Source organism: Centrocercus urophasianus, unplaced genomic scaffold (genome assembly GCF_019232065.1).
Source record: "Centrocercus urophasianus isolate 14NV4802_14NV808 unplaced genomic scaffold, USGS_Curo_1.0 seq_37, whole genome shotgun sequence".
Classification (NCBI taxonomy): Eukaryota; Metazoa; Chordata; class Aves; order Galliformes; family Phasianidae; genus Centrocercus; species Centrocercus urophasianus.
The window spans coordinates 2946593-3068488 of NW_024884944.1; the positions used below are offsets into that span (position 1 = coordinate 2946593).

At 44.4% G+C, this 121896-nt stretch overlaps 3 protein-coding genes, 1 long non-coding RNA gene and 3 other non-coding genes across 11 annotated transcripts in view; 5 read left to right on the forward strand and 2 right to left on the reverse strand.

Moving 5' to 3' along the window:
• The window catches only part of GRAMD1B (GRAM domain containing 1B), a 76126-nt gene extending 74028 nt beyond the window's left edge, over positions 1-2098 (reverse strand). Inside the window, exon 1 of one of the 3 annotated variants that reach the window (XM_042831935.1) lies at positions 2042-2098. The gene's annotated coding sequence lies outside the window, so the exon portion shown is untranslated. The remainder of the gene's footprint in view (positions 1-2041) is intronic. The other 2 variants (XM_042831936.1, XM_042831934.1) reach the window with 2 other exon arrangements.
• A 57588-nt stretch (positions 2099-59686) lies between these two features.
• Positions 59687-97746, forward strand: LOC122167532 (CXADR like membrane protein). 2 transcript variants are annotated; one of them, XM_042832188.1, is made up of 8 exons: positions 59687-59777; positions 60009-60283; positions 91185-91342; positions 92056-92257; positions 93022-93189; positions 93525-93647; positions 95229-95370; positions 96501-97746. In XM_042832188.1, exons 2-8 carry the CDS (start codon positions 60136-60138, stop codon positions 96793-96795), a joined length of 1236 nt encoding a protein of 411 aa, XP_042688122.1. In that variant the 5' UTR covers positions 59687-59777; positions 60009-60135; the 3' UTR covers positions 96796-97746. The 2 variants fall into 2 exon arrangements, with proteins under 2 accessions (XP_042688122.1, XP_042688121.1); XM_042832187.1 differs by lacking the exon at positions 59687-59777 and having other exon boundaries at positions 59843-60283.
• LOC122167533 lies at positions 92334-97365 on the reverse strand. 2 transcript variants are annotated; one of them, XR_006171047.1, is made up of 3 exons: positions 97247-97365; positions 95199-95308; positions 92334-93804 (listed from the first exon to the last, which is right to left on the reverse strand). It is a non-coding gene; the product is annotated as an uncharacterized LOC122167533 (long non-coding RNA). The 2 variants fall into 2 exon arrangements; XR_006171046.1 differs by lacking the exon at positions 97247-97365 and adding an exon at positions 95533-95612.
• A 4019-nt stretch (positions 97747-101765) lies between the features above and the next one.
• On the forward strand, positions 101766-106908 carry HSPA8 (heat shock protein family A (Hsp70) member 8). Its single transcript, XM_042832131.1, has 9 exons — positions 101766-101872; positions 102587-102796; positions 103262-103467; positions 103562-103714; positions 103829-104384; positions 104691-104893; positions 105205-105403; positions 105736-105968; positions 106429-106908. The coding sequence occupies exons 2-9, from the start codon at positions 102592-102594 to the stop codon at positions 106612-106614; spliced, it is 1941 nt and encodes a 646-aa protein (XP_042688065.1). The 5' UTR covers positions 101766-101872; positions 102587-102591; the 3' UTR covers positions 106615-106908.
• Positions 104530-104620, forward strand: LOC122167548. The gene has a single exon (XR_006171049.1). It is a non-coding gene; the product is annotated as a small nucleolar RNA SNORD14 (small nucleolar RNA).
• LOC122167550 lies at positions 105027-105123 on the forward strand. The gene has a single exon (XR_006171050.1). It is a non-coding gene; the product is annotated as a small nucleolar RNA SNORD14 (small nucleolar RNA).
• On the forward strand, positions 106056-106152 carry LOC122167551. Its single transcript, XR_006171051.1, has one exon. It is a non-coding gene; the product is annotated as a small nucleolar RNA SNORD14 (small nucleolar RNA).
• Positions 106909-121896: the final 14988 nt, after the last annotated feature.

Below are 121896 nucleotides of genomic sequence, written 5' to 3' on the forward strand. Positions count from 1 at the left end.
CTCCTATATCATCAATTAAACAAACAGACACAGCTGCCTGTAGGCCTTCACCAGTGTAACACAGAGAAGAGGTGAAAGCTCATGGATGGAGGACCTTTGTTAGTGTTCAAGACCAGCACCTTAAAGAGTCTGGTAGATTCACAGTGCTTCAGAATCAACCTTCAACTTTGCTAATAGGAATAATAGGTAGCAAGCTCTTGATAGTTTTGCTAGCTGAATTCACATCCAGCTTTGCATTTTACAAGAAATGCTAAAGTTATCTCAAAATCATTTATAAAGTGACTTGAGCAAGAGTCTCTGCTATCCAAAGGGAGGCAGCAGCAGTGAAGCTGTTACTTTGTGAAGTGTAGCCATATGGGTCATTTTAGGATCAGTATTCTTCTGTGAAAGCAAAACTGACTTGAAATTAAATCCAGGCTGCAAGAACGTTGTAGGCTCACCATCACTCTGGTCTGATATCTGGCAGCACTCCATCAAACACGCATCTCCTCCAGCCACAAAGATGCTCTCAACACCAGGCTAAGGGCTCTGGTTTAATCTACAAATGAAACCTGGGAACAATTTGGAAGTGCCTCTTTTTCCACGCCAAGAAAACCCCCATCTGAGTGTTAAGGAAGCCTAACTCTACTAAACCTATGAAATCCCAGACCAGTTAGTACAGCAGCATGCAATATTATATAGAAAGCCCAGGTATAATCTAAGTACCAGCTGCTTTGCTCAGATTCTTTATTTACCAATTGCAAACACTGCTCCCCACCAGTCAATTATGCCAGGTTCCAGAGCACCAGAGACTGATAATTGGAGGGAAGCATATGGAGGAGAAGGTCAACTGTGACTACCAAGTACTAATTCAGAGTCAAATTCTGCTAGGATATTAATTAGCTCTCCAGGGTTGGGATGTTCTCTCAAGTGAGAGATTCCTCAGATGCTTCCTTAGCTGATACTCAGTCCTTACTCAATGCATTGGTCTTTAACATCAGTGGGGAATCTGAGTTCACAAAGTGTTTGCCCTGCTGCAGTCAGAAAAAAGGGCCTTTGGCCTCAAGGATAGCTTGGGTGGGTAACTGAGTAACAGAGCAGGAGCACAGCTCTTCTGACTGCACATCGAGCACAAGCCACATTCAGATGCTTCTCATGAAGCACTGTGCAGCAGCAGAAAGGCACCTCTCCCCAACTCCCAGCACACGCACTCCAGTCAGTTTTGCCGTGATCCACAGTTGCAACATTAAAGAAAAATGCAACACAGTCACAGCATAAAAAAATAGCAGAATCTAAAACCTAGACCAGGGTGTTATTAGGGAAAGAACCTGCAGGAGCCAACCCAGGACAGAAAGGCTCAGGCACAGAAGGAAACAAAGCACTTTCAGACTCACAAGATGAACTACAAGATACAGCAAAACCCTTAATCATAGGGCTCTGGGCAGAGTAACAATAATAAATCACACACCAAAATAAGCATTCATTTTTCAACAGCTTCCGTGCCAGTGCTGCAGCTTAAAGCAGTCATAAATCAACCCTAAGCACAAGAAACTTTTCTTCTTGAACATCATAGCTGCTACAAATGAGCTCAGATCACAGAACTGTTTGAGTTGGAAGGGACCCTCAAAAAGGCCACCAGTGCTCAGAGCTGACCTTAGCTGTTGCAGGGATGGGACATCCCTGCCTCTCTGGGCAACCTGTGCCAGTGCCTCACTGCCCTCATTGCAAAAAATACCCAAGAACTGTCCCAACACAAAACAAGTAGAATAAAACAGCCAACGTTCATGTTATGCTGAAGAATTACGTATGAAATTTCACCTGTGCATTTTCAAGGATCAGAGTTGCTTGCGATGCATTTGTCTCAAATGTTCTGCTATTAACTACATGAAAATGCATCTTTTCAGACATCGCTAAGACCTGTTAAATCACATTTAAAAATGCAAGTGACTTTTTTTTTTTTGCTAGATAACTCCAAGAACAAACTTAAGTGAGGTCTCAATCAGCCTGGCCCATCAGGATTGGTTGCAGAAATCCCCTGCAGTTCAGCTGCTGCCAGCCCTACCTGTCGTCACGTGTGTGAGGGCTCAAGAATCGGGACGAGTCGTCATCGTGGCTGCTCTGCTGGCTGCTCTGCTGGCTGCTGCAATAGAAGACAAGCAATTAAGACAGATTTCCCCATTAGACACTTCAAGTTTTAAAGCTAGATCAAAAACACCGCAAGGTTCATCCTTCATCTCACTGGGGTTGCAAAGAGAAACCAAGGAAGTTCCTATCTGACGTACAACAGGCATGAGTGGTTTAAAGCCTCTTCATCTCATCTAGTAAAGCTTCCCTAAGTACTTTTGGAGATACAGAAGTAACACTGCATGTTCCATCACACCACCCGAGAATGGTTTCATACAGCCTAACGTTCAACTACCAGCCTGCTGTGTGATCACAGCTGCTGTGAGCTGTGTGCCCGTGTCTGGGCAGCAAGGCAGCAGTGGAAGGGAGCCCCAGCTCAGGGCAAAGTGACCGCTGCGTTTTGGTGGAGAACTGCAAGTTGAGCCCACAAGATGTCACTCTTCCCCTGTAAACGGGTCGGGGGGTTCTGTAGTGTTTTGTGGATTTGCTTTTTTTTTTTTTTTTTTTTGGTGTTATTAGTTTGTTTTTGTTACAGCACTGTATGGAGTTGGTCTGATCCTCTACTAGCAGCCCCCATTAGCACCAAGGCCTCAGAGCTCCTGCTGCTCATTTCTATAGCTTGTTTCTTATCAAAGCTTCCCTTCCAAGCCCTGAAGAGGGTCTGATTCTGCCTTCAGACAACAGGCTGCAGCACAAAGAGCAGTTATCCCTGGGCTAGATTTCCTCTGCCAAGCTTGGGAACCCACCTGTGAGCAAGGGCAGCACAGCCCTACCACAAACCGTGCAGTGCCACCCAGGACCCGGTGCTTTTCCCTGACACCAGGAGCTAGAAAATGCATCATCTGCCACCTATAACTACATGCTCTGGTACTAGACAGCATTTCTTCAGCAATTCTGTACAATAAGTGGCTCAACAAGCCCCCCTACTGATTTTAGGAATCGAAACCCCTCAAATCTGTCCGCTTCCACACAGTGAAAAAAATCATTTATTCTTAAGGTAGAAAGAACAACAAGAAAAACCAATCATTTGTGAAATCCTTGAGCAGAAATTGGTCTTTGAGATCGGACTTGGGATAAAAAGGTTACCCAAATTCGTGATGTTTGGCTGGAGGTTTAAACTGGGTGCTCACATACACACCAAATCATGCATTCCGTCCGTATGGTGGGGGGAGCATCAGATCTATACGCAACCTCTTAACCCCACAAAGAGCTCTTTCCTCATTTCCCCACTGCACACAATGTGGTTTTTCCATCAGAGCCAAGGCAGGTAAACATTATGGCACACAGCAAGAGGGGAGAGACTGCACTTGCTGTTCCCACACCCACATACTCCATTCTTCTTTTCCCATGTATCTCATAGCAGAAAGGACAACTCAAGAACAAGAACTCTTTATTGGCTTCAAGCTATGAAGCAGCTTCTTACCAAGAACGTTGTCTAAACCAAGGGGTAGTTTTTTAGAAAGCCAACACTGGGTTATTACAGCACTGGGTGCATGGGGATCTCTCCACAAAGCACACCTCACAGTTCAATGGCCCTCATTATATACATTTCACATACAAATATCCATACAATTCCCACAGAGTTCCCCATTCTGTACTCATTAAGTCCAACACTGCACCCTTATCTGTCACTCAAAAGATTCTTGCAAGGATGTTGAGATACACAGACAGCTCTTTAGGCCCTCTGCATCTATGGTTGCTCTTTGGGTCTCCTGTCTCACACCAACAGCTCTGCTCTCACCTGCATGGTGAATGGAGCACCCAGGGGTCTATTTTCTTTGAGTAACAACAAAATTGTTTACGTCTTTTAGCATCCAGCTGGGTGACAACAATATATCCTAAATCAGAAAGAAAACCTCTTCCCTGTACTTCTGACCTTAACTATGGCTGACTGAACTACATACATTGGAAAGAGTGCAAGAGAAGACAGAATTCCACTCTGAACTCCAAGGAAGTATCATCACCCTTTTGAAATTAAATTCATGGCAGGGATCACATCCATAACTGCTTAATCATAAATGAAAATCTTATCACAAACCTTTGCCACATCCATTTCTATTAAGCAGGCAACGGTACTTACCAGAAAGAGAAGTCCAATATAGCACAGCCCAACTACCACTCCTGCAATGCTGGCAGTCCCTGCTGAAGGTTTACTACAGTCATACAAGGTGTACCTTTGACCCTTCCATGCTCATTCACTCAGCTCAAGAAGTCCCTCAGATCAAGGTTTAAAGTTTAATGGAATAGAGGTATTGTGACATCTTGCCCTCTTGTCACTGGCCAGTGCTCAAGACAAGAAATTCAAGAAACTCAGTGTGGGAGAGGAAAAAACAACAAAAATCAGTTCCTTCCCCTCTCACCTACTTCATTGCAACAGGGTTTGGCATGGAAGTTTTCCATTCAAGTTTGGGAGCCCTTCACATGAAGAGAAAGTCATTTAAGCATTCTGAATATTATCAAGTACAGCTATAGAATTCCCTAAGAAGTACAGAGTGGCTGAAATGCAGAGCTATTGTTTTATTATTATTATATTTCAGTCCATTGCAAACTGACCTGCTTTTAAGATGAGTGTTCCTCTGAGACAGTGGAACAACAAATTGCTGCTGTGATATTAAACATGATTATAAGGAGACTGAACAGCATTGAGAAGTAATATAAGGGGAAAGCTTTATACACAGACATTGCAATTTTATACTAGAAGTGGTTAAAGGTCTTAGGAAATCAGCAAACAGCTTCTCATTTCATTCCGAGGCACTGCAATGTTACAACTAGAATTCATAAAGTTGTTTCTCAAACCCCACACCAACATTGAGGCTCCAAACATCATCTAAAACTCTTCAGCACTTTCTCAAGCAATAAGTAAAGATGAACCATGTCTCTTAATGGTTAAATCTGCAGAGCCCACTTCCACTGCTCCTCCATCTCACCATTCCTTTACTTCCCACAGAGCAAGCTTGGCTGCCTGGACAATTTCCTTAAGTCCAAAATATTTTTTTCTTTCCACCATCTTAGAAACAGATGCTCTGGTGGAACAGAACCCACTTCATTCAAATCTTGAGATCAAAAACAATAATCCAGTTTTAAACCACTTGCAAGATTTTCTTTCTACCAGGATGACAAACAACAGACAGGGAACACTGGTGAGAAGCTTCCTGCATCACTTAAGGAATCATTCAGTTACCCATACAGGCCCCTCGGAGTAATCCTGCTGTCTGGACCATCATGTTTTCAGGTCATGTCATCAGCCACAGGAAAAGCCCTGTCAGAAAACAGCTTCTTCCCACTGTTTCAGTGGTGTAGGCAGTGCTGGGCTCCTACATACACTCCCTTCTGTTTAACAAACAGCTGCTCGTTGACTCTCACTATCAACCACCAGTTTGCAGTCAGTAAACAACCAAAAAATTATACAGGCTACTAAAAACTACCCGGTGTCCTAAAATATTTTATAGAATGGAGTTTATTCACTCAGATGCTCACGGTCAGAGCTGCTGCTGTGGCTCAGGGCTGTGAGCAGTGCGTGCATCAGTGCAGCACATCAGCTGGAGCACAGCTTGCTCTCAGCTAGCAGCTCTCTCTGGAGAGCCCTGCGGAAATCCGGCCATGTGATGGGGTACAGGCTGCTGGATTCCAAGATTATAATAATTAATTGCTGCACAGTATTCCCTTCTGCATTTAAACAGTGAAGTGACAACCAGTACCTGTTGCAAAGAGCCACACACTCTGAAACAGCAGCAAGAAAGAGCTGAGTTATTAGGAATCCAGTGGCTCAGTGCACAGTGACCAAAACCATGTCAGGTTTTTCCCCTCTGGACTGGAAAGGGAAAAATACCATTTGAAAACATCATGTGTTTTCCATTGTAAAGGGGCAGATTTGAAGCCTGCCACATTTGAAGGAAGGAGGTGCCATGCTGGCGTTGGTATGCTAATGCCAACTAATCCATCAACTGCTGGCTTTTTTCCATTCAGCACTTCAAAAACATAACCAAGGTTAAGGCACAGATGCCTTTGTGAAGATGAGTAAGGAGTCGCTCAGCACAGCCATGCAAATACCACGTGTACACAGATTCACTGCTTTTTACTGTTTTTTTTTTTTTTTAATTATTATTTTTTATTTCCTGAACACATCTACAAAGAACCCTATCGCACCTCTGCCTCAATCACTCACTATTGCTAAGCCCCAGTTCAAGTTCTTAAGTGAAATTCAGAACTGAAAAGCTGTTCTCAGGTGAAATTCAGAACTTAATTTTGTGAATCTGACACTTCAGCATCCACCCCATGCACTGCCCTTCCCATCTTCCCAACACCATCACCTGTATCACTCCCTACATCACCACAGGTAGGTGAAAGAAGTCAGTAATATTCCTCAGCCAAGAAATGTTTTCTGAGAGGGATTATTGAGGTTTTATGGCATGAGTTCACTTCCCTGAAATTTAAATAAAGAAATGACTGAAAGCCAGAGCTTGCCAAAGGGAATTTCTGCAAGAAGAGTTACTGCATGCTCGGAGGGGAAAACAGTCCCCACATTCAGGCATAAAGCCATAGGCTGAAGGGAAAGACAAGTTAGCCCACACTAAGCTAGCATGAAGATTAATGAAGTGCTAACTTCCTACAGAGAAAGCATGCTGTATTTTTCAGGCCCTTCATGACAGGTACATTGTTCCCCTCAGACACTAAAAGCAGAGTGAACGACACTGCATGATGCAGGCACCAACCACACTTGCACAGTTCAATAAGGTAAAGCTTTTCCTTCATGTCTATGCAATAACTCACTGGGCATCCATTCTGCTGCATTGACAAGCCCTTGGGAGTCTTGGAATGATCTGTCCCCTGCTTTTGAGCCAAAGAACAGAGTAACTTTCAGATCTGGAAAGAAGCCAGGAGTTGAATTCAGACATCTTGACCCACATATCCACGGTGTCCATCCTCCCCTCCCTGACCCAATGCCAGCAAGTGAATGAAGAGCTCCAGAAACAATCTCAGGGGAAAGATTTGACCCATCATCACAGAAACAACCCAACAACAAGAAAACCCACACCAGCAAGGGTTCAGCATCACCTCTCCCTGTCCAGGTAATCCCAGCTGAGATTCACTGTCCTTTCTCCTGAAGGTCTCTGCAGGACACCCCACAGCAGTCAGTCCCACCACCCAATCTTTAAGCACAGTTTCCCCCACTCAGACAAGTTCTTTTCACTTGACCTGCACTGTCTAGAAAAGATACAGGGAAGGCCACAACAAAGGACTGCAATGTCATTTCCAACATGCCCCACTGTTCGGGCATACAGCGGTACCATCTGATCCACCATCACCAAGCCCAACCCATGGTATTACCCATTCCAACCACTGGGTGAGGACAAAGTGCCCTGGAGAGCCACACCAAAAGCTCAGCAGGCCCTACCCACTGCCAGGGGCTGTTTGGGGAGCAGGGAATGGAGATGGCCACCAACCTACCTGCTCTCACTGCACTCCTTCTTCTCTCTGACACGCAGCCACTTCCGCAGAAGGAAGCGCTTGCGGCGCGGGGAGGCACTGGGTGTGGAACAGTTGGACCAGGGAGTGTCCTCATCACTGGAGGGAGTGATCTCAATGGATGGGAGCTGCAGGTATTCCTTGCTGGAGGAAGGAGAATCCTGATAACTGCCGGCCTCCAGGCTCTGCTCCTGCACATTCTTCATCCGCCTCATCTTGAAGCGCTTCCTGCGCAGGGTGGGGGTGGATGAGCTGGACCAGGCACGGCTGCCCTCCACCACCTGCTGCTCTGGGACTTGCAGGGCAGGGAGCTGCAGGGTTTCTGTCATATTGGCAGCTGGCATCAGGTGCCCTTTCTCCTTCTGCTCCCACCCCCAAGGCACACTAGCTCTGATCTCAGTGAAAGCCACACCACAAAGCCACAAGTCGCCTTTCTGCTCCCTCACCCACTCCAGCACCAGCCCTCCCTCTCACGCAGGCAATCTCGTGTTCCTCAGGTGCTTTCATTTAACGAGCAGGGGGTGGGGAGGGGGGGTTGTTCAGGACCGACATGCCACAAGGAAAGCCAGTTTCAAGTTTCTTTTGTCCTTCCCCTCTCCACCAAACAAGGTTCTTCCCCTCCTGGTCTCTGAAAGCAGCAGGTTTAGCACCAGGACTTGCTTGCAAAAGCTTGGCTCACTTTCAGATTCCCTCCCTCCCCCCCTCTCCCCTCCTTTTTTGCTTTCTGTCCTCTTTGCCTAAAGTTGGTTCATAAACTCTCCTGGTGCTGTGCTGGAAAACTCAGCTGTGGTCTTCTTAAGAGACGAAGAAAGTATGGAGCGACGTGGAGCTGTGAGGAGGTCAGAGAGAGACAAAGAAGGAGGGAAGAAATGATACTAGATAATATCAGGAGGAGGAGGAGGAGCAGGAGCAGCAGCACGTTCTTTTTCTGTAGCAGATAAGACATGTGCAGGCAGCTGCTCCAAGCATCACCGCACTCATAATCCCAATGGACAGGGTTTATATTACCAAATATGCTGCTGCTGCAAATCAACCGAATGACAAGGGTACGAAGGAATAATAACTTTCTGTAGAAGCCAATTGGACAGGCTTTCCCCTCGTCCCACCTTCCTGCTTGGACAGCCCACCCTGTGCAGGGAGGGAGCAAGCACACTCCGGCTTGCACAGCCTTTTTGCAAGGCGAGGATTTGTTGTCCCCATTGATTGCTCACAGAAAGGGCAGCAAAGGAGAGGGACTGAGGAGAAGCTTCAGAGGCAGTGGCAGCAAGTGGCACCAGAACTGGGAGGCTGGCTGGTTTTCTAATTCAGATCCATGTGGGTGTAAGCTGACAAAAGGGAGCCGTTGTAGGGCGATGCTGCTTCCAAAATGGCACAGTGGGTGATGAATGGTCTCAAGGTCCAGGAACAAAGACACCACAAAGACAATGTGCAGGACAGATTCAGACCAGGATAAACATACATGCTATGTGGAAGATTCGAGTATGCTAAGGAGGCAAAAACAGGGATCATGCATTGGGAGGAACACCAGCATTGGGACCAGCCTTGCAAAATTCTGCTAATGAAACCAAATCAGTAAGAACAAACAACACAAGTGATTCACCATTCAGATCCCCTGGATCACCTATTATTCAAAAGCTCCTGGATGAAACTGCATCAAGATGGATTTTTAGGTGAGAGCGACAGAACTTAAGGAGAGCAACTACAATTCAGCTGCATGAATTCTAAGCATGCTGTCAGAAAAAAATACCCCAATTAATCCGGCACAGCTTTAATTTTCACTCAACAGCTGGAACCTTTAAAAAACACACCGATTTCAGGTTAAAAAAAATATTTCTGTTGACCCAAACCAAAACATTTTGCTTTGCATGAGCTGCCTCAAAGTTTTGCTTGAAAATAAACCTCACATGAACCTGGAACATCAGAAACTGTGGAATCTGGGACATACCTAACTGAACGTGTCAAAAAAGGGAAGATTTAGAATGTCAGGAGCAAAAGGGGGAAGAATCCCTAGATCCTACGTTCTAGCACTGCCTTTTTTTGTGCTCTGCTTCTCCTTTAAGTTACTAGCTTGAGCCAAGCTTGAAATCGACATCCAGAACTTTGGCCACTTGGGTACCAATATGCCAAGCACAATCAGAACATCTTCCACAAACATCCCATTTAAATTAAAGATATGCAGGGAATAAAAGAGTTAAATCTGAAACTCAAATAGGGAGCAACCTGCAATCAAGTACTCCAGCCACCTGCTGCCACCTGTACATACAGAACGTTATCAGCCAGCTGTTAACTCACAGAAAACCCCCTTTCAGTGCATGGCCACACACCTGTGTCCAAAAGCACAAAATCATTGCTAAATCTTAACCAAGAGCAAATAACTGCAACTGGGCGGGGGGGCCGGCGATCTTTCCAGCTTCATTTCTCACATAAGGAAAAGATGGTAAGAACAGAAAGTGTTTTACCCTTAAATCCCACCCACATCCCATCCTCTAAAAGTACTTCCATTCCTCTCCAATGCAGCAAGCAGATGAGCAGCCCTTTGCAGGCCATCCCAAAGAAGTTTTGTCCCATACACTGAGCTTGATTTCCGGTGGAATATTTAATCCAGTAAGCAAGATTTTAATACTTATTCACAGCTACTTCAGCAATTAACAGGGTCAAAATGTTTGCAGTTCTGCATGCTTTCTTGCTTTAGTAATAATTCACACAGCTTATGTTGCTGACCCTCAAAACCCCTACAAATGACAAATTAGTCAACCAGACTCACACTGTATTAATTTGGACCATTGCTTGGAACTGCTTCTTTGGCAAGGCTGAACCCTCACACTGATCTGCTTGTTAATTCCAGCAGTTTCTTCACCCTGCCTCACTGAACCCCATTGGAAACCTCCTCAAATGGGATCCATCCCCACTCCGCTCACACACAAACACAAATAATCCCCTCTGGCAGTGCCAAGGGAACCTGGTTAGCACAGGGTACATGTACCCTTTAATTCCAAGTGCTTCACTGATTAGTAAGCAACACTTATTTGTTCTCAAGCATTCTCAGGACATTCTTATTGAGCAGAGAGGATGCCGACCACCTGTCCAGTTCTCTAAGAGAAAAACAGGAGCTATGTAATAGGAGAGACCACTCCAGCACCTGACCCACAAAGTGAGACGTAACACTCAGGATCAAGTGCTATTTCTGTGCAAATCACAATGGCAGCACTATTTAACTGCTTCCACGAGAGCCTCTGCTGCTGGAGCAGGACTCTGCCCAGAGCAAGCACAGCAGCAAATGGCCGTCAGTCCTACAGCTTGATCGAGGAGATTGTGGATTACTGCTCCTTTCCTACACAAGCATTCTGAACACGTTTCCAGTGTCTGTAGAAGAGGACTGATAAGATGAATAAAGAAAAACATCCCCAGGAAAACTAAAAGTCTCTTTCCTGAGTTGAGAACACGAACTAATGCCAGCCTGTATTCTTTGGCAAGAAGAATGCCTCCTTCCCACGTGTCTTAAACAAAACATCATCCCCAGCAGATGAATACAGCATGTCAATGCTATGAAAAAGATAAATATATATCTGCATTTACCTTTCTATTTCAAGAGCTTTCTGCAAGAATAATCATACTAGTGACAGTACAGCATATCCCTACAGCAGGGCTGACTGTGACATCCTCTGGCCTTGGTGTTTAAATGAGACATTTTACATCTTAACAAATGCCAAACTTGTGGATACATGCAAGGAACACCTACCAGCTGACCATTCTTGACTTCAGTGCCCTACAAATCTGTCCCTTTAAGTCACAACACACCAGCCAGCAGTTGCTCCCATCTGAACACATGCAGTCAATTTTATTTTGGATACGTGACATCAGATACTTGCATGTGTTGTTCTCTGAAACCCAGGCACTGCATTACAAGACAGATGCCACAAATTTCACAGGCTGCAGGGTGAGAAATGCCAGCAGCACGCTGACCTCAGTGTATCACAAAGCAAGATGGAAGCAATCTTGTAGCACAGTCACTCCCCAGTTCTCCCACCCCTGCTACAACATCCATTCAGGACATGCTGGCATCTCTTTCACAAGTGAGAAAGCAATTCTACACATTGTGTAATGATCACCAATCCTAATTACTTGGGTTGAAGATCTCTGCACCTCTTCATTTCCTAAAATCACGCTGGGAAAGGAAAGGGCTGCATTTTTCACCTTTCATTCCACATGGCCAAATAAGAATTACTTACAGTTTGACCAAAGGTAAAGGAACAGTTTCCAGCCATATTTCCACTGGGCAAAAAATAAAACAGTGACTTTTGGATAAATTACATGAACTTCAGTGGCCAAAGACTTCAGCATGTCTCCTCTCAGTCAGTAATTGTGCAGGTCAGTACCAAGGCAGGGAAACCAGTGTCTGTTACAATGGCCATAGAGTGATGGAAGGCATCATGTCCAATTTGATATGACAAGCTCTGCCACAAGAAATATTGCACTATGACTGCAGCCTGGATTATTTGCTGCTGGACTTCACATTTCCTAAGCCTTTACCTTGTGCCAGGGCTTTGTCTCATTACACCACATACCTCAGTGTGAAGTGAAACACCTGGACTGCAAGTCAGCAAACTGATGGCCTTAGAAATTAAACAGCGGCACATACATCATTCTACCCCATGCAAAGCACAGCCCATATGTGCACTAGGTGCACTACCCATGGTTTACCTGATGCTGAAGTTCCATGCCCACCACTGCCTCCTTTGCCAGAAGCAGCCCACTTCTACCAGCAGCAGTAGAAATGAGCAATAACGTGGGTTGCAACAGGCTTAATTGCACTGTATCCCACCTCTCCTAAAAGAATCACATCTGTAGAACTTCTGGGAGTGTCTTACTGCTTTATATACTGCTTGCAGGGGGTTGAAAGCGGTCTGATCCCCATGGTGCTTTCTGCTGAAAGTTACCTTGTACCCTTTTCTCCCTCACCTCCCAAAAGAAGCAATTCTAACAGCAACAGTAACTCTCAAAGACTCCTAGCTATTAATTACTGCTAACACAGCATCACACAACTGGAAGCATTCAAACACAGCCTTGTGCACAGCTGCAAACCCCAGGTTCTTCAGTCATCATCCAGAACCCCAGCAACCACCATCCACAAACAGCACAGCACACCACCTATTTCTTCCAGCAGTGGGACAACTCTTTTCTAGCACTTTCCATCCAAACTGAAATGGATAGCTGAGCCAAAGGCCAGCAAGCAAAACACGTGAAATTGCTGTCATGACTTTGCAGTGATTCGTCAGAATATGGCAATGGAGCAAAGGATCAAGGGCCTTCTCCTCAGTTTTCTATTTAGAACTGGAGCAGATTATAATTTTGCACTGCCTACTTACACTGCTGCATTATCACACCAGCATCACCAAAGGCTCTTTCCTCCTCTAGCACAGGTTAAGTGTGGTCCCACACAAAGCACAGGTGATGGCTTGAATGAATCTGCATGGGAGCCTGGCATTTTTGCTTTGCATTGTATGCACAGTGCACAAATAAGTGACTCTGTCCAAATTCCTTGGATTTCCACTACCTGCTCAGCACTTTCCTAATGTGTCACAGCTCACAGCACACACCATTAATCACAGAACAAGCCTGTAAGTACAAAAGGTCTCTGAACAGTACATTCTTTCCTACTCAGCTAAAATATCTGCTTCACTAGCTTGAGTCAGTCCAGCTTGCTGTATTTAACCCAGACCCACACAAAAAGAAACATGGGAGAAGTTTCTCAGTGTGCATTTGGAGAGACATAAAACTGCCTACACAAATCCTCAAAGCCCTCTTTAAAAATAATAAGCATAGCTAAGTTTTATTTTCCCCCAAGAAAACCAACTGGATTTCAATAAATCCTTGCTTCCCTCTGTCAAGCCAGCTGCAATCTGCACCAGAAATCTCAGTTCCAAGACACACACCCTAGTGAGGGCTCAGCACAGCAGTAGTTGGGCTTGTCAGTACATGAGCAACCCAACCAAGCCTCACAAACACAGCCTACAGAAGCAGAACTGACAGCAGGGGTGGACAGAAAGGCACAGAGCTGAGCATCAGACTGCACTGAATTTCCTCCCCATATTACACAGATGCATTCACCTTGATTAAGCATCGTAAGCACCTACCCTCAGAACAAAAGCATGGTTTTATTGTGACACCATCATGAAATAGCCTTAATATGATCAATTCAATATGAACTCTTACCCCTCTTGGGTTTTAGACACCAAAAATTAGACAAAAAAATCAAGTTGAAGTGTTGGAATTGATCCTAAATGCTACTTGCAACTCATTCCTCTGTACCAACAGCATGGTTAGAAGTGAAATGTTCTGAAGTATTTCTGTTCTGTCTTACATTGATGGCTACTGAAAGCAATCCTAACATGTAACAGCTAAGTCCTTCCCTCCCCACCCCCGCTGGAAGAGCAAAAAGCAGAATATTGCTTTGCCCTACAAAATATTGAGAAAAAGAATTCCTGCAGGAAAAGAAATAAGTATTTTCCTCAGTCTTATTCTGTACAAAAATCAAATGGAAACTGCAAAACTAGCTCTGAAATCCTAGTAGCCACTGAATGACGGAAGGACAGGAAAGGTTTTCTGCAGCTAGTCAACTCATTTTACAGCTAGTGCAGAGAGATTGCTTTAAAAATATCATTCCTGCCCATCACCTCAATTATCCCCAACTTCAGCAGCAAGGCTGTTAGAAGCTCATTTCCTCAATTAGACAAATGCCTGTCATTTCTCTTCACAGTTGTCAGAACGGAGCTATTTGGGAACTACTTCATACAATGCTGAAAAACGTCTCCTCCAGCTGACTTTGCCACTCACACTTCGAATCCTGCACTTCACTGCTGATGTAGACACAAAGCAAGGCCATTCCCCGACACACACAGCACAAACCACAGCAGCATGTAATGCTGACAGAAATTCTCTCTCCACTTGGGTTATACGCCATGAAGTTGTTTGAGGCAAGGTATATTTGCAACCACAAAATTAACTCATGTTTCTTGCTTGCATAACTGCAAGCACATCTGTAAGATGGTACATGCATCACCAGCAGGTAGCAAATACTTACAGTGAATGAACAGGGATGGTTCTACACAGATCAAAAGCACCATCACTGCAATGAATGTCACAGTGGAGATGCCACAGTTATCACATATAAACAGAATGCTTTGAATATGCCCCTCAGGCACAAGTTTCACCAGAGAATGCATGCGCAGGTGTGAAATCTCTGATAAACACCTCCACAATCCACTGGCAGGAATGCAGCTGATACCATACACCTTGGAAACAGTCACTGCAGATCATCTGGAGACGTGACAGATGCCACCCACCCTTTTACAGCAGCACCTTCCCTGCAGTGTTTTTGCCATTACACGTTCATTTGCTAAGATCAGCAATGCCTTGGTTGCAATTGTGGTTGTTACTGCTGTGGTTTAACCCAGCAGGCAGCTGAGGTCTGAAATCAAGTCCATCCCAACCCAAACCATGGCAGTCAGTCACACCTACTGATCCAAGCAGGAAATAAGCTCATTTTTATATATACACAGATGTAGAATGATGATACATACAAAGATGCAGGTACCACAGACTCTCTTGCTGACCTAGTTCCAAACAATAGCATCCAATGGTCATCCCTCAGTGAAACAGCTTATAGCTGTCAGGTTATGTCCCACTTGCCAGGAATCTGCTTCTCATGTTTTCCTTCCCAGTACCACGCAGCTTCACTCAGACTCTGCAGAAGCACTCAACCAAGGTCAGATCCGAGTGCTCTGGGGCAAAGCTCACATTAACAATACCCTCAAAGTGCCCTTTCTCATTTGTCTGCATGGCTTCAAACACCAACAAACACAGTCAGCTAAAAGTCTGCTTACTGTTTTGTTTGCCTTTCGACATAGAAGCAGCAGCAGGATCAGGAAGGTGATACTGAGCTGAGTTTGTAAGTAATGCTGAACCACTGGAATTCCTATGCTTCTACACTGAGATCTTACCCAACACATTGATGCTCATCAGTTGCTCTAACAGCACGTTAGAGGCCAAAGAAAGGTTTGTACCACACATAAACCCTACAAACAGATCCTCCACAGATCCTACATGCATTCCACCAGTGTTAACGGTTCAGCTTACCAAGTGCTACTTAAAAAGCTTTTCCCTACTCGCTGAATGCCAGGGAGATGAGGCTTAGGGCTGGACAGGACTGCTGCTGGGATTGGCTATCTGTGTTCCAGGGATACAATCCTGTTGCTCTCATCTGTTCTTCAGAAAGAGCCATTCCACTTCGGATCTCCATTTCCCTCCCTTAATGGAGATTAAGATGGCTGTCTGATGCATTGGAACTGAACAAGGTTAATTTAGAGAAGTATGTAAATCACACGGCCATCCTTGAGACAATCAAAGTGTATCCTGTATGCAGAGCTGAGCCCACCTGACCTAACAGAACTGAAAGTTCTACAGTCTGTCACCCACAGGAGTGACTGCAGTCCAAATCAAGGATCCACCTGAAGGATGGATACACAAGTTACAGTTCCTTTCTCTCTTGATGTCAGTATTGAAATCCCACTGCTCTTTCAGAGGACATCTGATTTGGTGAAAATGAAGAACCCATAAGTTTCCCAAACCCTGCTGACCTCTTCTTATTCATTATGAAATTCAGTCTGAAGATTGCACTGTTTAATGAGTTGATATCTCAGCATCTCCAGCTTTATCATTACACAGTATGCTGATTTTTCTCCTACCACATCTGAACTCTGAGAAGCTGTGAATGAGAAGAAAATATTCTCAAATTAAGCATCACTCTGGCTGTTTTCATATGACCCCTCTGCTTTATTCACAGCTCCTACTGAGTTTCATAACCACTGCCACACATTTAATATAATCTTCTGTAAAGGACAAGTTACAAAACGGAAGGACATGAACCTATATTCAAAGCCCTTTCTAAACCAGGAGCCAAAATAAATGGCATGTGGTACCATTACATGGAGCACTGACAATGTGAAGAAAAAACTAAGCAGTAAAGCTGCCATATCTAACAGCAGCAAATTACAAGCTACTTGCTAATGGGGCTGTTCTACCTTTTCCTTCATTTCCCCTAATAAATGCTTTATGTGCCACCTAATTCAGTTTAAAGAGGCAGCCTCTTAAGCTCACAGTGAGTCTGTTTTTCTGACCATCTCAGTAGTGAGGCACCTGCAGCAGACCTCTCACTTGCCCCGAGGTTTCTTGATGAGTCATAAGCCCCTGAAATAATATGCATTTTCACATTCAGTCTGGGTTCCTTCTCCTGCCTTCCCATGTCCACAGTCCAGCAGATTCTCTTTAGCTCAAATAGGGCAGCAGCACAACGCAGCTGCTGGGGGAACCTTTCCCAACAGGGCCCTGCTGCTCTCTAGTGGTTACAAAGCTGCAGGCAAGGTTACTGATTAGCTTCAGATACAACCTGCATAGAACCTGCTTTAAGATTGTTCCTAGCCTCCAGCGTCCTGTGTGGACATAGAAGATACTATTAATGCAATATTACAAGTGTTCAACATCCTTAGCTGCTACAGTTACCTGACTCTTTCACCTCTAGTCAAAGATATCTTACCCAGAGCCCACAGTCCATCCACAAAAGACCTCTCAACCCTTAACAAATCTGTCCATCAACTCATTGGACAAGAGCACAGATTCCTTGGAGCATCGAGTTATGGGCTGCCAAATGTTCCAGACCCTACAAGCCACACACTGACATCTCCTTCTGCCAACAGCCACAGACAGCTACCACATCCCATGGAATAAGGGAACACTTGGCCAGTGCATGACAGATAACCCAGTGCTCCACAGACATGGCTGGGTTTGCACAGGGGATGCAGAGAGGTCTTCAAGCCAGCCAGACATGCCTGCCAAAGTCAGTCTTTCTCCAAGAGCTGGGTCGTTAGCACTGTTCACAGTCTTTGGGAACTGACAAAAGAATTTTCTTGCCCTTACGAGGTTTGCTTTTCCTCGCACATTCCAGTTGCTCATCTTATATTCTTCAATATCAGCAGTTCTCATGCTCATACAGACACTAAGGCTTTTCCCGTGGGTCTTGCTGCTGAGTACAAGATGTTCTTCAGTTATGCCAGGTTTGCTTCCAAAGGACAAATCTTAGAAGCGGGTGCTAACAGATCATGGGCCGAATTGTCAGAGGAGGAGGAGATAAAAAACAGCAAAATGTACATGACTAGAACTGGGATTTTTTCCTTTTTTTTCCTTTTTTTTTTTTTAAAGAGTTATTCTGAGGCAGCCTTAGGAAGAAAAAATCCTCCTCCTGGGCAGACATTTGTAGAGGAAGCTGAAGGATCTCGTTGTGTGCTGAAAGGTTTTGCTAGCCACATGTGCAAGACTTGGTGCATAGCATTTGCTGAGAAACAAACTAATTCCTGCTGTAAGGAAACAAAGTCAAAGAAATCACACCAGGAAAGACTGTTCTGGAGTTCATCCCCTTTCCTCACCACCTTCTAAAGAGCTGAAACCAACTGTCACCCAAAAATTGAATTATATAGGACAGGTTGGCCTTTCTTTTATACTTCTGCTAAGCAAAGGAGAACTAAAAGGCAAGATTTTGGTGGAATGTGAGAGCAATCACTGAGAGAAAGGAAAGGAAAACAAATCAGGACTTTGCCATCTGCCACTGATTGAGCTGCTTTGCAAGGTGAATCAGTACCTGCATCTCCCATTCTGCCCAGTCTATTGAACATACAAACCCAGAGCTTCTTCTGGGAGCAAACTGTTCCAGGATTTAAAATATTAAGCACTGCTGATTTTAGAAGTCTGTTTCAAGTAGGAGGGATGGGGATGCAGGCAAGACGTGTGAATGTGCGTAGGGAAAGCGTCATTCCAGATATTTCTAATTGGGACTCTTCACCTTTCTTAGAACTGTCTTAGTTTCACTACAGAAAGCCATTCAGTAGTTTTTAAAGGACAAGTTACAAGCAGAACAGTTTCTGTTCCTCAGGGCTGAATTCTACCTATGGTAGGATGAGAAAAAAAAAAAAAAAACCAAAAGCAACAATTCCAGCAAACAATGCCACCACATTTGGAAAAGAATCTGAAAGCAGGAATAGACAAAAAGCTCCGGACCATGAATTGGATTTCATTTCCAAAGTTGACTCTCAGTTGGAAAATTATTCAGCCCAGTGTCAGCATTTGAGTCAATAGTCTCTGCAGGAATGAATACTCGCAGCATCTATTCATTAGTTATAAATACACCTGCCATTCACTCTTGCCCGCACTCAGTTTTACTCCCACTTCTCAGCAAACCTGTATAAGTTTTAAGTGAACAATGACATTTATTAGATAAGAAAAGAAAAAAGCTATTTCAGGGCCTCTCATCAGCATGCCTAGGGCTAACCTGTACAACAGTACCTTTTTAAAGGTGTCAGAAAGAGGCCCACGTCAAAAGGCAAAGAAGAAAGCCCAGCAAGAGGAAGCGAGGCATGAGATAAATGCCTTTCTTTAATACACTGGGATCTGGCAATTATCTTCTTTGGATGAATCAGTGCGTCTGATGCGAATCACATCCAGTAATTAAATCCAAGGCACAGAGCTTATGTAAGTGCTTGATTTGGGTCTAAAATAACAAATGGACTTTATGATTAGGCACAGTTTAAAGAGTACTGATAGCAGTAGCATGGCTGCCAATGGCCAAACAACTCCTGAATAGTTCTCAGAGTAAAGCATTTTGTTTAAATCCTAAATGTGTACTAAGAAGTAAATCTTTGTCTTTTGGAAGAGGGGACCATAGACCTGATAGCTGTCACTGCTTCCCAAAGAGAAGGGCCATAGATTTCTTTCCTTACTTAAGAGATGGCATCTGTTACATCTTTCACCTTTACACAAATGTGTCACATCCCTTTGGTTTTATGTTATGCCTTGGTTTAACCACTTTGGATAGCAACTGATGAGCATCAAGCATTTATCTAAATTACACAGAATTACCATCAGAATCCTACAGTACAGCACAAGTAATTAACACTTCTATCAACATTCATATAACATAAATATGGCATGGGGCTGTGGGGAGGAATGTCTGTACTCATATGTTATTTCTGCAGTCACGGTTCAAGATGACTCTGTTCAGATAATCCTTTTATAATACAGAACTTTATCTTCCAGCAATTTTCAATGGAATTTGTTCTGCTGCATCAAGTAGCTTTTATGATAAGAATTCCCAAAGCACCTTTCCCAAGGTGTTCAGGCTCAGTAGAAATCAAATGCTGTGCAGAAGTTAGTGTTCCTTTTCCCCCCAACCTTAAAAGGACACTCCAATCCAGTATACAAACAGCCATGCAGATGTCTGCCCGTGATACAAAACCACTTCTAACAGCTCAGATCACAACAATCTGCCCTGCTTAAAGAACAGAGCACTTAGTGAGGCACAGCCAGATGGACAGGCAGGCTGGGCCTCTCCCCATCAGGAAACAAAGATTCAGCAACAGCATCTGCTCAAGAAACGCAGAAGGTTTCTGTCACGCAAAGACAAGCATCATCCCACAGTCTCACATCTCACGAACCAATTCACACGCAGGACTGAGATTCTGGAAGTCAGAAACTCTGCTCCTTCTCTGGAGGAGCTGCACCAAGCTTTTGAACACAGAAGTCAGCCCCCAGGAGCAGGAATCTACGTGACATGTCATTTTTTCCCCCCCACATCAGTGTATTTTAAGGCAGAGGCAGGAGTGAGGTATCTACTGAAGTGGGAACAGTATGAACACTTCCTAGCAGCTGTTTACAACAACTCCATTCTCAGATGAACCTACATGAAGAAACAACAACAAAACCACAACTCACCTCAGAGGGCTTGTTTAGAATGACGCTTTTAGGAAGGGAATCAAGAGAAGAGAAATGAATGAAGATGTAAAATTAGAGCTCAGTGTTGCAGTGTCTGCCCAGTGACAGCAGCACAGCTGTTCAAACATTAATGCAAGCTGAGTCAGTGTTCGTCCCCTTCCATTACGACAGCGGACCTCAGTGATGCAAAGCCTGGAACCAGCACGGCCTCTGGTTCAAGTAGAATTGTTATTTGCTACCAAACAACTCCCCTTCATGTAGAGCAGTTTCCTCTGGTTATGTGATATACTCTTACAAGAGATTGACCGGCTGACGTAGGAAAAAATGACAACTGAAATCCTAGCTCTTCAAAGACTGCCACCAACACCTGATGTCTGATGGCATAACACTTCCCTTAGCATCAACGTGATCTGCTAATTTTGGGTCAACATGACCACTGGAAGCAAACAAGTTACGTCTAGCCCTGTATTGCCCATATCCTTGATCAAATCTTTGCCATACATCTATACAAAGACAAGGATACCTTCCAGCAAAGATCTTGGGGGATCTCAGACAAAACAAAACTCAAGCTAGTTGTAATTAAAGGTGAGACAGATCCATTTCATTCAAGCCACAGTTCCTCTAGAAGATGTGAACATTCCAGCAGCAGTCAAACATACGAAGATCCTTGAGATCCTTTGTCATACTTTCCTGAGTATTTCCATCTGTCCAAGCAAGTTCTACTCACTCATCTTATTTTTAAGGATTGAAGAGCATCTAACAGTCATATAAATACAACTCTGATTCAAATCCCAAATACACACCAAAGCATTTAAATAAACTCATTTAAGTATCACTTTTGTTAAGAACTCTTGTCATACAAAGTTGGCATGTGACATCATAATGCTTTTCCTACAAACCACTTTGACACTAATTTCATTAGCAAACAACTCCTCATCCAACAGTTTCCTTTGCAATTACAAAGCCATTATTGCTCCATGCAGACCAGCATCCAAAAAACCCAACTACAACAAACAAACCTGGGTAACACCCACTGTTGCATATCCTCTACCTGTGGTTTTCTCCCTTTTAATAGCTGATCCTTTCTGGACTAGAATTGTGTAAGTGCTCAATACAGCACACATTTGAAACAGCCAGTATGAAATGCATATGGTGGTGCAGCACTTACAGGGTTAAGTGAACAGCAGGAAACATAGGCAGTCTTCCGTGGCCATCTTCATCAGGGAAACCTCTAAAGCACAGCAGTGGGTTCATGTCAGCACCTTCCAGAGCTGCAGTGGTGGAGTAAAGGCACACCGTGTGCAGACTTGCATGTGGCCAGGAAAGAGGGAGGTGGGGGAAAATGGAGCAGGAAGGATTGCAGGATCATAGGAAATCCTGCTGAATGGAGGATGAGTTTCAGACAGGATCTCCTGTTCCTCTCCATCCCTCCCCCACTCCCACTACTATCCAAAAAGCAGTTTCAAAGCCAGAGGAAACAAATGACGAGGCTACGTCTAATAAAGTTCACATTTATAACACTGGCCCGAATCTGTCTGCGACTGCAGTGAGTTAACAGCCTGTTCTGGCATTTCAGCAAGCACAGAGAGAGCAACTGCAAGCACCAACTGCTGCTACACAGCTGCCACAGGGCTGGAAGGAAAGCAAGTGGCTGCAAAGCAGGACCAGGGCCTGCAGCACCCACTGGGTAAGGTTCTCCTCTCACACACTGCTCCCTCCTGCAAGCAACCTCTCTGCAGAGATCCCTTTCTATGACAGAAGGCAGCACTCGCAAGAGACATGAAGAAATATCTTTTATATGAAGACAACCTTTTGTAGAGGACTAGGGATTTCATGCATCGTTTTCAGGGTCAGCAGTATGAGCTGATGTATAAGTTACGTTCCTGACTGCTCTCCCTCAAAAAGTAACTACTGGACTGCAGGATTTGGGCTCCTAAGCAAGCCTTCACTCACAGGTGATGCTTATAAAATAAGCACACAGGTGAAATACAGACTTGCAAACACAGCTGTCCTCTCTATTCTGCAGCTGGATCACTAATGTGCAAGCACATACACAAGCAACTTTCCATATGCAGGCACAACCTTTCATACGCATTATGACAGAGCATGCAATGCTATCTAACTAAAGATCAACACTTGCATGAATCCCTCCCCATAGGAAACTATTTATTTGTGCTGTCAACCCACCAGCTTTTGGTGGTGGCTTCTGAACTGGAATCCTCTGAAAGGATATTGCTGTTCTTAAACAGGCAATGCTCTATTTCCCTTCCAGGGCAGTGCTTCTCTTGTACATGGGATCTGGATACCAATAAAGCCAAACTCTTCTATTTATGCCTTTGACATAGGACCTGAGCAAACTCCAGTCCAGAAATGAAGTGACATGGGAGGCACAGACCATTCCCTCTCTGAAGCTCTCTGATGCTGCCTTCATACAGTACTCAGCACACAGGTTCTCTTCCAGTTAATAGGAACTGTTCAATCAGCTATAAAAAGGAACTGCAAGATTCTCCCTTCAAAATCCAGGCCATTTTTCCATAGGACCACTCAGCACATGCAGGACTGTGCAAAGATCATTTAAAAGATTACAAATTATTCATGGGTCTAAGTTTAGAAGCCCAGGATAGCAAGTGACTGCACACAAAATAAAGGGAACTTGATCAAGAGATTCTCAAGCTTCTGCAGTGACAACACAAGGGAACAAAAAGTGAATTGAAGCCCACAGTGTGCAACAACAGCTGTTAGTAATCCAAGCAGCAAAAAGGCACAGGAATGTTCATCTGATTGCTTACCAGGACATACTCCATGTTGGACACCTTCAATTTAAGAAAAGGCAAGCGACAAAAATACAAAGTGCTACAAGATTGAGTTTTTTGTTTCTTTGTAACAGAAGATTGAAGGCATCATTTTTCTTCTTCAGGCATTTCTGTAATGCAATAATTGAGAATCCACCTCCAGACACTCACAGCACTTCAGCCAAACTCAAACTTCCCACTGCCTTCCCTCTATTTATGAGTCATGAGTAGAGCCCTCCCATCCTCCTCATGGTGAGCACCACTGAAATGCACTTCCCAGTCACTGAAGTGACACACACTTTTTTTTTTTTTTGCATCTTTACCATCTCTAGAACTCTTCAAAGTATCTTTCTATACTAAAGTCACAGCATTTAATCTAAAAATCAGCACAACCAACAAAACCTAATCAACTTAAGAGCAAATGGAACCGAACAAGTACAGCAGGCATACAAAGGGTGTGCTCACTCTTGACCTAAGCAGCAGAAACACAAGATCAATAGTTTCTGTTAAAAATACACGATTCTTCTCAGACTAAATTGAGGTTACATAGGACTGGTATGGGGGGCAGGGAGATGAATGCAGCACAGTTGTTTCAGTCCACATAAGATCCAACTCTACATCCTCCCTTGGGTCATTTCCCACACATCTCCCCTTCTCAACTGTTTCTGACCAGTTCTATCATCCAGACCTTTTGTATCAACCCCATCACACGCAGCCCCTTGGATCAGAGTCTGCAATTTCAGCTCCTCAGTCACTTCCTCATCTCTGTGCATCCTGTACCACCAGTGACCTCCACCTGCTGGCTCTCCTAAATTGCACGATGCTGCTGCCCCTGTTGACAGCTTCCCAACAACTCACAGTGAATGAGTTACCTCATTTCTCCCACTCAAATTAATATTGAAAGCTTAAAAAAGAATTCTTATGGATCTATAGGATGCACTCCCACCTTTATAGAAGACCAACACTAGTTTAAAAAAAAATATAATTTCATATCTCAAATACACAACGTGACACCATTAATTTCCAGAAATTCCTAGGATATATTTTTTTTAAAATAAAAACTAACTTTCAGAGTTTGAGCTTAAGTCAGGCAGTGCCTGAGGCCTTTTTCAACGTCCTTAACACAAGGCAGAATAACAAATCAGGCAGTGAACACTGCCATCATGTGTGTTAGGAGCAGACATGGAGTTGATCAAGTTCTTAACTTGCTTAAAGATACCATGGGCCTTCCTTCAGAAGGTTTCCATGGAAACCTCAAATGATGTCTATAGGGGAACAGAAAAAAAGGTTTCCTAAGGTATGGCTGGAACAGCTCCATGGAAACGAGCCCTGACTGTCAGAGGAGGTGAAGGAGGCGGTTGTGTGGGAAGGAACTGAGCTGACTGTCATCTGTGCAAAACAGGAGCCATGCAGACCAGGTTAGCATCATCCAAACAGCTGCTGCCTTGCAGCTGGCACCAAAACCTGGCAGCACAGAGCTCTAGGACAGCTTGAGGTCAGGTGTTGCCACGCGTCCTGGAGGAGCAGAGACATCTGCCCACAGGCACAGTCACAGTAAGCACACCGTGCCACTGCTAAGTTTAGGAGAAACTTACCAGAAATTCCCATTTTCTTCACAAATTGAGAGAAAAATCACACCAATACATGTTGCTTTTGGATTGTAGTCAAGTCTCCACAGGTAAGACTTAACCGCAAAGAGCGTCTGAATCTGATGCAGTTACTCCTACCATAAATATACCATCTCATGCTGAAATAAGCATTAGGATGGAAGCCAAGGCAAACACACTGAAACATCCTTAATCAGCACATGTCAGTCTACTAAACTCAGATATATTATTTAATGCTGTCGATTTGAAACTATCCAAGCAGCTGACTATCTGCTCCTTCATTCCCTAACTGCAAAACACAATCTCAGCCAAGACCCAAACCCTTCCTTGAGCATTCATGAGGGTAAGTGTAGTGCAGGAGGCATTGTAGAAACAACATTAAATAATCTCAAATTCTCCACAGAAAAGTCAGAGTTTTCCCAACATCTGGCTGCTTTGTCCCCATTTTGAAAAGAAACATTTTGTGCAGTTATGAGAGGCACTGAATTAAAGAAACATGAAAACAGTCCCCTTTTTTTTCCCCTCCGTTTTGTTTCCCTTTTCCACTCCCTTTGATTATGTTTAACCAGAAGGAGTTTTGATTTCAAACAATCTTGGAGACTCGCTGTAATCCACACAGCTGTACCCTGAACTTGTGCAATGGTGAGGCATCCTCCAGCAAGAGCTCAGGGCAGGACAGACTACACACAAAGCACGCACAAAAGCTCTTCCTCCTTTTTATTGCATTAACACGCAGCAAGGCCTTTCTTAATAAGATCAGAATTCCAAGGCACACAGCAGGTCTTGCCCTACACTGAGCTTTCCAGACCCTATTTTGTTTCTGCATCCCTTCAGGGCAATTCTCTGACCTCCTCCTGCCTTGCTCCATTTCACATTCCTCACAGGGCTTGCCAAAACTTCACACTCTTCATGTTAAACTCCCTCATTACAGCTCAGAAAGAGCATTCCTCGTCTATCTTGCAGTAAATCCCACTCTCTAAATCTTCTCCCCCACACTTTGCAGCTTGCCCATTTACTGCTCTTCTGGAGAAGACATTCTCCATTGCAGGGACTTAAATCCAACCCACTGAAAAACATAGCATCAAAAACCTCAGTTGAATGTCAGTTTGCTGGAACAGAGCCCAGAGGTCAGAGCTGAAAATCTGTTGTTTTCAGTAGATGCTTTGAAAGAGAATCAAAGCTGAGACCTGGGCTGCCATTGTAGGGTGAACCAGTCCCAGCCTCAGCTCACAATTTGAAGTCTTGACTTTTTTGCAGCCTTTGGTTTCCATTCAAACAAACAACATCAGCAAAGAATTGCTGAAGTGAACAGGAACAAATACATGAGTGAAAGAGATGAAAAGTGTTTACTTTTTAAAATTCAAGTAAAATGATGCTGCATACAGCTTCCATGGACACCTGTACTCCTCTAATAACCACTTTCACATCTCAAAAGCACAAACAAGCCTTGCTCATTTTGGACTGCCAATCACACAGATTGTATAAATATGTATAAGACACCTGGACAGTCTGAAGTTAAAACATTCTCAGCAGGGGGGCAATTATGCTTCTCTCCTTCCCAAAGATAACGGAAGCTAAATTACATTTTTATATGACAAATTGTGGGTATCTTCTGAATACATCTTCTGTCAGAGCTGTGTTGTCTTCTTGCCACACCAAGAAGCTCTGCAAAGTCAGGGCACAATTAGTTCTTAATCAGTTTCCCAAGCTGCCAGCTTAGATTCTCCTCTGCTTTCCCTCCTCAGATCACTTAATTACTGCCCAACATGATGCATTCCCTTGTTCATATTCTCTTCAGTATATAGAAGCTGTGTTCTCACCCTTTAAAATGCCCTTTAAAAAAAAAAAAAAGCTTGAAAATAAAAAATAGGATCATTCCTCAATCCAAAACACTCATGTAAGCATCAGAGCTCACAGTTTAATTTCCTCCTCAGATGTGAGATCCAGCCAAGGAGAATCATCTAGCTGAATGAAACCCCTACGAATAAGATTATCTGAGGAATCCTGCTAACGACCAGAGGGTGCTAAAGAAAGGAACAACACAGTAACGATTAACAAGTTATTGAAGAGCTTTACCAGAACACACACAGATGGCACACAGACAGTCAAACACTACACATACATTTTCATGACATTTTGGAAGCAGCACATTTGGATTTGAATACGCCAAGCTGTTACTCAGAGCAGCTTACTTGCCACTGACAGAGCTCTACCCCATTCATTTTTGTATTTAAACACATCTGCAGCACACATCTTTGAGCATGCTTGTAGTAAAACTATTAACATGGATTTGCTATGTTGCTGTGATTAGTTTTCCTCTCAATTTTCAGTCTGGAGCCAGCCTGGAAGCAGCCAAAGGAAGAACAGTAACCCACACACTTAAAGGAACAGATACCTTCAGAACTTTTCTTACTCCTGGATCACAAAAAGCAGTAATTCAAGTGGCCCTCAGATGCTTTGCCAATTTGTCAATGTTTTTTTTCTTATGAACTCCAAACCCACATGTGTTCTGCATCCACTACAGAGGCTAAAGAGGAGCATCTTTGCCATTCTTGTTCTCACAAACCAATGCAACAGATGCCCAGTTCCCATTTTAAAGCAGATCTAAACACCCTTTGGCAGTTTTCCAGTCAGCTGTCAACTACTGCAGCAGAATCCTTTTCCCTGGCCCTAACACACTGGTCAGAAAGCCACAGGATCCATGCAAACATGGGATACTGAAATGTTCTTATGAAGTGAAAGCCATTCAGCATTTCTTGTTGATGCTCATGGGGTTTGTTTGGGCTTTTTGTTTGTTTTAAACAGGGAATTGGTAGAGAAGTGTGCAGTCACTGAGCCAATCACTATTGCCCATCTAAAGATAACAACCAACCCTGGAGATGCTGACCCCCAGGCTGCTGCTATAAACCCCAGGTTACCCTGAGGCTAACGGCAGTGTTACGCCACAAAACACACATTTGTTATTGATATGCTTCTAACAGTTCCTTTAATATTAAAATAAATACCCTTATGTGAAGTTTGTTCACATAGCAAATAGGGGAAGCAAAATGATCTCCTGTGGACACAAACTACTACAAGTGTTGGCCTTAAGCAACCTCGTCTCAATTTCTGTTCACTCTTCAGGATGAAGGATCCAGAGAGTCAAGGGCACTAGAAAGCAGATCATCTCAGCAATAATTACACTTGACATTCAAATTACAGCCCAGAATAATTTCATTTAAGCTTTCACAAAGTAACAGGAAATAAAAACATCAATAAATATCACAGAAGAATGACAGGCTGACATGACAGCACTGTCAAGCTCCTTGGATTCCTACACTTAAGATTCATGAATGGAGGAAAGGGAAGCTAAAAAACAAAGCTAAAACCCACTTGCTAAACTCAATTGCCTCTTAAAACTAATGGATTGAAGGAGGCACTGCAGCATCACATGAAAGCTATGCTACATTTCAGAATTAACAGAGAATAACTGCCACATTTCCTTGGAAAGGGTTTTCAAGGGGCTGGATGTTGACCCAGAGTACCTCAAGGGATCAGCTTCTGTGAAAGGTTTTTTGTTAACTTTTCCTCCCCTTTTTAGTAATAAAAAAGTTGCCTGAGATGCACAGACACTCTGAAGTCCTACACTCAGTGTTTCAGTAGAATCTTCACCCAATCCTTTTTCATTTCCAAGTTCAAGAAGATTTTCTCTTTGGTATTAATTGACATTTTGACGGTGAAGCCAAAGGAGACCACTAACTGGAGAACAACACTAGATCTGTTAAAGAGATTTGCTTTCAAAGGCAATGCCAGCCACCAGAAAACAGAACAAGAACACTTATTTCTTCTCTGGATGACCCCTATCTCACATGCATTTCCCCATCTCCCACACACCAGCTGGGCACTCACACCACCCAGCTCACTCTGTCCAGCCTCAGTTCCTTCTATTATTGGTCAGAGGACGCACTGACCCCATCTGCTCTTTCCAGCTGTAACACTGCGTGGTCTTTGAAATAGAGCAGACATTCCAGACCTCTGTGGGCTCCTTAGCTCATGGGCAGCACATGGATACAGAGCTCCTCCTGACTTGAGCTGCACAGACAGCTCTGAGAAGCTGCCAAAACCCACAGGAGACGGAGCGTCTCCTAGCAGAGCATGGGCAGAAACTCACCAATGCACACTGCTGCCTTCCAGAAGTTCCAAGAGAAAACCTTTAGGGCTGCCGTCCCATTTTGCCCTCATCTGGCTTTTCTAAATGAGAGATCAGAACTGCCTTTGTCACACAAAGTCTCATTATAAGGCAAGGAGTTTCTCTCTCATTGGACTACCAAGGTAGCCCAGAGCCTCCATGCACGCTGGTCACACTTCATTCTGCATCCTTTGTGCTACAAAGAAGTCTTTTGACAGACAGTTCTAACACAAAACAGGATTTTTATTTTTTTTATTTCCTTTCCTATCCAGCCTGGATCCCTAATGCTTTCTTTGGCAAAGACGAGGACGAGCAGATGCTCAGTTGAGAGAAGTTCATGACAAATATTACATACTGGTTTCCTATGCTGTACAATACAGAAATTAAAATGAAAGCCAATGAAGAAGGTGGCACAGATCTGGTGACTAATTTTGCAACATAAGCAAACACACTGCTGAAGAAACAAGGCAACTTAGCCAAGTAGAAAGCGTCACAGAACCATGTAACTCAGCAGTACAGATTCTCTTGAGCTGAGGAATTTGTTTCTCTAGCCTACTGATTTTTATCTCACCAGTCAAAGCTGAGCATTAAATACTGGTAGAAATATTGGGTACCCTCAGAGCCAGGCAAGTCTAAATATCTGAAGATAAGAGGAAACCTGGAGAAACAAAGAATGCTCTGAAAGAATCACCCAATTCAAACTTATTAATCTAGTGGAGAAACTGATGAATGTGCACAACATCTTGGCTGGATGACAGCTATGGAAAGACTGCAATGACCCACAGTAGAACATCACACAACTCGAGCTGCTTAAAGAGGACTCCAGGGTGTGAAAGACAGAATAACAGGACAAAAATGAACTAAGGGAATTAAGCAGAAGTTTTCTTCAGCTATCACACAGCTGAACTTCAGGATGGAAAGGTAGAAGAGGGGTGTGGGTTGTAGCACAATAAAAGGATCAGGGTCATTTGTAAACTCTGTATCTAGATCCAGGTTGCAGTTTTCACCCTGGTGATCATAAACAGACTCTTCTACAACCATTTCCCAGCACAAACTGCTAACTGGACACAGCAGCCTCTCCCATGCTTTTCATTTACACTGAACACAACCATGGAAAACATCACCCTGAACAATCACACACCAGGAGTAATGCAGAGTTGCTGATTTTCTCCATCCTGCCTCCCACTTTCCCAAAAGGCTTCCTAAACCCTAAATTACTTGGCATGGTCAAAAACACCAAGCCCTGAAATTTCTTCCCACACAACAGGTCCATTGGTAATCCTGCCCAGGCAGATTGGTGGGTTCTTTTTGAGTACAAAAGCTGACACAACTACTAGCAAGCCATTAAGCACAATCTCCACTAATCCACTAAACTCTTGCTCTTTAGTAGAGCAGCATTTATGCTCTGAATACTCAGGATGAGGTTACAGCAAGTCCCAATTCTATTCCCACTTCACCAGAATGACAGAACTAACAGTAAGGCAGATAAGAATTACAAAACAGTTGTGCATGTGTCAAGGCATGACTGTGAAAGCATCCCATTTTCTAATATTTTTAATTGAAGTTCACTACATGTTTTTTCTAAACACCCTATAGGGATAGTGAATGATTCCAGGGGAATCCATAATCTTGTGAGAAAGAACCCAGCTCTGGACACCCCAATGGGAAGCTAAAAGGAGCTGCAAGTGATGTAGAAGCAATACCTGGAAGTATCGACAAAAAGAGAATTCAAGTAATTTCTATAATCTCACCTTTCAACTAATTCTTCCTCTCTCTACACTAGTTTCCTCACGTGTAGCATAGAGAAAGTGTAAAAGCACTGAGGCTCACAGGCTAGAAAGAAGCACCAGGACAAAACATCAACACTAAAAATCAACAGAGCAAGTCTAACAGAGCTCTCACTTCCCCCCCTAGAATGCATGTTTGCAGGGCAAACTCACAACACTGCATTGCCTTTTGTTTTTTAAACAGCAGGCAAACTCAGCACCAAGACTGGAAATGTGAGGAATGGTGTGCCAACAAGACACACTGAAGATTAGGTTTAAGGGGGATATTAAGAAGAATTTCATCCCAGAAAGAGATGTTTGGCATTGGAATTGGCTGCCAAGGGAGATGGTGTCACTATCCTTAGAGGTACTTTGGGGACATTTGGATGTGGCACTTAAGACATCATTTGGAGGTGGATGCGTAGTGTTTGCTAACAGTTGATTTCATTTTGTGAGTATCGGATGCTGTAATTCTAAAACTGAGCAAAGGAAGGAAAGACAGGGGTCAAGTGAAAAACACACCTTTGGCTAGGTTTCTCATCCTGTTTATTGGCAAGCACTTGATTTACTCAAGTCTCAGCACAGGAGGAGGGAATGTGCAGGAAGTTTTCCTTGCTTTGATGCATGTCTGGATGCGAATATTTCACATCTCCTTTGAACTGCATCAGAAGATTTCAGACTTCCAAGCAACTGAGGGCTAAAGCCTGTTTGCTCCCCTGCTCACAGCAATATTTACTTGGCATAGAATCCTATTTTTAAGATCATAGACACCCTGTGCACCACCTCATCACATCACTGACTCCACAGTGCTTAGCAGGTGGAGATAAACTCAAGCTGGAGCTGATGCCTAGTTTAAGTGCTTATCAGCTCAAAAAAAAAAAACAAGGCTTATCTGCCCTGTCAAAGCTCTACCACAAACACACTGCTGTCCTTTTAAGCCCCATAGTCACTGTTCCTCGCATATAAAAAACCACAGGCATTTAAATTACTGTTCCAAGGAACTCAAGATGGAACAAGTCTCTCCCATCCACCTCCCTCCCGCTCCTGTTCTAGTTCAAACTCCTTGTCTTTGTAGCACCCACAAATACCCTGCAAGTATTCCCAAGTGAAAAGATCATGAATATTTGTAGGGGGAAAAAAAAAAAAAACAAAAAACACCACATCTTAACCCAGCAGTGCCCTCTCCTAGGACCCAACTCAGCCAACTAATAAGACATTAGCTGGACTTGCTGTGGTTTTCCTCTCAAATCTCCAGCACAGAGCCACTCCTCAATCAATCACTTCAGTTACCTAAGTGTATTTTCACCCCCTTACCCTGACACAGAGTTGGTGAGCTGTGTAAGGAAAGAGTAACAGAGATCCAGGAGTGAGATTTTATTACCCAATAACCTAATACACATGTGAGCACGCAAGTAACATTTATTACTTACCTGAGACCCCTGCAGACTTTCTGCATGGGAGATGCTGAAAGGAAAGCTCATATTCACAGAAAGGGGACATGTGGCTATGCTGCAGTCACCAGGCCTGCTAGCTAGGCACAGTTACTGTAAGTGACCTAGTTAGAAATGGAAATGTATGCAAGAAAGCTGCAGAAATCTCACACTGAATCAGCACTGCAGCCTACACCAGCAGAAGAATTGGTTTCACTTCTCCACCCAGCTGTGCTCTGTCTTACCACAAGCTAAGATCTCTCTAAACAGCAGTTTCTCTTTCTGAGCCACCTGGTTGGTTCAATTTGCAACGAGCAAGGCACGTGGGAAGACATCTTCCCTCTCTGTGCATGCTCTGTTCCACATTTTATACAGTTAGCCTGAAAACCAGGCCTGTCAGATCAGGTAAACTGTTCCTCTTGGGATGTGTTCCCTCTTTGCTGAAGGGGCCAGAAGGGCAGCAAGGTTCCACAGCTCGCAGGGTTTTGCCCTTTCCACTGTGTCATGTGTCACAATGATGAGCGTGGCACCACAGGGGGAGACGACAGCTTGTTCTTTTACATTAACTTCTTTCAGATCACACCAGGGCTAAACACAGTCATAATGATCTCAGAAGAACGTTTTCAATCCCTCTTCATTCCAACACAGTACAGACAGGAGACAATGAGACCTACACGATCCATTTGTCTCACATGGAAAAGGTGCATTTATAGCATAGAAAGTCCACCCAGCCTCAGCAACAAGCAGGGCTACCTCTTCCTTTTGAGTTTAAGGCAAACCTTCCAGCCAGAAGCAGTAGTGGCACTGCAAGCTGTCTGAAAACATTCCAAGCTCAGGTGCACAACATGGGACATCTTCAAGGCAGTCCCTGATCACACTATCACAAGCAGAAGTGGTGACCTGAGAATTATATCTTGCACTCTGGAACAGAAAGATGAACTCTAATGCTAGCCAGAAAGTGATTAAAGCTAGCTTATTAGCTACCCAAGATGTTCAACTGGCTCTTGTTACAACTGCAGAATTTCTCCATCCTGTATTTAGCATTACAGCACCCTCTAGGATATATCACACTTGCTTTGCCTGCTGGAAGTCGAGGACCAGCAAGGCTAATACAATCCACAGTATTTAGACATTCATATCAGCATACTATTACAATGGCTGACCTCAAGTGACGTGCTTAGTCACTCCAGAAGTCAGCAATAAAGCAGTGACAAAGCTCAAACCTCCAGGAATCCTATGCTAACTCTTTAAACCAGCCAATTATTTCCTCTTTCAATGAGGCTTACAATGCAGATCCCACTGTTTCCAGGAGAACAGCAGGCTGGGCCATAGCTGTCATGCAAAGAGCTGGACTGCAGACTACAGGACTATTATATCAGGATCATCATCAATTTCACTCAATTTTAAGATAAGAAACACTGTGAAATCAGCATATACACCAAGTTACTGACTGCATGCAGGACCCAGGTTGGTCTGCTTACTGACTTCCATCATATAAAGAAGAAATTCAGGATTTAGCTTCAACTTCACCCTGCATCTGCTCCCCCAGTCAAGACTTACCAGAGCACAGAAAGAGTTCAAATACTGCATTTCATTTTGGTAGGAACTCACTGCAGTATGCAACACTGCTCTGAAACCTGAGACATTTCTGTTTCCAGTGTCATTTATCAGTAAACTCATGATTATGTTGTGCATGAAGCAGTTTGAGACAGATGTGAAGTGGTGTAATGAGCATTTGTATGTATTGGGATGGGAGGATGATAAAGACAGCCCACAAGTTCATGGGAAGGCAGCATGCATGACCTGAAGGTATATGAAACAGGAGGCATTCTGGCTCTGTAACACAGAAGAACAGTTGTTAAACATAATGCACAAGCATGCCAGATAAATGCATGTTGTCAAGAACAGCATTACAAACAGTCAACAAATTTACTTTAATCCAATGAAAAAAAAAAATATGCCATGAAAACTCATGCATAGGATTACATTCCTCAGGTCAGCTAGGATTAAGTTTAGTTTCTCCTGCTTTCCTACGCAACCTTTTCCTGCTGCTGTTTTCCCTTACAGCCCAATCTCGAATGAGATTAAGATTCTTCCTTAAGCAAGGATCCAGAATTCCAGCACCTCTATCACATGGTATCTATCAGATTTGGCTGAACAAGGGAAAAGCTTGGCTTTAGAAGCCTGTTCATAAAATACATAAACTAGCAGAATAGGAATACAGTTTCCTGTAGTTTCCAGTTTAAGACATGTTTACAGATTTTAAAAGATGAGCAACAGGTACTTTGAAAATACTAAGGAGCAATGTTGAATAAGTTATGAAATTCATTGATGCTCACTTCCAACTCAGCCATGTTACCATCTAGTAAAGCACAGTACTTCAGACAACGGTCAACACTACGAATCCTTTGTCTTTTTTAAGTGAAGCCTTTCAGGAAGTGCAGCCAAATACACACTAGGAGTATTGACTATGAGGGGTTGCACTTCACACGCAGCCAAGATTGCCTTCAGGGAATGACGTGGTCACCTCCAAGATTCAGAATTCAAGATGGAAATAAATTGGAATAATGCATTCTCTGCCCTTTGGCAGCAAGCACAGTCTTTCCATAAATAGCAGTTAGCTGCAGAAGTCACTTGCTAGTTAGCATCCCATGGTGAGCATTACAGCTGGTACTGATCATCTAGGCCACAAACTACATTCCTGCTACAGTTCTTTAGTAGAATTCTTTTTTCTTCATTAAATTCAAGCAAAACAAAGACTAAACCAAACAACTATAAGGCATGGTTTGATGTTTGAAGTCTGTATATTCAGCCCCCAAAGGTTTAAGAGATTTTTCTTCAAGGTTGTTTTCCTCTGGAAAACACCTAGAAAAGAAGGGAATGCCTCCTAGACCTTAAGTCAAACCTCGGCCTGCTTTTGAGTTTGACATTTCAATCAGAATTGTGATGGGTTATCAAGTTTGTAAATTCTGCATTCACCCAACCCACAGGGCTGGTGGTATTCACATAACCACACAGGGCTGATGTTTCTGAAGTGTCCTCTCCTTCCCCTCCACTTGAAAAGATTGGTCTAATATTGAGATAGCCACAACCAGCTACCATCAAATGGTGAAAATGTTCATCTCTAAGGCCTAATATCTGCTTCTGAGAAAGGCATAAGTTTTACAAGCTGAGTGTATTCACCCAATAATCAGCATGGTCCAAATCTTTGCTTAGTTCTACTCATGCTCCCAGCCAAGGATTTGGGCATCTGCTCATTTACTGCTCTAAATAACACCTGCTGTCATACATGTGTATAGAAATGAATTACACAGGATAAACACAACTTTGTTTCAGTTCATTCTAAGAGCTATCTGTGAAGGCTGATCCTTTCCTGGAAGAGCTTTTCTCAAAATGAGAGGGCTGGACTAACCTGCTGCATCCAGCAAGCTGCAAACTCATATTCAGCATGCTGCTTCTCGGGCAAACACCTCAATGTGCAGACTAAGAATACATGCTTAAAAGCTTTTAGGGTATAAATAAACTAAGTGAGGAAATGAGAGGGGAAATAATATCTACAGAAATAAGAAGCATCAGAACAGAGAGTGGAGAGCTTGGTTTTAAAATTGAAGCACTATCTGCAATATCCAGGAGGTCCAGAAAAATACCATGTTGCTAAATATACTGTGTGAAAATATCATCCTTCCTGTGCAATGGGACACCACTTCCATTCTTATGTGGTGTTCAGTATTTTAAGACTGGGACTCCCAGAGATGCATCTCAGCCAGTTAAATCTCATAAAAAATTAAATGAAAAGTAAGCAAATTTCTTATCCCTCTGAACATGAGCTGATCTCCCCCATCACAGCTTTTTCAACAGTCCATGTTAATAGCTTTACTATTGCTCCATTGCTCCAAGGAAGAAACACACCAAACAAAACGACACAAGATCCCCTCCTGGACACCTCCAGAGGAGAGAGATCCCCAAACACCTCTATTATTATTTCCCCCCCACACACACGCTAAACCATTAGCAATGAACCTGCTTCCCACAGACCATCACAACCCAGTACTGCCAGTGACTCCCAGCATCACCTGAGCCACACGGGGACAAGAGTAAGGCAACAGGAGCACGGCTCTTACCTGGCTCTGCTCAGAGGGCGCCCATTCATCAGCCGGCAGCCTCGCAGTGCTGGAGCCCGACGCGTCCGTGTGAGCAGACGATCCCCACGGAACGGCAGGATGGGGACTGGGGAGGAGGGGACCCTTCGCTGTGGAGGTGTGAGGTCAGTGGCAGGCAGCCGGCAGAGCCGGGAGCTGCTGCGTGCCTCCCCTCGTGCTGTAGCCCATCTCTCGCTGCCAAGTATACGCTGCTCGCACAGGAGCGGTGTGCCTCGTTAACCCTCCTCTGGCTGCAGGGTAGGAAGCGGGAATGCCTCTCTGAAGGGATCTTCCTTCCCCTCTGCTTTCCGATCCATGCTCTGCGCTGCTCCTCTCCCAGATCAAGTGGGATTTTGCAACACGATCTTAAAAAGAGATTTAAAGGCACGACGATAAAGAGGCTGCAAAGCCAGCAGCATCCCCCTCACAAACAGAACAGCTAAACAGCTGCAGATGGGGAAACTACAAAGAAAACCTGGCATCAGCATAATAAAGGTTTGTTGTGCCATGAGGGTGTCTAAACAAGTTTAATCCCTCATTGTTACCTGGTTTGAATCATACTACAAAGGGACCTGAATGTTTATACTTCCTCCACTCACAGATGGATTTAGAGATGCTCAGATTTCATGTATGTTTCCCAGTCACCTGCAGCACATCTACAGTTCTTTGGGAGAGTAAGTATTTGTTTCCAGAATCTGAAAGGTTAGAGTGCAAGGATTACATACCTGACATACACAAGACACAGATACTGATCTGGACCAGGTTAATGGGTAATCAGGTTTGTTCTAGCATAGGATCACCTCTGATTAGAGGTATCACTCATCCACCACAAGAAATAACACTCACAGCACGGATATACAATTCTCTTTTCCAATCACATTTCTTTGCTTTTGCACATCATTTTAATTCAATGACTACAGACCAAATTTCCCTTCCATAAAAACATGCCCCAGGGATTTGGACACCAAAGTTCTCATCAACTGCAATCAAGTCAAAAATCTATGGTGCAGCCTGGAACTCTCGCGTCTGCATCTTTTCACCACAGTCCACTACAGCACCCAATACACAAGCTCCAGTTCCATCAGAAATGCTCTGTCCTATCCTGACAAGTCTCCAGGGACAGACTGACTTGTTTGATCTGCATCAGAGAAAGCCAGTGAACTGTTTTTAGTAGGTCAACATAGCCCACCATAATCAAAGAGGGAAAAAAAAGGATAAGAGTAGCAAATATTCCCTTAGAACCATAATGCAAATAGACTATGGTCAGAGAATTGATGTGTAGCTTCCAGCACATGAAAGACCACAGATTATCAAAACCCACAACATCAACCCAGTGAACTCCTCAACTCGTAACCCAGTTCAGAGCTCTGAGCTCCCACACCATTTGCTCTCAAAGCAAACCCCCACCTTCCTACCACCATTTTAAATCAACCACTGGCAAACCCCAGTGTTTGCTCTTTAACACCTGAGAGCACACAGCTGTCAGCAATCCCATTTCACATGATGTGGGCAGACAGCAGCCAGATGGCAAGCAGTTTTCTTGGGAACTATTTTACCTGGTATAAACAAGTAGAGCAGCAGCCAAAGCTGCAGCCAGGGACCAGAAGTTTGCCTACGCTGCAGTACAGATAACCCAGGTTATCTTGGATAGCAGACAATCCAAGCAGAGAGCAGCACACCCCACGCTGCACAGCCAGACTTCTTGGCTCATGTACACAGCAGCAGACGTACAGCAGAAGTGTAAAACAGTTCTCTCTTAGTTCCTTCAAGCAGAAGGGACAGTTTTTCCCCATGCCCAGTATAAAATCCCTCTTCTCATCTAGAGGGCACAGCTTATATGATTTGATGTAGAGTAGCAGCATTATGACATGCTATGGCACATCACTTCTGATTACTGATTCTGATTGTTGGGTTGTACAAATACTTACATACAAGATAGCAGCTGGCTACCAAGTTACACAGCCACCTCCCAACACCTTTAACCACTTTTCTAGAACAAAAATAAAGTTTTGCTCAAAGAACAGCTTGACTACACCTCCTTGGTCTTCAAATCCAGCCTGCTACATTACCCCATCTGCTTGTATTCCCATACAGTGTCCAAATGGGAAGTATTTTCCTGACCTTTTACATTAAATATGTTAATTAAATGGAATCACACTCCAGTGGTCAAGCTCTACCCTCATTCTGATTCTATTTTAGACTCTAGAAAATTGCAGCCTAGGTTACTGTTCACATGTGGGGTCACTCCCTACACAGGGAATATTTTACATGTAACCACTGTAATACGGGGATATTATTTACTGAAGTTGGACTCAATCCTGGCTGATCCCTTGCAACTCTGTACATTGTATGGTTCTATGAAGTACTAATGATCCAAACACAGCCATCCCTGGACCATTAAAGCAAGGAAACTTTGCCTATAACTCCCTATCAGCTGTGCACAAGTAAACACAGAACCCAAAATCAATGCTCTTCAGCAACAAAACAAACCTATGGAAGTCACAGTTCCCCAGTTCCCTCCAACCAGGCAGTTCTGCAGGCTGACAGCACAAAGCCAGCAGTGGTTAATCTGCAAGGAAGCATCCAGACATTCTGCAAACTTAACATTATAATCACTGTTTGGGGTTAGCCTACCTGGATTTGAAGGATTCTGTTCTCAGAAGCCAAAATACAGCTGCTCTTCAGATACAGCCATTACTCAAGCAATTTTGTTATGTTGAGGCTATCTTAGTCCCCTGTTTTGAGTGCTCATCTATAAAAAGCAATGCTCACTCCTTCCAGAAGCCTACTACTACTCCACACATCACCCCATGTCTCAGAAAAGCATCCTTGCAAACAGAGCTGTCAATGCATGGCTTAAAATACACTGAGGATGGCAAAGTTACACAGGGTTTTCCACAGGACTGATGGTGACTTCTGAAGGTAAATAAGTTAACAGCACTAAAACACACTCCCTACACTTACAGTAGTTATACAGTTTCAGGTACAAAGTCACATTCTGTTTCCTTCAGAGGGGAAAGAACTTGCACCACTATAGGCAGCTCTGCCATTTTACCTCCGTAGCCCCTTCTGCAAGGTTACAGTCAGCACAAAGCTAATCCAGTGCTTCAGAGAACACTGACCTCACAGACTTACAGGGATATTGATAAGTTACAGAAGAAGCACAGCTTCACAAAGGAGAAACAAAACACTTAGAAGAACCCACGTAGGCATCACATTCCCATGCCATGGCACAGGAAATAGGTTATTTTTCTGAGATACGCTGCCTCAATACAGAAGCAGATCCTGGGTTTTCATCTCATTTCTTCTCATCATCTCCCCTGCTCCACATGAACAAACGTTTCAAACAAAGGCAACAGAAAACTCCAAAGCTAAAAGGCATCTCAGTACCTGGGAGTGCTGAAGAGAGAAAGCACAGACAGACAGCAGAAGACTTGAAGCACGAGGCTTCCATTACCTCTAGAACTATTTCTAGAATTTCTTGGTCTACAAGCCACTTACACCACAACTTGCCACTCCTTAAGCAACAGAAGTCAGACTAGATTAAGTACATACACTACAATTATTTCTCTTCCATCAGCTTCCAGTTCAATACTCCCTGGCAGAAGCACTCAACCATAGGACCTACATTTCTACAACGAACCATTGTGAACCACACTTAAGTCATTTTTCCCTCAGAATACCCACTTACAAAAGGAATGAGAACACGCAGATGAGCAACATGAAACAACACAAAGAAAAAGCTATAGCCTCCAAAACCCTAATAATAGAATTGGGCAAAACAGACCGAGCAGCAAAGCATATGCCAGCTTCAAGATTTCTTTCCTGAGGAAAGAATCCCATTATCTAAGTCTTGCATGCAGCACAAAGACTCTGTAGGCTGTATCTGGTGGAGTTCTAGCAGAACCACAGAACAAAGGGCTTCACAGCTATTTTTTCCTGCTGCAATCCATAACAGTTTGATAAGGAGAGTTGTTCTGCTCACAGAAAGCAAAATTGCTTCTGACAGATCGTTAGCAATCCCAGGCAAAGAATTCACAGGTAGACCAACAGTTACATATGGAAAGAAGAGGTGAACTCACCCAACTGGTGAAGGGGTTTATCTGGCATGCAGCACTCACTTTCAGAAAGCAGCCAAGGTCCAAGAGCTGCTCTCCTTTCAGTGCCTGGCCCTTATATGAGCTCAGAAGGGCTGCATTCTGGGTCCACTCGTTCTGGCCACCTGGGGAGCACAGGTGCAAACAATTTGCCTGTGCCCCCTGGGCAGTTGCACCCAGGTGCTCAATCAACCATTCAAGCGCTGGCCTAACAGGAGTGAACAAGATATTATGACAATCAAGTCCTCTTTGAAATGACAAAATGGCTGATTTACTGACCTTCAGCCAAGAGTAGAGTGTAAGAGTATGGACCAAGAAGGAGCAAATCTTTGCTAGAGAAGCAGAAGCCATGATTGGAGACTTCCATTTGAAAGGCTAGAAGCTAAGCACAGGTCTTACTGCACCTTCAGCATACTCCTTCCACTCCCCCTATCCAAATGGCCATTGCCATCAAGGCCAAGACAAGTGCACGTAGATTACATTAGAGACAGACAGACAAGCAATAGACAGCAATAATGCATACCAGAGAGTAAAGCTCATGAGGAAAAGCTGTGGCCTCGAGGCTTCTTTCAAGGACGGGGTGTTTAATAATGGATGCAAAAGGAATACAACTCTCAGCCCCACAGGCTGAAATTCAGGAAAAAGCGATTTTGAACCCATTTTATTGGTCATTTAGAACATTCACACTGTTCATTCCCTACCAAGAAAAAACCCTATAAAGAAGCACTGCTCAAATTCAGTTCTTCAATTTTCTCCTTCTACCATATACACACACAACATTTTTCAAAATCTTTGAAGCAGCAAGCAAAGAGAACAACAAAGCCAGTGTAAAATCACCAGTGTAGCAAGGGCATCATTCCTGTCAAACTGTAAAACAGCTCTTCTTCAAAATCCTCTAATAAGAAAACTTCCAATCTGATGCTGGAAAAGAAATGGCATGGAGCATATGGGGAGAGCATCTGCCTTTGAAGCAGAAACTTTCCTAGTCTTTCAGGGAGAAAAGTAACTAGAATGAATGTGGCCCAGCCTGACCTTGGGTACACTGAACACTACTGACTGTCCCTGGTTTAATTGGAGATGCCAAAGCCCAACCCACCATGTTCAAAAAACCCCTTGTGCCTTAACTTCTCAGACACATTTAGACAAGAACCATCAGGTGTCTGAAGCTTTAGCATCTCTCCTTCAATCCTGGGGTTTCTGACATCTGTACAAACCATGCCAACCTCTGCACCGTGTGAAGAAGTCCAGAATTCCACAATGAAATTGGAGGAATGCAGCAACAAAGTCACAGCTGCTCCCATCTCTCAGTGGGATCCCTGAATCAACTCATTGTAATATTTTCAGTCAACTCCTGTGGCCCGTGCCGTGCGGATTTATTTAAACACGACTGTCCAAACACATACCTGCAGATTTAAAATGTTTGCACCTTAAAATATCTAAGGAGCGATGGCTTTCTGCGTTTGTTGACTTTGGTGTCTATTTTTATTGCCCAAGTCATAACTCCAAATACCAAAGATACCCAGTTACCAGAAGGTCAATTCGGCACAAGTCTGGAGATCTGCACTGTTCAGCCTGGAGGCCCTGAGCATCCTTCACCCTCATCTTACAGGAGGCCCTCCTGCCTGCACAGAGGGAGCATTTTGGGGGAAGCAAATGGAAGTGGTCCATCAGCTTTCCTGATTCTCCAATCTACTTTGAGTTGTCTTAAAAAACACCAGCTGCATTGGCTGGTAGAAGGGAGAAGGAAGCATTCTGCCTGCTGTGTAAGCTGGAGGAATCTGGCAGCCCGTTCCCATCAGGCTCCAGGACAACACAGTTTGAATTTTCAACTTCACCGTAGGAGAAATTTGCATGCAAATTCATTATTCCCATATTAGCCAAACAAAGCCCTCTGCATTAGGAATCTAGATCCAGATCATCTGAAACATGTCTGATCCAAGACCTGGATTATTCGCTCATCGTTTGCTGAATAGAAAGCATTAATATTTCACAGTTTCCTGAGGTAGCACATTTTAGCCTGTTGAACAGCAAAGTAAAATATTCATAGCAATCGCTCTGTGCAAGATCTATCAGCAAATATCCTAGGGGAGGAAAAAGATGCAGCGTCATTTGCCAATATTCCACTGCAGTGCAACAAATCCATTCAGCAAAAACAGAAGAGAAAAGCCACAGAAGACATTCTAGCAACTTTTGGGTTTTTTACTCTCTACTTAATTAAAATTACTTCATTAGGTACCTTCTGCTTAATTTATGAAACTCCATTAATATTTTTATACATTTGGGTCACGTTCACTGTGTTGTTTTCTTGTTTGTGTTTGTTGTTGGTTTAAGTCTGTTCTCTAAGGTTAAGAGCAATGAAAAGACCAAGCGTGAGCTGCCTATAGAGATGTACAGAACTGAGCTGGTCACTCAGAATTCTTGTTTTTGTATTTCATTCTTCTTGCAGCATTTGTTCCTGTGGGATACTGAGCAGTCTTCTGGCTAACTACGCTCAGAATCGATAGGAATATGCATAATGCGTCTCCTAGAACTGAAAAGTAGACAAGTCCTCAAGCCAGTCTCCAGTAGGTATAAGAAAAACAGCAAATTTTGAGCCTTGAAGGATCAGATGTTGCAGCCAAGGCCAGCGGCACACGGTCTGTCTGCCAAGGGGTTACGACAGCAGCAGGACTGCCAGACAGGAACAACCAAAATTATTTTTAGTACTACAGCAAATTATGGACTTTCACATGAAGATTTTATTCCAGACCGTTCTATTTATAGCTGCAGGCTTCATATCAAATTGTGGAAGAATCATTATCTTTTCCCTTGACTTATGTTCCTGCCGCAGCCTTTGCTTGCTTGGCTTTATTACGCGACCACATGCAGTGTGCTCCCAGGGGCTACATTTCTCATTTGATAGCAGGCAGTAGCAGACAGCCCCAAAGCTGAGAACAGGGGAGGAAGAACTGCTATCAAGTGAGAGTATACATTACCCTGATAGTTTTCTGTCAGAGGCTTCAGCCCTTCGAGCCCCCTTCAGTAAATCCATGCCCAATATTTAAGCTTGCTGACAGACTAGGAAAAAGCATGAGTTTTGCTACACAGTGCCACGACACTGAACTTTTCAAATCAGGAGGCAAGAGGAGCACTGCAAACAAAAGGCTCTTGGGGGAGGTGCTCTCCTTAGCATGCCAAGGTCTTAATATAAAAGCAAACTGAGGTAGAGACCACCACCACAATGCAGGCTTACCACACAGGTAGGCTGTATCACCTATCCTGGCTTTGCTGATCCTCAGCTGTCTGGTGGCAGAGCCACACTGCACTCAGAGGTGGCTGCCAATGTGCACAACAGGTTTGAGGTGCTTCTATCAAGAATTTTGGGGCTGTTTTTAGGTGATGGAATAGTCCAAACTTATCAGCACATCTCCAAATACCTCCTGTGCTTTAAGATCTGGTGATGTTGGGCCTCATTCCCTGTGTCTTCCTCTTGACCAAGAAAAGCTTGCTGAGAAAAGGAGGATTACAAAGCAATGATGGATCTCTCCTCATTCAAGCCTCACTCCAGACCAAACAAGCATTCTACTTCATCTTGTTTGTGTCCATCATTTTCCAGCCTGGAAAGTAAGTTTCCTCACACATCCTGGCTTGCTGAGATAGGTTTTTCTCATGCTAACCCTACAAGCCACCTCATTTCAAAACAAGCCTTCAGCTTTATTTCAGATGTTGCAGTCTGATATGTTCAGTCAACATTCTGAATGTAAATTTTGAATTGCTAACCCCTTGAAAGGCAGGCTGATTGCTGCTGAGAACACTGATTACTGTAAAGCATCTGCTCTCTAGGGATGTCAGCAGGACTCCACTAACTGGGAAGCATTAAGTCAGAATTAAGGACTAAATGCAAAAGGCAACAGAACAGAGAAGGGAAATGGGCAGCATACCAATTAAGACACAACAGCACGATGCTTTAAATATGGGCTCACAACCATTGTGCAGGCACACATCCATTTCTGTGCAAAGTCAGGTTAATGTTTAACCTGACACTGTCTAGACTACCTTCATAAACAAACGCCCTTGTTCAACTCTATTTGTCCTGTATAGCAAGGGCTCCATCTGCTGGGACACAGGACAGGCCCTGGGGTCTGGTGAGATTGCAACACAGCAGGTTAGGAGCTGGCAGGCACTTCAGGCTCCTCTGAAAATTATGTAGAATCGTTTGGGTCGAAAGCAAGCCTAAAATGCCACCTGGTCCAATGCCCTTGCAACAAACAGGGACACCCACAGCTCCATCAGGTGCTCAAAGCCCCATCCAGCCCAACTCTGGGGATGGAGCAACCTGTGCCACTGCCTCACCACATTTATTCACTGATGCTTGTATTCAGCAAGTTCATACAGCTGCAAATCTTGAAGACAGCTGGATAAGACAGACTGGATGTTCCGTACTTGTTCAGGCTCTGAGCTCTGCTGAAACATCTTTCATCTTTCCATCTGCTAAACCAAAATGGTGTTTGCTTCCTGGGGCATTGAGCTGAGAATGAAAGTAAAACAGGCAAGTGTGGCTTCCAATCATAGCTATGAACCAGGTTTGAGCAGAGCTCCAGCTTCAAATCACAACAAACCACCTCCCAGCCAGCTTGCTTCTTCATTCTATTCCACTTCATACTTACCCATCCCCATAGCATTTGTAGTTTGTATGCTAAGTCTGTTTTCTGATGGACCCAAATCCCAGTCACGCAGTGCTTGTTCTACATATCAAGATAATCACTGTTAACATGTAAGAACTGCTGGCAGTCTCCCCCAGGAATACTTATTGTGAAATGAAAACAGAAGGGATGCTTCTGGTTTGCAGGCAACCCACAAGCTCATTTTACACACACTTGTTTCTTGTGACAGAAATCTGGTATTTCAGTGGCAGCATGAAATAACGAGCAGACATTTGTTCCCTCCCAACCCTATAATTTAAAGGGATGCTTTGCAAGATTCTGTAAGAATTTAGCTAACAAAAATACAGCAACATTTCAGGGTGTATTTTCCTATTTAGAACCGGGCTGTTCTACAGTCAAACAGTGAGAAAAATACAGTTACCAAGAAAATAAATGGCATCGTGTCTAGATTAAAACTTCTTGTGCCATGAACTCTTTTGGTTAGTGTCTTTTGCAATAAGAACACAGCACACATAGAAATGACAGACTGCTACTGACTTTCTGCAGGAGGACCATATAGATTAAGCTTACAAACGTTCTGCACATATACCACGTTCCCAGCACACAAGAGGCTCATCCTAACAAACCAAAGATAGATAAGGAATACAGGTAGAGATGTGAAGTGTCTGTTACTGGACTCACAGTACTGATGCTTCTCTGTACCAAGGAGGCTTTGGAGAGTTGAGGATGTGTTACCCAGTGGCTGAAGAGCAACAATTTGATGTGTGTCAGCTGCTGTACAACAGCCTAGTGGCTGAAGACATCCATCTGCTCCAGTTTAGGAGCTGAGTATGAGTGACCAAACAAGTCATATGCACGCTCATGTTCCCAAGTGGCCCTTTGTTGACCCAAGTCTGTTGGCTAAAACCCCTTTTCCAATCACATCCCTTTGAAAATAACCACAATAATATACATGGTTCTTTTCATGGCTGTGATCCCCCAAATTCAAAGCCATTACGCATAGAAACACTGAGACCAGGGGCTTGAGATCAAACGGTAAAGCATTCTGCCAGCAAGCAAAATGCATATATATATAGCAAATGTGGATTCAATAAAATAAAACTTACAGATAGTCATTTTATGAAATTAGAGCATTTTTCTAATATTTCATTCTTAGAAAAAAACTGAGGAACACCTCATCCTAGCAGGAAGGAAGATGTGATATTCAACTGAGAACTTAAGAAATCCACACAGCTTCCCTCTGCCCTATTAACAGATTTGCTTTCTTCTGCCCATCACTGTCACCAGCTATCACAGCACATCACAATTACAGCGCTGATGCTGCAGGCCAAAGTATTCCCCCAGCCACTCCCCGTCCTTTGGGAACACATCTTCACTAAGGGAAAGAAAGGCACAGCGATTCCTCTTCACACCAAATGACTTCCTGGGGTTTACTTCTTTTCTTTGTTAGGGACATGAGGATAGCACAGGAAAGTCTTTCTTCTGAAGGCCTCCCACCACCATTGGGAAGTGGAATGCAATGCAAGCCACCATTGCACAGCCACCCTCCTTGCTACTCAGCGATCCCACACGGTGGCATCGTTACTAAACAAATAAAGGAAATGATGAATTTCCAGGCTCTGTCTCATAACTGATAGCCCAAGGAAGGAACCTGAGATTTGACTGCGTGGTTTGCTAACACATTTTCCAGAAAAGCATTGCCAAGTTTTCCTTTAGCCCAACAGAGAGGAAGAAATGACAGTCAGGGACAGCGTTCTGTGTTTGTAGAGGATCTCACGTCAGTGTGCACAGTTCTGAACGAAGCCTTCCAATGCTGCTGTAACACATGATATTCAACTGCCCCCTGTGTATCTAAGGGACAGGATAGAGAGACGTGCAGTCCTGCGTCAGGGTAATTTTAATCTGAACAGCTCTGGACAGTAATTGTAATAAACCTATGTCTGACATACCCCCAAGCTTTCATCTTGCTGTGCATCTTCACTCCACTCCTAATTTTCATAACAATAGCATCAACAGAAGCATTCTCTCATCAGTTTCATCTGTTTTGACATATGCCTCAATATTTAATGACTAGAATAGACTGTTTTCCATTTATAGGTCCCTTGTTCCATTTTCATTTCAAGGTACTCTGAATTTTCCTATTTCACCTCAGACTGATGAACATACTTGCTTACCATATGCACTGCTGACATCCCTTGAAAATGCTGTGCCCAGCAATTGCTGAGAAATGTTGTATTTCTGTTTAATTCATTGATACAGCTGTGCTTGTCCTCAGCAAAAAGCTATGCCATTTTTTCCCCCTTTCTCACATTACCAGGTTAATAAACACTCCTAAAAATGGCTATACCTACAAACTGCATACTATAGGCATATTTAGAAGGCAAAAATTGCATCCACTACAAGTTCTCTAGCTGGGGATCAAACTCTGATACCTTCATTCTCTATGTAGGCCACAGAATGAAGCAGCACATCAAGTTATGCTGCAAGACCCATTAATCTTCTCCTGTAGAAATGAAGTCAAATAGATGGAGACGTCCCATGTTACACTCTTTCAGCAGCCCCAGAATTCAGTCTAGAATCACCTTAAAATCAACTGACATCTTCAAAACTCTTAGGTAACACACAGCTGAAATAAAAAATGCTAAAAATAAATACAAATCAGTGCTTGATTTTACCTCACTTGCCTGAGAATGGGGTGCAAGCAGCACCTGCTTTGTAGATGATTTCACCAAGACACAGAAGGCACAAAAGAGGGCATTCCTTAACACCAACCCTGGTTTGCTTCCACATCAGTCAGAGCAAGAAATTGTCTTAAGCATGCAATCATGCAGAGCTTTAATCTTTCCTTAGGTAAAGAAATTTGACTGGAATGGTTGAGTGCTGGATATAGCAGTGATAAACCAGCCCACTGAGAACAGACGAAAGATCCTTGTCAAGAACAATCTAGCTTAGCACATGCTATCTACTAACCATCAGTGCTTTATCTATTCCTAATATCAGCTTCCAACACCTCTTTAAATTAAGAAATTTAAGGAGCTGTAGTTGGATGTAATTCAGCTCAAGGTCCAGCTCTGTTGGAAATTCACCATCAGGATGACCAATTTTTAGCATTTCCTGCAGAGCACAAAATCTGCAAGAAATCGTGGGTTTCTGCTGCTAAAGATCATCCCATCCTTCTCTAAGATCACTGTAATCAATGTGACAGAGGAGAATCTGAAACAAGGAGACATTTTCTACTTCACTGTACAGAACACAGAGTCTGAACAGGCTGCATTGCTAACTACCAGCAATCACAAGCATCTTGATGAATGAAGGAAAGAAAATTTACAGGAAGCTTGTAGCATCTTTAAGATTCCTTTCTTTCCTGGGTGTAATCCTGAGAATTGTTATGGATTTCATAATCCTTCCTTATGGGGCACCCTCTTATACACTCATGGCAAAAGCAAGCTATTACTGAGACAAACATCTTCAACTGCAATCCTCAAATTCATGATCTGTTCAGCAAATAAGTTCTAGAAGAGGAAGCTGCTTCAACTCTTATGTCTCTCACTCTAGAAATCCAGCTTGCTTAGAAAACAGATGTTTGGTTACAGAATGCATCCTCATTGTTCTTGCAATTTGCTCCTCCATTTGCTTGTAGGACAATGCTGTGCTGCTGGAGAGAAATTAACACCACACCACAGCCACAAAGGTTTCAACACGGTGAAGCTCCAGGAAATACAGCAATGTCGATGGGCATCTGCCCAGTTACAAGCACTAATCTTAACAGAGCAAGGGCTGTGAATTATTTATGAAACAACTCTTCTTTTTTTTCCTTCTTGCAGTTCAACTCCAAAAAATCCACAACATGCTGGAAACATCTGTCTCTTTATCTGTAACAACTGATACGTCTGCTCGAAATACATTAACAGGCTCCTGGACATGGTTGATAGCAAATGCAGACCTTCTGCACTCAGGTGTCAGGAGGCAGCTCACAAAAGGCCCACACAGCCTTGTGAGGAGCATGGCAGCCCAAAGAGCTGAGCAAGCATCATGGAAACCAATTGTTGAGGTACAAATCCTACCTTCAGCTCGCATCCCAATGCTGCCACGCCACTTTAGATCAGGTGCTAGCAAATATGCCAGCTTTTCTGCAGCCTTTGTCCACCTATTCTGTCCCACAGCCACATAACATGGAACTCACCCACGTTAACAGTTGATGCAACACTTCTATCCTTCTCAATGTCCACAAGAACAAAGCTAAAGATTGATAACTGCACAGCTACTCAGTAAAGCAGCTAGTTTAGGAGATGGCTTGTTCTGTGCATCTGTTAAACCAGAAATATCCCCTTTTACATAACCCCAGCAACATCAGCAATGGAGCATCTGGTTTGCCCAGAGATGAACTTCTCAGTAAGTGATCTCATTGTTCTTTTGCCTCAGTATGAATGATGGGATGCAGCATAAGAGAAAAGCTCCATCTGCCTGCTCTGCAAGGGCTGGAACTTGCTTCCCCAGCCAGTAACAGCCAGACCACCCAGCATCTCCCAGCTCAGACAGCAGGCACAGCTTCCACAGTGTAGGCTCCAAAGAGCTTTTTGTGTTATCTTCCAGACATATTTTGTCTTCAGTTCCAAACAGACACACAGTGTACTTACAAAACAATATTTACATTTGAGAGCATTGCCATTACCCAGTTGTGCTGGTTTTTGTTTTTTGTTGTTTTTTTCTTTTCTCCTTTACTTTTGAAGGTCAGTCATAAATAATTCAGAGCTCCATGCTGAAGGAACATATAATGCTCAACCTTTTACATACACCAGGGTTAAAGGACAACTTACCATCAACAGAAAAATCCCAGACGTGGTAATCTGTGCACTGTTACATACATTGTGTGAGCCTAAGCACAGGCATAAGCACAAAACCAGGAGGTGTTTCAAGGACTTCAGTCACCACCATGCACAGACATACTTCATACAGGATGCTGATAGGTCACCTTATCTCAACGTGTAGTTGGGAGCATAGCTAAGTATACACCGACCACATTAAAGCCTCAGGCTGTTTACAATTTGTCATTTCTCAGCTACAGCCTGTGGCTCAAGGAGTCTTTAAGTTACTCCTTGCAAAAAAGCTAGGGTGGTGTAAAGGAGAAGATCCAACCGTGCTTGCCTGGTTCCTATGCTCTACCATTACACCTCACTACCAACCAGCATCACACTGAAAACTCCATTTGCTGGGCTTCTACCCTGACCGAACTCAGTTGTTCTGTCTTCAGATTTTATCTTCCACAAGGCAGGGAGAATGTTCTTGCATTTCACAACCAGGACAAGACTCCTGAGTAGCTCTTCACCTGAAGCTTTGGCTGCCTTCAGCTCTCAGCAGCTGTACTCTTTGGAGGAGGCTATTAAAACCATTTGTTTGTAATGCAGTCAAAGCAACAGCGTGGTTCACATTGCTGTCCCTTTACAACCTGTTTATGGAGATTCTCCTTAATTCTCACAGTAACACATCGTGACAGCTTGCTTAGAAGTTCACTAAAACATTTGCAACGAAAGCAACCAAAACTATTGCTCCAACAGAAAGAACTCATTCCTGCCTCTCCTCTAACAAACTTCCTGTCCTCAGGCTTCCAAAGACAGAGGAAGTAATTATAAGTTAAAAATCCAAGCACTGCAACACAGGAGATGCAATAACCTAAACCTCAACCCTCCTGTGTTTTCAGAACAGCAGTGTTGCCTAGTAATTCCAGTAACTGAACACCCCCACATTCAGTTTCCAGCTAGAAAAGGAAGGTGATGATATAGATGCCTTCAAAAGATCTGCTCAGTCTTCCTTCAAAAGGAGGCAATATTACTGAAGCCTGAATGTTTCATTGGATCCTTGAGCATCAGTTACTGAATTCCTGTCCATCAACAAGATGTGAGGAATATAGGGATAGAAATACATCACAAGTCTTTATTCCAGAAGTCAAAGTATTTCCCTTGCTTATTCCATATTTTTTTAAAAAGATTTTTTTACTTTAAACTCTCAAAATACCTAGAATGAGTAAAATGACAAAGGGACATCAGTGAACAGGGGGGCTGAAGCTTGATGGTCCTTGAGGTCCCTTCCAACCCAAGCCTTTCTATGATTCTATGAATATTACTGTAAGAGAAAAAATAACCTCAAATTCAACTTTGCACAGGCTTTTAGCAGCTTGCTTGTGCTTCTAACATGGCTGTTGGTCATTGAACTGAAACTCAGCTAAGAATATATCACACTAAGAAACTCCACCTGCATAAGTAGTCAGAATTAGAAGCTGAAGCAGAAAAGGTATTTCATGAGGTATTTCAAGCTTTGGTATTCAGCCAATACAAACTGAAAGCAAAAAGGTGTAGCAGGTCACACAGCCTAATTGAACCAGAATAACTCACTTCAAACCTTCTTCTGTTGCAGAAATCCAAAGCTCAAACATCTGAAAGTTGTCTCTATCTAGTTCCTGTCCAGATACAAACAAGCAAAAGCTTCCTAAGATATTGTACACGGATTCATTCCTCTGTTTGCAAACTGAGCAGGTTATTATGCAAAGTGGTTTCCTCCAAGCAATGAATACGCAATCCTTCCCAGGGAGCAGGGATTCCATTTGCATGTCTCAAGCTCAGAGATTCAATGGTTTGCTTTCCTTTGTCTAAGAAAGCTGTAGTGGGAGGTGGGGAGGGAACAGCACCGCTTCCTAGGTGCCAATTTCCACAGTACTTCAAAGCTCTCTGAAAGCAGAGGTTCCCAAGCTTTTCCCCAGTGTCTCCAATTACAATCTAAACCTAGTTGCATCACTTGTAGTCACAGCAGCCTAAGAGGAGGAACAAAGACTGCTATGCAGCTGACACACAGTAAGTGGTTGAAGGGTGGTATCTTCATTGCTTGCTTCAGTGAAGGCTGTGTCCTATCCAAGTCAGGCTGCAGGGTTGGTTAATTCCATGAAATGACTTGCCATGACAAAACATACAAATGCCACTCAGGACAGATTTATCCTGTATCTGTCAGATCCAGGAAATGACTCACCAAAAGTTGAGATCTACTTTCCTGTAGCATCTATTCCTGACTTGATGGTCAACAACTACAGTGATGCAAGATGCTGAGAATTAACCTGCATACAGGATACAGAGGGCATCTGAATGTAACGCAGAAGAAGGTGCAGGTGCTAACCTAAGAAGGGACAGTAAAAGGAATGAACCAGTGAACAGTTTCCTGCACATCTTGAATGACAAGAAAAGGAAAATCCTGTTCCGTGTTCAGTGTTCCTGGCAAAGGCACAGTGTTCTAAATGACTGAACCAGCATGCAAGTGAGCATCCTCAGCTAACAGCACACCAATGAGATTTTCCCCCACATCGCTTCTAATTTCCATTTCTACCTTTAACCTTGTTGTCCTTCCCACTCCCTCACCTCCATCTTTTAAAAATATTTTGTATTTTAAGTTTGTTGCAGAAATACAGTTTGGAGCTTTTCCAGGTTGGAGCCTTCAATTCCCTGTCAGCAGAAGCCTGTGAGTTAGAGAGAAATTTGCAAAAATCTGACACCTGCCACTTTCCATTGAGCTTTGGGTGGAAAATGTCCCTGGCTTCTTCCATTTTTAATGTCAGACTCAGCCTGGCGGAAGAGATTACCTCCAGGTAAAGTCATTCAGAACAGGAGTTTGTGTCTGCCAAGCCCCTCCTCTTTCACCACCCCGCTGATGCACCAGAACAGCAACATGTACTTGGGCTGAGCATTGCTTTTCAGTGGCAGTGTTTAATAGAGGAGGTGCACGCTGTCTGTAATTGAGGATTGCTGCCTCTCAGATTGTCTGTCTGAAGCTAGAGCTAATGATACCTGAATGAGATTTTTCCTCCGCAGGAATGGAGCAAGCATGATAAAAATGATAGAGATCTGATCACCTCAAGGGACAGAAGAGATGCCACAAGTCAGCAGCTGGGGAACCTCCAGCTTCTCAGAAGTGTAACAGCCCCCACATGTGTAGGAAAGGGGAGAATCTCAGCTGTGCAGTTTTGTTCCAGAGGTTATGGGATTATGCATTGTAGCTTTTCCCAGCCTGAGCTGTGTCTTAACCTAGCAAACATCCTCCTCCTGTGCAATCTATCAGCACTTCCACAACTCTGTGCTGCAATTAGGAATGAAACAATCATTAAGAAGTTACAAGAGTTTGCCAGAGTCTGTTGGGTGTATTCAGCATTAGCATGGATGTTGGTGAGCCTTAGATTTGAAAGTATTTCTGTAAGAAATGGAACGTCGAAACACTCGGATTTTTCTCCCCACATTCTCCAAGATCAAGGTCTCCATCCTAGTAGGGGGTACAGCATGGAAGAACTGGCAAACCTTTACACCTATTTCAATGGGAACTACATAATACTGTATTAGAGAGGTAATGACCTACTGTTGGACAGCATATAAGGTATGCAGATAGCTCCAAATAAAAAGGATCTGCCTTGGAGGTGATACGTTCAGACTAAGACTCAAGTAATAGCCTGTAGGTTGCCTACAGTTACCAGCCCTGACAGAATACTGAGATCCAGCAGCTCCCTTGCTTGCCTATATACACTTACTGGGGAACCTGACATTCCTCCAGGCCATCTCCAGCCCGAAGTCAAGCACTCAAATTCATCATCCAGCTATCTCAGACACCTAAATGCCCAGTGGAGATGCTTGGGGAAGTCTTGCACATCTGTACATTCCCCACTGAGCTTAATGGATTCCTTCAGTAGAACACAAAGTAGATTTTTTAGTCACATCTTCAGAAACTTGCTTCAAGTGTCATTTTGAGCTGAATATTATAACCTGAATGTTCTAAAATAGAAGGAAATGGAAGTAAAGATGTCATTCTTTCCTCACTAATGTCGTAAGATACTGATGCTCTTTACTTATTGATGTTGTGCTCTCGCTCCAGCCTAGCAATCTCAACAACTTCATGAATATTTCTGTGTGCACAGGAAGGAAATTGTTATGCGCCTGTCCTTACTACAGGGACCTGAAGTTTTTTTTCCTTAGAGATGCTGGGCTATTGTAATTCAGCTCTCAAGAAGCTTGAGCAAACCTGTCTTGTCCATTTGCTTTCCTTTCACTAAAACTAAAAGGAAACAAGGGCTGCGACCCAATGGTTTACAGAACAGAAGTCATCATAAAGAAACGAACAGCAAAGGAAAGAAATAGCACCATCATTACTGGCAGAAATGTGGTCAAAATCAAGGAAGAAAGAACACACAAAATTGGCCTCTGACTACGCTTTGGAGGCTCCATTGCTTCAGCCCATCACTGTTCTCTTAACAGCAACAATACATTTCAATCTGTCAGCTTACTGATGGTACATTTTGTCCTATCATCCAGATCACCAACATGAATTTCAAAGCACCAACCCCAAGGACACCAAGGAACGCCATTCATTTAGTCCACAGGTACAGAGCTGCTGTCTGAATTCAATAATACAGCTGTTGCCCATCCCTCTCATTGCTGACCCCTGCATTCCCTGTGTTCCCAGGCATGGCTATAATTTGATCAGTACATCAGGTAAAGCTGTGTCCTTTTATGTCATGCCAATTTATTGGAAGTCTCCCATCTGAATATTGCCCATGCAGTCTTAGGTGATGCAGTGACTCACTCTAATTGCCAAGATCTAGGTCTCGAGTTTGATTTGTGCCACTGGGACTGTCAGAAAAGGTTTCCAGTTGAGCAGTAAGCCTTTCCAAGTGTCTTTTAGCCATTGCAGAGGCAGCATCAGAACATCAGTGACCACACTAGCATCTTAATAGGAGCTGAAAGAACAGGTCTTGGAACCTTCGCTCCTTACAGCTCACATTAAATTAGTAATATACATTAAATGATTATCTTAGATGGCATTATTTAAACATAACCTCACAGGACATTTGCCTCGAGCAAACTGCAAGAGAAAAGCTGAGCAATTATGCACCTCACATATGCATGAGCGTACAACAAGTTTGCACATGTAAGTGTGCTTGGGCAGCTTCACAGGCTTCAGCATTTTCAGAGCATATGGACACAGGGCAGCAACCCAAACCCATTAAGAATGCACTAAGCCAGCACTTTTAAACTGAAACAGTCATTTTTCAACAGACTAAAGTTCAATTTATCAGTGGGTACAACGCATACATGTAATCAGAAGAAAAATACCTGGTGGTACTCTCACCATAGGCACAGCACAGCAATTTGATGCCAACTACAGTGACCATAAGGCATGCAGACTGCCCTGAAACCATCCTAGATTTTTTGTTTCCTTATAACTGACTCCCCACATTTGAGCCTGTCAGAACAGTTGTACACTGCACTATATTGATACAAGAGCAGAATAACAACAAAGAGAATATTTCAGCAATGCATTCAAGCTGTTCCAACCGAGAGGCAAAAACGCTGCTCAACCCAGTAAGACATCAAGACCACAGCACACAGTCATTAGAACTAAATACTGAGCAATGTCAATAGAAGCATGCATGCCTCAGCATTCATATTATTCTTAGGATCTCCTAATCTTGACTCTGTCGAACTGTATGTTCCATTTGGAATTGGTAAAAAATGGATTTATCCTTATGGCTTTGTAAATGTTTCCTGCAACACTGGATACCTAATGAAATCATTCTGTCATTCTAAACATCACATTTAGAAGATTTGACTGCTGAAAAGGAAAACACAACTCAAGTGCAACAATTGCAAACATGAGAAGGAAGAAACACATCATGCCAAACTAAAACACACACAACCTACAAACAACAGCCTTCATTTTATGGTATGAAATCACTTCTAAGCAACTCAGAAAGACCATTTTCAGATGGTTAGCAAAGTAGCAGCTTGTTGACTCCCAGAGAAAAGAGCAGATTCCGATACTGTGGGTGTTCAAATCCAGCCACTTAATACCAATAGAACACAACTCCAGTTTATTGCTTCCCGTTGGTTATTCTTGAATAAATAGGCTTTTAACATTCCGCATATTGCAAGCAAACTCTGTATTAACAAGAACTAAACCAAAAGCCCCAGGGACAGAGGGCTTCTGCCTGGCCCCTTGCTTGCAGCAAACTGGCTGCCATTCAAAACCACATCACCCCCCTCTCATCTTCACTTTGCAGGACGTTTTAACCCTGACCTAGAAGAAAACAAATGTTTTTAGACAGCAAACCCACAAATCTCCACTGATGATTTTAATTCCAAACTTGTTGCCCCTGCTGTGACAGGTCGCTGTAACAGCATGGGGATTAGGACACCTATTAAGCAGTTGGGTGACGTTTTCAGATTTGTTTCCTGCAGTCCTGCAAGCAGCTGCTGCACATCACAAATCTTTGTCCACTTGTAAATTGAGTTAGGTGATCAGCAGCAGCCAGCATGTCATGGTTACAAGTAATGAGATTAATAAATGAGAGAGAGATTTCTACAAATAAGACATTTCCTTGCCTTCTCTGGTTTGGAACAAATCTTCCTGTTTACTTTTGCCCAAAAATCTTATCCCACTGCTAACTGCTTTTGGGGGATTCAACCTCAATCCTCCTCTAACGTCTTTTCTTTCTTACACTGTATTTATTTGACACTAACTTCACCTGCCCAAACCACATCCCTGCTCCAGAAGAAATTTATTTACTCTAAAAACATAATAATAATAAAAAAAGGCCCTTTACAAATCCTAATTAAAAATGAGTATCTTACTACTTAGATACTCGCTTGCTGCAGCCTCAGACTTTGCTGCTCTGCTGTGTTTGCTGTGCTTTTCATTGCATTGCACAGAGCTTTCTGGGAAAATGGAATAATACCCAGCATTAGTTATTTGGTTTTTAATTTAGTCACATATGTGTGGCATGCTCTTCTACTTCATAGTGAGGGTGTATTCTTACAGGATAAATGCTTGGGAACTCAGCTGTGTGGCCTGAGATGCTTTAAGACTAAGTAGAGCTTTAAGAAGCTTTTTAGTTGTTTGTTTCCCTATTGAAGATGCACTTACTGACAGCGAGTGCTAAGGCTTGTTGAAGTGAGACTTTTGACTAATATTAAATGACTAATGGTGCTTTTATGATCAATTATTGAAGCCTGCATGGGAGAGGAGAGACTTCCAAACAACTGGTTTGTAAGTAAATGTTTAAGCACTGATGTGGTGCAAAGTAACCTCTCCAACAGCAGACTTGTGAAAGCTGTGTAGAAGGTTTTATTTTCTGCCCTAGTATTCCTTCTTGTCTGCTCTGAGCTTTCCCATAAAGAGGCTGACTTATTTTCATGTCTTGCTTTGTCAAAGGATGTTTTGCCAAAGGCTGAACCTAGCAGAGCTTTGCTCAGCAGTCTCACCATGTTCTGTTGATTGTCCTTGTAGATGGCACCTGTCTTTCTACTGCCTGCATCAAAAAGCTGCTTGCTAACTTCATCTGAATGGAGTAACTTTCTACCCAGAATTTTGGAGGGCAGATAAAAAGAATAGATATAAGAGGGCTGGCTTTCAATTGCCATGAACTAAGCTCCAAGAGGAAAACATCAAAAAGAAAGGTGATAATAGAGCTGCATTGTTTGCTTTTTCTTTGCCTGAATGTGCATGAAAGATGTATGTTTAGGTTTAGAAAGGAGCTGTCTACAAGCTTTCTGCTAGCTAAGGTGTAGGAATGAGCTAAGAAGGGCTGAGCAGGTTCTTGGGATGTATGGGTTTAGGAGTGCATTTTTCTTATGGGACTTAAAGCAATGTGGAGGAGGCCGATGTTGATGTGGAAAGAACAGAAGAACAGGAGAAGCTGATGTGTGGCAATGAGGGTTTCTACAGGTGTCAGCTATTTTGATCCAAACCTTAATTTTTCTTAGCATTTATGACAGCAACAGTTCATCTACTCTGCTCTTCCCCTGCTGAGAAATGTATGATAAACCTTTTCCATGCTGTGCTGGTGTTGTATGAGAGGAGGAGAAATAATTTATGAGCCTGCTGGAAGAATTAACGCCTTCTGGGGATTAAAAAAAAAAAGTGTATTGTTGATAAGACCTACATAAGCCCCAAATATTCAGCAGAGGTCTTGAGAGAGGATGTGCTCTGTGAGTGGCATGTTTGTTCAAGCATACGTCTTCCCCAGCCCTTACTGGGTGACACTGGAGGAACATCCCCTTGCCATTACAGGTATAAATGCCAGAGGGAGAATCCCCACTGAACCCCAAAGTGTGCTTTCCTCTTGAGGAGCTTACTAGAAGGACTGCAGCATGGGAGCAGGCTGAGGAATGGCTTGTTTGAGATGATGGAGGAGACTCTACATGCGTGGTCTCTTCTGATTCTCAGGCTCCTTCCCTGTTCTGCAGTCACCTCCCAGCTATTCCAGCTCTGTGTTTCTGTGGAGGATGGGCAGCTGGCACTGGGTGACACCACATCTCTCTCTTTGTTTCTGATGCATTTATTCTATGAAAGCAAAGCAGCATGCTGGGTATTTACAGCATTGCTTGGGACATCTTCTGTCAGACTTGTAATGCAGTGAGACAGGCACAGTGCTGCTTCTCTTCTGGAGGGAGTGGGAAAGGATTCAATGCACTTTTTTTCCATTGATTTATGTCCTACACTGAAAATTGATGATATTCCCTCAGATCCACTCAACCATTTGAAAGCAAGCAGCCTCTTTGATCAAGTGTGTGGGGAGAAGTTAGGAGGGTACCCAGCTCTGGTATGTGATGCTCTGTAGGAACTGTTCCATTCACCTGTGCTGTCAGGCTGTATTAGCCAAACACTGTCCATCAATTTTCTTACTGTTACGGAGAATAGATGTTGTGGAGAGGAGTCATGGTTTTATTTCTATCTGTGAAGCAAGGAGGGGTAAAGGAAACTGCTTAAAACATGATATAGAAAGAAAATTTCCATCCATGTTACTTCTTTCAAACGGATCTACCTGTATCTCAGGTCCTACTTTGTCTGGGGTAGCAGTGTGTCCCATCTTCCAGTAAATGCTTGCAAAGATCATACATTAATAAGGAGCTGAGGTAATTAAGTCCTATAGAGCTTCTTATAGCCCCAGTGTCTGTAATAGCTGTGGTAAGAGATTGGCACAGAGCAGCTATCTGAACACTCAATCAGCTTCTTGATTGCTTTCACAGCTCCTGTGGGCTTCCAAGTGGCCAACATAACCCTTCTGTTCCTATCTGTGTGGGGAAGATGCAAGGTCTTGGTTTATCTGCACTGGAGATGTACCCTGGGGTACACAGGTAAAGGTGTGAGCAAGCCCTGTGCGTGTGAAGTACAACAGATCAGAGCAGGCGTGTGTGTAAAACAACACCATTCCCATGGCCTTGCTGGAAGCAGTGAGATTTAAAAGCATTTTAGTGAAGCATTAAGAAGTTCAGTTCTGTTTGTTTCAGCTCAAAGGTGGACAGGACTGTCTGTGAGCTCTGCTCCCTGTTAGATTGGATTCCTCTTATGGAAACTGTTTTGTCTTCACAGCAGAAAACCTGGTAAAGCTGAGCTAGTATTTCTTAGACATGCATGGTTTGATCAAATCTTGGGGTTTTTCTTCGTAGAGACTCAGATCTACTCAAAAAGGAAAAACAAAACAAAACAACTAGATAAGAAGCAAGCCTTTAGTAAGTCCAAAAGCTTTAATTCTGGAGCTTATCCCACTACATACACATTGCATATATTGAATGTGTTCATGTGAATGTGTCTGTAGCTGCAAAGAGCATTTGTGCTTTTCCTGAGAGCCGCTAAGGGATGAATCTGGTTCTTCTTCCACGCTGGATTTCGCCGCCTCCAAACTTAACCTCTCCAACGCTCGTAAAATCCTTGCATCTCCTCCCGAGGTAAATCTCTGTATGTTACTGCTAGAAGTTAGCTCTACCTCACCCACATGACTGGTCCTCACTATTAATCCCAGCTGATGGCAGGGAGGGGCTCTTCTGGGAGGCAGCCATGTGGTGAACATTGAGCGCAGTGTTTTCCCCCCGCTTCTCTCCTTTCCTTTTCAGACGTGCAAAATCACTCCGTGCTGCTGTCGATGTGAACTCCTTGCTGCTCTGTCCCTTCTCTTCCAGAAACTCCAGGCCCTGAATCAGCAGCTACAGATCTGCGAGCTCTCGCTGTATCTGGACAGAATATGGAAAAGGAGATGAATATCAGAAGGGAAGAAAGAGTGAAGTTGGTTATTTCTCTGGCACATGGATGCAATTACTCTCAGCGCATTCCAGAGGCGTTCTTTTGAATCCTGTGCAGGTCTGCCTGCCGTTCCTGGGAGAGAGAAGGCAGAAGGGAGGAAAAGTCCCTTTCTCACACGGAGACGGAATGTCTGCACTTTCCATCCTCTTTTTAGGTAGGTTGGCTTTTTGGTGTTTAATCGAACTTCCATTTGCCCCTCTTTGTGCGACTGAAATGCGTTTCTAATGAGCTGTTCGGATCTGCGAAGGAAAAAACTTTTATGGCAAACTCCGTTTTCTGTGTTTGGGTTCAGTGCTTTTTGTGCTGCTTTAGTTATTAGCAGGTTGATGGCCGGGAACCTTTTAATATCCAAATTTGTTATGTTTGTTTTTTTGTTTAGGAGTAATGGTCATACAGACCCCTCTCGGAATGTGTTTTTAGTTTAAAAAGGGCAGCGTTTTTGAGCAGCGTACCATGAAGGGGTTTGAAGCTCTTTGATAAAATAAGGTGAACAAAATGTCTTTGTTCCAGGCACAGTGTCAGATTTGTAGAACTGTTTTGCTTTGCTCAAATATTTAACATTCAGGTTTTTAGAATAAAAAAGGGTTATTGTTTCCAATTGATGCCTCTGATTAAAAACAGATGTGTTGAAGTGCGAGAGGGAGGAGTTAAGGGGGGAAAGAATGGTGGAAGGAGGGGGAACAAAAGGGAGACAGCAAGAAAAAGGGAGGGAAAAAGGCTGCTGAAATAAAGGGGAGGAAAAGGTATAAGTTAATGGTTGAATAGGAGCAGAGAATGGGAGAGGAGACTAAAGAAAGAGAATGGAAGCAGAAGGGTTGAACAGGGCTGTTTGTCTTTACAGCCTATGGGGAAAGGGTTTGCAGTCCTGAGGTCTGTTGGGGAGCTTGCGTATGGGACTGACTCAGAAGCAGTCTGGGTATCTGCATCTCCAGAGGCACTGGGATGTGATGAGTGAGCTTCTGTCTTCATTCTGCTCACCACACAGTGCTGACAAGCAGACAGCTCTGAAATCTGTTGTGGCTGAGCAAATCTGTGATTCCTGGGTCCTCCTCCCCCCCAGAACCCCAGGTACTGGTGTGAATGGGGCACAGGTCTTTGATTTCCATGGAAGAGCCAAGTCCCACAGGGTGATGGGCTGATGTGTGGGTGGACACATAATAAAGGCTTTAGACAGGATGATAGGAGGAAATGCAATGGGGAACAGCCTTCGTTCAGTCTCACAGATGTGAAACATGGACCTGCCAGAGTTCTAAATATGCAGAAGGCAGGTGGGTTCTCATAGAGGCCACGTGTTGAAGGCTTGGAGCAGGAGGGATAATCTGCTGCCACAGGATGAGTGTTGTAGTGATAGAGCAACTCTCTTTTGTATGACTGCTGCTGGTTTTATCCGGGGGACACAATGGCCTTTAACCATTCTTCCTTCTTTGGGATCTCTGTAATGCTTACAAGGCAGAAGCCCAGCAGAGAAGACAAGCCATGCCTTGAAGAGCTTTTGCATCTAAGCAAACATCTGAGTTCCTCAGTTTCTCTAGTTGTTGTTCCAGCTGTGGCAAGGGAAGGATGAGCAGCTTTCCAAAGCTCACAGCCAAACCAGGAATGCCTCATTTCCTGGTGCTTTGTTAGTGTTGAACTGCCCTGTGATTTACCCTTGTTGTATTTGTGTTGTCAATGGGCAACTTGGTCATCCAGCTTTCGATCCAGCTTCATTTACTGATATTGGAAGCATATTTTAGGGATCATGAAGTATTGCTGTCTGTGTTCCTGGCTTGTGCCTGAGAGAAAGCAAGGAGATAGGTGTCTCCTTTGCTAGCCTGAGAAGGTAGTGAAAAGATGTACAAGTATCATTGAGCATGTGCTTTTGGTCACTGTTGAAGTGAAGAATTGTGGAGAATAGGAGTTTGAAGCCAAGGAAGCCTCAAAGGAAAGTTGCTGGCTCAGAACATTCATATTGATAGTATATATATGGTCCTTGCCTTTGGTACTGTTTACCTACAGGGTAAGTAGGCAGCTGTGTGAGGAGACAAGAAAAGGAGACAAAGAGTTGGAAGGAGGCTTTAAAAACATGACAAGAATGAAGACTTTACTAAATGTGGGCTGGGCAAGACTGTAATCATAGCTCTGTAACAAGGGCAAGGTGGAGGGAGCAGAGAGGAGCCAGAAATCTCCTTTGCCTTTTCCCACCACCCTGTCCAAGTCAATTTTGAGTATTTTTAACAAATCTTCTGCTAAAGATGTATTTGATTACAAGAAAATAAATATAGTTGTGTGATATCTGTACACCTACTTTTGACTCTGGTTATTACATGTATCACTTATTGGCTAGTGTATGTGCTCTGCTTTCAGAAAGCAAGGGGTTCAAGATCCAAACGAGGAGATGTGCCAAACCAATGCAGGCATTCAGCTTTCATGTGTCCTGCTACTGAGATGGGATCTTTGCATTAGAACATCAGGGGTTGCTCTCCACAGTGCCCTAATTGCTTCCTCTTGTCCATAGGAGTTCTCCTGCAGGAAAGAATGGCCAAGAGTCTTTTGTATCTTAGCTTCAGCCTCAGTATCTGCAAAGGGGCTGTCTTCATGGTTTCCCTAAAGCTGAATAGCCATTAGGATGTAAGGAAGCCAACCCTCTGTGATATAGCACAGATAGATGCCTTGGGAACCAAGGCTTTGCTCCTTCTCTATGTGGCATCTTTGGGAAAAGATGAGTAGGATTTAGTGACTGATGGTACAGGGAATTGTATGTACCACACTGAGGCTGATGGATGGGGTGCAGGTGATAGCTCTGATTTGTGCACTTAGTCTGGCTTATGATATGGTGTGCTCAATGGGTAGGAACTGGTGTATTACACAGGAGTGATTCTGCTGAAGTGGATGCAGCTGTAATGGCAGAACTGCCTTCTGTGCAGGTGTAGCTGAGCTCTGTTCTCCCAGCTTTAAGGTCAGTGACTCTCTTACAGGGTTGTCCCAGAGGTGCACAGTTGCTGCACTGAACACCAAGACTTGATCGTCTCACTGTGCTGGGAAAGGTTATGGTGCAAATCCCTGTAGTGCTGTTGGCATGAGCAATTGGGTCTGACAGCATGCATTTGCCTAGGTATCCACCAGACTTCTAGCCTGAAAATCCTTGCTGAAATGGGAGCAGCTCTGCAGCATTTGGCAGTGGCAGGTCAGCCTGGGGCTGTGCTTTTCTACATTGACTCTCAGACTTCTGAGACTTGCTTCCCCTCCTGCTTTAAGAGCGCAGGCATCTTGAATGGTGCCCTGTCATGCTTCCTTAAAGCCTTTCTCCTGAAAACTGCAATATGTTCCAGAAAAGCCAAGAACCACTGCATTGTTTAAACAAACAAACAAACAAAAAAACCAGCACTCCTGCTTCCAGCGGGGTTACTGAACTTTTTAATAGACTGCTTCTGCCTGAACTAGTAAAAAGCAAGGGAGATGTTTTAAGCAAATGGAATATTAAACTGATGGGTCTTATTTCTGCTGCTGCTCTGGGTACTTCCCAAATTTCTGAGGGTATGGATATAGGATACACTTGCAACCTCCTGGTTTTCTCATGGCTCTTTCTGTTGGCTTTATCTGTTTGTTTCACGGGGGTATTCAGGTGGGGCGAGGATTTTGTCCCATGTTTTAACAGCACTTAATTCCAAGCTTGGGATTGGAATAGGAAAACATAAATCTGTGGCTGTCAATAAGGCTTCTGTACAGGATTCTGCCATTGGATTTCATCTTTTCTTTCATTGGGTTATGAAGGAATGCAGGCGATCACTCTTGGTGCATCAAGCCTAAGAGGAGGCTGTTCTTCCAAAGTCAACTTCATAACAGCTGGTAATTGCAAGAGCTCATTTTTTTTCAGCAGTCAACAAAACAGCAACTGGATGCAAGAGCTGCTGGGAGGAGTGAATTTAGCTCTAGGACAAGGCCAACAGCTCCTTTCTGGAACAAACCCTAGGGAAAGGGAGCAAAGAGAAGATGTGTGTCCATTTGCTGCCCCAAGGGGAATTCAAGGAGGCAAGACAGAATTGAGTGAGCTGCTATTTGATGGGATATCAGAGTTAACACTTCTTCTTGTGGGATGCAAATTCTTTTAAAGCCAGGGTGGGTTTGCATCACATTTCCTACCAGAGTACTCAGTAAGAATGTCCCCTCTGTCCCCAGCAGTGCTGTGTTTTACATGAAAGTGTTTGGATTTCTAGCATTTAGAAAACCTTAGCTTTACTTTGAGGCCTGGTTTTATCCCTATTTTTCTGTTTTACCATAAAAAGAAAAAGGGTAAACCTCTGGAGTGGGGGAAAGCAGCATGCCAAGTTAGGGTTGAAATACTGAAGTCTGATCTCTTAATCATGAGAAATAGTGTTGCTGAGGGGAGGCAAGCTTTCTGAATTTCCCATGTGAAACAATTGGTGTTTGGCCACTGTGCCCACAGCAGGCCCTGTTTAAACAGAATTAGTGGTCTGTTTCTGTGGGGCACTTGGGGCCACTTCAGAGGGACGTTTTGTGTAACGGCAGAGCAGGCTTCCCAGCAATGCCTGTCATTGCACAACTGGCTTGGAGAGAGACCCTGATGTTTATCCTCTGGATCACAACAGATGCCCCTGTCTTCCTCAAGGCAAACACAGGACTTTATAGGGAACTTAACAGGTTTGCAGCCTGAGATTTGATTGAGTTCTTAGGAACTGCCTGAAAAGAAATGTAAACAGTCACCTCCAACAAAGCACAGTGTGTATTTGCAAAACCCTGCTTTGTGTGGAAACAGATTGTTATGTGATGCAGAATGTGTGTGTTTAGTAGCAATGAAGAGAGGTGTTACAAACTGCTTTCTGTGCCTCTTCCCTGCTCCCAAAGCTTTAGTCCAAGGATGGTTCTGGTTTCCAGCTAAAGCACTCCCCTCTCTTAGCCAAGGCTTGTGTATGTTGCACAGTGCAGACCTGAGTTCTATACGTGTGCAAAGAAAACTTGGCTCTTGGGGATGTAATGTTGTGCATATTCCTTGCACCAATGTGTTACAAAACAGAGGCTGCTTTGGGTGCAGTGGGAACTTGGCCGTGCCTTGTCTGAAAGATGAATGGGTCTCCTTTTTTCCTCAAGCTGTTTCTTCATCTGTTTTTAGAAATGGTTATTTTACAGAAGCAGCCCAGCAAAAAGCCAAGGGTGAAGTCAGGTCATTGAGGTCTGTGAATAGACACTGAGAGCACAGGGTAGTGGAAGATGAGGAAATGGAGAAGAGCAGGAAGCACAGCAATGGCAAATGTGGCAAGTGATGGGAAGTCAACAGGGGGAAGGAGGATCCTTCAGTTTACTACTTCAGTATGCTTGAGTGGAATGAAAAGGCTGCTACCAACAGCCTGCATCTCCAGCCAAAGCTTCAGACCCTGCCTGAGACATGCTTTTTACATGGTACGATGTAAAAAGCAGAGTACAGAGAAGGAAAGTGTTGGCAATAGCGCTCCATCTGTGGATTAGCACTCAAGATAGAGCTGGTCCTCTTTTCCAGAAGCTCACTGGGTACTGGAAAGAACAGCCAGGGATTGTGAGTAGGATGGAAGCTGCCCTGCCTCAATGTAACCACTGCTGGCTTTTCTGAAGTCCTTCTCCATGTTGTCTCAGTTTTCCATGTGACTAATTAGGAAAACCTACGTTTTCTAAGTTGCAAAGAGGACTGAGCAATTGTGAAATGCATTGAAGATGATGAACAACATGAAACAGTCATGACAAGTTTTTTCCTGTTCCTTTGTCTTTGCACTGGTTCTAATTACGTTTGTGGTTTTTTTCTGTTAATGGGCCAGGCAGTTCCATGATGTTGGAATTACTGTCCTTCGAGAATCAATATACATTACAGAGGGTATTTTCAGCCTGGCTTTTCTTCTATGTATCTGACATCCCCATTTTAGTGGCTGCAAAATGAGTACGAAGCTTCAGTGTGACTTGTTCCTGACTGACTAGGTGGAAAGGTGAAAGTTCAGCTTAGTGCCTGCAGTTTAATTGCCTGTGGTAGGAAAAGGTCAGTGAGAATTTTGTTGTGCTTATAATATGCATTTGCAGAAAGGAGGCTGTTCTCCTGGAAACAGTCTTTTGAAATGGAGCGTGCACAGTTAGAGGCAACTGCTGGCAGTGACGGTAGGCTGCATGTGGTCTGCCATAGCACTGCTGCTCGTGTAGCATCCTTTGTGCTAAGTGCCCTGTATAAAGCTCTGGATTGCTCAGTCCAAACAGCCAATATTGGGTAGAGAATACCTAGGAATTCCCAGTATTCCTATTCTTCTAATGGAGAAGGGAGTTAAGACACAGATGCGTGACACGACAAGGTAGCTGTATTGTTGTATGTCTTAAACCCTTGTGCTCTGATTTAAAACTATTTTCCTTTATGTGTGTCCTGAAACACAAGGAGAAGTGATCAGTGGCAAACGACTGAATCCATCAGCCATCATTTATCAAACAGTATCCTGAGCAGTCATTGGGATGACTTCTAAGAGATGGGAAGGTTTGAGTTATCCCTACTTCATTAAAAAGAAGTGGGATAATGGATTTTACAGCACCAGTGTGCTGAGAAACTCCATTCATAGTATGAATGTTACCAGAGGAGCCCTCACAAAAGAAATTGAGCTGCATGTGTTCAGTTCATGAATGAGTTTACCTTCTCCCAAGTGTAGAATGATCTCGTCTTGCTATTTATCATAGACCTGTGGAGCAGTTACAGCTCATTAAGCTGTTCCTTTGCATGGAGCTGCTTGGTAGAGAATGTGGAACCAGCTTTACTAGATGAAGGCCTGGTGTCCCCCTGTCATTAACTGTGGCTTTTGGTGAAGGGGCACATCTTTAAGTCTCACAAAGCACGTGCACAGCAGCACTCCAGAACAGAGCTGCTCCCTGTGCTGCTGCAGTTAGGAGCAGTAGTGTGGGAACTGCAAAACAAGCAGCATGCAGTCAGTGGGTTTGCCTGTGAGTGGTGTGTTCTGCTGGAGTGCCTGAAGGTGGATCAAAAAGCAACAGCCAGGGAAGCACTGGGGCTACAAATCTGGATGCAGCTGTAGCTCATGGCAAATCATACTGCTGGAACCCAGAGTTCTTTTTTGACTGCATTGCCTACGACTTCCTTTGGCTTTTGAGGCTGTAAGGTTGTTTTCAGCTGGTGGGTCTCATTATGTGCTCAGGTGCTTTAGTGTAAGAGACTTCGTCAGAACCAGTGCACGAAACACCCAGTGGCCCTGTTCCCTTCCCCATGTGTGCCTCAGCAAAAAACAGCAGAACGAGGTGGTTTTCCAGTGCTCGCAATATTTATGAGATGCATGTTGGCTGAGTCTCATTGCTCAGACTGCTTAGGCTATTTTTTTGCTTTTTAAAGCCTTGATAAAATTTTAAAGGCCATACAAGTGTTTAATATGGATGTGAGGCTTTATCTGTAGGGTGGGGTATTCGTGTGTGTGGGGGGGAAACCTCTCGTGTAATACAGCAGGGCTTGACTATTGAACTAAAATAGTCAGATACTTCTTTTTCTGTTTCAAAAAAAAAAAAAAAAAAAAAGAAAAGAAAATTGAAGGGTTTTCAACCTTGAAGGCAAATCGCTTTGTGACTTCATTGTTTAAATTTAGGTTTTGTTTTGCAGGAGGCAGGGGGGATCGTTAGACTCGAAGCAAAAGCCTTATAGCCCAGGGACTGTCACTTCTGATTACTTCCAGTGACACTTCCAATTATTTCCAATCACAATTCCAGGGACAAGAGGAAAAAACCACGTTCTCCAACATCAGGTCTTCCTTCCGAACAAAAGATGGCTTATCAAACCTCTGCAGTAAAAGGTACAATGCCAGATTTGGAAATCTCATTCCAGTAGGGTAATTCCAGAGCAAATCTGATGAAGTGAGGCTCCAGGCCAGTGTCTGGCAGGGTGTTCTGCTGGGATCCTGCCTTCTTGGGTAATATTGGGGGATTGCTTCATTTTCTTCAGGCATTTACTGGAGCTTGGGCTCGCTTTGCAGCAGCAATATGCAGTTTCAGCAAATGTCTGTCTAATGCTCTGCGGGTCATAAACTATGAGCACACAGAAGGACTGCTGATGGAAAGCCAACTTTTTTTTTTGTGCTCAAAATGGGAAACGTCTGCTGCTGGGACCCTGCTGATTTTTGGGTAACTTGCTGTGAAGATTTTGGTGCAGTGGTAAAAAGCTGCGAGATGTTACACCCTTCAGAAAGCCCCTGGGACTGGAAGGCCGCAGGGAGGCAGTGGAATGACCCATGAGGAAGCAGGATTCCTCAGGGCTCGTGCCTTAAGGCCAAAGTTGACTGCTGCTATTTCCAATGGCAGTGGCAGATGGAGGCTGACCCCAGCTTATTGTAGGAACAGCATAAATCTTAAATATTTGGTGGCTTTTAGCTGTGTGTGGGCAGTAAAAGACCTTTCTCCCAGTTTAACTTTTGCTGTTAGTTCTGTGGCACTGTGCATCCATGTTTGTAGGTCTGTATTGCAGCAGGCATCCCTTGCAGCTCTGGCTGCTGTGTCCCACTGGAACGCTCAGTACCAGTGCCTCAGAATCCCAGCATTTCTCATAAGGAGCCGTTTTCCCACATCCATCTGATCTGGATTGATGTTTCCACAGTACTGCTTTGTCATGCTCTGATGTGGTCTGTGCTGTGGGCAAAACCTCTCTCTTTCCATTGTTTCCAGCTCTTGCTTGGAAACAATGGGGATTTTTGTAAGACAAAGCATAGCTTTTGTTTTAACAAATGCTGTATTTTTTTTCTCATTTCTTTTCCAAAGGGGAATTTTAAGTAATAGGGAGTGCTGTCTGGTGAGAGCAGCATTCAGGATGTCTAGATTCCATTGCTGGTTTTGCCAGTAACTGCGATTTAAGAAATTGCAGGCTCCATTTTTAAGTGCCTTTTAGCTTTGAGTGTCTCTGTTTCAAGTGGTAAACTGCTTATAAAGGGCCAGTATTGGTGCAGATAGAAATGCAGAGTCTCATGAACTTGATGTGGTCACACCAACTACGTTAGGTGTTGGGATTTTGGGGTGCAGTTGAAAATGTTGGCTCCAGCTGCTGCGTGCTCCTTTGTGAGCACACAAATGAAGCAAACTTTCCCTTGTGAGATGTAAAACACTCTGAAGTCACTGCAGAAATGGTGCTGCAGAAGTCTGGAGTGATAGCCTGTTAAGACACATCAGGCACTGGTTTAATGAGGGAGGATGAAGCTGCAGTTCAAGAGATTCCCCATCAGTGTCACTCAGTGTGGCAAATGCATCCCAGTGTATCTGGCTTTGTTAAAGCTGTTTCCATTTAGCCCAAGGCTACCCCTTGAGTAAACTAGGGAGACAATTCTGCAGCTGCTTGTTAATTCAGGCCCAATGTGACCTGGTACAACCAATGTACAAAGCTGAGCTCCTCTGCTCTGGAGTTAATGATCCTGCATTGCACAGTTCTTTTTCCTCCAATTGAGCTCCCATCTTTTTCTTATTTAGTAATGCCCTGGGCACGTTGTTTCCATTGTGGGATGGTGATGAATACATACCCATTAGAAAAAGGCACTGAATGCAATGGAGGCATTTTTTTTTTTTTAACTTGTCAGCAAGCATCTTTCCTTACCCCATGTCTTCTCTTCTGTGAAGTCACCAGGACAAAGGACAGAAGCCAAAATCAAAATGTGAATGGAACAAACCTTACTGTACCAGATGCAAGTATTCAGGATATTTTCTTGGTTGTAAGTGCTCTGTCACAGGGGCCATTTCCTTGCTTGTTTGCACTGTTGCTACAACACTGCACACTTGAAAGCTTGCACAGCAAGCCAGGATGTCTTAAACTTAGTTTTCTTCCTGCTTGCTGTCTGACACCAGGCGCCAGGTTCACATCTGTTTGTGTGAAACCTATGCAAGGTAATTCTACGTCGTAATTCATACAATGACAAGGGAAGCTAGGAACCCAAGATGCTCAGAGAGCATCTGAAAAACTAGTTGAGGCTCTGAGGGTGCTCACTGAGGGGCTTCTTTAAATCAGGTTTGGTTTTGGCCAGATCTCAAAGCAGCTTCTGTTAGCAAGCTTTACTTTGCTAAAGATTGAAGGAAGTGATGAGATTGATATGTACTCATCTACGCACAGTGACAGAGGGTCTTCGAGTGATCTTGAAGAGAGAAATCAGCCCCTTTTCAGAGTTTGGGTAGAAGGAAATTGAGAGCAGCACTGAAAACTACTCGATTATACTGGAGGATGGAGAATGTGCTCTTGATCCTCATGTTCATCTTAAGGACTTGACTGAAATCTTCTCCAGAAAGGTAGCCAGGTTTGATTTGAAGACCTCAAGGTGAAAAATCCCATCAAATTGTTGCCAAGATCATCTATATTATTAACTTAATTATATCTAGATTGAATTTCTGTGATGTTTCTCTTCTCTACCGAGCTCTTGGTGCTTTTATTTAATGCTGACTTAGCCAATGGGTGATTTGTGGTAGGACAGAGCAGACTTGTGCTGCACCTGAAGGCTGCCAGGTCCCATACAGTGCTGCCAAGTGCACAGGGCTCTTGTAAGGCTTTACCTGTTAGGCTCTGTCAGAGGTCATCTGCAAAAACTGTTCTGAAAGTGCGGTCCCTGGATGTCTTCCAAACTATCCATTGACTTTAATCAGTGCTTTTCTCTTAGAGACATTAAAATCTAGGAAATAATAAATGCAGTTCTCCAGATATATTCTCACTTGTTTTTTGTTGTTTTTTTGTTTTGGTTTTTTCTGCTCCTGGAACAACCTGTGTACAAGTTTTTAAAAGGAATGAAAATCCAGCTTAAATTGGCATTCTTTCCTTCTTTGTCCCTCCCCTTCTCTTAAGACGTCCACAGGCAAAAAGCTGGGGAGAGGGGTTTGTTGCTTGTACATGTGGAAGGATTCTATAACCAGCCAGGCAATATTGGCACTTCATATTTTTCTCTCATATCAGTGCTCTTCTGAGGGCTCCTGAAGGCACGGAATGTCCTTTTGCTGCCTCTGAAATAAGAGGCCATCTGTTCTTTGTCTGCAGAAACCAAAGCGCTGATAAAACTCATGCTTTGTTTTAAAGAAAACAATGCTGGTGTGCAGCACACCCTTCCCCAGCTCAGATATGTATTAAATGAACAATTAAAAAAGAGTTTGCTGCTTCAGTGATTGTACTTTGTACTTACAAGCTGTGACTTCCTAGTGGCTGTGCTGGGGAGAGGCAAGTTGTCTGCCTATCTTCCTGCATGCAGAGCAGAATTGCAGCATCTCCCATTCTGTGTGGTGCAAGACCATGTGCATTGCATTTTCTTTCTGGTTATTGCTCTTCTTTTGATCCCCGAGCTCAGAGCTGTCCTCCCAGTACTTCCTATTGTGCAACCATGTGCATGGAAAACCTTCTGATCCCTGAAAGAGCAACTCCAATAGCTGCAGTTTCCTTTGTTCCAGTGCAGTGTTTTTTGGGTATGCTGCAGCCCTTTAAGCTCTAGATGTATATCTTGGGGTTTTGGGTTTCATAAGCCCTTGATGGAGCCCAGGATGTTTGCTGTAAATCCCCAAATTCTGGCAGTGTGTAGCAGCAGGGTGGGAAAGCTCTCCACTGAAAGCACTTGTGTGGTGACTTTGGCACAGGAACGCCTTCCATCCTCGGGAGGGGGATGGATTTCCTGTTTCTGCTATGGGTGGAGGTGGTTCAAGGAGGAATTGGCACTGCTTTTCCATCCTTGCTGAGTTAAAGACCTCTATGACAGTTTGATATAAGCAGAAAGGGGGGGGGAAAAGCGAAAGAAAAATAGTAAATCTTGTCTCTTTCCTCCCTGCCCCTGGAGGGGGAGATGGTTACCACCAGGTGTACATTCATGTGTTCCCACTGGATAAAGTCCAGGAGAAGACCATGTTTAGAGTGGGTCTGAGTTGCAGGAGGCAATGGTAGTTGGGTGCATGTAACTGATCTTAGGGCAGCAGCCCTGCTCATTGCTTTAAATCATTCTAGAGCTTTATTTTTCTGTCTCGGCACTGTCAGAGCCTATAATCCTCAACCAAAGGAGGCCATCTTGCCCTACCAAGAGAAGGAATTAAAGTGAGGAATCCCCTTCAGCAAAGATGTGGCAAGCAGACTGATAATGTAAAGAAAAGGAAAAATATCCTGAACCCACTTGCATACAGCTAGGGCTTGATTATGATGTAGAAATGGAAACAAAACATGAAGAATTCCCTTAATACAGGGAACTGGTACAGCCCCACAACAGGCAGTGCTTATTGCCAAACCATGCATTATAACAACAGTAATTGAGCAGGTAATGATTACGCATGCTTTATAAACACACACCATCAGTTATGTTCAGTCTGCAGACAGGGAAGAGTTGATGTAGCAGATTAAGTGTTGTTTCTGCATTTTAAATAGCAGTCACTGTTCATATCTTCTCTATGGCTACTTTCAATCCAAAAGAAAGTAGTGCATAATATATGAGTGTTGAGAGTAGGTGCCAGGGAAAATGTCTTAGGCAGTTGGAAGAGATTAAACATTAGGTTTGCATCGGCCTTTGAGGTATGCTATGAAAGTTCAGAGAGTTTATCCTGGGTAGGGGAACTCTGTTATCCAGCTTTCCTATCTCCTAGAAGATGGAGCAGAATGCTTAAGGTGAAAATAGTGACCTCCTGTACGAAGTACAGTGATTAATGCCTAAGAAATGGCATACATAGCTTTGTACTATCTTTACTACAAGAGGGCTGTCTGTCAGTCAAATAGATGGGGAGGCAGGAATCTGTGGCTCCATTTCCAGCTGCAGTGGTGACCTTATTTAATTGGACTGAAAGCTTTTCACTGATAAAATTGAAATCTGTTGGTTGTTAATTTGCCTGTCATCTCCGCTGTGATCCCAGCAGGTGGCTTCGAGTCCTTTTGGAGCTTTGGTTTCCCCATCTGTAAAAAGGGAAATGCCTTGTCCATTATATCATGTGGTTTATGGTCTTCAGATAAAACTATGCAGAGTATTGGTAAATAGTTTGATTATGTTTTGGTTGGTCTTTCCAAAGAGCTTGTAGGCTGCTGTCTGTTTTCATCTTTATTTCCTGCCTCTGCACTGTAACTGTGCTGTGACAGAGCCGAGTTCCTTCCTTGCATTTAGTGAAGATGAGCCACATAAGTCCTTATTTCAACTCTTTATAAATTTTGTAGGAAATATGCTCAGCCATACCTCTTAAAAGAGGAAATGCCCGAGTCCTGTCCCCTATGTTTAGAATATACAAAACCTATATACTTTAATCTAAAAAGAAAATGCTCTTTTGAGGATAAACAGCCTAAATAAAACATTTCTGAGCAACTCACAACAACTGCCCTCCCTTTCTACCATCCCCCAAAGAGCAGTTTCCATCCTGAAGGATGCCAGAAGCAGCTGGCTGCTAAGTTAAGGGGCTACATGAGATTTAGACTCCCCACAAATCAGTCCGTGCGTTGTGCCTGCTCCAGTACTGCCACTACCTGTTATCAATCCAAATAAGCCTTTTGAGGATCAGTCTTTCTTACTTGGCTTATTCTGCATTAATGTCAAATGAGCCCCACTACCTGGCAGACAGATGCTCTGGGATTGTTTCTAGATGTTAAGGAGGGCCAGATGTGTGGTCTGGGGCCAAGGAACTGCTGTTATCTCCAACATGGAGCACTTAATTTCTCCCTCTACTAAGCAAACTTGGGCAGGTTTCTACACTGTTATAAAGCTGCTAAAACGCTTCTATTTGAGCTGAAGAAACGCAGGAAGCTGAGGCTGGGGGGTAAACTTAGACTTGAAGCTGGGAGAACAAGAGTGTGCAGCTCCTGTCAGTGCAGATAAGGCAACAAGAGAACAAATAGGCATATTAATTATCAGTGTGAGATTCACACATTAAAACTGTGCCCCAGACAGAATGCCAGCATCTAATATGCATGTGCTATAGAATAAGAGGTGCAATAAGGGTGAGGATACCCGTTTAGCCTGGTATGCTGCTTCTAGTAATTATTAGGTGCTGATCTAAGGGGAAGAATACAGGAATGGGGTAAATATAAAGTGAACTCTTCCCCTGGCCAGGTGTTTATAGACATTAATATGTTAACGATGCTGTAGGGACTTTCATAAATTTTGATTTGATGCATTTGAGTGTGTTCTTTGGCATATTGTTCAGGATTCTTTCCTAGAACACTGCAGCTTTCTTCTTTCTGAGCTGCATATTGTATTGGGCTGAAGAATCTGTGGTATTGAGCTGGTGTGGCCTGGTTGTATTTGATAACTGTGTATGAACCACTCTGTTTGCGGCTCTCCTTTATCGCCTTCCTTACAAACTGCCTGTTATCTCATTTAAGACATGAGACCTGACTTGGCAATAGGCTCCTTTTACAGCCTTGGGATGGTGCCACAATCCAAAACAGAACTGAGTACCAAACTTCCCAGGTCTAGCTGCAGAGATCCAATGTATTTCTAGGTGTTGCTTACACTAGGGGCATATAACTGCATACGCAGTTGCATCTCTGGCCAGCACATGTAGGGAGCAAGCCATAACGACATCTCTAACAGCAATCAGAAGCCTGGCAACTCAGAGGGAGATGAAACTAGCAGTGGGAAACATCTTTGTATAATTACACACACTTAGGCGAAGTTCACTGTGCATTCATTAGTACAAAGTTCATCACTTTGCACTAGTTAACAGCTCAAGAACATTTAGCCATATTTTCCTCTGGCCCACAGGTTTGCTGTAGTTATTCATGCCCTGGATTCATTTCTGTGAGCTGTTGCAATTGCATCAGCCCCTGCCTGCCAGATGCCTTGGAAACTCTGCAGCAACCCCCATGTATGAGTATTTCACTTTCTTGCTGAGACTGTCAGTGAGTCACCCTCCTGCCTGGAAGCAAACATGAAAACAAGGAGCTAGGAAGTACTGGACCAGATTATGAATTGGTAGCTTAGGTAAAATATCAGTAAAATTGGAGATCCTATGGGTTTTCTCCAGCCTAAGTGATTCTCTAAGTCCAACCACCATCTAGTGCCTGCAGTCCACTGCTCAATGGTGCATCACAGCACCACATCCACATGTCTCTGAACTATCTCCAGGGTCAGCAACACCACTGCTCCTCTGGGCAGTGCCTGACAACTCCTTCTGGAGAGAAATCCTTTCTGACATGTAATCCCAACTAAAATTCACTCCAATGTGGCTTAATGTCAGGTAGAAATGGAAGAAAACTCACAGTATGCTGAATTGCAAGCTTACATGGGAAAGTTCTTGAATATTAGGCATTGAGGGAAAACCATATTTAGATATTTTAGGAAAAATAGCTCATGTAGCTTGATTTAAGTCTTTGAAATATATCTTCCTGAACAAAAGGTCAATGTTTTAAATGTCTTCTCTTGTAGCCAGATGCTTCATTTCCTAATGTGCATTCTTGAGGGAAACTGTTCTGCCTTTGCAAGTCTGTAACACTATAATACTTGGTGCTTGACATCATGTCTTCTCACTAGATGTGAGTAGCCATAGAGGTAGCTGTTATCAGAAAAGGAAATATCTACCCCCCGTGTGACTCCTCCTTACCAGATGTGGAGGGTGGCAGTATGTTCCAAGGACTGCACTCAGGTCTCACTTCTGTTGTTCTAAGGTTGTAGGAAAGGGTTCATAATGTTCATAATAGTTTTTGAAGGTACAGCACATATATCATCACCTTACAAGCCTGCAGAAAACACAAGGCTGTCTTGCAATGGGTTTTCAGTATATAGGCAATGAGCTTACGGGTCTGAAGTGAGTTTGAATTGTTTGCAATAGAGAAGGCAGGCAGAAGAATTTCTGATTGATAGAAAAGTTAAAAGCAAAAATAGGATTCCTGATGAGCCTTCTGGAGCTCTGAGCTTCCTAAGCCTCAGGTGGTGGTTTAGTGAAGCTGGAACACCAGGTCCCCCTGCAGCATTGCAGCCTGTTTGTGTCTGTCTGATTCAGGTCAGCAGAAGTGCGTAAACAATTGGAATGTGATGCTTTGTTCAGGAGCTTGTGCCTGGAGAGCTGTTCCTAGTCTGGGTCGGAGTAAAGGTCCCTGCAGTAAACCCCTGGCACAAGGCTGTTCTTCAGCTTTCCGAAACAATGCAGCCAAGCACAATTTAGCTTGAGGAAGGAATGTGAATTGTTTAAGACTGGGAGATGACTCTGGGCTATGCTAGCTGTCAGATATATACAAAGCTCAGTCAGAATGTGCTGTCTTGTATCTCTTGGCGCCTCTGCACGTTTTACCTGATTACCTTGTATAGTAAATGTTGTTTTATACACACCAGTGTGTCCAGGCTGATGCAGACAGGAGGATGATGTGATAGATGCTCTGCCCAGATCAACAGATGCTGTGACTGATACCCTAAAAAGAAAGAGAGAATTAAGCAACTCGTCGTGTAAATTCCACCCTTGGTTCTGAGTGAGCCCTGGATCTTAATGCCAACCGACAGCTCAGGCTGGAGCCCAGGCTCAGGACAGCCCTGCTCCAGGCACAGGAAACAACTCGGAGCAATAGAATGCAGGGAGGTGACTGACTGGCCTCGCCTTGGTTTCAATGGATGAAAATGGCAAGCTTTGTAAAGGGCCTTTTTCTTTTATTATTGGAGGTAATTCTTGTTCTGAAACTTGTTAGTGTAGCCTAAAGTCTGTCCTAGGCAGTTACCACCAAGTTATCTATATTTCTCCCCTCATTTCCTACAGGATAATCCTAATTGCCAAGTGTGGCTTCAAACATCACGTCCAGCTTTGCTGAATGTTCCCAACTTCTTTTAATGCAGATCCTCAACACAGAGTCTGCTCTAATGTCACTGCCTGCTGTCTCAGATGGCTCTTCCAACCAGCAGATCTTGGGTAAGAGCAGAGGAGGCTCAGGAATAACATTACCGTAGCTGAGAAAAGAAAACCACGCACAATTTAGTAGGATTAAAACCAGCTATAACGAAAGGCCTAACACAATAGCTCAGTCTGTAGTTTGTCTGTTCCCAAACAATTCAGTTTATTTATACAATGATGTTTCTTCCTACCCTTTCATTCAGCTTGCTGCAGTTGTCTGTATACATCATTATTTAACTGACCGTAAAGGAAGAAAAAAAAAAACAAAACAACTGGCGTGCTGTTCAATCATTTTAAAAGAAAATAATGTATTTTTTTAAATTAACCCCCAGACTTTTTCAGCAGGGTTGTGCTTCATCATTTTGCCCCCCAGCTTGTACTGATTGTGGGGTTGTTGTAACCAAGCACTTGGCTTTGATGAACCTGACCAGGTCCTCTTGGGCTCACAGCTCAGCCTGTCTGGTCTCTCTGAATGGCGTCCCACTGACTACATCACACAGCTTGGTTTCATCTGCACTCCTGAGGATGCATTTGATCCTACTGTTGGTGTCATTGATGAAGATATTAAAGAGTACTGAGGGACCATGCTTGTTGCTGACCTCCATCTGGACACCGAGCCATTGACCACCACTCTCTGGGTACGATTTTGCAGCCAGTTCCTTGTCCATCAAACTGATCAAACCCATATATTTCCAATTTGGAGAAAAGGATGTTGTGGGGGACCATACCAAAGGCCAAACTGAAGTCCAGTTATGAGACAGGATGAGAAATGTTATTCTCTACTTTGTGCAGCATGGAAACAAAATATATTATCTGATGGCTTAGCTTAATATAAGTAACATCAAGACATGTGACTAATGGACATCAACTAGTCAGATTATGTAGTCTGGAAAACAGGCAAAGAAGCAAATTTTTGCTAAGTTGTAACTTGTCCCTGAACAGAAAAGCCTCAGATACATTCTGTTTTTCAACTGCCCCAGCCTTTGAAATGCAGTCAGATTTAACGTATCAAGAGCCTCACAATAGCAGGGAGGCACCAGTCTGCTGCTCGTGTTTGTTGCATTTATTTTTCTTGCTTTATTTATTTGATCTTAAATGTTCTTTGGGGGAATCTCTTATCAGCTCTAAAATGTGGTTGCACCAGTAAATAAGAAGCAGTGACATTAAAAGTAATTGACATTAAAATGTTGTGACATTAAAATTAATCATGTTTGATGGATGTTGGAGACGGAATCCGCAAGGCTCCCGGGTTTGTGTTTTAGCAAGTTCTGACATTCATTCTCCCCCTCAGTTCCTGCAGCTGTTACATAACTGCCTTCCCCTCCTGCTGTCCCCAAAGCCTTGTGCAGGGAGGTGTCGTTTGTTCAGAAGGGAGAAGGGCTTTCTCAGCATTCACAGTAAAGGCTTAAAGTAAAAGGAGAATCCAGCCGGGCTGCTGGGTGATGTTGACGAGGAAATGGACCACTGGAAAGTTTACAGTGGAGCTGGTGGAGTTGCTTTGGAGTGCTTGCTTGCTGTGTTACAGCAGTTTGAGGCAGAAGAAGCCTTGCAAAACCCAGCTTTTGCAGTAAGAATTGTTTCTTTTTCTAATTCAGTAATAAAAGGGGAAATAGTTAAAGCTGTGTTGGGGTCAGTAGGAATCGCTGCCAGCTCTGCTCCTATGGCACAGTGCATGTTGAACACAAACTGCAATCTCTGTTCAGGACCTGGACTTTTTGGAGGAGCTGGAGGGGATGTGGTATAATGTGACACCCACGTCTTGCAGCCCAGTTCCTTAAAAATGCGGTGAGTGCCAGGGATGGCTGATGTCTGTTCACTGTTCCTGGGCTCCTGCTGTGCAGCCAACATGGGGTGGAAATCACAGCTGTCAGCTTCTCCTTTGGGTGGTTGCAGATCTCCCAGAGATGTTTCCTCCAGGCAGGGAACGAGAGGGAGATGCAACACTTCTTGCTTTCGGTGTAACATTTTCCAGCTTCCTTTTTTGGCGATGTGAAGCTGAAGGGGCCTCAGAGAAACCAAGCGATGTGTTGGGCAGGAAGCCAGCTACCTCCTCACAGCTTGATCTCTGTGCTGGCTTTACTTTCTGTCCTATTCGAAAACTAGAAGTAATAAACTGACACAAGTCAGTTTTTCTCATCCCTCAATGGACTGTGGTTGGCATATGGTGCCAGTCTCCTATTTCTGAAAGAAGAAGCTTGCATGGGTTCCAATGTAACTTCACTTTTAAAAGAAGCAAAAACTCTGTGCCACAGGTTAATTTTGGTGATGTTGAGAAAGCTTGGCCTGCTGGTTAGGATCAACTGGGTGTTCAGCTTGAATTCAAACTTCCAAACTGTAGAACTTAGTCCAGACTCTGCCCCTGTTTCTTTGTGACTTCAGTCAGCTTTGCTGTGTCCCCAGTTAGTCAAGGATGAGTTCAGTATTTGCTTTCTTTACTTTGCAAACTGAAAATAACATTACTTAGGAGTTTCTCTGTGGGAATGCAAAGCTCATTTAGCTAATGGCTGTGAAAAGAATATTGAGGTCTCAGTATGGGAGGATCAATGGGAGACTGATTTGGTCCTTTTAGTTGTACAGTGTGCACTGGTGACTGCAGAGCATCAGTTGGGAGAAGTACTGTTAAGAAAGCTCCTGCAATATGAAACTAGTTATCTGAATGCCACTGGACAAAGTCCACTGGGTTTAAAATCAAGGTAAATAAGTAACAAAATGTTTTGGCACGTGCTTTCTTCTCTTGCTATGTTTTGGTGATATCCAGGTTCCTGAAGTGCAGTAGATAGGCTTGAGTGCTCACTGTTCCTAGAAGCACAGGGTAAAACAGAGAAATTACAGCTGGGATATGAGATGGTGCTTTGCAGAGGTGCTGAATACCTGCAGTTCTGAACGTATTCCATGAAGGGTATGAAGGTGAACTGCACCTTGGGGAGGCAGAGAGAGCAGAGTGCTCAGTTCAGACAAGCAGTGCTTTCGTCGTGTCTGCCTTCTGACTGAAAATGCCCTCTTAAAGAGGGGGGAGAGCTGCGTGTCAGTTTCTATTACAGAAACTTTTTTTTCTAGAGAAACAAAGCCAGCAGAAATGCACGAGCACTGCAGTGGCCAACCATGTGCTCTGCTGGCTGCTCATCGTGGCAATTGTGGCTTGATGATGTTGGGAATTTTTGAAGGCAGTATTAAACCATTGGAGCACTGAGTAGCAATGCTGTGAAAAGTTAATTTCAGCTTGGAGAAAAACAGATTTGGACATTTTTGTAAAGAGAGTATCTCTCTGAAGAGCTGTGTTACAGTGCATTTCCAGAGTCACCCATAGGGTATGGAGGCAAAGGAAGAGAACTGGAGTGTTCAAGCAACCTGGTTCTTGTTCTAGTTAGCAAGATCAGCACTGCTGGATAATGCAAACTACTCAGCAGATAGTAATATTTTACCTTAGCAAATCTGCCTTTGACCCTTTTTGCAACTTGCTGTGGTCAGTTAATGATGTACTCTTCTGACACTTAAAAGTAAATTTCAGCCCTTTCCAAGTAAATATTAGGAAGAACTCAATGCCAAATATACGTAAGCATTTACTTACAAGCTGATCCAATTAGGAAGCAATATCAGGTGATATATCTGATTAACTACAAGAGCTTGGATTTTACTGTCATGTGGAGAGAAATTTAAGCAAGAAAACAACTGGAACTGAAGTAAAGAAACTGCAGCCAACTGTGACCTGCTCACAGATACTGTCAGCAGTAAAAGAAGCTAAATTCATCAACTAAATTATGTGCTCAGCTATATCCCCACAGACCACACATGCTAGGAGAGCTGCAGTTTACTGTAAATGTGGCTGACAGATGGCTGCCAGACATTACAATGGACTTAATCATTGCAGAGCCCACCACCCTGGTCTGGCAGCTGTGTACACAGTACGTCATGGCTGCTGGGGCCAAACTGGGGTGCTCAGAAACCTCTCTGGAGCCAAGGCAGGAGAGCAGCATGGTGTGATTTACCAGGGTGGTCTGGAGGCTGTGGTGAAGCAGGAAAGCCTAAGGTTTGGGGAGTGGTGCTTAAGTCTCCTGGGTCTCTCCCTGACCTGCTGCATGGATCAGAGCGTGTATAAGGCAGGAGGGATTTGGGGAGGCCCCTGTGCCAGCTGTTAGCTCAAGGAAGGGTTGCCTTCCACTTGTGAGGATGTCAATTTCATAGTCTGTGTGAGCCCCTGTGCCACTACTTGACCACCCTTGTGGTAATGCTTTTCCTAATATCTGACTGAAATTCCCCTTTTCACAATCTGCTGTTGTCTCCCATCCATTCTTTGTATACCTCTGAGAAGAGTCTGGTTCAGATTTCTCTACAACCTTGTTATTCCTTCTGTAAGGTTTACTTATTCATCCCTGAGGCATGCAGGTACACTTACATAAATTTACAAGGACAGAAGTGAGGCACAGAAGCTGCAGCTTGTCTAGGAACCCTTCCATCAGTAGCAGGGCTTGAGGTCCTTTCCCAGAGTTCAAGCTTAGATGAGTTCCCTGAGAAATGCCCACTGCCAACTCTCCTAAATCATTCAGCAAAATTATTCAATCATTTCTCTTTGGACTGTACAGAGATCCTTGTTTCCATGAAATGCCTGTATTCTTGTACCAGCAGTGGAGATCTCATGTTCCCCAGTTTATATTCTTTCCACTTTGCAGAAAAAGCCCTTGGAGTGATGCACAAGGTGAAAATGAGCTGACAGTACGTACTCATGGCAAAGGCCAACAGCAACCTGGGCTGCACTGGGAAGGATGTGGCCATCAGGTGATGAAAGGTGATCTTTCCCATCTACATAGCAGCGTTGGGACTGGGTTCAGTCTGGGGCTCCCCAGTATGAGATATGGATGTATGAGAAATAGACTAACAAATTCCAAAGTACAAGATGTCCACAAGATAGGAATAATGCAGTAGTCTACTTATTTTTTGTTCCAGGAATAGCCTTTAACGTTTCATGTTATTGCTTCAATATCTCCTGTTGTATGACAATATCTGCATGATATGTATTGAAGCTAAGGAAATGAGTTGGCCAAGTTCTGGTAGGGACCTCAATCTGATTAAGAATGAGGGAAAAGTTCTTTGCTTTTGGGTTGATGGTCAGATCTCCTATGAACATTGACTGTATGGAAATGGAGAGTCCCAGAGGTAGATTCAGCTGCTCATGTGTGCCACCCATTCTTCCTAGGCTTACTTCTCTATACTTCACCTGACCTTTACAGTCTGTTTCCTGATAAGATGCCTGACCTTTTCACTTCCAATTAGCAGACTCGTTCAACTGTTGCCTGAACCACATCTTGATCCTTCTTTCTTCTTTTCAGTATCTTGGAAATACTGTCCTTGTTCACTAGAGCTCGATGATGTATTGTAGCTCTTAGCCAGGCCTTCCTTGCTCTCCCAGGCTGCTGCCCAGATGCCAATTCTCTCTGCAGACACACTTGGGGCATCCCTCACTCCAGAGAAGGGACGTGTGCCGGAGGAGAACTAGATTACTCTTTTGTGCAAAGGTCACAGCAATATTTGGCAAGCACAATGCTTGCGTGTTCTCATTCAGGGTTTCCCCTAGCAATGGCCCAAGGCTTTTACAGACTTCCCTGCTCTGTGAAGCCCTTGGTATTTGCAAACATGCAAAATATATGTAACGTGCATTTCAGCTGCTGGCATGAGAGCCCTGTGGTGAGCAGAGAAAATCTGCTTCCCTCCCTCTCCCATTGCAGAAGCTGATAGGAGTACTGGAAAGTAGCTGAGCATGGCTTAGCTCTGACAGATTCTGAGCTGTTTGGAATAGGTTCCCTTTCTGTTGTCCCTCCCAACAGTTTGCAGGTTTTATTTAGCTTAGGTGATATTGAAGCTTTGTCTCTCAACTTGCACATTTGAAAGAGCCACTCAAAATGAGATTTAAGCAAACAAAAAAAATCAGTATTCTAAGGCTGCAGCTATTCATGAGGAAGAGAAATGGGGCTGATTTTAGTTGACATGCCTTTACCAAATATTTTAAATGCTAATTTAATTCTTTGAACTTCTGAAACAAGACAAGGGTGATGATAACCTACACGAAGCTTAAAAAAATAATTGTGGATTTGCATAGAAAAACACAAGAAACTTAGATTTTCCACAAGTTTTCAGATTCAGAAAATTCCAAAGAAGCAAAAAGAAGTTCTTCATTTTCTTCCACTGCTTTTTAAGTTGCAGCAACGAGACCAACTGAACCAACGTGATTAATGTGACACTGTTGTACAGCCATGTCCTTTTTCGGGTGGCAGGCTGTTGTCATGTGGAATAGATCCAGAAGTCTGGGGAACATGGAGGTTTGGCCTTCAGCTCATAAACTACAATCCTGTGGGTGATGGAATCCTCCTGAGACCTCCCATCTCTGGCTATTGTCAGTGCACTAGAGTATCTTAGGTTCAGCTGTGCTTCTAGACATTGAAAAGCATATCAGCATGGCTTTTACCATTATCATGCTTTTTATTTAGTGTTAAGCAACAATTTCTTACTTCCTGTCTAACTTGAGTCCTTGTAACTTCAGAATCAGTTGTAACAGCTGTGCTGTTTAGCTGTTAAGAGTTATAATAGCTGCTGCACTCCACTTGGGAGATGTGTTCCTCTGAAGGGGGAATGCTTTCCAAATTCACTTGTCCTCTTTTTTTCTTTTTAAAGTCAAAGTAAGTTCTCACCAGTGCAGCATTCAGCCTAGCCTTCTGTTCCTAAGTATCATAAGTACCATTCTGAACACAGAACCTTGCCAAAAGTAAGATGGGACGTAAGCACAACACAAACTAACACTCAGTGTATAGAGATCTAAGAACACAGTCCTTACTAAAGTTTTTTTTTTTCTTACTAAAGTAAATGAGGACAAGGCTTGAGAGCTTTTCTAACCTCCAGCAGGTCAAGAACAGCTTAATTAATCCTCACTGCTGCTGGACTGTTGAGAAACAGAGGCTGCAGACTGCTAGGTAGAGAGTATCTGTAACCCAAACCCTTCTAGAGTTGCTGTTCTTGTTCCTGGCGCTACGCTCAGCCTGAAAGATTGCACCTCGTGTTCATCCCAGCAGTGCTGCAGAGTTCAACATCTTTCACAAGACTTATGGGGATGATGGGGAGGAGCTGCTGCTGCTGTTCATTTTCTGCCCTAGGCTAGGCTGTGGCTGAGTGTTTGAGATTGAGTGAGTATGAGAATATGAAAAGTGACAGAGTGCTAATACATTAGGCATTCATTCTGTATCATATTAGTAGCGCTTGTAGAGGATAAGTGAGATGTCATACCACGTTATGTGCAATTATGGGTGCAGAACTGAGCATCTCGCTGAAATAATGTGGATGTGCTGAACAGGGACTGAGGTCTGCACCTTAAAGCCATACCCAACTTTGAAAATGCCTAAAATTCAGAAAAAGCACAAAGTTTCTGAGTACCTCTTAGTTTTCTTAGTACCTTTCTTGTCATACTTAAGAAGTTCAAGTTCTGTGACAAAGCAACAATAAAGCAGAATCAGTTCAGTGCTTTCTGGTTCCCCTGTTAACGTTGAAGTTACGATGGGGAAGAAGAATTCTTACTACAAGAAGGGCTTTTTTCAGTAATCTATTTCAACCTCTCTTACTCTTGCATTCAGAGTTGTCAGCTGTTGCAACCAATTCCTTCATTTGAATGTCCATCAGCACCATCCAAGAGGCGTTGTCCTCTTGCTTTCCTCAGCACAAAGTTTTGTAAAGGGTGCAAAGCAGCCCAGAGATACTTGCAAAGAAAAGGAGTATGAGTAAACCTCAGGTGCTTCAGTCCCCCTGAGGACAAGCTGTGTGTAGGTCTAATCCACACAGCTGGAAATCACCAGCTGCACCTCTGAAGCTTAGCTGAGCTGTGTGAACAGAAGACACCTCGACCATTTTACTGGTAGAATGCCTGGACTGAAGGCTGAGGGACTTCACACATTGCTCTGTACAAGCACTCTGTGAAGCATTAAATAGGAAGATGCAGTTCTGATGTCTTGTTTGCTGTTCTGTGTGGTCTCTGGGGATATAAACCCAAAACTGCCTACTTGCACTTTATTTTAAAATGCAAAAAGAAGAAGGACAGCCACAGTACATACATAGCTGCTGGCTGTCTCTGGAGATCCTCAGGTAATTGAATGCTTCAATGTTTTTCCAATATTCCAGAGTTTCTGCAGACTTTGGACTCAGTTGTGTGTTGGTATGGAAAGCAAACTTCCTGCTGGCTTTTCCAGAGATAATTTTACCTCTTGCTTCTAGAAATGTGCAAGTCAGAGCCTTAGCATGTATGTGGCCATAAGTACTGTGGGATTGGTCTTTTAACTGAACCTAATGAAGAAGCCCTGAGCTCTCCCAAGGAATTTTGTATCCTTGCTGCTAAAGCCACCTGAGAGACCCAGACTTGCACCTCATTCCTGCCTCAGGACAGTGAGATACGCTGTGCTTGGAGCACTGATGTGCACACAGTGTGCTGGTAATGGCTACCTCAGATCAGGGACTGACTGGCTGCTTCCATACAGGGGAAGAATGGCCAACAAGGACCTATGCCCCTACAGCTGTCAGTGTTTCTTTAGGTAAGGGGTCTGCGTGTCAACTGCCAGGCTCTTGCCCCTCCTGCACTTCTTACTCTGTCCTTGCAAACCTCTAACAATCAGAGGCTCTGCTTTGTGCAATGCTGCTGCTTTCTCTTCTCTTCAGGCTCTCTTCCTAGCTCCGCAGTGGTTTCAATTCCAAAGGCTTCACGTCACCATTTGGAAACTCGGCAGCATGCCGGACTGCTCTTTGCTTTTGCTTAACAGCCTCCTCCAGCCTCAGCCCAAGCACATGTGGTTCCAATTACAGGGGACCTCTGCAATGCTCTGTGGATATGGATGAGGATAGGCCGACCTCTCCGCTTCTGACACAGCCAGCCTGTCCCTGCGGGAGCCTGACTGTGAGCTCACATTTTTCTTGTTTGAGACGCTTGTGCTTCACAACCAAATTCCTGAAATCAAAGGGAGGCGGAGGGGAGCGGGCTGCAGGCAGCGTGCTGGGGGGCAGCTCCTGGTCACTGGGAGCACGCGAGCTCTCGGGAGAAGGAGACCTCTGGCCTTTATGTCTCTGCCAGCCAAGGAATACAGAAAGCAGATGTCCCACAGCACAGCCCTGGCTGAGTTAATTATCCTTAGGAGACTTGCAGCCGCCCCCAGCTTTTCCTCCCTTGCCCAAAGAATGCAAAATAGCTGTCTGCAAGAAGACACCATTTTATGTTTATTCTGGCCTAAGATGCTGTCAGTGCAACTGGCCGTTAGGGCTAGCGTATGGCAATGGTGGACACAGGGTGTCAACCTTGTGGGTTCTCCTTATAGCTCAGGCACAACCCAGTGTGGCTATTTACTGGCTCAATTATCTGCAGCAGAAACTCCAGGAGGCTTGGAAGGGAGGTGAGATACAGGACTTGATGTGCAGGTCTGTCCTATCATTAATTATTGAGGGGGAAAAAATGATCGGTTTCTCAGTGGAGAAAAACTGTAGAATTAGTGTCTGTAGTGTCATTGATAATTAAATGATTGGAGCTTTGAAATCACTCAGGTGTGAGATTTTTTACTCCAGATACAATTCCATGGTCAGAAAAGCAGCCAGCATCCTATTTAAGCATGTAAAACTCAAAACCTGTCCGTTGCAAAATGCTCCAGTTGCATTCCCTAGTGCTCTCACAAGCAGTGGATGGAGCGAGAGCTGGCTCTGGCTTTTCCATGGAGCAGCTTAGTAAATCTGTTCCTACAAGGCAGCAGCGAGATGGAACTCTAACAGATGGGAAGTCTTAAATTCCTGGCATGAAGGAGTGGTTCAAAGTTGCAACACTGCAGACCGAGCTGTGCTTTAACTCCCAGACGTTGTTCTTGTATGTATCTAGACAGATTTGTGAGTGGGATCATACAATCACCACGGTTGGGAAAGACCTCCAAGATCATCCAGTCCAACCATCCACCTACCACCAGTACTTCCCCACTAAACCACATCCTCAATACGACATGTAAGACACATGTGTTTAGGATGTATGCGCAGGATCATTCAGCTAGAGAAATGCTTTCTGCCTGGATAATTCTGCAGGCACTTGCACTCTGCAGGGGTGGGATAACTTATGCTGTGTAAGCAGAAATCCAGGCTTTGAAAACAGTGTGTTACTCAAAACTTCCTTTATAGAAAGACCACATTTTGGGGTAGTGGGATCAGACCAAGGTGTGTAAATAATTCTTTTTAGAGGATCCCAAGGAGGACTCAAGGACTATAAAAGCATTGCCTATGTTTGAAACTATGTGTCTTTAGCAAATAGTTCTTCCTTTAGGAGTATGCACTGTGCTGGGGCAACGGTGGCCATTCACTGCTCCTGCTGCATCTTCTTCCAGGAAACATTGTGATGCTAATGGACAAAAGCAGATGAAGCACCTATTGCAGGTGGACTAGAAGTTGCCCAGGCAGTACTACAAAGTCCTTGCATGACAGCCTTCAGGACTGATGTCTCCAAAACAAGGTCAGGTTAGGTGACTGCCCTGGGATGACCCACAGCAAAGTGTTTTTACTTTTAAGGTTTGCATTTAGTAAAGCCCTTTTAAAACCTGGCTTAACTTAAGCGAGTGTTTACATCTCACCTCACCAACTTGAGCCTAAGGCATGGGAGTAGAAACACAACCTATAATTTTCCTCTGACTCAAGACATCATGTGCTAGAAGCAGACCAAGGATTCCTGCAGCTTCAGAGTTTCTTTGGAAAAGTTACAGTCACCAATTCAAGTTTGTCTTATTTGATTAAAAAAAGCCAAAAAAAAGCTAAAAAACAAAACAAAACAAAAAAGAAGTGTTAAGTTTAGCTGAAAAACGTGCTTCATCAGAGAAGTCCCAGCAGCAAGGATCCATTTTTAACACTGAGTGATCTCAGTGTAGGTGTGGTTGGGGCCGGGTTTGCAAAATGTCACTGTGAATTTCTTGTACCACAGTTCTCTGAAGCTTTTATGGGCGCTTCTTTTTAAGTGTAGCAGTTAGGTGATAAAGCATGGACTTCTACTTTTGAAAGTAACACCTATATTGAGCATTGCTCCCTAATTCATCTGCCTTCTGAAGCTAATGAAAGATTTAACTCTGGAAGCTTTTTAGCTTTTAGCACATGAATTCGCCTACAAATAATTTCAGCAAAACACGTATTTTCCATCTGACCCTGCGTGTCTGTTTCTGTGCCTGACATCTATATATATTTGATATTATCAGATGCATGTGCATTTTTGTAGCTTTATGCATATACTTGTTAATGGATGGCCATGAAAATAAGTCTGGTTTCATGACAGTGTGCATGACTGTATTCAGCACAAAAGCACATCTTTGTGTGATCACAATTTGGTGAGGTCTGCCAGCCCCCGGTTCCATCGAGCTTGGTATTTGCATTGCACTAGAGCTGGCCCACCTTTATCACAGAATCAAAGAATGGCCTGGGTTGAAAAGGACCACTAGTTTCAACCCCCTGTTATGTGCAGGGTCACCAACCAGCAGACCAGGCTGCCCGGAGCCACATCCAGCCTGGCCTTGAATGAAATTTATATTCATTTTTCCTTTATGTATGCTTGCTTTGGCATTGCTAACAATGCTTGTTGCTCTGGAGGCTGCTGGGTGAGTGAGCCATTGTCTTCTGAACAATGGTGCACTGCTGAAGCATGCTGATGATACAGGGGATTGCAGTGTGCCAGCAGACTGCCACTGCAGCCAGGCTCTTTGAGACCCACGAGCCAGTGCTTTGTGGTGATGCTGCTCTGCAAAAACAAACTGACCTCCCCCTGGTGTCATGCAGTGTGTCTGAGTAAGGCCTGAGTAAAGCTGAAGCAATTCCTGAATTCCTGTTCGTGGCACAGAGTCCTACACAGGATGTGGAAGAGGTTTTTTGGGGTGAGATCTGTGGAGCCTGCATACATATCGCCTTATTGAGCAAGAGAGTGGGTCTGACTTTTGGGAAAACCATCCGTTGTCTGTGCTGCATCCGTGGTCTGAGTGCAGGGAAGCTCTGGGTGTGCTCTGCCCTCGTGTGGCCCCAGAGCTATGAGAGGGGCTGCTCTCATTTCAGCTGCAGTGATACCCCACTCTAAATGCTGTGAAGGTCTGTTCACTTCCAGTCCTTTTCAGATGTTGTGCTGGGCATATCCACAACTGGTACCTTGTATTGAGTACTTCCAGCAAGCTGTGTTTCAAGCTTCCTTTTGACTTTGCACAGGTATAGGAGAACTTGGATTTCTTGTAGAGTTTGTGGGCTTAGAAAACCATAAGGACTAAAGGGACAAGTTTTTTAAATAGGAATGTCAACTATGTCATGGAAAAGCAGGCGAGCCCTGTGCCTGGTGGGCACTTCTTGCTGGGGCTCAGTTTGAATCTCACAGCACATTAGCTGGGGGCAACAAGAACAGAATGAGATGTGAGCTCTCCTAAAAGCAGCCTGTTCAAGCCAGTTTGCTTATTGCTATTACACTCCATTAAAATGCAATATATGATCTTGACCTAGGCATCAAATGTAAAACCACATTTTAAAATCCAGAATACCTTGTGAGACAAACACAAAGCTTCAGAGCCCTGCTGGCACAGCCTTTGAAGCTGCTGCAAATGTTATGTGAATTGTGGCACTTTAATTAAACTTATTGATCGGTCATCTAGTGAGTGTCAGCATGTTAATGAAGGCAGCCAGCAGCAGTGTGGCTGCAGGAGAAAGCAGGCATTTCCCTTAGCAGAAGGTATAATTGTATTTGGCAGATGGAGCTTTGAGCCCAGCGAACCCAGTGATAAACTGGATTAATTTTCCCTTTAAAGAAAACAACTAATGTGGCTGAAAAGGAGCTTTCAGAGCCATCAATTCATGCAGAGATGTGTGTAGAGGAGGAGAGTTTAATCCTTTGCAAGACTCGTCTTCTCTTTCTAGGCGTTTTTGTACATGTGCACATGTATAGAAGCCTTTGGTACAAGCACTTAACAAGTATTGATTCAATATCAGGATCTTGGGATGTGACAACCAAGAGGCAAATCTGAGGATGGGAGCAGGAGAGAGGAGTATTTTTAGACCAGTGCTAGTCCTGAGGAAACAGAAAAAGCCAACACAGTGTCTCTTAGGATGTCATTTTTGCTGCTTTTTGTGCTTAAAAGTAAAGGCAAGGTTAAAAATCCACTGTTTGAATCCAAGTGCAGCCTGTGTAACTGCAGCTGTTGCCAGTAATCTCGCTCTGTAATCATGGCACTGTGCATTCAAATACACATGTGGAGTATCCTACTGCTGCCAGTTTTAATGAGTTTCATGTTAATTGGTCTAAGAACCAGGAGATTTCATGCGCTTCTTTTCATGAGAAAAAGCACATTTAGGTGCTTTCTTCCTGCACAGCAGAATGTAACACCCAAATGCACTCAGGCACAGAACACCAATGGCATTCACGCCACAGAAATCCACATGGATTGTCAATTGGAAAATGTTTTGCAGCAGATTTGAGGGTCCCTGACCTGAACACGGCAATTTTTTCTGTTCCTAGTTTCTCTTTGGGCCGCTTTGAATCGGGTTTGAGCTTACCAAAGCCCGCTGCTTATCAAAACTGAGAGACGTGCAAAGCTAAGAAGCAGCCCTTGCTTCGGTCTGGTTTGAGCAGGAATGCGAAACAGAAAAAGGTTCCGATTTATCTATCGTTCCGATTTATCGTTCCGGTGCGCCACCTCCTGCCACTGGATACGGGGCTCTGGCTGCACTTGGGCCGTTACACTTAGCAACGTGTGAACGACTCGGCTTCCCTCTAGTGGTTCTCCTTAGCAATTTCTTTTTCTTCTCAGGCTATTTTTGACCATTTCTGGGCTGATGCACTCGTTCTCAGCCTGGTACCTCGTTCCCAGTGTTAGGAAAGAGACTCCAAGCATCATCAGGCTGAGATAGGAATAAAGCTACGGGCTGGGAGAGTATTCCTGACTGAAATGCCACTTCTGAAGTAAGGGGATAAAAAGTGAGGGCAAAAACAAGGAGGTAATCTGAAACTCTGTAGATGCATAGATGAGCAAAACAATCGTGTGACTTCAGCATCGACAGCTCTGGAGTGCAAAGCCATCTGTTCTTCGTGCTTCAATATTGGTGTGAAATGAACTTGTGTATGTATGAACGTCTCCTTGAATCAGCTGCAATCTGTGCAGGAAGCCAAGCTGTTGGGTTTTCTTTGATGCCATGAAGCAAACGAGGAAGAATGCAGCAAAATCAAAGTTGTGAGAGCAGAGATGGATCTCAGCCTCTGACCACCAGCATTTGTCTTTCAGCTTCCTGTTCTGTCTGGCTGGCTGAGGCTCAGACAGAATTTAAAAGAGTGGCCGAAGAAAACGTGACGTTGCCTTGTCACCATCGCCTGGGCCTCCTGGAGCAAGGCAGCCTGGACATTGAGTGGCTGCTGCACACGTCTGAATCGGTGCAGAAAGCGGTAGGTTCATCCACAACCTGCTGGGAAAACAGCCCAACAGCCCTACTGCTGTGTTGGCATCAACAGCAGCCATCGGTTTAAAGAGATGTCTGTGAAGTCCTTTGCAATTTATACTGAGGAAGTAAGCAGAATGCCTAGCTGATGTGTTTAAAGTGTGTGAAAGTTAATTGATATTCATTTATCCTAGAATGGGGGGATAGTGATCTGTGCTTTCTTTAAATCAATTAAATTTGTAGCAACTGTGTTTTCTTTAAATCAGTGGTACTATTTAATCAGTTGTCTCCAGATAAACCTCAGAAGTGCCCTTCAGGCTTTCAGAAATTCTATTTCACAGGCATGGGCTTTGAAATCTTGGGGGGAAAAAAGATAGTCATGGAGTACATATAAAATCAGATCTGCAGTAACTTGAATCAGCTGGAATGATTGCGTTGCTCTTCTGGTTGAACCCAGCCACAATCAGTGGCTACTTGTGGCATCGTCTGATGTCTATTTTGATGCTGGTACAAATGCTCAAATATGAACCTTTAGTGCAAATACAGTTCATGTATCAGTCAGATTTGAAATCCAGGTCTAATTTTCCACCTTATTCTGGGCTTCCTGGGTGACCCCCAGGCACTTAGCTATGCAGGACCTTAGCCTGCAGCTTCTGGAAAGACTTTGTTTTGTTGTTCCATACAGAAGTAAAATTACAGCTGTCCATCTCTGCTCCTCAGGTGATCACCTACTCTGGAGGCCACGTTTACGATGACCTGAATGAAGAACAGAAGGGCCGTGTTTCATTCACCTCCAACTTCCGTGCTGGAGATGCATCCCTGCAGATCATCTCCCTGCAGTCCAGTGATGCAGGGAAGTACATATGCAAGGTGAAGAACGCTGGGCAGTACGAATGGGCTCACATCACCCTGAAGGTTGTAGGTAAGATCATTTTTATTGTTCTTTCAAAGACATATAAATAGATATCTAGGCATATTTCCTGTAGAGAGATTTATTACATTAGGGTATAAACACACACAGACATCTCTTGATCAGGTTTCAATAAGTCTGTATCTGCCTTTGCATTTTTTGGCAAAGGACAGAACACAGGAAGAGTCCAGAGAACTATTTCGTGATAAGCTTACCCACTTGCAACATCTCCTTTCTAAATTGTCCTATGATCTCATCATGTAAACTAAAGTGATATCCTAGCAACCATCACTCTGTCCAGAACTCTCGCTGGGGACTCTGAGTTTGTGTCCCTGGAGCCCAAACTGATCCAAGTCAGTGAAGGTGATGGATAAGCCACTGGGGTTAGCATTTCTCTTCCCTGATTCCAGTTTATGGCTTGGCATTTAGCACCTACACTATCACCCCATGGAAGTCCTGCTGTGACCTGCCAGATCCTGTGGGGAGAAGGAAGAAATGGAGAAGCAGGGGGAGGGAAAGGATTTCAGGGAAAGGTTATTCTCTAAATCGTGCCTAGAAGAATGCTTTGATACAGCTCCATTGGCACAAGTAGCCATGAAGCAGACTGACTCAAAACAGAATGTGTTCTTTCTACTTCTTACACTACAAAGCTGCACAAGGTTGCAGTTCAAGTCCACTAACAAACATCACTAGTGTAAATAATAATTTTATAAAAGGGTTTTCCACCAAGAAAATGATCTGTTGCGTGTGCATGACCTGTGCTCTGTTTTCTACAGAGAAACCCTCCAAGCCCAAGTGCTGGCTGGAAGGAGAGCTGTCAGAAGGGAAAGACCTGTCCCTGCAGTGCCGTTCTTCCTCAGGCACTGCGCCCATCTCCTACCGGTGGCAGCGCATAAATGAGGAAGATGAGAAAGCTGAACATCTCCCACCTACGTCGAGAGTCAGTAAGTCACTTCCTCTTAGAGCTCTCCAAGTGTTGAAAGCCAGATAACCACCCACAGGCACAGTGTGTCCATCTTGTAACCAGGGAGAGCGTGCTGGCAGTGAGAGCAGTGCTTTACCAGAACTTGGCTACAGCAGGATGCTGTATTGTGCTCCACCCTGAGCAAGGAAGTGCACAAGTTCTCATGCTTTGCAAAAGGTTGACAGATGATCTTTCCTGAGTTATCGCTGATCTCGAACTGATTTTGATCTGCAAGTTCAGCGCTTGTTTTTTTTGTTCCATCCTCCGTTCTTAGTCTTTTTTTGATTAATCTGAGTGTTGTTTTTCCTGTTTCAGACATTTCTAATCCAGGTCAAGTCTTACTGAAGAACCTCACTCAGATGAGTACAGGGTTGTACCAATGCATGGCCACCAACGAGGCTGGACAGGAGACCTGTGTTGTTCAGGTGACAGTGCAGCGTGAGTATTGCACCTAATTGGTATTCTCACCTCTGTATGAGCAGTGTAGGTCCTCAGCTGACCCACTTCACTGGATGAACCCTTATCCACACCCTTGCCCTTTTGTACTCCAGTCACATGGAACACTTCTCACTTGCTCAGCAATATTCCATATAGCCTGGAGTGGTAAATACAGTGCTTGGGCTTAAACGTTTTGGTCTGTTAGAAATGCTGATTTTGAGAATGGCCAACAGAGTAACAGGGAAAAAACAAACAAACAGGTGAGATGGCTTGCCAAGCATCCAGCTGCTAGTTAGCTCAGGCTGGAAGGATTCTATGATTCTATGACTGCATGAGAATGTTGCTCAGTATAAAATCTCTGTGGACACTCCGTCACTGAAGTTCCAAATTCCTTGTTGCATTTGAGACAGCAAGCTATTTCCAGGCAGCCCAGAAAGGCTTACCAACAGGAAGTAATGTGCAAAGTGAAAAAGCAACCTTGGGTACAGTTTGGTTTTAATCCAGATTCAATATATTTGGCCCAAACAGTAGGGAATGAAATCAGTATGTATGTGATTAATCACATCAAAGGTGTGTAGGCATCTAGGTGTTACGTCTTTGCATATGTGTGCAAGGAAACAGGTGGAGTTCAGTACAGGCACTGACAGCAAATCCAAACAAACAATGCAGTTTGGAAGGCTTTTGTGTGTAAATGTCAGGGGAGATAAGAGGGAGCCTGAACTGTTGAAATAAACACTGCTGACAAAGATCTCTTCTATGGAGATTCCATAGCTTTGGAATGTATCTGCCAAGCCAGGCCTGAAGTAGCTGTGTTATGGTCTTGCAGCAAGGAAAACCTGCTCCCCTCAGGCATCTGAAGTGTCCTGGCAGCTTTTATGTCAATTGAACTGAATTGGTTTAAAACCTCATTTTGATTTGCTAAAGCCTCCGCAGGGACAAGCCCCAAGGAAACAACTCACAGCCAAACCCAACCTCACCACTCTTATCAAAAAGTTTCATGCAAGTTCAGCCAAGGGCTCAGACACACTGGGAAGTGTTGTTTCATTAACTTCCCTATTTTGAATGACAAATGCCTTGTATTGGCACAGCACAATTTTCCCTTCTCCCGTTCTCTTTGTCCTCCTCCAGCCACTTTTTTCCCAAAAATTGAATAATTCATTCTGTAAGCAAACAGCGAACATTTCAGGATTCAGACCTCATGGGGAAATATCTGTAGTTCATTCTTTTGCCTTTAGAAAATTGTTTGGTACTTTTCTTGAGCGTGGGTTGTGCTGTCTGCCTCTATTATGCTTTTTGTGGTTCTGGGCTCTTACATAAGGATTCTTCCTCCCCATCTCAGATCTGACTCACAGCCGAAAGCATAGCTCCTGTGATCCCACCCTTCTATAAGTGAATTCCTTTCTCAGTATTGTCTCATGTTTAGAAACAATATTTAAGATAAATCTGCTCAACTGCGTTCAGACACTTAAGTAGTCTAAATTCTGATTTATAAATGATGTAATTTCTAGTGTGAAATAGAACGTGCCTATTTGGCCACTACTGAGAGCTTACCTGTTAATCTGTTTATTTTTTGGACAACAGATGCCCAAAACATTGGCATGATTGCTGGAGCGGTTTGCGGCGTCGTGGTGGGACTCTGCCTCCTGTTCCTGGTGGTGAGGCTGACAATAAGAAGGAAAGAAAAGAAGAGGTATGAGGAAGAGGAGGCCCCAAATGAAATCAGGTAACACTTCTCCCTTAATCCCCTCCTGTCTTTCAGTCTCCTGTACACCCAGCATGCTCCAAATTAACGTCTCTTTTCGCTCCAGGTTTAAGTAACCCAAGCATTGGTTTCTTAAAAGATCATTCTATAAAGCTTTTACAGTCTTCCTGAAACGTCACTGACAAGTTTCACAACTGTTAAGATCTCTGTTGGGAATGCTCTGAGGTTCTCATGGTCTTTCCTGAGTCTTCTGAGCAACTGTGCTGCTGGACTTAGCTCAGGGTGAGAAACCCTTTAAACCTCTGTTTGCAGAGCTGTGAAGCCTCACCCCTGATCAGGTGTCCCAAGAATGCTGACACATGTTCTTTGAACTCATGTGAGCTCTGCCACTCACTCCTCTTGGTCTTCAGCCAATTGAGCTCAGGGAGCAAAGTTATGGGAAAAAGATATATATATATTTCCAGGAATGAGATTTAGCTGCTCCTGTCCCTAAAGAACCCCCTCACCTCGTTCCACCTTACTTCTGCCTGCCCTCATATGACACCTACATATGGTTGAGCAGGCATCTTTATAATCCATTCAGCAGCTGATTACTCTGCTGGTGGTCAGGTTGCTGGTATGGCCAGCAAGAAGGCAGTCTCTGCTCATTGCTTCCCTTGCATTTCTTGTTCTCTATGCTTTCAAACCTTGCACGCCTTTTCATTCTTATCTGAGCCTCTTCCGTCATCTCTTCACACCTCTCTTTCTGGGCTCAGTTACTGTGCTATTTTTACTACTCACATTTTTTAAACCAGCAGAACAGGTCTCTGCTAGTCTCTATAGGTAATCTGTCATTATGAATAAAGATAATAGAGCAGACAATTCTGTCTGAACTGTTTGCACTGATCCAGGGCATTTGTTCCACAGACTTCAAATCCACACTCAAAGAGCCAGTTGTACACACATGTATTCTAAACCCATTTGGCCAATAGCTCTGCAGAGCTACAGCAAATTCAATCTACAAAGTTACTTTGCACAGAATTTGGGAAACCCACTGCCTTGCTCAAACTTCTGGACAAATGTAGCTTGGCGACTTCAGCAAGCAACCACTGCAGCAGCAATTCAGGGTAGTAGAATGTGTAATTGTTTTTGTTCTTGTGGTATGTTTGCAGAGAAGATGCAGAGGCACCCAAAGCCCATCTTGTCAAGCCCAGCTCCTCATCCTCTGGTTCCAGGAGCTCACGCTCGGGTTCCTCCTCAACCAGGTCGACAGCCAACAGTGCCTCTCGCAGCCAGCGGACTTTGTCAACTGAAGCTACTCCCCATCTGACTCCTCCACAGTACAGCCAGAGGGAGGTGGGAGGAAAGGAAACAGAGCCAAAGAAAGTCGACTATGCCAACCTGATGAAAATGGGAGCCACGCTGGTCATGGTGCCTGCCCAGAGCCGAGCGTTCCAGACCGTGTGATTGCTCTGACTTCTGCCATCCAGAAACACGCCACGTACCACCAGCCACATAGGAGTTGTTAGATTAGCTAGTTACCTCCCTGGTCAGCTTAATTTTAGTCACCTGTGACAATCTGCACCACAAGAAGCCCTCCCACTCAACTCTTTCCCAGCACTTGAGGTTCTGAGATGGATTTTTTTTTTTTTTTTTTTTTAAAGAAAGATAAAATTGAGGGGAAAAGGGAGCCTTCTTTTTAAAGTACCTTTTTAGAAAATGGAACACTGAGCATTTTAAAACTACAGCTAAAAACAATGTCAGCTAAGCGCTGTACAAGAGAAATGAAGCCAAACCTCAGGATTTTTTTAAAAGGGATCAACAGAAAGACATCTAATATTCCAGTGAGGTTTAGGGGGAAGGGGAAAGTCTCCTGTACTGTTTCTGGAGAAGTTTCTAGAAGAATGCATAGTCTTACCTGAAGACCTTGAGGCCATTTGTCTGCTGAGGGTACTCTTGTGGTCAACCTTGAAGGGAACTGACGCACGCTTGCCTTTTCTGCATTCAGTCTTCTAGGGAAATACTTCTGGAAGCTGCAACTGAAGCAGAAAGGAAAGGTCAAGAGATACAGCACAAAGGTATGTGTCTGAACTAACTTCTGTACTAAAGGGAAAGGAGCCCACATGTCAAGGAAGCAGAGATACTTCAATTGCTGGGATGAGATTAATGATACATCCAGAGAAATACGGCCAGGAGCCTGACTGCTTGTATGGACAGCACTGAAAAGCTGCAGTAACTTCACCAGAGTTGTGTCTGTGTCACATGAGCCTTAGTGAGATGAGAATTGAATGCTGAAGCCAAAATGAAAGCATGTCTCAAAAACTGAGGGCTGCTAACCAGCCAAAAAGCCTGGAGGAACATTTGAAGATGTCTTTGCTACAGCCAGGTTGTGAATTCACCAGTTTAGGCTGAGCCATACCCTCAAGTGTACGAACAGCATTCCTGGACTGACCTTCACACATCCAGGTAAGATGGAGTGAAAGAACACGTTGTGAAGAAAATACACCAGGGACAGGTAAACTGTAAGTGCAATGCTAAGGGAAGGAAGGTGTTCTGCCATACACCAAACTGTAGGTCATGCGCTATCCTCAAGGCTTAAACCTTAGCAGGACTCTTAAAAAAGCAGGAATCATGAAAATACTTTCTGTGATTGTTTGCCAGAATAGACGTTTTCAAGGGATACAGTCTTATTCCATCTGAAGGCCAATAAGAAATGATGGGAAATAGGGACAGGCTTCCTGTGGGGGCAGATAGCCCCAGAACTGTTTATACTTTCCTCTGAAGGACTTGACTCCGACCACTGCTACACAGAAGACACTGAGCTTGTAGGTTCTAAACTCTTTTCTGAGACTCATCATTCCATTTATTTGAGATCTTAGAAGGTCTGATTGAAATGAGGCCATGTTTGGGCCACTTCCCTATGAGAAATAGTTTTCAAATTTGCCCCGTGCTGAGAACTTCTCTTCCTAAAGCAATCACCATCACATGTGCTGTTTGCTCTCTCTCCTGCAGTCAGCACAACCCCCTCTCAGAAGTCCAAAATACTGTTTGTTGTGGGGAGGGGCCTTGAGCCACCAATTGATAGAAGGGAATCAGCTGTTTGATAAGCTTTTACTTTCACCAGTTCTGCATACTGGGTCATTTTGCCGAGGCACCATTTCAGAGCCACGCTCCTGGGTCAGCTGTGCTCTGGTGGACTTGGTTGGAGGTTGCAGCTGCTCAGTGGCTGTGGCTCCTTTTTTTGTAGGCCCTGAAGGCACAGGCACTGCTCTTACGTGCTTCCAAGGCATTCCAGGACTTGTGAAGTTTGTGGCTTTTAAGTTTGCTGACTGCGATGTCACCTCAGCAGATTGTCTTTGACACCTATTCTATGCAGAGTAAACCAGGAGTGAATTTCTCAGCAAAGCAAACACCCCAAGCAACCCGTACTTCATTAACACAGAATGAGGATAACAGTCCAAACAGTGGAGCTGGTTACAGCATAAGTACCTAATACTGGAGGTTAGTTTGAGTCACAGGCCAGGCCTGCAATTAGCAAAGGGTGCTGTGCTCCATTGCAGCCTGGGGGCTGCTTGGTGCCAGCAAGCAGAATTCCCCCCAGCCTGTGCCCAACAGCCTCTTCCCTGGGGAAAGTTCATTTGAAAGGTATCCCATTTCCAAAGGGACATTTTCTGGGCTCCAAAATCAGGAGTTGCACAAGAGAAACAAATGAATCATAAGCCAAACTTGATTGTGTAGAATAGTGTGTTTAAAGCATTTACTGTCATATACCAGTTATTACTAGTGTGATTAAATGCATACAATGTTATGTAGCTTTCTTATGTCTAAGCAGCTAAACTGAGCTTACATCTCTTCTACCTGCTATAATTGGTGTACTTGTACTGTGTCTGAACAACTCAGAGGAAAGCAAATATTTATTATTGATTCCTTCGAATCAATGATTTCATATTTTTTTTTGGTTGTTTTGTAAATAAATGCGCTGCAGCTGAAGTGCTACAGCTCAACTAAACCTGTATCCATGCTCCATCTTCTGTGCTTAGATACACTGCATGCTGTCAAGTTGAATCAAAGGAAAAAAAAGATAAGAGGTAAAAATAGTATTTTTAAGCTAATGAGGACTATATTTGTGTAAAAATTGGAGGAAAGCTGCAGGTTTTTTCCTGGCGATTTTTTCAGTCTACATTTTGCAACATGGTATGAATTGTGTGAAATCTTGGGTGTGTTGGGGTGAACTGAATTTGGACTTCCACTCAAGTACTTTACCTGGGATGCTATGGCTGAAGACATCGGTGCTGCAGGATAATGTGGTAAATACTGCCAGTGCAGACACAGCACTGATAAACATCTCCCAGCTCTCCTACTCCCACATACACCAGCTTGCTGCTGAACCACCCTGTGCCTTTCAGCTCCATCTTCTGAGCTGCGCATGAGATGGCGATGAAACCTTGAACAACCAAGAGAAGCATTTAGACAGCTGAGATCTTGACTGCAGATAAATACTTTGAACCAGCTAACAGGAATCTCCAGTCAAAGGGATGTGGGTGGAACTCAGGCTAACTCATAATGGCTCTGGTTCATTTCTCTTGCAGTGGTTTCAGCCTTCTTTCCCCTGGGGGCATTTTGCAAAGAGATCAGACAGCATCAGCAATCTTCTCTATAGCAATCTGGGAGTAGAAGTTGCAACATAATTAGGCAGTATTTAAACCCTCATGACAGCAGTGGTCTCATAGGTGTGTCTTTCTGTCTGTCCCTGATCAATGGGGAACGGCCATTCTGCTGCTTGCTCTTGAGTTGATGACGTCCCAAATCCTGCTGACAGTTTGGAGTTGTGTGACTGCCTCCTTTTGTTCAGTATCAGGAATCTGGGGTTATTTTTATTTTATTTTTAAGCAAGATCACTTTGTACCGCTGCACAGGGGGGAAAAGGAAGGGCTGCATTAGAAATGCGTCATTTTCAAACTTCAGGAAGTGCAAATGTGAAGTAAAAACTGCCATTATCACCAATAGGAAGCGAGTTTCTGACAGTCCCCACTGCCCACTTCTCTCGAGCTGCAACAAACCAAACTGGCTTCAGAAAGTAACTTTGGGGTTCATCACTTGGGGAGGGAAAACATCATCATAGAATCATAGAATGGCCTGGGTTGAAAAGGGCCACAATGCTCATCCAGTTCCAACCCTCTGCTGTGTGCAGGGTCACCAACCACCAGACCAAGCTGCTCAGAGCCACATCCAGCCTGGCGTTGAATGCCTCCAGGGATGGGGCATCCACAGCCTCCTTGGGCAACCTGTTCCAACGCATCCAGACTGCAGGGCCTTGCTTTCTGCACTGTACTGTGGGCTATTTCAGGCTGCTAACAACCTTTAATTTCTAACGCAGTGACTCATTGGCCGGAGCTCTCCTCCCTGCACTGACTCACCGCTGCTCCGGGCTGCCTTCCCCTGCCGTGCACCCATTGTGCAAAGCACGGTTGCGTATAGGAATGCCGTTGTTTAATTCCCAAGTGCCAGCAGGGCTATTCTTAGGTCCTACTGAAGTTCTGCTCGTGCTTTAGAAAAAAGGAAAACCACAGAGCTGCCCATGCAGCCCCTGCGAGGGGGCAGAGGAGCTCAGCAGCGATCTGCTCTGGGTGGAGCGGCTGTTGCATCGCAGCCCCGCTCAACATGGGGAGGGCGATTCGTGCCACTTATCTTTACAAGCACAGCCTTTGTGCTCCTAAATCCATCCCCAGCTACAAGCTGACGGCACGGCCGAGTGCTGCGCTCCTTCCCTCCCTTTCCCTGCAGGATCTCAGGTGTGCTCCGTGGATTTGCAGCCCGCGGGCTCATTACGTTCACCCAGAATAAAGCCGGGCACGGCACTGCACAGGCTTGAGGCTGTTTTCCCCCAAACTCCGCCTTCTGTGCTCGGGACCGCGACCCCCCCCCCCAGCCTGCCGCCGCCATTTTGCCTTCCCCTCCACACGCAGCAAGCCGCGCGCCCTGCAAACGAGCTGCCGGCTCCGCGATCCCATTGGACGTCCGCACTGCAAGGCTCCTGCCCTCGCGCGCAAAATATGCAAACGATCCAGCGGTACTTTGCAGCCATTGGCTACCACTTGCTCCCCCGCGCGCTCGCTCTGCCCCCTCCCGCTCCACCAGCCCACGCTAGGCGTTGTCGTCATCCGCATGCTGCCGTTAAGAGGCTCTCATTGGCTGCCGCCCGCAGGAAGCTCCGCCCTCTTCCGTTGCGGGTGGGGGCCGAGCCGAGCGGTTGAGGGGGGGACGAAGGGGAAAGCGCATGAAGGTTCGAGAATACCGGCCGGCCGGCGGCCACGCCCCCTTTCCGCTACGCCACTGACGGTGCGTGTTCCGGTAGCCTGCCATTGGCTGGAAGGGCTGAGGAAGGAGCGAACGGATTGGCTGGAGACGAGAGAAGGGGCGGGCGCTTCTGGAAGGTTCTGAAGGGATATATAAAGGCGCCGGGGCGGGAGCCGACCGCTCTCATTCAGCAGCACTCTACCAGCAGCAGTCTTTGTGCGCGTCTGCCGCTGCCCGCGCCGCTCAGGTAGTGGGGCCTACTGGGAGGAGGGGGGGGCATCTTAGGGAGCCCATGGACAGACATGGTGGGGAAGGAGGAGAGAGGGGTTTGGGGAGTTGAGTGGTCTGGGGAGTTGGAAAGGGAGAGCTGTTACCGCACTGGTGGCTGCTTTCAGTGTCTGCTTGGGGTTAACGGTGCTCCAGAGTTCCGTTCACCTGGCTTCTCGCTTTTGTCCGTTGCGTTTAGTGGCGGCTGCTCTCCGCTCCACTGCTTTTTGCCTGGGGGAATGGCAGGAGATCAGAGAACTGTATCGTGGGAGGGGGGGGAAGAGGGACCGATTCTGCAGAGCTGTGGGGCAGGGGACCGTGCTTGCACTTTGTGCTGTTTCGGAGGAGGCTGGGGCTGTGCCAGGTCCCGCGGCTGCCAAGCTCAGCCCACGAGAGGCGGTGGGTCCGTTGCCCCGCGGCCAAGATGGCCGCTACGACCACGTGACCGCCACGGGGCATGCTGGGAAATGGAGTCCATGGCCACGTGCGCTGAGCCGCATGGCGCCCGCGCAGAACCTGGGGCTGCCTGCGTTGGGCCTGTGCGCTAGGGAGCGACTAGCGGCGAAGTGGAGCATAGCAGCGAGCTACACATCGTTGATTTTTCTGAGGGACTCTATGGTTTTAGTTTATTACGCTAAGAGCAATGAGCAACTGAATTTATGCTTCGATTTTTTTTTTTTTTTTTTTTTTCCAGACAAGATGTCGAAGGGACCAGCTGTTGGTATCGATCTCGGAACCACCTATTCCTGTGTTGGTGTATTCCAACATGGGAAGGTGGAAATCATTGCCAATGACCAGGGTAACAGGACCACACCAAGCTACGTCGCTTTTACAGATACAGAGAGGTTGATTGGCGATGCTGCCAAGAACCAAGTTGCAATGAATCCCACCAACACAGTCTTTGGTAAGAAGGCTGCAGGGCTTACATAATAATTAGTACGTGCAGGGAATTAAGGTTGTGACAGTAAGTGTTAGCTGTGGCTGTGTTTTCTAAATTGTAGTTGGATTAGTGCTTTTCTTTCAAAATAAAAGCTTTGTATTTTATTCTCACTTCTGAAACTGAGCTAATTAGCCAAGGTTATTCTGAATATTTGGGTACTATGTGCTTTCTCACCCCACTGTTTTTGGCACTATGTTCAGTGGCCTTGGCTGTTCAGCTACTGCTTATCAGTTGCTGTGTTTGCTATGAGAAAATATTGATGAAGCACATGCATCTCCAGGAGATGAGATTTCAGAATGCCTGCTCTGAGGCTTTGGCAGTTTTGGTAACATCAGATAAAACGCAACGTTTGAGGCTTTTGTACAGTATTTTTAGAAGAGATGTTTTTATGTAGGGATTAATACAATTTTACACGAACTATTTTTGCAGATGCGAAACGGTTGATTGGACGTAGATTTGATGATTCTGTTGTCCAGTCTGATATGAAGCACTGGCCTTTCACTGTGGTGAATGATGCTGGCAGGCCGAAAGTCCAGGTGGAATACAAAGGAGAGACGAAGAGCTTCTACCCAGAAGAAATTTCTTCCATGGTCCTAACCAAAATGAAGGAAATTGCAGAAGCATATCTTGGGAAGGTATGATCTGGGTCTTCAGCCAAGTGTAATAAGTAGCTGTAGGCCATTAATTTCAGCTATGCACAGCTCAATCCTTTTCCTTGCTTTTTTGCAGACTGTAACTAATGCTGTAGTCACTGTACCGGCCTATTTTAATGACTCCCAGCGCCAGGCCACAAAAGATGCTGGAACCATTGCAGGGCTCAATGTACTGCGAATTATCAACGAGCCAACAGCTGCTGCTATAGCCTATGGTCTGGATAAGAAGGTACGTTATGGAGTGACAGTTATCTGATGTGGAACTAGTAAACCTGCCAGGTTAATCTTAACAATGGAATTGTATTATGGAAATCATTGTGTGTTGGCTTTTTTTTTTTCCCAGGTTGGTGCTGAAAGGAACGTTCTTATTTTTGACCTTGGAGGTGGCACCTTTGATGTGTCAATTCTGACTATTGAAGATGGCATCTTTGAGGTGAAATCCACTGCAGGTGACACTCATTTGGGTGGAGAAGATTTTGACAACCGTATGGTCAACCACTTCATTGCTGAATTCAAGCGCAAGCACAAGAAAGACATCAGTGAGAACAAGAGAGCAGTTCGTCGCCTTCGTACTGCGTGTGAACGTGCAAAGCGTACCCTGTCATCAAGCACACAAGCCAGTATTGAAATCGATTCTCTCTATGAGGGTATTGACTTCTACACATCCATCACCAGAGCTCGTTTCGAGGAGCTGAATGCTGACCTGTTCCGTGGCACCCTGGATCCTGTGGAGAAGGCCCTGCGGGATGCCAAGCTGGACAAGTCACAGATCCATGACATCGTGCTGGTTGGGGGCTCTACTCGCATCCCAAAGATTCAGAAACTGCTTCAAGACTTCTTCAACGGCAAAGAGTTGAACAAGAGCATCAATCCTGATGAAGCCGTGGCTTATGGTGCAGGTAATTACAGCTGACAAAATGTGTTCTCTGTATTAGGGTGGGTTTCTCAGCGAGCAGGGCGCTGTCTGAACTGGTTTCAAAGCAGTGCAGGTCTGGTTTCTCCCACCTGGGTTGGTACTGCTTTTGAAAGCAACGAAACCTGGACTTGCAATGATGAATCAGATTCCAAAGCCATTCGTAGTTTCCACCAGAAGTCTACTGATGATGGCCAAAACCTTCCTTGGATGTCTGAGCGAGCTGTGAGGCCAGCTGTAGCACGTGGTCCTTCTGGTACAAGGTTCTTAATGTTCTGTTCTTCTTCCACAGCTGTTCAAGCTGCAATTCTGTCTGGAGACAAGTCTGAAAATGTCCAGGATCTGCTACTGTTGGATGTGACTCCTCTGTCTCTGGGTATTGAGACTGCTGGAGGTGTCATGACGGTCCTGATCAAGCGCAATACCACCATTCCCACCAAGCAGACTCAGACGTTCACTACTTACTCTGACAACCAGCCTGGTGTGCTGATTCAGGTAGGTGTGCAGCACTCAGATGATCTGATGGGGCATTTCACAATGATGTGTTGTACAATCTGCCAATGGCTGATAGCTGACGTAAATTTTATGCAAGAGGTCTTGCAATTAGTTACCACTAATGAATATCTGGTTGCAGTGATGAAAGTGATTCCTAAGCCATTCGTAGTTTCCACCAGAAGTCGAAAGACTTGTGTTGGTCCAAGTACCTTCCTTGGATGTCTGAGCGACCAAAGCACTTCAGTCTTAAGGTGGTCTGTGATAACTGTGCATAGTCAAGGCTGATGCATTTGTTCCTGCTTGTACTGTAGGTGTATGAAGGAGAACGTGCTATGACTAAGGACAACAACTTGCTGGGCAAGTTTGAGCTGACTGGCATTCCCCCTGCTCCCAGAGGTGTACCTCAGATTGAAGTAACCTTTGATATTGATGCCAATGGCATCCTGAATGTGTCTGCTGTGGATAAGAGCACTGGCAAGGAGAACAAGATCACGATAACAAACGACAAAGGTAAATAACAGTGTGGTTCTGAGGGTGGAACACTGGGCAGGGTCCCTTCAGGAAACTGAAGTGTCCAATTTGGTTTTGTACTGAGACTAGGTAATGATATATGTCCTCTGGTATATGGACGTGAGCCTTGGCTTTTAGTGAAGTAATCCTTCAGCTTATCAAAGCCTGTGAAGTCATTTGAGATAAAAGCACTTGAAAATCATGAGTCTTGCATTCATATCTAAGTTAGTTTAGATAAATGTGTAATTCTGTACATATATAGCAGGTTAGTAATGCTCCACTCAAAATGGTTGACCAGGAAGTTGTAACATGAAATGTTTTGTGTTCTGCAGGCCGGCTGAGCAAGGAAGACATCGAGCGGATGGTTCAGGAAGCAGAGAAATACAAAGCAGAAGATGAGAAGCAGCGTGACAAAGTGTCTTCTAAGAACTCCCTGGAGTCCTATGCATTCAACATGAAAGCTACTGTTGAAGATGAGAAGCTCCAGGGCAAGATTTCTGATGAGGACAAACAGAAAATCCTGGACAAATGCAATGAAATCATCAACTGGCTGGACAAGAATCAGGTATGGTGCACTCTGTGTTTGGTCAGTGTTGGTCTGCAGCACTTCTTCCAAGTTGAAAGCCAGCTCTGAAGGAGGGATTGTTACTGGTTGCAGTGATGAAAGTGATTCCTAAGCCATTCGTAGTTTCCACCAGAAGTCAAAAGACTTGTGTTGGTCCAAGTACCTTCCTTGGATGTCTGAGCGACCACAGTTAGTGAGCACAGAGCTTTCTCCTCTCCTAATTGAGACTAGTGAGCAGAAAAGTCTCATCTTCTGTACTGCTTCATGGGTAGGCTGGCTTTATTGGGCAAAGTAGGATTTTTTTCGTGCAAGTCTAGTTCAGGTCTAACTCTGGTTGTGTTGGGCAGCCTTGTTCCTGAGGCTGACTGGCACTAGATGGCTTTGTTTAGCTTGCACAGTGCTCAGGCTGTATCTGTCCACTTGTGGCAACAGCAGATGCTGAGCTCTCTGTCTCTTTCAGACTGCTGAGAAGGAAGAGTTCGAGCACCAGCAGAAAGAGCTGGAGAAGGTGTGCAACCCCATCATCACCAAGCTGTACCAGAGCGCAGGTGGGATGCCTGGAGGAATGCCTGGGGGCTTCCCTGGTGGTGGAGCTCCTCCCTCTGGTGGAGCTTCTTCTGGACCAACCATCGAGGAGGTGGATTAAAGATGCTGGGAAATGCATTCCACTAGCAGTTAGTGTTGGAGGACCCCTGCCTGGGGGTTAGATTGAAGGATCCAAACCTGTAGGCACATCTGGGTATATTGCCAGATTAAAACTCCATAACTGAGCTGCTGTAAAGAAAAAAAATAAATAAAAATAAAATTAATTTTCTGGGCATTTTAGATACTTGAACATGTGCACAGGAGGGGAGGTGAATACCATTGCACTTTACAGTACTGTAAACAAGTGGAAATGCAATTCATGTCTTAAAGAATAAAAACTATTTAATGGGCATCACAATGTTTCTCTGTTGGATTCTTTGTATGTAAGGACTAACGTGTCAAAACACTGCATAGAATTCTGTTCCTTCAGGTTGCTTTATGATAACTGAGTGAAAGCCTTCTCTGGCTCCAGCAGCAAAGGCCAAATGTAAGCAGCCAGCTTTCTGAAGGAACTGGTTGTGCAGTAAATTGTAAATTACAGATTAGTAATTAGCAAAGGTGCTGAGTTGGTGGTTAGGCATGTGAGAGCATCTCTGCAAGTACGCATAAGCTAAGCTTCCAGCTTCAAAGGCTCTAGGATCCCTCAGTATTGTTTTTAAAGCAAAGCTTGAATATCTTCAGTTAATCATGAATGCCTGATGGCAACTTTTCAGTATCTGAAGGGGGACTATGAGAAAGGAGCAGACTTTGGCAGGGTCTGTTGTGAATGGAGGAGAGGGGTTGAAGAAAAACTGTGGATTTGAGGGAGGTGTGGTTTTATCATTGCAAGATGTGAGACAGGTTCCCCATGGAGGTGGTGTTTGCTGGGACAGGGAGCCCAAGTCAGGGGGTGGGACTGCCAACCAGAAGATCAAATTGCCCAAAGCCTGTTCTAACCTGGCCTTGGGTTACCTTCAGCCTTGGTCCCCCAGCATGAGACAGGCACGGAGCAGATCTAGAGAAGGGCCACAAAGAGAAGCAGAGGTGTGGAGCCCCGACATGATGGGGAAATGAAGGAGCTGTGCTTGTTAGGCTTGGGGGAGGCTCTGAGGCTTGTAACAGCCTCCCAGTGCTTGAGGGAAAGCAGGAAATAGGCTGGATTTACTCAAAGCGATAGAGCAATGGTGAAGTAGGTTAAACTAGAAGAGGTGAGGTTTAGGTTAGATGTTGGGTGGAAATTCTTACTCAGAAAGTGGCCCTGGCAGTGCTGCCCAGAGAGCTGCAGTGCCCCATCCTGGAGGTGTTGAGGTGTGGTGCACCCAGCCCATGGCATGAGGGTTGGAACTGGGTGGGCTTTAAGGTCACTTCCAACCCAATCACTCAGTGATTGCTTGACTTCTTTCTGTTAGGATTTGCTTAGTGATTGCAGATCAACTTCTGAAACTGCATGAGCTTCAGAATGAACTGTTCTTAGAGCTAGCTATGGTAAACCCACAGTAGCAAACATATTTTTAAACATGGAGGGAAAAGTAAGCATTTACCAGCTCTAAGGTTCTGTACCCTGTGCTCCTTGGGGAATTACCAGGGGTTGCTTATCATCCAGAGAAGTCATTGCTGAGCTGGGAGGTGGCTTTGTGCTGCCTACGAGTCACATCAGTGGGGAAGGGTGACGCACAGGCGCTGTGATAGGAAAATATGGTACTTAGTTACAGACTGCCATGCACCCTTCTATTAGAACTGCAGAGTTTGGGGCTGCACCCGTTAGAAGTGATCATTTTTTAACCTGGTTCTTGAGTGACAGCATTTTCCTCTCTTCCCTGGTCAACTTCTTTCTCAGTACGGGGAAAAGACTGAGCTCCTACAGCAGTGCTTAACCGAAGGGGGGAAAACGAAGGGCTGACAGCTTCACATTCCCACTCTGCCTCTGTAGGGCGCGCTCTCTGGCCAGGTGGATTTTCAGGGCTGCTGAAACGCTATGAGAAGAGCAGCAGAAGGCATTTCTAAAGGGTGCAAGTCTTCACAGGGCATCTCAGCAGATGTTTAAAACCTGCACTTACACGCACGTTAGATTCCAATTAGGGTTTCTGATAGGAAAAGGCTGTGAAGGAGGCTGATAGCCCTGTTAGGGGTCCCAATATGAATCAGCTGTGGGGGAGACTGCAGCCTGCCGACCCCCAGTGTCCTGCTGAGCTCCTGCCACCAGGGGCCACTCTCTGCCTGTGTAATTTCTGACAATCACTCATTTTCCAGGATTTAAAACCAAATCCCCCAAAAGTGTTTTTATTTAAGAGGTCTCAGCAGCATCTTTTTAAGGCATTCATGTCCTATTAAAAGTGTGCAATGCTTTCATTTCTGTAACAGAGGCTAAATGAAATCGGTCTGAGGAAAGATTTATCTTTGCACCTTTTTTGAAATGGTGGATGAGTAAAACCAGCACTGCTTTACAGTCAGAGCAGGGATTTACAATGAGCAATGTTGTCTGCTTGGGGAACACTCACACCAATGACACGTAACCACAGGTAGATGCACACAGGAGACACGAGGCAAGGAGAGAAAAAGGGCTGTAGGAAAAACTTGGGGTCACACCAACACCTGGACCGAAGTATGGGCAGATTGCATTAACACAAAGAGAGGCCAACCTAAGAACTTTTAGCACTCACAATAACAAGCTTAAGAACAAAGCTGCCCAAAGATTTTTTTTGTCTGCAAGGTAGGGGAACTGTTTTTAGGTTAACGTATGGATAAACGAAGGAAACACCACGCAGGGCAATAAAAGCTGTTTTTTCCCTTTTCTGTACAGGGTTTCTTAGGTGAGGGATGGGTTTGAAGCCCTCCCAGGTGCAGCTGAGGTGCAGCAGAGCACCTGCAGGGCTGCTGCCTCAGGTGTGGGAGCTGAGGGAAGGAAAGCAGTGAGCTACACAGCTTTAATTTCTGCATTTCGTGAGAATTTGTGCTTCTTCAGAAGTGACAGCTTTATTTGCTGTATCAGTGAGGAAAATCTGTTGCTGTAGGTGAGAGCAGAGGCAGCCGGAGTATCTGTTGGTCACTGCAGGGCTCTGTGGAAGGCAGATCCCATGCTCACATTCCAGCTTTCCTATCTAGAAAGTCTGGCAGCAGAGCTCCTATGGCAACAGCTGGATGTGTGCCCCTCAGCTCCTGTGCTCTGCAACACAGTGATTTCTCCTGGTAAGATCAGAGCAGTTATTCCCCTGCCTTAAGGTCCATGCCACGTGAGCCACCTCCTGTGATTGCTGCCTCATTGGAAAAGGCAAAATTAATTCCTGCTTTGCTCAGGGGGGGCTCAGGAAATGCTGGGTCTCATCTCCCTGGAAAGTCTGAAGGAACTGTTGTCTCCTAATGCTGTGAGGTTGCATTACACCCATGATGGCCTGGGCTCAAACTCTGGGCTCTGAGTGCTCTCTGCAAGCACCAGAGCACCTTTCAGCACACTTTGCTTTAATGCTGTAAAGGAATGGCCATTTGTTGTGCCTTTAGCACCGCAGTGCTGCTGGAGCAGTGCTAAGTCTGTCTGCCTGGAACTGAAATGCTGAGGAAAGAGCTCTCCTACAGGTACGCAGGGTTCTCAAATGCTTTAGAAAGAGACTTGCCAGTGCAGTAAAACGCAACTAAACTGACTCTTAGCACTAACCAGTGTTGGAGGCCTTAGAAAGCATAACAAACTTGACAGTAAATGGACTGAGGGAAGTTTTTTGCTTGGTACTGCAGCAGTGGGGGCTGAATGTGGTTCTGCTGAGGAGAAAGAATCTCCTGCACAGGGCAGGAGTTTGCTCCAGGTTTGGGCTGCTGTGCTCTGAAAGCTGTTTGGACGCTGCTGAGGGCCTTCTGCATTCATTCCTTGGGGCAAATGGAATCTCTGCTCCTTGTCAAAGTGCTTAGGTGTCTGTTTGTGTAGGGGTTTGTTTTCTGAGATGCAGTGCTGTGGCTGCTTTGTAGAACAAGCAAGGAGGGCACTACTGCTTTTCCACTGAAAAATCTCCTATGTGTGGGGATTTTAACTCTTGAAAGCAACTGCACAGCACCCAGCCTGAGATCTGGATCAAGGTACAGGCAAATCTGATGGGTAATCTGCCCCTTCGCTGGATATATTAATAACACTGCCTTAAATTAGAAAGAAATGGGTACTCGGCAGCCCTGCTGGCAGCTTTCCTCCTCCCCATGCACTTTCTCTGCTCTTCCTCCACCATCCCACCTCACCATCCCACCTCACCATCACCATCCCTTTCCTGTTGACTTTCCAACAGCACCTAATTCTATTATTCGGAATGATTTCCCACCGGGCAGTAGTTTATTTCTGTCATCAAATCTCAGATGAAATCTTCAGACATGAAATATTTAGCCCGGTCCCAACAAATCGCACATAGTGTTAACGTGTCACAAGCTGCCTGGAGACAGCATTAGGCTGTAATTTGAAAGCGAGTGAAGTGATAATGCCATGCGCACTTCTTTTGTGAGCCTGCATTAATGTATCTCTTGCCAAGGCTGGCCATTGACAGCAAATCGACTCACACTAATAGTATGCAGGAGGGTGGCAAAATTGGGGGTGATGCAGAAAATAAAGCGTATTGACCAGCCAACTGCAGTGCCTCTGTAGCCTTTAATCTATTACTGCCCTTGATGGGGGTGTTTTAATGCAACTTTACCGTCAATCGCATTTATAGTCGCACGCTCTGCCTGCTGGGGAGCACTGTGAAAATGGCAGAACTTGGGTCATGCTGTTGCTTAGAGCTCATAGGTATCGATTGTGGCTGGGCTCAGGAGTTTGAGTTATAATTATTTCATTAAACCATTTAATGGTTATCAAATATGAACCCTTCTGCCGTTCCATTTAGCAAGTGCCGCGTGCTTTAAGTTTTATTGTTAATCCATGTTGATCTTATTTCTCTTAAATTGTCTGATGCTCCCAAGTGGTCCCCATCGCCCTGCCGAGGCTCTCGGCCATCGATCCCAGGAGAGCCGCACTCAGCGGCTGCTGCACGGCCCAGGCAGATGGGGCTGAGTGTGGGGCTGCAGTGAGCAAACCTGGAGCATCACCCCAAATCACAGCCAGGCAGCCCAGGCCCCTCTCTGAGCTGGCTGTGTCGTGGTAGAGTTGTGCTTGCCCAGGGATGTGGTGGAGTCTCCTTCTCTGGAGATGTTCAAGACCTGCCTGGATGCCTACCTGTGCGACCTGCTGTAGGGAACTGCTTTGGCAGGGGGATTGGACTCGATGATCTCTGGAGGTCCCTTCCAACCCCTACAATTCTGTGATTCTGTGCTGTTTGGACAGGGCCTCAGTCTCCTACTTAATAGGGGATGAATTGTGCCTCAGTTTCCCCCTTTGCTTGAATGGACTTACCTGTTTTTCTTTTTTGCTCACTCATTTGAGGTCTGTGTAGATTCTGGGAACCAAAATCCTCCTGTTATTCAAAGTTCCTGTCTGTAACAGAAGGAGAATGTTCTCCTTCCAAAGCACTCCTGATTCTTTTAATGAGAGTGAGTACAATGATGTTGTTTTCCTCATGTACCTGAAATGTGGCTGCATCCCACTTGGTCCCAGGCACTTGAGGCAACCTTAACATCATGATGGGACAAACACAGCCCATTCCTGGCAGTGATATCCTCAGTTATCTGTGCTGAAGGGAATTGGAAGTGGTTCAGTTTGCTGTGTTACTGCTGTAGGGCTGCAGGGCACCATAAGAACAGGCAGCTCTGGAGGATGTTTGATTCCTCCAAAAGCTCTGCAGGAACCACAAGAGCTGTAAAACTCCCAGAGATGCCATCACTGCTCTGGGTGCATCCTGTGCTCTCACACCCAAATGCCCTTATGGTTAAAGCATGGAAAAGCTGAGGGAAAGCTGCTCTATGGGGACAGGGAAGCGTGGAGGCAATGTCTTGGTATGCATTTGTATTCCAGATCCATGGAGAGCCTGTGTTCGTTGGCACCTTGTCATTAAAACCTCTGGAAAAGCTATACCTTAATTTGAACAAACCGATTCCTTTTTTCTGCAGGCAGGAGATACAGTTCCTGCAGAGTCCTTTATCAGTATTCTGCGCTGCCTTCTGGCAGCTGCTCATTTTGTGTTGCCTCAACCTATGCTGACCTCATTTTCTATCACAGAGCAGTGAAGGATTTGGTAAAAATTAGTTATATTAGTAGCTCCCGATACAGCCAGTTTATTTGTGATATGACAAATATTTCAGCCATTAGGATCTTTCCGTCTCTTAGCAGCTTAAATGCACTCACTTATATTCCAAATCACTGCTTAATTTAAAAGCCTATTTGTTGAGATTGTTGCAGGCATGAAGGAAAATGCAGAACGCTCACCCCTGCAGATAGGACTGGAGCAGCACCGCGGCCGAGCTGGTGATTGGGTCCCCACTCTGTAACTTCACACCCAGCACAGTAATCACACAGCACCAGGCAGCAGCACAGCAATTCCACAGAGGAAGTAGGGATGTGAGATGCTGGGGGAGGCTGGGTGGCTTCTCCCCACCATGAAGCTGTTTGCTGGCCCTGCCTCGGTTTCCCCGTTTGCCGCCATACGAGTTTATTTGGGGACAAACAGGCAGGAGGTGTTGTTTCGGTGTGGGCAGGTGGTTCGTGTTTGCTGTGATCTGAGTATTTCTGAAAATTGAAGTCATGGTGATGCCTGATTTCTTCAGCCCTGTTTGCCTCTTCTTCATCCCAAGCTGAGGGAGGGAGGAGTTCGGGGCGCCCCATCAGCCAGGCTGATTCCTACAGTCAGAAGGCTTCATTTAGGGACTGCTCTCTTCTTGTTAGAGGTAACACTGGCAGGTAGCTCCAGGGTTGCTTTAGGAGACACCGTTTTCCTTCCCAAGAGCCCAATAAATCATCCCAAGCTGCATTTGCTCTGCCCATCCATGTGTTCTCTGTGCCAATGTCTCAGCTCTCCTTTGACTCACACCTCTCCCTAAAGGAGCAACACCTTCCCTTCTGCTGTCCCTGGGCCTGCAGAGCTGTAAGTGGAGCAGATCTTTCAGTGCCTGGTGCCCCCCAGCTGCAGGAGCAGCTTTCTGCCCCTGTGATGCTGGTTCCCCAACAGATGTGCTCAAATTCATGGGCAGTAGCTGCTCAGATCTAGCAAAAGGGAGTGCCAACAGAGTCTGGGTTGGTTTTGTTAAATGTGAGTTTTCATGCAACCACTTTTACAGTGCCCCCCACCTAAAAGCTTCACCCTGATCCCATCAGGTGTATGGGCCATTTCCCTTGGACTTTTGGGAGGGGCAATCTGAGGCTGAAGCTCCCAGACAACGTGTGAGAAGGACCCACAGGTTGATGTGATTGCCTGCCTCACTCCACCAAAGGATCAATTCCTCACTCTGGGGTACCCAGAGTTTTGCAGGGCAGGTAGAGCGCAAGCTTGTGAACTGCAGAGCAAAGAGAACTGGAGGAATTCACCATCTCTTAAGATGCCATTGCAGGAGGTGCTGCTGCTCGGGAGGTTTTGCCCAGATTGCTGCTCCTATGGGCTCAGAGGCCATTGCCTCCTGCCAGCAGTTCTGCAGGGCAGGCTTTGTGGTTGTGAAGCAGAACCAAAAGGAGTCTATCAGCAAAATGCTGCAGTTGCTGCTTTTGCTCGTCTGCTGGGATGTGTGACATCTTCTCTCAAGGTGGGTTATCTCTAAGAATGTTTGCTACTTCTATAGCAGTTAACGGCAATGATTCTGACTGAAAATAATTACCCAAAGGCTATGCAGCCTTGAGAAACTCTCCTGCATATTTCACAATTAAGGAGTGATGATGAAAGTGTATTTAATAGCTAGAAAAACCCTGGCAAAGCAGGAGCAAACTGTAATTCCTGCTTAGTTTCACAGTTCAACTTGCAAGACTCTAGGAGTTCGAATGCTGATGGAAGTGGATCGATTTTCTCCTGTATTGAATGCATCCAAAAAAAAAAGAATCTCAACAAAAAGACCCAACCCACCTCCCATGATGCGAGTCCCATGGTTCCAATTAAAATCACCTGTTAACTTTAAAAGGTCTCTTTTTAAAAGGGGTTTCAAAGATTTTCATTTAATTGATTCAATGTAAAATGCCCTTTACAATCACCACTACAAACTACTCGTTTCCCACTGAGTAAGACCCAATTTGAGATGTTTATCAAGACTTTGCACTCTTTCCACTCTTCATACTGAGTTCTTAAGTTCCTTATTGACAGCCTGCATCTGTCAGCAATGGATATTTTTAGTTTGTTGCAAGAAAGCTTTTAAAAGGTTGGAATGGCTTGATTTTGTCTCGGTGGTCTCAAGCAATAAATCAGCTCTGAATGGCCTCGTGGGCAGTGCTGGCTGCCCTTTATTTCAGAACAGCAAAATGACAAGATTTAACACGTTTCTCTTTTTCCTCCTCTGAGTATCTCCACGAAGGCAGTGTTGTTTAGTGCAGAGATTACACCCTTCCTTATGGGGGGCTGTTTCATTTCCTTATGATGAACTTCACCACTCATAAACACTGTGGCATCGATTGGCTTCTACTGAAGTCTCCACAGCTTAGTAACATAAATAAGGCTGAAAGAGCACAGAAATGACCCAGGAGGAAGAGAAAACGGTGGGGGAAAAGAGAAATGTCAGGGTAAGGGATGCAGAAATAGCAGCCCACCTCGCCGGGAAGTTTGAGGCAGCAAAGGAGCCTTACCCAGGGGAAGGCAGCTCTGTCTGGGGGCAGCACTTGGGGCAACCCGAGAAGAGGAGTAACTCCGGAGCTCAGCGCAGCCCCAGCGCTACAGCCGTGCACCTTTCGCTGCGGGGCCGCCAGATGGAGCCCGGCCCGGCTGTGCCCCGCACACCGCATCCCTTCTGGGCTGCTGTTTGCTTGAGAAGGGCTGCTTCTCTGTTTGCTGTTCTCTTGTCAAAGAAAAGGAGCTGAAAGATCGCGTTGTCAGCTGCAGGGCAAACGCCACCGCAGTGGTGATAGAGCTTTGAGGCAGGGCAGGCTGTAAGCAGAAGGGGAAATGTTGGAAAAGTGGCACCAGCCCTGCTGTGAGATGAGATGCTGTGCCCGTGTCCAGCTCACCCCACTGCAGTTCCTTTGGAGGATGCTGATGGCTTTATGGCTCTCTTGGGTGCTCCCTTCCTTGACCCACCATGTTCATTCCCAGCCCAAGGATGAAGGGATGCAAGGGAAGACCTGGAGCAGCTGTAAGCTGAGCTTTTCCTTTTCTCCAGGTGGGCTGCGCTGGTTGATGTGGGCTCAGCACAGGCAGCAGGGGCTGGGGTGAGGAAGGGATGCTGTGGGAAATTCCTCAGCCTTGGAGCAGGCCAGGCAGGTGGGGAAACTGAGGCAGGAGGAGCTGTGCCTGTGGCTGCTTCAGGAATGCATCAACCTCAGGCCTGGGTATGATTCTGCTCTGCCTCCTCAAACCCCTTTCGTTGGTGTTGCTCAGAAGTTAATGCTGCACTTTCTCTTTATTAAAGTACACTTAGAGTCACTTTGTGTGCTAACACCCAGCCCAACTCACTAACCTGGCTTTGCTGTTCATAGGGTACCTTCATAAATTACCCTAATTACAGTTTCACAAACAGAGAGTTTGTTTCCACACTTTCAATGAAAAATCTGGCTGGGCCACAGAGATGTTAGCTTGCAGCCCCCGATGCAGACATGATGCTTACAAACCACAACAGGTTAAGGAGTCCAACACAAAGGTGATAAATATGGTGTAATTATGGGTTATTGTAGGAGCTTAATTACGGTAGCTGTAATTAGCCTGTTTTTCCCTATCTTCATTTAGCAGCTAACAAAATCATACAGAAAATATTTTAATTTAAAAGGCCTCCTCAGCATAGAGTTACTAGAAGAGACTTAATTGCTCATTGATGACTGTGAGGTGGAGAAATCACTCCTTTTGTGTCAGGAGCATTAAAAGGCAAGGATGTTAGCCAAAAAAAATAATAATAATAACACCCAACAGATTTAACCATACGATACAGGCTTCAGTCCACACTAAAACCGAGGAGCCCTCACCTCTGCCTTGGTAAGGCTCCACTTGCCAGCTGGCACCTGAAGCTCTGGGCAGCTCTCCATCCCTCTCCTGGGCTCCAGGATCTCTGCAGTGGGGCTCTGAGTTGGGTTTTCCTCTTCCCTGAGGAGTTTTAGAGGAAAAGGAGAGAAACTTGGCAAGTTTCTGGCCGTGGGTTTAGCAGCACGCAGGCATAAAAAGCAGTGGTTTTTAATTTGGGTGTTCAGGGTCCAATTAAGTCCTTCTGCTGTTTGTGTTTGAAATCTTGGTGCTGTTGGAACCTCCTAAAGGCCTTAAGAGCCCTGGCAAGAGCAGCAGGCTGGCGGGAGAGTGAAAAGCTCCCTCGTGTGGGATCTGCAGCCTCTAACCAAGCAAAAAACACAGCATTACTGAGTTTCCTTCAGGTTAAACAAAATAACCAGCTCCCTGACTACTGCTGCTGGTTGGTAAAGGGTCACGGCTCACATTCAACATAGCAGGGTTTTGGGGTGGTACTGTTTTGAAAGAAGCCCCTCCTGCTAGCTTCTCTGTGGATTAGGTTGCTCATTTACTGGCTTGAAAACATTTTTCTGTTCACAAGCTGAACAGATGAGACTCGAAGATTCTTCTCTTTCTTGTTCACTTAGGGGTGAAAAATTGCCAACAAGAATTCAATTAGCATCATATCTGCTTAGCCTGGGCTGCACTGAGGATCTTCCTATCCCCATACTTTCACCGCATCATCTTCACAATAGCAGCATCTGCTTTATTATGAGTTGCCTAATTGATTCTGACATGGCCAGTTATTATATGGTAACAATGTCCTCCAGGGTGAATAGTTGCAGGGAAAAGGAGGGGTGATAACAAAGATGTTTTTCTTCTGTTTCTCGGTCCTCTTTTCAGAATTAAAAGCTGGGGCTGACCTTGTTCACAGAAAGGCCTCTAACTTTTGGACCTAACTTACTTGCAAATGCAGGTGACAGATTTCCCTTGAAAAAGTATATATATTTTTAATATATATGTATATATTTAAACATTTATTTGAAAAGGCATATTCAAGAATATCAGGAAGGCTTCCAATTGTTTGGAAAGGGATTGACATCGAGATAAACACAAAATTTTCCTTTTTCATTTGTGGCAAGCATGGAAGGGTTGGTAATGAAAGGCAGCAGGTTCATGAGCTCAGCTGGTACAGTTTGAAAACCTGAGTGCTCTTGGAAGCTCCTGAATCTTTTCTCAATAGCCACTGGCTCTTAAAGGGGGTGTGAGGTCAGAAGTAAGATATTACTCTTCCATAGGAGTTGTAAAAATATCCTGGCTTTTCCTTCTAAGAAAATAGGGGTGCATGTAAGTGTGCAAAACTTCTTATTGGGCTGGCATTGCTGCCTAGTTATGGAGCACCTGTAAATCATGTTTGCTATGGGAGAGGGAACCAGAAGAAGTCAGGTGGCAGTCAGAGCTGTCAGGGGCAGGGAGGTGGTGAGATGAGCTCTGTAGCTGGCTGCCAGCCTGTCTTCATGCAGTGTTGTCTGCAAGGCTGGAGCATAATGTGGCTCCTAGCACTGAACCATTTTACGAACTGGTTTGACTTCATTTGACTTTTCTGTGTGTAATATCAGCAGAAGCACTCTTGTTCTTGATGTTTGTGGCTCTGAAAGCCTGTGTTGTGCTGGGTAACAGCAGACACATCCACAGGGCCTGTTTGCATTTCAGGCCATACCTGTCTATGCCCTGTGTTATTTCACATTGGTGCAAAGCAACAGGCAATGCACTGCGCCCTTATTTTTACTGCTGTAGAAAAGGGAGAAATCTTCCTGCTCCACATGCCTCCTTCTGGTTGCTTTCTCCTGTGTGATGCTGTAAGGGTCTCTATACTTTGTAAGCACCACCCAGGAAAAAAAAAGTGTCAGACAAGGAGAGAACTCATAGCAATGGAGTGGCAGTTTCTTGCTGGGAAACACGATGTGTGTCGGTTATAGAAGCAGGTTGTTCCTGGAAGGCTGGTTCCTTACTGATGTGTGCCTATGTTTCCTGTCTGCCATCACAGCAGCAGGTCCTCGCTCCAGAGCAGCATCCCTCATGGCCCTGCAATGGCTGTGGGTGAGCAGAGCCAAAGCCAGATGGCTGCAGGCTGATGGTGAGGCCCAGCACAGCTCCGACTGCTTTCTGTCTCCACTGCTTCCCCAGGCTCACTGTGGGGCTGCACGTGGAGGCACTGAGAATTAACAGGGGCTCCAACCTCTCCAAGTTCACTTTGCTGACCTCCAGGCAATGACCTGTTACTGTGCACTGAATCCCTGCACTAAGCTGCGTTCGGAGCCAAACCCTGAGCTGACACTGCAAAGCAGTGACACCACGACACCCAAAGCTGCAGCAGGATTTATCATGGCCCAAATCTGGGCCAGAATGCCCATCGAGGGCTGGCCTAGAGGCTCTTCACCACTGCTGGAGGTGAAAAGCAGAGGGAAGAAGCCAGCCTTGCTGTGTCTGCCCAACAGCAGAGCCGGGCGCAGCAGCGCCGCACGTCCCTCCAAGCCTTACTGACTGATGAGGGGGCATGAATAAAACTTGTTACCCTAATTGAAACAAATACTCCAATAAAAATCAAGGCTTCTGCCATCAACGATGTGCACACGGGTAACTCGGCCTCATGTCCTTTTCGGCTTGGATGGCAACAACCTCACAACGACAGCAGCTAAATTAGAGAAGATGGCTTTCCATAATTTCTCCAAACAATCACTTAATGGGAGCGGTATAATTCCATGAAATAGGTGAATGGAGTACTGATCCATTTTATGGAACCATCAATAAAGTAAACCTTGCCTGCTTTTAAGATTAAACTGGGAAGAAAAAAAAAACCACAAAAAAAACCTCCTACAAGCAGAGAAGGGAGAAAGAAAGAGTATTTATCTTTACACATAAAATTTGTGTGCTAGTAAAGTGCAGGCAGTGACAGGAATTTCAATTATTTAATCAAAAAGAAAATGAAAGTGGCTTTAAGTGTTGTGATTTGAGCCAGTGAAATCTAATGTGGGCTCACATTGAATATGAGGAAAATGGGAAGAAAATTAAAGCTGCTCCTACTTAAATCATGTGGTTACAAATGGTAAATTAGTTTCTCGATGTTTTCATTTAAGTGTTTAAGTGGAAGGTTTTATTCTTAATGTAGTGTTGTGACACAGAATAAAAACCTTATCCATTTCTATAGCTTTTTTTCTTCCCCTCTCCGTGCTGCTGCCTTAGAAGGCAAAAGGGGAAAAAGCTGTAGCAATATTAGACTGCTTTTGTTAAAATTGGGAGGCAATATGCTTTCACCACAAGCTCATTAAGGTAATAGATGAATAATGTCTATTAAAAATGCACTAGGCTAAATGAATTTAATGTGTGTTGGGAGGGAAATTGCATTTGCCAGAGGATACAAACTGGAAAATTCTCCTTTTTGTACTTATTTTGAAACTCAAGCACTGATCTCAGTTGGACAGAAATGCACAGGGATGCACACACAGCAGTGCACACACACAGCTCTTATTTGGGACCCTGTTAGGAAGAATTGCGTGCTTCCAACCTTCCCAAATGCCCCTCAGCTCTGAGGACATTTTGTGTGAGATGCTGTTTCCCATAATTGTACTGCTGTCTTCCTCCATTCAAGCTTATGGCTCTTGACCTGTGGACTTTAAAGTTTAATTTTCCATGTATCATAACAAATGGTAACTGGTTGGCCAAGGCGGCTGCAGGCTGATGAATCCCCCTCAAACCAACAGAAAACAAAAGCAGATTTTGGCAGAGAATGAATACTTTGCATCTGTGCTGAGAATTTCTAACGTTAGCTTTGGAGAGCGGATGGTGTGTTTAAGACATAGGAGAGCCCATAACTCGTTATTCAAAACACCAAATGGGTGGAAGTCAAATCGACAACAAATCAAATTAATGCATCCTGATGTAAGCAGTCGTAGCACAGTTCTGCTTGTGCAGTTTTCCATCATATTTCTCTTCTAAAAAAAGGGCCTAACTCTGTTATTTAAGGATTTTTTCTTTTGCAAAATAGGAAAACCTTGAAAAACTCGTGGCATCCAAGCTGTGTGTTATCAGGAATGTCCTTAACCCCCCTTTGGGATTCTTCAGCATATCTGCAAGAAACAAAACTGATCTCAGGACCCGGTGGCATTTGTCAGAAAGCAACTCTTCCTGCTATAGGAGTACCTGTATGCTTTAAGGGCTGATGGAGGGAGATGCTCCAACACTGCCAGCATTCAGGAGACCCTGAGGTCAGCACTGAGGGCTGTGCTGGGTTAGGGAATGGAGCCCATGCAGCACTAGCAATGTCACTCACCTCCATTCCACCACCTGGTTTTGAGACATTTTGGAAAAGTCTATGTTCAGGACTACTAATTGTCCAACTAATCTGACTGAGCCTGGCTATTAAAATATCAATGTGTTAAAATGAGAGAGGAGACACAGACAGGGATGTGCAATTCTTTTCTTTTAGAGGGAAATCATATTAAAATACCAGAATGAGGAAGAGCTGAACTGAATCCAATGTTGCTAAACAAAATAAATGGAACACATTTTTGAAGTGTGTGAAAATGATGCAACTATTCACTTAGTAATGTATTACAAGACATCCATTTGCATCACTACTTGTTCCGGGTGATCAGGAGCATTTTAGTGTTTCCAGCTGAAAATAAGATCGACAAACATGGAAAGCATTTCTAACGTCAGGCAATGTTCTATTCCATCCATCACCATTGGAATATTTCACCCTTGGAAACACAGAAAATGCCATTTCAAATGTAATTTTCGGTTTTAAAGCATTATTTGAAGATGCATTTGCAGGACGCTGGCTGGATTCTATCTTTTCTCCCCCAGACCTGTCATCCACTTCTGGAGTGCTTAAAATAAAGTGCACAGATACAGAGTAAGCTGAAACAGTCAAGAAGCAATATAATACAAAAATGTGGTGAGTAAAGTGTGTTACTCAGATCTCTCTAAAGTACATTTCTCCTTTATTCCGAAGGCCACAGCACGGACAGCTCTGACTAATGCAAGTAATGGAACCAATCTCTTCCTTTGAACATCAAAAAGGTTATCTTTTTTGTAAACCAGGTCCAACTAGTTTTGCAATCTGGTTGGAGCAAACATGAAAGAAAAAGGTTTAATTATCTTGCAAAGTGAAACGATTTCTTTTCTGTTAGTGAAATGATCTGCTGAGGCAGCATCAGTTTGTGGCCGTTACACAGTTTGTGGGTTACACACGCAGTGTGAGAGGTGTGTGTAGGATGTGGGGCTTGTCTGCATCTTGTTTATCCTGATGAACCGATACAACAGCAGGAAAAAAAAGCCATTATGCTGGGACTTGATCGAAATGATCTGCAAGATCTGCTGCCTAGAAGAGCTGGATCTTGCAAATG

Excerpts from the sequence above, each read along its gene's own strand:
- HSPA8 (XM_042832131.1), top strand. The coding sequence starts at position 102,592 with ATGTCGAAGGGACCAGCTGTTGGTATCGATCTCGGAACCACCTATTCC. Across the intron at positions 102,797-103,261 it reads TCCCACCAACACAGTCTTTG|ATGCGAAACGGTTGATTGGA; the intron begins GTAAGAAGGCTG and ends CTATTTTTGCAG. Across the intron at positions 105,969-106,428 it reads ACTGGCTGGACAAGAATCAG|ACTGCTGAGAAGGAAGAGTT; the intron begins GTATGGTGCACT and ends TGTCTCTTTCAG.
- LOC122167532 (XM_042832188.1), top strand. The coding sequence starts at position 60,136 with ATGCAATTACTCTCAGCGCATTCCAGAGGCGTTCTTTTGAATCCTGTG. Across the intron at positions 60,284-91,184 it reads ACTTTCCATCCTCTTTTTAG|CTTCCTGTTCTGTCTGGCTG; the intron begins GTAGGTTGGCTT and ends TTTGTCTTTCAG. Across the intron at positions 91,343-92,055 it reads CTGAATCGGTGCAGAAAGCG|GTGATCACCTACTCTGGAGG; the intron begins GTAGGTTCATCC and ends TCTGCTCCTCAG.